Source organism: Hyperolius riggenbachi, chromosome 1 (genome assembly GCF_040937935.1).
Source record: "Hyperolius riggenbachi isolate aHypRig1 chromosome 1, aHypRig1.pri, whole genome shotgun sequence".
Lineage (NCBI taxonomy): Eukaryota > Metazoa > Chordata > Amphibia > Anura > Hyperoliidae > Hyperolius > Hyperolius riggenbachi.
In genome coordinates, this window is record NC_090646.1 from 484,761,727 (window position 1) to 484,905,905 (window position 144,179).

Here is a 144,179-nt window from a genome sequence, read left to right on the forward strand (position 1 = left end):
TTCACTTTAAAGGCAGTGGATCTTTCATGCTTTGTGGAAAACGTAAGGAGAGGTCAGCAATGGCAGCATCCTCATTTTCCTCAGTACAGGTTGTCCTCGTCTGAGTCTCCTGTTTCTTTATTCTGTATTTCTGTTCCACATGTCTTGTTTTGATAGAATTGTAGTTATCTATACTGTTTGTTGAAAACCTTGTTTATAGCTTAGTCAAGATATAATCGTGTTAGTAATATCAGAGAGGACACAGCTGATAGATGATCTGCTTGTGAAGGAGGTGTACTTTGTACTGGAGCAGCATTATCACTAGACATACCTTCGGATAGTGTCCCATAGCACAAGGCATAATCTAGAGAGAAACAAGATAGAAATCCAGCTGATTACTGCCATGAATACGTCACACAGTAGATATTTTAACTGCAGCTGCACCCAACAGTGACGTTTGACTTGATTACTTTCAACTTATTTGCAATTTTTGCTGTAGTCCTTCTGTCACGTTCTGCTGGTTTTAAAATATGCAATTTTCACTGATTAAAGCGGACCCAAACCAAACATTTTTTTTAATTCTAAATATTTAGTTGCACCACTCTAACACATGCAAAGATAAATAAACACTCCTTCAAGCCTATGAGCATTTCAGTGCATGCTTTTCAGCCTTCTCTTTTCACAACTAGGGTTATACAGGTGGCGGCCATTAGCAATTCCTCCTTTGCTGGACACCATCTACTCCATCAGTTTGCCGGTGTTGTGTCTGATTGCGCTGCCTGTGGATTTGCGCTGCCCAGCATGCGCAGTAGGAAACTGTGCGGTCACATTTCCTATTTCATAATGCTGCTGATGGTAACATAATAAATATCTCTGCTTCCACACATCCTACACTCCCCAAATTTTCAGGGTATGGAGTGGATCCCCCGAACTACCTCTATACCAAATTGCAGCACCCGAGCCCCACTGGTTCCCGAGATAGGTTTCTCTAATCTATCTCCTGAACCAGCGGGGCTCGGGGGCTGCAATTTGGCATATAGGTAGTTCGGGGGATCCTCTCCCTTCCCTGAAAATTTGAGGAGTGTAGAATGTGTGGAAGCGGAGATATTTATTATGTTACCATCAGTAGCATAATTAACTTCACACTGCGCATGTGCGCTACTCCAGTGTGGAGGGGAGTTTCCGTGCAGCGCGATCAGACATTACATCGGATTCTGTCCCGGCAATTTGAAAGGAAGGGGAGGGGTTCCTCCAATAAATGTAAAATATTTTATATTTGCCATCATGCAGCTGAAAAAAGGCTGCTATTTATCATTATAATTTAGAAAATAGATTTTATTTCTGAAATCTTGTATTTTTAATTTGGGTCCACTTTAAGAAGAGCGTAGGTTTCTATTTTTTTTTTTTTACCATTTTCTGATCCGGGTCAGTTCGGGTATCCTTTAACAAGCTCATAGTGTGAACAAGCCCTAAGTCACACCCAGCCAAACTGAGTTGTACACTTGGATTAACACTGCATGTTGCATAACACATGCGTTAATGTGTGTGAACTACAATGCAGACTGGACATTCATAGCCTTCATGCAGCAAGTTAATGCAATCTGTTATTGATTAGATTGTGAGCTCTTTTGAGGGACAGTGACAAGACAATATATAGCGCTATATAAATACTAAATAATATGTGATCAGACCCATAGAATTGTATGGGCAGTGAATTCTTATGTAGAATTATTCTGCAATGCAACTGATGCAGTGTGAAAGGTGAGTCAGATAAAAAGGGTGCTGTACCGCCATAGGTGGTAATGTGAATTACGGCTATAGTGGGGCTCCGTGAGTATTTAGACGGGGCCTAATTTACAAGAAAAGGTCCATAATTCAGTTGCCAGCAATAACTGGAATCTGAATTGCATCTCGCCCCCTCTGAACGATGCTTGGAAATGTTTTCTGCTACAGCCTGCGCCTAAATGTCCTGGCACTTTCATTACATGTGTACGTGAAGGACCCTTAGGGAGGGATGATGCTTGTCTGCAGAAACCACAGACGATTCCTTGCAAGCAATTTTCTGCATGACATATGTGCTTGTCTGCGATTGAATACAGGCTTTGTTTCAGTAACTAGTGAATTCAAATGAGGAATAGCATACGTTGTGCAGAAAAGTAGTGCAGGTTGTATCTTTGTTTTAAAAACAAACGCTATACAGAATCGCAGATGGCTCCTGAGAACGCAGCAGCCCCATAGGAAAGCATTACTTGCGATTTCGCAGTACGACAAAATGTAATTTCAACAAGTTTGTTCCCTGTCTTTAGAGTGCATTTTTAAATGCACTAGTCAAGCAGTATTATACCCTCTTGTGCCACCCACTGACAGACAGGCACCCTTTGCTTTCCCCACAATGCAAGTAAATATGTCACTGAAAATTGTAAGGGTAAGCTGTAAGCAGGAGAGCTGATACTGAATTTGCATTTTGCTTATAAATTTCCATTGACGTGGAATGGAGCCAAGCAAGCCCAGTAGCTGTTTGTCAATTAGCTGAAAGTTGGTTAATTAACCAGCAGCTACTTGCATGTTTCAGGACAGAGGCAATTTGCTTTGAAAGACTGAATTTCAGTACAATTTGAAAAACAGAAGCTGGCATTCTTTAATGATCTTTATTGTTCTATAGAAAACATCAAAAAAGCTAAGGTTTTGGGAATGCACAGGGTCCCCTTTTCAAGGCAAAAGCCTGCTCAAGGCAAGTATCTGTCTGCCGATTATATATGCCAGTACACAAGTTTCTTCATTGGGTGTATTTACCTCTGAGCACTCACCAAAGTGATGTGCAGTGTATGGGCGGAGAGTGCTCAGGGGTGTATACACCCAAACAAGGAACGTGTGTGCTGGGCTTGAAAGAGCTGCATTGCCTACCTGGAAATTTAGAAGGTAAATACACCCTATCTACTGCACCTCCCTTCAAAAACTATGCATGAAGGGCTGCTGGTCTGCACAGTGTGACTGCACTTTCAAAGGAAGGGCAGTATGATTTGGGGGGGGGGGGGGGGGCTGACTGCACTTGTTATAGTTGATGTGCTTGTAATTGCATTATAACCTCAAGGGCTCACTTGGTACATTATGTGTGGGAAGGTTGGGGACGCCAGGGGGTGGGTTTCTAAGGCTAGATTCACACTGTGTACTGCATAACACACAAGTTATGTGTGTGAACTGCAATGAAGACTTGACATATATGTTAATTCAAAGACTGCAGTGAGTTAGAATAACGCAATCTGTTACAATGCAGAGATGTGAACCCATAGAATTGTATGAGCAGTGAGCTGACATGCAGAATAATTCTACAATGCAACTGATGCAGTGTGAACCTAAAAGACAAGTAACAGTTCCAGTAAACCGTCACTGCTACTTTAGCACTTCTAGGTACAGCCTCAAAGTGTTTGTATCCAATAGCAAAGAGTGCCCCAACCTTGTCCAACCAACAGTATGTGTGTTGCAGGAGACCACAAACATACATAGGTGGGGTAATCCGTTCCGCTGAGCGATACGGTCCGGAAAATTGGATCCTGCAGCATTTTTTCGTCCGCTCAGCAGAACGGACCACAGAACCGTACGGCCGGTTCCATTGGCAAATGCTAATGTGAACCGGGCTGTAATGTTCTCAACAAAGCTTATTGTCTCGCATGCACTGTTGGTTGGCCTTGATGACAGGGTTGGGGAGCACTGCTAAAAGGAAAAAAGTTTGATAAGATTACTTGAGGATTACTACCTTTGACCAAGTATGTTTGTTGTATGTAGTATACTGCATGTTGGAGAAAAATGCTTTTATTGCTGCCATCACGCAAAGAGTAGTTACTGAGTGTCCTATACCTAGGGTGCACTGACATACAATCATGAGGCATAGTCTATTCAGTGCAAAGCAACAGTGGTATGTGTCCTGACATGTCTAACAATGCCACAAGGAACTTGTTCAGAACAAAGTAGACCAATTGTACTTCCCATTTCTTTTTTAATTATTCAAATGCAATCATCCATTCAGTAAGAGATATGCTTGCTATTTTGTGAAAAACAACTTGATGTATTTTACCTCCGTAAATCTGTCTAGTTTAACCATTTAAGTACCAGCGTTCTCTGCCCCCTTAAAGAGGAACTTCAGCCTAAACAAACATACTGTCCTTAAGTTACATTAGTTATGTTAATTAAAATAGATAGTTAATATCTTTTTGGTTGAAAGGAGGTGACGAAGCATGAGACACAGTTCCAACTGTCCTGTGTGCTGATCACCCCTCCCAGTTGCTAGGCAATGTGAATAACAACATAGGAACATCATGCTTTGCACAGCATCAGGGAAAAAAAGCCCAGGCAGTTTTCTTTGATGGGTGGAGCTTAGCTAAAAATGCAGCTAAAAATGATGCTTTGGTAAGAAAAACAAAGTTCTGATGCTGTGAAACTGTTAAAGAAACACCAAGCCTTTTCAGTTCTGCTGCGTAGATTTTTAGTCCGGAGGATCACTTTAAGGACCAGAGACCACTGGTACCATAAACAGCAGAATACAGACGAATTGCCGCACATACCCACCACAACCACCATCTACGCCGCGCGCCCTCAGGCCACCCACTCTGCCGTTACTATGACAGCAAAGTTCCTGTGAGCCGTTCAGGAACTACTTTCATTGGCTCCTGACCCTGTCTATCAATGTAAGCCAATGGGAGTTGCTTACATTGGTAGACAGGGTTGGGAGCCAATGAAATCGCCTCCTGACCGGCTCATAGGGCTCTACCGCCACAGAGACGGCAGGCAAAGAGTGGCGAGAATGTGCGGTGTCGGTGAGCTGCAATCTACACTCTGGCAGCCACAACAGCATCAAAACGGCGTAGATTTTAACAAGCTCCGTCCTTAACCGGTTAAAACAAATGTGAAGTGACCTGAAAAAAAAACTTTGTATACTCACCTATGTAGAGGATAGGCTCTGGATCCTACAGAACCTTCCCAATCCTCTCTCCGTGCCCTCATTCCACTCGACTTTTGATACAGTTGACCATGAAATCCTGCTCAACAGACTGCAGGAGTACTTTGGCATCAATGGATCAGTCCTCCAGTGGTTCAGATCATTTCTGACTGACAGAACACAGAGAGTATTCCTAGGACCTATCATGCCCAACCTTACACCTCTGAAATTTGGAGTGCCACAAGGATCAATCCTATTCCCTCTGCTGTTTGCAATATACATGTTACCACTCAGTACAATTATCCAACAACATGGCCTGACATACCACTGCTATGCCGATGACGCAGCTATACCTGTCCTTCAAGCCTGGTGGAACAGACCCTATTCCAAAAATAAATTCTTGCTTAGCTGAGCTACAGGCATGGAAGAATGATAACTGGTTAAAACTGAATGCTGACAAAACTGAGGCCCTTGCTGTCCAAAGCCAGCGCTTGCTACCAAAACAGCTCTATCCTAAAACAAAACCAATCAGGATAGGGAATTCAGACATAAACAGCTCCAACCTTGTGCGCACCCTTGGTGTGCTAATCGATGGGGAATTGAGTTTCAGAAAACAAATTTCGGCCGTAGTCAAATCTTCCTACTTTCATCTGAAGAACATTGCAAAAATTAAACATCCGATTCCCCCAGAGGATTTTCCAACCACGGCTGAGCTACTGCAATGCCCTTTATGCAGGCCTCCCCAAAAAGGACCTGCTCCGCCTACAATTAGTGCAGAAAGCTGCTGCCAGATTGCTAACAAACCAGCCTCGCCACTCTCACATTACACCGACCCTCCGCTCACTGCACTGGCTACCAGTAGCATAAAGAATACTCTTCAAGATTGGACTGCTGAGATTCAAATTGGACGGTTGCGGGGCCGCAGACGCGTCCTGGAACCGCCCGTGAAGAAAATACGATCGCACTCGATTCTCTGCATCGATTGCGGTTCAGATCAATAGAATCTGGATTGGTTGTGTAGGGGCTACCTGTAGCAACCTGGAGTTTCTCTTTCTCCCAGTTGTCACGGAACAGCCGGGAGGAATGTAGGCGAATCTGGAAGATTCGCCGTCAGTTTCTCCGATTTCTTGGTCAGATCTCCTGGTTATTGCAGCGAACAGAACTGACATTCCTGGTTTTTCTTTTTTTTCTCTTTCCCTCCTTCCACCAAAAGGCACTAGCCTGCTGCAGAGTGTCCCTGGCTTCAAGCTGTGCTGATGGCCCATCCATCAGCTGGCTGTTGACTTAACCAACCTACTGCCCGTTGACAGCAGTCCTGGCAGACGCCCCATCTGAACACAGTGGCACAAACGCCCTGTCCGGAACGATCCATGTCGGGTCAAGCCTGAGGGTAGCAGACTGCGACCTGTCCAGGGGAACCGAGCCGCAAGCTCCAATGGGTTTTCTCGCCTTACCAGCAACCCGAGACCTGTCAGCCAGGTTAGCGGCGCCACCATACATCTTGCGGGTGTGTGTCTAAGCCGCCGACAAGAGGGGGGCTGTCACGGACGGTTGTGGGGCCGCAGACGTGTCCTGGAATTGCCTGTGAAGAAAATGCGATCGCACTCGATTCTCTGCATCGATTGCGGTTCAGATCAATAGAATCTGGATTGGTTGTGTAGGGGCTACCTGTAGCAACCTGGAGTTTCCCTTTCTCCCAGCTGTCACGGAACAGCCGGGAGGAACGTAGGCGAATCTGGAAGATTCGCCGTCGTTTCTCCGGTTTCTTGGTCAGATGTGCTGGTCATTGCAGCGAACAGAACTGACATTCCTGTTTTTTCTTTTTTTTCTCTTTCCCTCCTTCCACCAAAAGGCACTAGCCTGCTGCAGAGTGTCCCTGGCTTCAAGCTGTGCTGATGGCCCATCCATCAGATATAGTTGATAAGCACGATGACAGAAACAATATAGTTGGGGGAAAAGTCAGACATTCTGGCTCTCCTCGCAGCAGAGGAGCTGACACGTAGCTTGCTGCCCCAAAATTCAAAGAGCGTTTGCCTGGGGATGACCTGCTGTAAATCCCAGATGTATCTCATATTCCATAAACTGCTATATGTGTAATATTTTCTGTGTTGCCAGGCTGGCAGACCCTCCAAACTAACAGAGCAGGATTGGCCCTGTCTGGCGCTGGTTCTGAGAACGTTTCAGAACATTTTGAGGTAAAGACTGCCAGTTAGGCAGTTCAAAAGTGCCCTGATGATACCACAGGGGCCCCACCCCTCATGTTTGGTATCAGGCTGCTGGGTAAATCGAGACAGACCTGAAAATGTTAGTAAATCTGCCCTGACCTGTACGGTTCTGTGAGATAGAGCCTATATATGGTTAGACATGATTTCTGGTCCCCAGGACAAGGGGAGGACTCATCTCATATTCTAAGGGGGTGTGAGGCTCCCGCCCTCACTCCCTCCTACTGGAACAGGGGCATAAGAATGGAAGAAGAGGCAAACTCAGTGTCCTCCACCCTGAAACTCCATCTTGATCACATCTGTGCCAGCTTGAGGATATGCTGGCATCCACCTGATCTGAACTCTGAACTTTGATTGAAACCAAGAACTTTACATCTTTTCCCACAAAAGGACACCTCTCCATGAACTCTTAAGTATCCGTTTTTTCTCCCCTTTATTTTCATACTGTGTTATCTCATGTCTCAATAATTGTTGATTTTAATAATTTTCTGTATGTATTAATTATTTATATTGCCGTAAATAAAGACTTTATCAAAGTCATTCACTGTTCTGCTACCCTATTATTCAGCATACACAGGAACTGAACTCATACCTCTGAAGAGATGCTACTATTGTTGATATCTAGACAGAATAGAGTGTGTGTTTAACCAGTTTTAATTCGTAGGACCAGTCAGTCAGTCGGGTCCACTGGCCCATACCAGTGGTGGTGGCAGATACCCTGAAATAGTGTGTAAGTTGTTGTTACCGTACCTCACAGGCTCCCTTCTGGTCGGGCTGCTGCCCAAATTTCTGTCTGTTTCTGCGCAAAGATCGCGACCAAAGCTTGCATGGTCTGTGTGCTAAAACTGATTGGAAGGCAATTTGCGGTCTGACCACTAGGGCTCCTGTGACACAAATCACTGCACAATTTGGGCCCTGGATACATGAAGGACTTCCTGAAGCTGCACCACACTTCTCACAACCTCAGATCAGCAGGATCTATAAACTTGGTCGCTCCCAGAGTGCACCTCAAAACCTTTGGGGACAGAGATTTCTGTCATGCTGCTCCTACTCTTTGAAACTCCCTACCACACTCAGCAAAGACAGCCCCATCCCTGGAGTTATTCAAATCAAGACTGAAAAGCCACCTGTTTAGCATGGCATTTCCAGACTTATAGAATTTTTTCTCTGTTCCACGACTTACTAATCAACCAATTATTGGTCTGAGCCATGCTTATGCGCTTTGAGTCCTACAGGAGAAAAGCGGTTTACAAATGTTGTTTGTTGTTGTTGATGTTCCCCGTTGAAATTCCACACCTTCTGAACTTTTTAGGACTCGAGTCCACAATTGCTTCCAAAGTACAGATTGCTAGTCTTCGGAAGTACTGGTTACTTCCAAAGGAGGAGGGCCGAACACTTATACGACCTTACGACCTACAGGATGAATCATTTTACTGGGGTGGGCAGCGCTGGAATGAGGGGACAGAGAGAGGACCGGGATGGCTCTATGGATTCCATAGCCTTCCCTTTCCATAGGTGAGTACCTAAGGATATTTTTTTCAGGTCACTTCACATTTCCTTGAAGGTTTTTTTTTATGAAGGCAGTTAACTGTCTCCTCCATGTACTTCTAAGCAGGCAGATGCTACTCTCCAGACGTTACATGCAGGGCTTAAAGAGAACCAGAGATGAAGCACCCTCTTGTATTTTACCTTATAAATCAGTGGGAACATGACAGTAAACACCTAATCTGCCCTTTGTTTCATTGTTCTCTGTGTAATCTGACTGTTATCACGTCTGATAAGAATCCCCGACTGAGAAGTCAGGCTGCTCCGTCTAGCTTTGCTACAGAAAGATTATAGCTAAGTCTGTCTTCTGTGGTGTTATTTCAAGCCCAAGCCTGCCCCCTTGTGGCTTTGCTATAATGACTCAGCAATAATCATTCCCAGCAAAGCCAGATTTAATTGCTCAGTCTGGGATTCTTGTGACTGCTGTTAACAGACACTTTTAGCAGTGAGGAGGAAACAGAGAGCATGGTAAGTGTTTTCTCTAATGTTCTTACTGATATACATGGTGAAATACACAAGGGTGCTTCCTCTCTGGTTCCCTTTAAGTTCCTACATTGGAGTAACCACACAGCTGCTGACACACATGGCTATAAATGCTGCTGTTGGGTGCAATGTATAGCAACTGAATGGGGTACGTTTCCTGGCAGATCAATGGCTGAAGTGCATGGCAAGCATACAGATCAGCTGTCTGTGTAAATTACCCCTCACATAGATAACGATAAATTGCTTCCATTGGCAAGCTAGTGGCCATCATCTGCATCCATAGACAGAAGATGTCAACTAATATGATCGCAGACAGACTACCATATTGGCTGGCTGTTCTCTCAGGTATGGGCAGCTTCAATTTTGACCTTCAAGTTGACCTGAACATTTGTACAGGACAGAGGTAAAACACAGAAATGCAGAGTGGTTTTGCTGGTCTATATAAATTGTTACAGACAGTATGGTTTCTTGGTTTGCTGACAGTTCCTTGTGTTCACCATGGAGGTGACAGGGAGGGCCTCCTCTTGCAATGAGCATCCCGCTGGATCATGCAAACCAACACTCTGGGACCATTCAGTCTAAACAACAGAAATGAACTGGCATGCTTCTTAGAGAAATGAAGATTGCTGTTGTACATATAAATAACCCGCTGAATAACTATTATTGCTTTCTCTAGGGCATTCTTCCATTTGGTTGTTCTCCTCCTATCCTTTCCACTTGGCTATCCTTGGTCTTGGGACTCTCTGCGGTTCTGCATGCTTTGGTTCTACATTCTGGAACACTGGGCTCTACATTCATATGCTCTCTCCCTGGCTGTGCTCCAGGTTTAAATCTGCGCACCGCAGCTCTGGTTTTAAGTAGCGTTCCAGCTACCTTTGTCTTTTTGGATGTCAATTTTACTTTGGCACTGCTATACTTGCTATGCCTGTTCCCAATAGGACCTCTAATATAGTAGCTCCTGTCTTGGTGAAAGGTAACAGGTTCTTAACAGCTAGCGCAATAATAATCTATGATGTTACAATGCTGGCAGCCGCTAGCGCATTCAAATGTACTTAACGCTAGAGTTGCAGCTTTAGGCTGCCATGGTTACCTGTGTGTTAATGTTTACTGCCGTCACTTTAGATGTCCGTTTTACGCAGTTAGCTGGGCATCCAAGGTGGCCATGACAACGGGGGGCGTGAAGTGCTTACGTAGACAGAACTACCGCAGTGACGTGAGTCACGTCTGAGCAGCCCACCCCTAACACTGGTCCTGCAGTGAACAAGCGCATTTGCGTGAATCTTCCAGCCTGGCGCCAACCTAGCCGCTGACAACTCTAATAGAAGTTTAAATGGCAGTGGCAGGCTCTCTTTCCTTCTGCTGATATTGACTCATGTGCGTTTCAGTCTTGAGCATGACCTGCAAGCTCACATATAACACTGCAGCAAGTCGTATATACTGTTCAGACCAGTCCATTCCTCTGCATTAGCGGTGCCCGAGTGCTGGGACACTATTCTCTTGTACCAATACATGGGCGTAGCAATCACCCCTGCGACCCCTGCCAGAGGTTTTGTGATCCAGTTGACACATTAAAGTAAGGAGAGAAAAGCACCCATAAAAGTAGCACCATACCATACAGATAATCAAATTAGTATAAATCTTTATTGGGAACAAACTTCAATATAAGTTACTCTCTGTCTTTCTCAGAAGCGGGTGGATCCCGTGAGATGCATTAACCTCCTTGGCGGTAATCCCGAGCTGAGCTCGGGCTATGCCGCCGCGAAGAATTGCTCAGGCCCTGGTGGGCCAATTTGCATAATTTTTTTCTTCAAACACGCAGCTAGCAAAGTGTGGGGAAGCCCATACAGGAAATCCTGTTCAGAACGGGATTTCCTGTTGGAATTATGCGCAGGCGGCGATCGGAGGGGCTGGGCGGACGCTGCAGGGAGGGGGGAAGCATGTAGCTAGCGCTAGGCTAGCTGCATGTTAAAAAAAAAATTAGGCAGAAAAAACCCTCCCGCGGCCGTGCGCCCCAAATAATCATAACGCCAGGGAGGTTAAGGCGGCAGGCGGTGGTTTCCCTCCTATCCTCATCTCATCTTGTCTCACGTAAGTGTATCACGCTAGGCTCTTTCACTCCTGCACGGCAGCACCTTAAATAATCTATTAGAGAGAATTCCCTTTTTTTTCCTCTCCTTACTTGTTTTCTTGGGACTTGAGTCCCATTTGCTTGTATAAATACTATTAGTCCCTCCCCTTGTTGGACACTGTTCACTTTATTGTGCATATTTATCCTCTTATTGTGATACGGCATATATCATCCTGTACCTACCTGTGTATATACCGTGTTTCCCCGAAAATAAGAGTGTCTTATATTATTTTTTGCACCAAAAGATGTGCTAGGGCTTATTTTCAGGGGATGTCTTATATTTCTATGAACACACAAGTTCCTGTGCTGTGTCCTCCTGCCTTCCCCACTGTGCAGCCTCTTCCTCCTCTTGTGTTCCCGTGTCCCTCCTACACAGTCTCTACATCTACGCAGTTACCAGTAGCAGAGAGAGAGGGACTGAATTCTCAGGAGTCGGACTCAGGAGCTGATGATGCTGTACTCCTCGGATCCCTGACTAGGATGAGTGCCTTCTCTCACTGACTCATTCATTACTGTGGTTCTTTGAGCTGAAGTCCAGTCAGCCCTGCTGCTGCTGTGTAAACTGACACCTGAGTCAGCTGAGAGGCATTTCTTCTCTCACTACTCAGTGCAGAAGCGCCCTTGCCTCTTCCTGTCGCCTTAGGTGAAAATTTATAGCTGCCTAATGGCTCAGACGCCTCTGCCCTCCTGTAACTTTAGTGTCCTCCTGGTGTACCCCTCTGTACCTGTATCCTCCTATCCCCCATCCTCATGTGTCCTCTGCTGTGTCTTCTGCTGTCTTGGTATCCTCCTGCATCCAATTCTTTCCCAGATCCATGCCACAGTGTCCCCAAGCTTCAGCCTATGGAGAAGAATTACTACAACTTGTGTTTCTACTGGAGTCGATGGTATTTTGAGGATTGCATATTTTATGTTGTAGAATTCTGGTTTAATATTGAGATTATTGTACCCCGCCTTTTCACCAATGGTGATTTTAATTGATTTTATATTGAAGTTTGTTCCCAATAAAGATTTATACTTATTTGATTATCTGTATGGTCTGGTGCTACTTTTATGGGCACTTTTCTCTCCTTACTTTAATGTGTCTATTTCCCATTAGCACACTCCATACAATTGGTTCCTGGTCACTTGTGGGGGACCTTATCACTAGTATTATCCTTTTATGGTGCTTGTCCACATGTGTTTTCATACAGGTTGTGATCCAGTTCTGAAACATGCCTAAAGAAGAAACTTAAAGTTTTGAAAGTTTGCATAGAAATATTGTACAGTTAAAGTCATCACCTAAACACCTTTTGTTGTTATGTCTTTGGATTCTCTCCATGACATAATACCAGACCACACGCAACTGTGATCAGTTTACACTTCTGCTGTGTTTACTCCAGGGTCACTTGGAAGTGTTGGGAGGAGTAGAGGGCAGAGTCATGCTTGGCTTTTACAATAAAAGATCTATCACTCTAATTTCTACCGCCCAAGTGTCTAGCAGGTTGAGCATTTATGTAATTAGAGATCTGAGTGCAGAATATTTACAGCAGTTAGAAAAGGCAGATCATACACTCTGTATGCTTCAGGCACTAGACATTATCTGGCAGGTTTATGAAACATCCTGCTGCAGCTGCTGAGAGCTGTTACTCCAGCAGTGCATAACCATGTCCCTGCCAGTTCATGCGGAGCTGGTCAATTAGTGACTCTACCTGAACTGTGTGATCTTCCTGCTTCAGAGGACATAATGTGGCCAAATGTGACCATATGGTAACGTGATGGGAACAAGTATGAAAAGGAGTTCCAGCATTGAAGAGCAAAGGCAACATTATGCCATGTTTCCATCTTTTGTATACGGTGATTAGGGGATTATTGTTTGCACAGTTGGGTCAAACTTCTGGGGTGCCTGATATTTATCATAAATAGTGACAAAGGTTTGTGGGGATGGGGGGGGGGGGGCGTTAGGGTTAGGCATGGGTGGGGGTTGGTTGGGGCTCCTGTAAGAATAGGGTTAGGTTTAGCAATAAAATATTGATAAAATTTGCAGATATTTTACTATCGGAATTACCACTGCTCAATAGTACATTGTTGGTAATTTTACAGATATTCTACTAGCAGCTATTTCCGTTGCGTTTCACATGACACGCCAGTCAGTGAATACCAGCTATTTCCGCTGCGTTTTCACGCCAGTCAGTGAAATCCTCCTGACCCAGTCCACTTTTTCAGTGCTGAACAGCGGTAATTGGGAGTAGTGGAGATCATGTCTAGAACTCATGGAGAAGCATGTGATTTGTTTGATCAGCTGATATACAGTATTTGCAAAGCTTTGATTTGCTGTGATCACATTCTGCTTTAGCACATGATCGTGACTAGCTAATCAGAGACTTACATATCTCACCTGACCAAACTGATTACACGCTTCTCCATGAGTTCTCCTAGACCTGGCCATCACTAATTGGGAGTATTCGGGTGTTTTGAATTCGCTGTGCTGAATTCAACACCAATAATTAACACCCTTTTTGGGGTCATGTCAGCTTAAAATGTCATGCACTTGTTCGCTGTATTTTTTTAGGTTGAAAGAAGTGATACAATCGCAATAATCAAACAGCCTGGTCCTAGTGACCCAAAAGGCCCAAATAGTTGTATTTTGTATTTTAGAAATGACAATACGAAAAACAATCACTGTAATATCACGTGTCTTTTGGATTTTTATTACACTTTCCAGCCTCTGTACAGAAACAACTAAAGTTGCCCGTTAACAATACAATCCCATGGACAATTGATCAGTTTCCAATTTACATTGTGAATGATCAGAAACAATGGGTCAGGCCCACAATCAGCAGAATTCGTACTAACCAGATCGATAGAATAGGTCCCAAAAATTCCATTCCATTTATCTGATCAAATCTTAGTGGAAGCTCAGCTGTTATTGGGCACGCCTATCATTTCTGATCAATAACCATGATTCTGATTCTGATGACAATCAGAAATGATCGATCAGCCATGGGATTGTATGATTAATGGGCGTCTTTAGACCTGTTTTTCCCAGATAGTGCAAAATTGCTTAGTCATAAACAACACCACAGTGGTGGGAGTCTCTGGTGTCCTGATTGGTCCGTATAGGATTGCTGTAGACGCAGAGATGTAAGTGCCTGTGTCCATGGGCCAGCACTGCATCTCACTGCACATACCCCTCCAAAGACTGACGTCTAGGAAAAGCTCGTTCTATGGGAGACAGTTATCAATATTTCCCCTGCCAGAGAGAAATCACAAAGCTTCCAGCCAGAGCACTGCCCTGCAGCCCACCTGCGCTAAAGCTTTCAACGACATACAAAGCCATCCATCTTGCATAAGAAATAAATTATGTCATAAATGAGGTTTCTGAGGATCAAAACAGATTCAGTGCAGTGACTGTGTGTCTCAGTCAGATTTCGCTGCCAGTTTTTCATCGTCTTCTAAATCCAGTTCGGTGATGACAGAGAAGCACAGAATCTGAGTATAACGAGTGATAGCAGCTGTAAGAGACAAGACAATAAGGCCGGTTATTAAAAAGCAGGTATAGAACAGACAGAACATGCAATGATAACATTAGCAGGGCGCAATCCTCACCTGCTGCACGTCGTAGCCAAAGGGGTTTCTTTTGCTCGGGTACCCGTACAAGAAGGAAATAGACAGGAACTCCTGACAAGGCTATGGCTATTCCAATCAGAGAGTTGATCAAGTCACTGTACAACGGCACGGCCACCAGGAAAACAGTGCAGAGGCAAAATATCACCGGAAATACAAGACTAAGCTGAAAGTTAAAAACATATATTTTTACTATTAAAAACAGTCAAGATGCGTACTCTGTTGCTATGTGTGTGTGTGTGGGGGGGGGGGGGGGAGAGGTGACGGAACAGTGTGTGCGGGATGTCACGGGGAGGGCAGGGGAGTGACGTGCACAAAAGAATTGGGGACGAGTTGATCCTCCGAGTGGACCACTTGTGGGTAGGGGGCCTCTGTACACACGCCTGATTATCAGCGGAGGTGGTCGTTATCGGCTGCCTCAGCCAACTTTATCATGCATGTGCATGAGGCTTTAGAGGCAGAAGATAAACAGGATAGCCAGGGAATCTGAGTTGTTTAAAAGGAAATAAATATGGCAGCCTCCATATCTCTCCCAGTTCAGGTGTCTTTTAACCTCCTGAGCGTTACGCCACTCAGGAGGTTTTACAGTTTATAGTCCCCCTAATTTCAGATCCAATGGATGTAATACCTTTAGCTAGCACTTGGCTAGCTAGTATATATGGCCGCCCCCCCGATTGCCGCCGATACCCCGATCCAGCCAGTTCATACATTACCCAGCCTGGATCCAGCAATCGGCACAGCCTCCTCGCACAGCTCCACTCTTCGCTATGGGGAGGATCATACATGACGTCACCGAGGTCATGACGTCATGCGCAGACCCGATCCTCCCCATAGAGAGACCTGTGCAGCAAGGCTGCACTGATCGCTGGATCCAGGCTGGGTACTGTATTAACTGTCTGAATCGGGGGATCAGCAGCGATCGGGGGGTGCCGGCCACATATACTAGCTAGCCTAGTGCTAGCTAAAGGTTTACAGCCATTGGATCAGAAAAAATTTTCATGGGGGACTTGTGAAGCCAGAGAGCAGTATTCCTGACACAGTGTCGGGCATACCGCTAAGGAGGTTAAGAATTCAATCAGATTCATTAGGGCAGATCTATGACATTTGATACTATTGCCCACTGAAACCAATGAGCATCTATTTTGTATTTTTACAAGGCAGTTTAGGAATGAAGAATGAAATTCCACTACTTGCTGTAGGCAGCAGCCCTGGGTTTTCTTTGCAATAGTTTTTCATAAACATTTGATTTGTTTTTGCTTAATAATTGTTGAATAACAGGCACTATAGTGCACAACAGACAAGACATATGACTTTTCAGATGGCAAATATAGTGCGAGATAGTGAAAATGCAAAGATCAAGGTAAGACATTGGTCAAAGTACCATGCATATTTTTGCCATATAAAATACTGACCTTGAGTGGTCGAGGCCTGTCTGGTTCCTTCCAACGTAAATACAGCTGACCAGCGATAGAGAGACCCACAAACAACCAGTAGCTGAAGCTGTAGTAATTGATAAGCTGGAAGATGTCCTCAACACACAGGTATACGAGAGCCATTGCCCCCTGAAAAAATAGGCCAATATTCATATCGCTAGCAATTCAAGTGTCTTAAAGTGGATCTGAGCTCAGAACTTTCTCTCTGCTCCAAAACATTAGACACAGCATGAAAACAATCAGGGAAAACTATTTCTTTGTTACAATGCACAGAAATCCAAAAAAGCCCTGAAAGTTTACTGGATGAACTTTTAGGGAGCAAAGGAAGGGTTTAAGCATGTATTTTCCTGTATCGGCACCGTGAGTCATGCCTACTTATTACACACTTGTTAAACTGAATTGTAGCTAAATAACCAAACACAGCTCAGTGCAGCTGATTTCTACAGCATTTCTATGTGGAATGAACACATTACAGTCTGTTCTTTACTAGAGCTCGGGTCCAATTTAAGTCTTCTTACTTACTGCTTGAACTATGTATGAAATAAGTCCTAATCAGTTGTATTTACAGAAGTTACAGTACTTTACTTCACAAATTAGACCTTCTGTCTTATTTTGTGTATTAAAGGATACCCGAAGTGACATGTGACATGATGAGATAGACATGTGCATGTACAGGGCCTAGCACACATATAACTATACTGTGTTCCTTTTTTTCTTTTTCTGCCTGAAAGAGTTAAATATCAGGTATGTAAGTGGCTGACTCAGTCCTGACTCAGACAGGAAGTGACTACAGTGTGATCCTCACTGATAAGAAATTCCCCTTTTTATCTCTTTCTTGCTCTCAGAAGCCATTTTCTGCTAGTAAAGTGTTTTATAGTTGGAATTTCTTATCAGTGGGGGTCACACTGTAGTCACTTCCTGTCTGAGTCAGGACTGAGTCAGCCACTTACATACCTGATATTTAACTCTTTCAGGCAGAGAAAGTAAAAAAAAGAACACAGCCTAGTTATTTGTGTGCTAGGCACTGTACATACACATGTCTATCTCATCATGTCACATGTCACTTCAGGTATCCTTTAAACAAACCATATACAGTACATACTACAATAACCCAGAGGACCTCAGCCAAGAACGGCCATAGTCCTTGATTACATTACTATGGATTTGCAAACCAGGTATTACACTTTATTTAATTCCTCTGTTCAACCTCTATGCCACATTTCAGGAGGGTAACAGTGCTAAATAAGGCAAGCAATGTGACAGAGCTTCTTTCCCTTCCACTCCACTCCACTCTGCAAAGCGGCAGTTTTTTGGTTGCCACTAGAGGGTTGCAGTAGATAGTGGGAGTATGAAAGAGCCTCAGTGTTAAGGTGAAGTTAAGGTATTTGCTTGATAACTAGGTGGGATATCCGAGGGGCACAGTAAAAGGTATTGTAGGCCCGCCACACTTGCACTGGCTATACATGTTAAATGCAGTTAGGCAAATCTGTATAGGATATGGTTTTCATTTATGAAGACCATGGGAAATCAGTAGCACTGAGTGTCATGTACTGCCTTTGGTAGTACAGGCTGAACTTTGGTCATGGCTGCTGTTTTCAGTGAGGGGTTGGGATACCATCCTTCTTTCTTACTGGTCAGCCAGGTCACGTGATGTTTACAATAACCCAATAGGAGGATAATGTCTGGACACAGAGCATTATTGCACATCACAGTAATGTTTTCTTTCACAAAACACTTCAGCTTTTTATAAATAGACCACAATTTCTATCTGCAAAGAACTATTGGGAAGATTAGTGACCCGAACTGTAACATCCAGGATTCTGTCACCACTTTATAAATAGGCTTACTTATTAAGTTACAAAAATTCACACTACTTAACAACCCTATATGAAAGATTAATGGCACTGAGAATGTCTTGTACATTTTTCTAATGAATTCTGCAATTCTGGTATTTGTTATCAGGAATCCCTATCTAGTAACTGTGATGTGATTAACCACTCGAGTACCAGCAGTCGCTGGCCCCTTAAAGTGGATCCGAGATAAACGTTTACTCATTGCATAATTGTGTTCCTTTTATATAGTTTATAGGGCATTCATCAAGCCAAATACTTTTTTTGTTTTGTTTTAATACTCTAATTCCCTATATACTAAACAAGCCTCACCCACAGCTCCTTTTGTGCCTTGGCACTGTAGTAAGGGCTTATGGAAGCTCAGTCTGGGCAGGAGGAGGAGGATGTTACTAGCCATTGATTTCAGAGGCAGAGGGGAGGAGGGGAGGGCACTTAATTTACACACAGGCAAGCTGATAGCATCTCCAGCCCTCAGCCTGTGACAATGTGATAAACAGAACATGTCTGCCCTCATTGTATCACAGGAATAAATAATCATAAACTTTTGAAGCAGTTTGCAGCTAGATTTGCTGTGTAAACTATCTAAACTTTAGATAAGATATATAGACAAGTTACTTGTTATAGTTAGTTTTTCAACTCGGATCCGCTTTAAGGACCAGAGACTGCTGGTATAAACAACAGGACTCACCAATGTCACATGGCATGGACCCGTGATTGGCTCTAAGTGATCACAGGGTCAAGAGCCAATAAAATCGTCTCCTGACAGACTCATGGAGCTCTGCTGTCATACTGAAAGGAGGGCGAGTGGGCTGCAGCGGCGGGAGAGCGGTACACTAATTGAAATCTGGGTCCTGGCAGGGATAACAGGTCCCAAACAGGGCGTTTGGGACCTCCGACATCCAAAAACCATACAAAATGAATTAGGTCTGCTAAAAATTGGCCTTAGACTATGACTAAAATATCAGACTATGACTGAAGTGGGGATTAGATTATGAGCTTCTCTGAGAGGCCTTAAAGAGAACTTGTACTGAGTAAAAATATTTAAAATAAACACATGAGGTAACTTCAAATGAACATTACATAGTTACCTTGCCATTTGTTCCTCTCAGAAGCTCACCATTTTCTTCTGGCAATAATCCCTTCCAGTTCTGACAATATTTTGTCAGATCTGAAATATGTCAGTTGCTGTCAGTTATAGCTGAGAGGAAAACTGATGTACTAGGTAATGTCCATGTTTCCCTATGGCTCAAGTGGGCGATGTTACAGTTTAACTGTGTGCTGACCAGAAAGCTGTTGTGGGTAATGGCCATTTTCAAAATGGAGGACGGAAAATTCCCTTGATCACAGTGAACAAACAGGATGCGGGACAGGAGAAAGACACTGAGGAGTAGACTACATGGAAGGTAAGTATGACTTGTGTATGCTTATTTTGACTTTTAATTTTCAGTTCAGGTTTTCTTTAAGCAACACAACCATGTACTGTATGTCAGCACTGTATAAATACATATAATGACTTTGCTTACTTCAGGGAGGAACAACTGGACACGATTTTCCACATAGCTGTGCACTAAATTATGCCACAGTTGCACTTCCTCTTCAATTCTATACGCACCACAATTTTGCCTCTTTCAAAATATTTATTTATTTTACTAATCAGCACTTTCACAATCCATTAAATCAAATCCACAGCTAGAGTCACAGATGATGTTACGCTATGTGCATCTATATGTGGAAACTGATCAGGTGACTAAATGCAGCAGTAGGCACTTACATTAAACAGTAGGGCAGGGATAGGAGTGAATCGTTCTACATGGATCATACTGAGAGCATCAGGCAGGTGTCCTTCTCGAGAGCCAACAAAAAAGAGCCTGAAATATAATATGGGAGGCATTTAGTAACAAGTTATCTGCCTTGTGAACCTGCTACTAAACCACATTTTCCACTGGTTAATAACGTAAAATATAGTTCACTGTTCAATGCATTTATATGGTTCTTTAACCACTTCGCATTCCTGAATTTTTACCCCCTTAGGGACCACTATCGCAAAATTTAGAGAAAAATAAAAACTAAAAAAGATTTATACAGAAGATAATGCTAGTAGAAGGCCTAGTGAAGGGTTAAGAATTAGTTCAAAAATAAATCATATATCTTTTTTAGTTTTATTTTTCATAAGTTTCACGATAGTGGTCCTTTAAGATTCCTGACAATTTTGGCATATCGCTATTGATACAGCAATAACTTTTTATTACTTGAGCCACCAAAGTGATACATACAATGGGATGCGAATGTTTGGGCAACCTTGTTAATCGTCAGGATTTTCCTGTATAAATCGTTGGTTGTTACGACAAAAATATCAGTTAAATATATTATATAGGAGACACACAGTGATATTTGAGAAATGAAATTTAAAAAGTTAAAAGTTTATTGGATTTACAGAAAGTGTGCAATAATTGTTTAAACAAAATTAGGCAGGTGTATAAATTTGGGCACCACAAAAAGAAATAAAACCAATATTTAGTAGATCCTCCTTTTGCAGAAATTACAGCCTCTAAACACTTCCTGTAGGTTCCAATGAGAGTCTGGATTCTGGTTAAAGGTATTTTAGACCATTCCTCTTTACAAAACATCTCTAGTTCATTCAGGTTTGATGGCTTCTGAGCATGGACAGCTCTCTTTAACTCACACCACAGATTTTCAATTATATTCAGGTCTGGAGACTGAGATGGCCATTCCAGAATGTTGTACTTGTTCCTCTGCATCAATGCATTAGTGGATTTTGAGCAGTGTTTAGGGTTGTTGTCTTGTTGAAAGATCCAGCCCCAGCGCAGCTTCAGCTTTGTCACTGATTCCTGGACATTGGTCTCCAGAATCGGCTGATACTGAGTGGAATCCATGTGTCCCTCAACTTTGACAAGATTCTCAGTCCCTGCACTGACCACACAGCCCCACAGCATGATGGAACCACTACCATATTTTACTGTAGGTAGCAGGTGTTTTTCTTGGAATGCTGTGTTCTTTTTCCTCCAAGCATAATGCCCCTTGTTATGCCCAAATACCTCAATTTTAGTTTCATCAGTCCACAGTACATTATTCCAAAATGAAGCTGGCTTGTCCAAATGTGCTTTAGCATACCTCAAGCGGCTCTGTTTGTGCTGTGGGCGGAGAAAAGGCTTCCTCTGCATCACTCTAGCATACAGCATCACCTTGTGTAAAGTGCACCGAATGGTTGAACGATGCAGTGACTCCATCTGCAGCAAGATGATGTTGTAGGTCTTTGGTGCTGGTCTGTGGGTTGACTCTGACTGTTCTCACCATTCGTCACTTCTGTCTATCCGAGATTTTTCTGGGTCTGCCGCTTCGAGCCTTAACTTGAACTGAGCCTGTGGTCTTCCATTTTCTCAATATATTCCTAACTGTGGAAACAGACAGCTGAAATCTCTGAGACAGCTTTCTGTATCCTTCCCCTAAACCATCATGGCAATTTTTTCTTCAGGTCATTTGAGAGTTGTTTTGAGACCCCCATGTTGCTACTCTTCATAGAAACTTAAAAGAGGAGGGAAACTTACAATTGACCTCCTTAAATACTCTTTCTCATAATTGGATTCACCTGTGTATGTAGGTCAGGGGGTCACTGAACTTACCAAGCCAATTTGGTAGTTCTAAAGGTTTTGTAATCAATAAAATGTATGCACCTGTTTATTTTTATTTAAACAATTATTGCACACTTTCTGTAAATCTAATAAACTTCATTAATTATCACTGTGTGTGTCTCGTATATGATATATTTAACTGACATTTTTTATCCTAACAATCAACTATTTATACAGGAAAATCATGGCGATTAACAAGGTTGCTCAAACTTTCGCATCCAACTGTATATTGTTTTTTTCAAGATAATCTAGCCTTTCTTTGGGTAATATTTTTTTCCAAGTATTGTTTAATTGCACAGGACTTTTATAAAGGAAATTTTAGATCTAAACGCAAAAATTACACTTTTTTTTCATCAGCTAAACATCAACTTCCAAAGATTAATTAAGATCAGTCTCCTATTTTTTAATGTAAGAATGTTTGGACAATGTTGCATTAGAAGCTAGGCATTTATATAATAGTGAAAGAAGTCCGAAGGTATTGACATCAAAGGTACAGATGTGTTTGTATACATAAGTAATGATTCATGTCTGCCAATTTGTTTTATAAAAACGCTTTATTTGGAGATAATGAAATACTTCTCCATCAGGGATTTTTTTTAATATTCTTTCAGAGAGTCAAAACTTTTGATTGAGGAATTAGCAACTACTGTAAATCATAAATAGTATGTAAATCTGATTGCTTCCACCAATCAAAAGCGGATGGGTAATATAGACCAGGGGTAAATCCAACACGCCCAAAAAAGAAAAAAAAATGTTTTTGTCTAAAATACGGTAGGTCCCTTTATGTCCGCTAATTTTTATATTTATTTTACTTTTTTTGCCTGGTCTGTGTGCCTTTGTTGCACTGTGTTGAACGGTGCAGTACCAACAACTTTTTTTTTTTTTTAGCTACAGTGACAAGAGTATCTCAAAATGCAAATAACAGAAACTTACCATTTCAGATAAAATAAGGACACTATGACCAAAAGAAAATTTTATGTAAAATTATCAAAGTAAAATTATCAGTACATTAACACTGAGCTGGGTTAAAAAAAAAAAAATTTGCTTGAATTGAGAATTGTGCAATAGTTGATTTTTCTTTTTTTGTTTTCTTTTTTGTGTTTTTGTGTGTTTTTTTTTCTTAACTCAGCAGATATTTGTTATCATTTGCACTGTGGTCCTACTTCTATGAAACTGGTATTGATCGGTTTATATATTCTGCTGAAGTTTATTATCAATAAAAATCATTGTTGAAAAAAAAAAAAAAAAAGAAAGAAAAGTTATCTTTACTTTATCTTTACTTTGGTGGCAGCTGCCGGTCAATTCAGTCATGTGTAACCATAAAACACACAAACTAGAAAAAACAACAGATGCCGGTTGGACTGTATTTTCCCATATTCTTTGTATTACATGAATGTGTCTACATTAGTAGGTGAGAGTGAGACTGTAATTCAGATAAGTTATGTGCAACCAATTTTTAAGACCCCAAACCTTATACAGGATGTAACAGGCTCTAGAGGTCTCAATAGATAGGAGTACGGCTGCAGCAAGCACAGATACACAAAGGGTTTTTCAATTAAAAAAAAATGTAAGTACCAAAAGTAGTACTTATTTTTTACAATATGATTGCTTTCCAAATTTGCCTTGATAAATTTTCGGTTTAGTTGGGCCTGTAGGTTCAGTGGATATCATTAAATAAAACTGCAAATTGAAACATCTTGTACCTATTTCTATTTCTAGTGTAACACAATTCTCCCCCAACATTTTTTTTTCATACTGACTTCAATACCTTTAGTGAAAATTAATTTTCACACGCATGGCCATAAATGTCAACAAATCTACGCATCCATGCAAAAATATGTTCAAAATAATTTCAGCCTAATTTTGAGCAACTTCTAGATTACATGCAAATTTGAAATTATGAACAGGGTTGTAATTACAAAAATTATGCAAAATTTCATAACGAAATTCTCAATCATGATCAACACTATTAAGGAATCATCAATCAATCAATCAATCTATGCTACCTTTAGATATTCTTAGTTGGGCTTCTTCCAGCCCCTTCCAGCTGACACGTCCCTCGCAGCATCTTTGTTCGCAGCTGCTAGCCTGGGGTCCCTGCCGGTGCAGAGGCCAACCTCAAGGTCGTCCTCTTCTGCGTCTGCGCGAGTGCTGCTTTCAATCACTCGCACGTGGGCTCCATCTACTGCCCCTGCACAGAACACTGGTGCCCACGTGCGAGTCACTGACAGCGGCGCTCGCGCAGGTGCAGTAGAGGAGGTCAGCCTCTGCACCGGCAGGGACCCCGGGCCAGCAGCTGCAAGCGAAGATGCTGCGAGGGACATGTCGGCTGCAAGGGGCTGGAGGAAGCCCCAGGTAAGTATATCTAAAGGTAGCATAGATTGAGTTTGATGACCAAACAGTGAATAAAAAAGCTCGCTTTGTGCTGTAGTGCCACAGACAGATGAGTTACTCTTTACCTGGAAGCTGCGAGGATTGAAGCATTCAGACCTCCAAAGCATGAGAGGGCCACAGCGACTGGGATTGTCCAGTTAAATATTCCAAATATCTGATCAGCGAAGGTCTAGGAAAAGAAAAACCCAGTACCACAATCACTAAATGATGAGAAGATGAATGACCTTTATCACTGACAAGTGTTTATAGCTCACCACATTTCTCCTTGCACTTTCATATCATTAAAATAGACTTTTAAATTTTGTTTTACCTCATTTCCCTGCTTCTCTGTACACACTGGCTGCATTGCGCTGCGATTTTAGAATCGCATGCGATTTTTCAATCGCAAAGCCTTCATGAAAATAAAGCAAACCGTAAGGTGCGGTACACAGTGGTGTGATGCAATTTTAAAAAATGTAAGTGCCTGCCGCACTTTTTGACCGCTTGTGTTTGTGAAACGCAGAAAAAAAGTTGTGCATGCGATTTTCATTACATTTTTTAGGTACCGCAAATGGAACCAGGTAAAGATAGCCTCAGCAAAATCGCGAAAGCATTGCAAACGTACAAAAACCGCAAGTAGAATTTTGATTGATAAACGCACTGCGTTTGAAATTGCGCTTGCCAATTTCCAGTGTGTACAGTATGGTAAAGTTGCAGTGGGCTCTTTTACCGTTACTAGCACAGGGGGAGCACTGGCCGTTTACCCATTAGCACCACACGTGTTACCGGGTTTACAGGCGTGTTGCTATGTTGCTAGGGTAACAAGGTGCTGCTAATGGATTAACAGGCAGTGCTCCCCCTGCTCTAGTGATGGTCAAATTGCAACATTACTGTACTTTAGTGCATTAGGCCCATTCTTAGCTAGACCTTTGTAATGTATATTAAAGGATACCCGAAGTGACACGTGACATGATGAGATAGACATGTGTATGTACAGTGCCAAGCACACTAATAACTATGCTGTGTTCCTTTTTTTCTTTCTCTGTCTGAAAGAGTTAAATATCAAGTATGTAAGTGGCTGACTCAGTCCTGACTCAGATAGGAAGTGACTACAGTGTGACCCTCACTGATAAGAAATTTCCCTTTTTATCTCGTTCCTGCTCTCAGAAGCCATTTTGTGCTAGGAAGGTGTTTTATAGTTGGAATTTCTTATCAGTGAGGGTCACACTGTAGTCACTTCCTGTCTGAGTCAGGACTGAGTCAGCCACTTATATGCCTGATATTTAACTATTTCAGACAGAGAAAGAAAAAAAGTAACACAACATAGCTATTAGTGTGCTAGGCACTGTACATACACATGTCTATCTCATCATGTCACATGTCACTTCGGGTATCCATTAACTAGGAGCCAAAGAAATAAAGCTTCTAGCAATACGCTGAAAATTAAATGAAAAAAAATTACCACTGCAACAGCATCGCTTCCCAGAATGGAACGCATGTCCAGCACCGTGTAATAGGCAACGTTGGTCAGTATGTAAATCACTGTCACAATTGGCATAGAGATCCCGATGGCCAAGGGTAAATTTCTGCACAGTACATAAAATATACACAGGAAAAAGGTTAGTTAATTGTATTTCTCTTTGTCTTATTCATTATTAACTCACAAATTTGTTTTCCATGTTCTTTTATCTGTATTTGCTAGAGCAGTGTAGCTTGGCATGGAAGTTATGTGTTGGAACAAAATGAAACCACTCTTACAATAGCCACATACAGTTCCATATTTCTGTCAGATGTAATCACTTAGTATTGAACGCATACCTGAACTGAGAGGGTTGCCTGGCAGCCCTGCTGATCCTGAGGCAGGGAACACACTTGACTGTTTTCGTGCACGTTTTCTGCACAGGAAAACTGAGAACTCATGTTAATCAATGTGCTAGTTCACACTTACTGTGTTGCTCGTACGCAGAAAAAAAACTGACATTCTGCATGATGATTCTGCACATTTTGGCAGTTTTCTCTATCAATTACATCAGTTGCTGTGAAAAAACGCGCGCGTTTTCCTGCATGGAAACACACTTGGTGTGCAGAAAAAGTATGCAGAAAAATGCGCGCGGAAAACTGAAAGTCGAGTGTGTTCCCTGCCTGCCTTCAATACTTCTAGCCATAGATGACCCTGAACAAGCATATGCAGATCAGACGCTTCTGACTGAAGTCTGACTGAGTTAGCTGCATGCTTGTTTCAGGTGTATGATTCCGACACTACTGCAGCCAAAGAGATCAACAGGATTGCCAGGCAACTAGTATTGTTTAAAAGGAAATAAACCTGGAGCCTTTAATGATAATGTATTTGCTTCCAACTTGCCTTTTCAATAAACTTTAGACAATCACAAGCTTGATTGGGAAAAACTTTTTTTTTTTTTTTTTAGTCAGGAGATGGGTAATTCAGCAACTGCATGGTTGTACTGTGAGAATACCTTTTCTAGTATCATTTTTTACTGGTAAGAGTGATTCTGGATCACTAAGAGCTATCTGGGTACTGGTCCATAGTACTGGCCCAGGCCCTATACCAAAGAGCCACATCAATCCATGCCATGTTGGTCGGATGTACAGACTACAAAGGAATGGTAGCCAGACAGAGTTATTTCAGCTCTGTCAGTGTGGTCCGAATTTCTGTCATTGGAAACCCTGTCTCCATCAATGGTTATTGTGGAGGCCCAGTCACTGGTGCACGCGGGGGGGGGGGGGGGGGGGCTTACCGATGCCCTGAATCCCCCACCCCTGCTGCTCTCCCCGCTCGCATGTGGAGAGAAAGCAAGATCACGGCACCAGCCACCGAAGTGTAATGCGGGGAGGGAGGCCGACATCACTCCTCCCTCCCTCTCCATCAGTGCCCCCTCCCGAGTCCCCTTGCAGAGAACGCGCAGCGGGTGTTTAGTTTACCTGAGTCTCTGTGCTCCGGCCAGCTTCATTCTATTTCCTGTTTCCCATGACGCGTAACAGGAAGTAGAATGAAGAAGCAGGCCGGAGTGCAGAGACTCAGGTAAACTAAACGCCCACTGCGCGTTCTCGGGAGGGGGCACTGATGGAGAGGGAGGGAGGAGTGGTGCCGCGATCTTGCTTTCTCCCCACTGGCACTCTTCATTCCACCCCCACAGTGTGACACCCTCCTTCCTCCTCTCCCCCAGAGTGGCACCCTTCACCCCACCCAATGTGGCACCCACCCACTCCTACCCACCCAGGACCCCTCATTTCCCCCCAGAGTGGCACCCTTCTCCCACCCAAAGTGACACCCTACCACCCACCCATGTTGGCACCCTCCTCCCCCCCCCAGAGTGGCACCCTACCACCCACCCATGTTGGCACCCTTCTCTCCCCCCAGAGTGGCACCCTCCTCCTACCCAAAGTGGCACCCTACCACCCACCCATGTTGGCACCCTCCTCTGTCCTCTTCCCCCACAATGACACCCTCATACCCACCCAGAGTGGCACCCTCCTCTCCCGCCAGAGTGGCACCCACTCCTACCCAGCCAGAGTGGCATCCTCCTCCTTCCTCTCCCCACAGAGTGGCACCCTTCACCTGACCCAATGTGGCACCCACTCCTACCCACCCAGGTTGGCACCCTCCTTTCCCCCCAGAGTGGCACCCTTCTCCCACCCAAAGTGGCACCGTACCAACCACCCATGTTTGCACCCTCCTCTCCCCCCAGAGTGGCACCCTCCTCCCACCCAAAGTGGCACCGTACCAACCACCCATGTTTGCACCCTCCTCTCCCCCATGAGTGGCACCTTCCTCCCACCCAAAGTGGCACCCTACCACCCACCCATGTTGGCACTCTCCTCTGTCCTCTCCCCCCACAATGACACCCTCATACCCACCCAGAGTGGCACCCTCCTCTCCCCCTAGAGTGGCGCCCTTCTTTTGTGGGCAAATGCATGCGCGGTAGTGTGCGGCTTGCCGAAATGAATCCCACCCCTTGAAAATCCTGGGTTTGCCCCTGCCAGTCTCTCTTATGGGGCAAAGCACAGTTCTAGCCTCTCTCTATGGTCATAGGATTGGCCAAAATCTCTGTTAGTGGTCAGTGAGCACTACAAAGCAAGGGGCAAAGTACAGGGGGTGCTGCTAAACTGTGGCATAGTGTGGAGAGCACAAGAAAGCTGGTCCACACAATGAGACACACTGAAAATCTGTGACACACTACCTGGGACAGACTAGGATTTACAGTACGAGAGACAGTGGGATAAGCTGTGGCTCATAACATATGAGGCTGGGATACAAGCAGGAACATGTAATATATATGTCTAAAGTTATTTGGTAAGACTTGTAATAGGTGTGTCTTTGCAGACCTTATTGTAAATATAAGTAAAGATACATTTTGGGATTTCTAATCTCTTGAAGGGCAGTCCAAGATCAATTTTCTTTCTTGAGAGGATTCTGTCATTTACTTTATGTCCACATCTTTTCTTCCACTCACCTCTCTGGGTTTTTTATTTCTTCTGTGACAAAATTCAATGTGTCCCACCCCGAATATGAGAAAAGTGCTGAATACAGTGCAAGGGCGATATTTCCAACATCATATGAAGAACCCGCAAAGGAATCTTCAAAGTTCTCTGTCTGACCTGACAATTCAGAGAAAGGAAAAGTTTATACATCACATAAACAAAGGACAAAAACAAGAAACTATACAGTATCTTCACTAAGAGACTGAAATGTACTAGAACTTGAAATACAAATTACTGAACCAGACAAAGCAGATGTGTGAATAATACAACCTCAGTATACAAAAGCTCTACAAAGCCATTCAAGCTTGTAATAAAAGAATCATTATGTTTGAACATACAGTGCCCAGTGAAATTAATCATCCCTTCTGTGTTTGTCCTGTTTTGCTGCATTAATAGCTGGGATTAAGAATGATTTTTAGGGCAATAGCACAATTGCATCATCACTATTAGACCAAAACCTCAATGCACAACTGTCCTGTCTCCATCAACAGATGGATTGTGTTGCCATACAACAATTTTCAGGGCAATCTACTAATTCTCAAGTGAACTGTTCCCTAGGCATTGATTAGGCCATCCCAAGACATTTAAATATTTCCCTTTAACCTACTCTAGTGCACCTTTCTCATTATGTTTTGGGTCCATGTCCTGCTGGATATTGATCCTTTGTCCCAGTCTTAAATCTCAGGTAGACTAAATTGATCTTTATTTAGTGCCATCCAACTTTGCTTCAATCCTGACCAATCTTCTTGTCTTGGTTGATAGAAAACATCCTCACAGCATGATGCATACTGCCACCACCGAGCTATGATTAAGGAGGACTGACAGTCCGAAACATGTCAGCTTTGTATGCTTGCTGTGGTTGTTCATGGATACGTCCACGTCCATAAATAAAGGATCTACGTTTTACTGACAAGTGCGGACCTTTCCTCTTCTTCCACCACAGTGCTTCACTGTAGGCTTGGTGTTCTCAGGGTTTGCACCAGACATGGCTCATTTTGGCCCTATCTCATTCCAAATGTGTATCCCAATATTCTTTTCCTGTAAGTCATTTAATATTTATTTGTGCTTGTGTATAGTGGATACACGGAAGACAGACATACTGCTATCACATGCTGATGCCGAGTACTGGCCCCGTTCTTTTTGAAACATACTCCTCATAAAGACCTGCTCTTTCAGTGTTATCCTTGGTATTTTTGCAACACCCCAGATAGTTGCACTTCTTAACCATTCTGTGAACTTTGGAAGGTGGCCTTGTCTTATCAGGACTGAAGTGATACCACATTTTATCCATTTTGTTATAACTGATTTAATGTGCTACATTGGATATTAAAAATTGGAGGTTATTTTATAAATCAACCTTGATTTATAATTTGCAGAGATGAACCCTATCCAAGTAATTATGTGATTTGTGGTTGGGCCATATCTTATTTAGGGATTTCTTAGCAAAGGGGATTGAGACATACAAAACTTACAACTTTTCAGTTTTTATTTAATATATGGTGTTTTATTTTCATTCCCTTTAGCAATTTGGAGTATATTGTTACCATATAGTCACCATATAATACGATGGAAGCTGCCATTAGTTTCCTTTTAAACAGTGCTAGTTCTGTGGCTTTCCTACAGACCTTTCTGGCTTCAGTAATGTCTGAATGATATACTAGAAACAAGCATGTGGGTGAATTGGTCAAAATGTGGTCAGAGCACGTGGGCTGTGGCTTAATGTATTCAAGGCAGAGGATCACAGGACAGCCACACAATCCAAATAAAATCTGGGATCTGAAAAAACAAGGGTTGGAGCTATGCTATAACTGTAATTTTAAAAACAAATCACCCAAGACCGAAGCTCATGTGTTCCCTATGTAGATAGTGTCATGGCCACAATTTGAGTCTGAGACTCAAGTAAGAGTTCTGTCAACTATGCCAGCAACCATGCCATGCAATAAAAAGAAAACCTTATCCACAGCTCTCACTTGACTGTGGTGACTGGCACATAGTAATGAATGATCGGATGAACAGATTGCTCAACTACTAAAATTGTTTGGTTTAGCAACATTATTACTTAAACTGCAGTATAGTAAAGCAACCTCAAGATAACACTGTTTGTAAAGTGGGGTGATGATCTCTAGGGTAATGTAATTTTCGGTATTTATTCTGAGTTCTTCTCTGTTGTAAGTAAGCTGCATTACCTGATGGTTGTGTGTGATTTATGGCTGCACGTTTTCTTCAGTAAAGAGTTCTAACTTGTTATACCGGGTTCCTATCTGCGTGTACCTACCACTCTGTTCCATCAAAAATACAAAACAATGGCTAATGTTATTAAAATAGGAAACACAGCTATTATATGTAGTTAGCATACTCTACTCAGCGCAGGTCAGCTTTTTAAAACCCTGGTATTTATCATAAAGGCATTCCTTACAAGTGCAACAAGTAGCTTTAAGTTCATGTAGTCAGATTTACCCCACCTTGGCAGATTTTCACAATTCCAGCTATTATAACCGCAATCAAAGCCAGGACCTTGGCATAAGTGAACACATCCTGAACTCGTGTCCCCCATTTCACATAGGCACAGTTCACAAACGTGAGAAGTCCTGAGAATGAGAAAGATAAGTTAAAAATATAAGTAAAATAACAAAGGAAATGGACAAACTGTGTGACAATTAGGCATCTTCTAGTAAAGTTGTTCCCGTTCTATGGAGAAAAAAAACTAAACTTTTAGAGAGTGGCAGCCCTAGGCCCGCCTAACTTCGGAAGGCGTCAAGTCCTGGGGCGGGGTTTTACAGGGGATTGCGCACGTCGATATGCACGCATCCCCGCTTAAGTGACGGAGCTCTGCTCCGTCATCAGTCTACCAGCGGCGATTGCCACTATCAGTGGCGGCGGTGATCACCACTATCAGACTGTTTGCCGTCTATTTACATTGTACAGCGATGCGATCTACTGCAGCGCTGTACTGGGCACAGCTGTGTCACTCAGCTGTCCCCTGGAGAGGCTCTGATCGCGATCCCCTCTCATAGGCTGATGCCTATGAGAGAGGATCACCGTAATTGGCTGGCGGAGGGAGGGAGGGTGGAAATAAAATACATTTTAAAAAGCGATATTTATTAATAAAAAACCCACAAATAAAAAAATAAATGAACATATCTTTTTGTTGGGCAGAAAAAAGGAGGGGGGGTGGATTCACTTGTTTGCTGCGTTGTATGGCTCTGCAGCGAGCTATGGAAGCTGCAGAGCACAAAATTGTAAGAAAATAGCCTGGTCACTAGGAGGGTGAAAGCCTGTGGTCCTGAAGAAGTTATTAAATACAAATATATTTCTCAATGTTCGTTGTTATCGGGAGATCTGCTGTGAGACATAGTGCAGTAAAGTGATCCTTTGTTTTTATCATCTTAGGCCAAAACAGACTTGTGCTAGGTACACACACAGTGCAACTTCCTGTCAGATCAATGGGTCTCGCCGATTACTTCCATTTTGTCTGATCTGCTCCAAATCGATAGTGAAATAAATCCCATTATTGATCGGGAACAGTTTAAACTAGTACACAAGATGCAACTTCCCCTTAGATTACCTGTCGATCTGACAGGAAATTGCACCATGTGTACCTCACATAAGGGCTACCAGGCACACACACAGCAATTTCTAGCTGTTTCTTAGGTTTTACAAGGAATTTGGTGCTAGTTATATCCAGGGCCGGATTACCGACCAGGCAAATGAAGCATTAGCTTGGGGCCCCAGTAAGAGTCTAAGGGCCCCATCAGCCAACCGAGGAGCAAGCATCTTACATTCTATCAGCCGCACCCTGGCTGGAGCCTCTCCATGCCGCAACTCCTCTTCGCACTCTGCTGACAATGCATCAGCATGTGATCCAGCCCAGACGAACGAGCGAGCAAGCAGCGGCCGTTGCTATGGTGATGGGGCCGCGTGCCAGCTCTGCTCACTCCAGCCCAGCCTGTGCAGTCAGCGTGCATCACGTCAGTGTGCGCAACGTGGCTGGCGCTGCTGACATCATCAGTCTACGCCTGATTGCACAGGCTGGCTGGAGAGAGCGGGGCTCACATGTGGCCCCATCACCATAGCAACGGCCGCTGCTTGCTCGCTCGCTCGTTCGCCAGGGCTGGATGACGTGCTGCTACAGAGTCAGCAGAGTTCAGAGAGGAGATGCAGCACGGAGGGGCTCCAGCCAGGGAGCGGCTGATATTAGGTAAGATGCTTGCTCCTTGGTTGGCTGCATTGGGTGGTGGGGGGCCCAATCTGTAAGTCCGCTTAGGGCCCCATTCAGTATTATCCTGGCTCTGGTTATATCATACCAGCAGCATCTGAAACTTCAAATTGTATTGCAAATGCTATAGTACAAATGTGTGTCAAACTTAATTTCGTAAGTGGCCAAAATCTAAAACATAGTCTAAATTGTGGCCCAAACTGTTTATTAAGATATAACATTAACTGAACAGTTTCAAACTAAGTGGCATTACTACAGCAGACGTGGGGGGCAAGCTCCTCCCCCGTGATGCAGAGTAGTGTATTAGAGCATTTTAATAGTTACCTGCTGCAGTGCTGCTTTGGGTCTCTTCTGATCTTCCTGACAGCCACACGCTTTATGCTGCATGGCTCTGGCTCCTGAGCCATGTCACGTGATTGGGAGAAGGAGATATGGAAGCACAGAGCACGCCAGGAAGAACAGAAGAGACATAACGCATCATTGGATCCAAGGAGGGGGCCCCATGCTAATTTCATTGGTGGGTGTCCAGTGAGTTATTGCTGTACTCAAAGTGACAATGTTTCAATCAGAAACACTGTCACCGGTATGTTCCTCTGGATGGGAAGGCAGTGCGCTGTCGTTCTTTTTCTGCTTACCCTGATGAACATTGGAAGCTCTTGAGGGCCACATATAATGACAAGGATGGCCACATGCAGCCTGCGGGCCTTGAGTTTGACACCTGTGGTGTAAAGCTTCAAGTGGTGTAAAGCTTCAAGTTGCGGCTGGTATGACATAGGGGATTACACTGGTTACCATTCTTAATGAATGCTTGATTCACTATTCTTATGTGTGGTTTATCCCTTGTGCATTGGTTGCCAACTTTTGCTGGAAGCTTTATTTTCTATTCTAACGTGTGGTTTATCCCACATGCAAACAGCGTGATGACAACACTCTGCAACACTCATTATCTGATGCATCTTCCTGTGTCTGTTGACTCCATTGTTACTGCAAGGCAGGAACTGATGTCACCCACCCTGCCCTATTAAATATGTAAGTCTATGGAAGTTGAGCACCAGAGCCTCAAAGTAAGCAGTTAATTATCTCTTCAATCAAGGTGAGGAAAGGGTGGGATCAGCATGGAGGATGCTGATCTACAACCAAGAGAACATTCTGCAGGGAATATGACAGAGCACTTCAATCAAGATGCTGTAAAGCCTGGTACATACATCCAATTTTGATCATTATTGGACAATTTGACCACTTCCATTTAATATGAGAGCTTTACTTATACAATCTGTACATGGCATTTAAAGTCTGTTGACCCTCATACTACATAGGGGTGGTAAAATTGGTTAGTGATTGGCCGATCAAAATTGGATGTGTGTATGCACCTTCACACCTACAATATTGAATGGTACACACCTTCAATATTGATTGTCCAATCTCTGACCAATTTTAACACCTCCACGTAGTATGGGGTCAACAGATGTGGAGTTCTATGAGCAGATTGTGTAGGTAAGCCCTCATACTACATGGCGGTAGTAAAACTGGTCAGTGATTGACCAATCACAATTGAAAGTGTGTACCAGCCTGGCACACACCTTTAATTATTATTGACCAATCACTGAACAAAAGATTTGTGCATCAGCCCCATTGTGTGAGTTCTCCTAGAATGCTCGCGGGGTGGGTGTGGCTTGGGAATTCTGCATAATAAACAGCCTAGGATAAGCCTCAGCGGGAGGGTGAGGCTACATATCAATATACGGCAATATTTAGCTATAGGAAGTGTTACTGATGCTGAAACCAGGATATGTAATGTAAAAGCAGGTATCCTGAATCATTTACTGCATTCTACTATGTATCGTTACAGTTCCTATTTAAAGGGAAGGTCTGAGCAAATAAAATAAAAAAAAGATCTACATATTTCCAGCCCCTGACAGCTGATGTGTTCCTCACCACAGCTCCACTCCCAGCCAGTGTCCCGGTGTCCCCTCCTTTGCAGACCTGATGAGGTCGGCATCTTCTACGGCTGCGAGAGCGTCGCTTGCGATCGCGCTCACATGGTCTGGAGTGTACGGCGCAGAAGATGCTGGTTGGCGTCTGCAATGTAGGAAACCCCTGGACACCGGCTGGGAGCGGAGCTGTAAAGTGGAACTTATCGGCTGCCAGGGGCTGGAGGAAGCCCCAAGTAGGTAGATCTCTTTAGTTTAAATTAGCTTGCATCTTTCCTTTAAGGCATACATGTTAAACTCCGGCCCGGCCGTCAGAGCCATCAGATTTGGCCCTCAGGTGGTTTCTCCACTTTGCATTATGTTTGGCCCACTCTAGACCACCAGGGATGCTATATAGGAGGAAAAGCCCAGGATTCCCAGGGAAGCCATATGGGGAGGGGGGAAGCACTAGATACCAGGGAACTGTACTGGAAAGGGAGGGGGCCACTAGACATCAGGGAACCGTATAGGGGAAGAAGGGAGCTATTAGACACCAGGGAACTGTATAAGGGAGATAGGAAACCACTAGACATTGAGGTTGGCCGCAACTTGGTCCCAGAGATCATTTTCGGGCCACATTGTATTTGACTTTGACACTCCTGCTTTAAGAGGAGGAATTACTGCTAAAATTCCTTGCCTTAGTGCTGCTGCAATTGCATAAGCACTAGAAGAGTAGTAGAGGGCAGACACAAGTACAAACTATCAGAGGCCATAAACACTTGTCCTTGCAGAAAAAGCATATGATTTTACGCATGCACGATTCTTGCATTTGCAATCTCTGAATAATTGCAAATATTCGTAAGCATCTTAGTGATTTTTATGTGTTTGTATGCAAAAGTTTACATTGCCATGTTTCTGTGAATATCAATTGAAGCCAAATTACATGAATTTACATTTAATTAACTTCAAAATTACAATAAAAAAGTGAATGTTGCAAATTTCCTGGATTACCAATGACTTCCAATGAAATGGTAATTGCACACGAAAAAAGCAAACCTGCCTTCAGAATTTTAAATGCAGTCACAATTTGCAAACGCAGGTTCGCAGAAAATTAGAAATACAATGCGATGCCATTGAGATACCAGTACATTACATCTGCGACAAATGCGTTTCCACAATTTCTACCATATACTAACAAGTCATGACCTGTTTAACTTGGTTGGCTTTTAAAACTAACTTGATAATACCAAACGATTATTAATATTGCAGCAGCACTGCAAGTAAAAATGGCTATCAGCTTACTGCTACTGCTCTCAATATCTTTAATAATAGCATGACGTAAACTTTTGTCTGAAGTAAACTGCAACCATAAATTGTCCCTTACTGTATATAAATTCATCTTCAAAAATTCAAGCTTTCACTGTAGTTAATATGAATATATAAGTGTTCAGCAGCTTTCAGGCATATTAGCTGAGTTAAGACATTTTCAGTCTTGTTCTGTGTATAAACTGTTACGCTGTTGCAGACAGAACTTCCCTGTGTGGAAAGTGATTTGGCAGATCAGTGACATCACTAGGGGATGTATTGTGCAGGCTGGTCACGGGACTGTATTGCTGCTGTCAGCAGAAGTACCTCAGCACTTCCTTATGTACCATTTTCCCCCCACATCCTGCCACTAACAGACCAGCAGACACAGAGCTTCAAAAGATAATACTCTGAGAAAAAGAGACACCTAGACAGGAAGACAGAAATGAGGGAACTAGAATAAAGAGAACAGGGAACAAACTATAGTGAAACATTAGATGAGAGAACAGGTCTCTCCTTGCATAGTGTACACACATAGAGTTTCACTTCCCTATGAGTCACTCACATGATCAGACATGTGACAAGTGGTGAACATGACACACTCTGAGAGCCTGTCTCTATAGTGGTTAACCAGCCAGATTAAGATGCAGTAAGGCCCGGTTCACATTAGCGGTTGTTTGCCAAACGGACCGGATGACCTGACCGGATCCGGACCGGATCCGGATCGGAACCGTACGGTTCTGATCCATCCGGATCCGGTCAGGTTGCATCAGGTGGTAATCAGGATGCGATCCGGATCCGTTTGGCAAAATATACGTAAAAAAAAAAAAAAATGTTGGGGTCTGGGAGGTCAGCAGAAGGGGGACCTGTGGAATCAGGCCCTCTGCTGTTTAGCACTCACCTCCACCTCCGACATGCTGCCAACATCCTGCCAACACCTCCAGCTCGTGCTGCTCCACTCCAAAATGCTTGCCCATGTGTCCCCAGCCAATATCGCCGCAAAAATCCGCATAGGAAGTGGGGTAGAAGATCCGGATTTCTCAGCCAGTGTGTTGTGCGGCCTCCGGTTCCCATTTGTTTGTATTGGCCGGATGGTGCAGTCCGGCTCCGCCCCGGATACGGCTGCCGGAGGGGCCGGATGAAAAAATAGCGCATGTTGGAACGGAGGCCGGAGTCCGGCCCGGCCCGGATCCGGTCCGGCTCCGGTTCTGCAGAACGGACCCATGTGAACGGACGCATAGGCTTTAATTGCTATGCCGTGCGTCCGTTCCGTCCGTTCTGCAGGCGGTGCGGCTCCGGCACGGCGATTCCGGAGGGCCACCGCAAGTGTGAACCGGGCCTAAAAGTGCTTTGTAAGCTTATGCTCTGGTACTGCAGAAAGATCTGGAGAATACCCACAACACTGCGTTATTTAGGCCCGGTTCACATTAGCGGTTGTTTGCCAAACGGACCGGATGACCTGACCGGATCCGGACCGGATCCGGATCGGAACCGTACGGTTCTGATCCGGATCCGATCCGGATCCGGTCAGGTTGCATCAGGTGGTAATCAGGATGCGATCCGGATCCGTTTGGCAAAGTTAACGTAAAAAAAAAAAAAAATGTTGGGGTCTGGGAGGTCAGCAGAAGGGGGACCTGTGGAATCAGGCCCTCTGCTGTTTAGCACTCACCTCCACCTCCGACATGCTGCCAACATCCTGCCAACACCTCCAGCTCGTGCTGCTCCACTCCAAAATGCTTGCCCATGTGTCCCCAGCCAATATCGCCGCAAAAATCCGCATAGGAAGTGGGGTAGAAGATCCGGATTTCTCAGCCAGTGTGTTGTGCGGCCTCCGGTTCCCATTTGTTTGTATTGGCCGGATGGTGCAGTCCGGCTCCGCCCCGGATACGGCTGCCGGAGGGGCCGGATGAAAAAATAGCGCATGTTGGAACGGAGGCCGGAGTCCGGATCCGGCCCGGATCCGGTCCGGCTCCGGTTCTGCAGAACGGACCCATGTGAACGGACGCATAGGCTTTAATTGCTATGCCGTGCGTCCGTTCCGTCCGTTCTGCAGGCGGTGCGGCTCCGGCACGGCGATTCCGGAGGGCCACCGCAAGTGTGAACCGGGCCTAACTTCAGCCTGTAATTGCAGAAGACATTAAAATCACATTTTGTCATAGATATTTTAGTAACCATAAAAGTATTTTACTTTTAGTACAAGTGAAGTGTGTGGTATTTTGATGGTTAAGATATTACTAAGTAAGGGCCCGTTTCCACTGCTATAGAAATCGTGCCCGAATCCGCAGAGCTTACCCGCAAGCAAATCGCGTGGGGAAACTCTGCCATAGGGGATAATGCCGCTGTCCGAATCGCTTGCCTTAGTGATTTGGCTGACATTGCATCATTTTTTCGTGCAGGGGCAGCGAATCCCGTAGCTATGCATGGCACGGCTTCCAGGATTCGGCTGCGTACTCGCACAGGAAGGAAGTGCCGCTGCGGATCTCGCAGGACGCATGGCGGCTAGTGGAAACAGGCCCTTAAAGTAAATGGGAACCGTATTCTAAAAGATAAAAGACAGATACTTACCTAAAGAGAGGGAAGGCTCTGGGTCTTATTGAGCCTTCCCTTTTTTTCTCCTGGCGACCTTAGTGCGGCGGAAGCTCCTTCATTTGAATCCTCCGCCGGGGGGGACTTCGGAAGTCTTCGGGAACCAAGCACCCCTGAAGACAGGCGGCTCCATACTGCGCATGTGCAATTTCGCGATAGAGGGCACTCACATGTGCGCAGTATGGAGCCCGTCTTCTGGAGCACTCGGGCTCCCGAAGACTTCCGAAGCCTCCCTTCGGCAGCAGAGACAACAGCATTTGACCAAATTGGTCGAATGCTGCTACGGGGGATCCTGCGCTGTACCGGGGACAGAGAGAGGAGAAGGAAGGCTCTATAGGACCCAGACCCTTCCCTCTCTTTAGGTAAGTATCCACCTTTTTTTAGAATACAGTTCCCATTAACTTTAAATGAACAATCCACCAAAAACTAGTATTTAAAGTGGAATTCCACTCTTTTGATAAAAAAATAAAATAAAAAAGATCCTCCGTTCAGCTCAAGCTATGACAAGGATTAAAGACAAACATTATTTCAGCTTACATACTTTATGTTTCTGTCAATATAAGACACACCCAATCAATAATAATCAATAATAACACACCCATCCTAATAATATGCAAGTGTCCCTGCGTCTGTCCGTGTGTCAGTGCTTCTTAGCACTGCGCATGTGCTGGGACAAGACGCAGAGATACTGCCGAGAGCCAGAGGAGGACAAGGCCTGAAGGGGCGGTCGTATGTGCGCGCACGGCGGGCGTATGTGCGCGCACGGCGGGCGTGCACGGGGGCGCAGCTGCCGTTGTGCGCGCGCACGGCGGATTACTGACAGACCTTGCCCGTTTTTAAACGGGCTAAGGTCACTAGTTGATTATAATAATCGATAATTATGTAATTATTGATTGATTGACACTTGGGAGCTTTTCATCACTTTGCTGATCACCGGCGATCAGCAAACTGCTGTGACTAATGTATTCCTATAGGATCATTCACACTGTAGTGTTGTGATTTGCATAAATCGCAAACTCGCCGCATGCAGCATTTTGGGGGCGATTGTGTTGTGATTCTTGTTCTATTGAACAGGAATCGCAAATTGCAGTATAAATACAAAATTTTGTGCCGAAAAACTCCAATTTGCGCTCCCAGTGTGAACTAGCCCTGAGAGGAAAGTTTTAAAGCCTCTTGTCATTCTCTAGATTTATTCATGTACTTCAAATGAATAACAAGAGCTACTACACTGTAGTTAGTCATGAAGCAATATGGGGATTTCTGGGAAATCTGTAATTGAGCCATAATAAAAATTCCATGCTTGTAAAGAGAGGCACTTCAAGCTTACTGTCCAGTACTGGAAATTCTCAGGTTGCTGCATGGAAAATGGTGCATGCAGATAGGAGACTTTCACAAGGGATCTGATACATGAATACAGTTATGCATACATTTAGAATACAGATTAACACAATAAATATATCAACTATTTTATGAAAGAATTTCCAGGCTCAGCATAATGTGACCAGGAGTATTAAACAGTCTAATGAGGGCCATTCATGTTTAGATTGCCACCCAATGTGGCAAACAGATCAATCCCTCTCTGATCTGAATCTGATCAGAGAGAGATCAAATCCATCCATATGCTACACACAGATTTCAACACTGGTCCCAGGTGTGAAACTCAACCAGGGCACTATCTGCATTGAGTTTTTAATGTTAAAACTCTGCATCTGAGTTTTTAATGTTCTTCTCTAGAGATGGCCCGAACGGTTCCTGGCGAACTTTCGTGGTTCACGATCGCGGAGAACCGCAAAGTGCATCATGAGGGTCAACTTTGACCCTCTACATCACAGTCTGCAGGCACATTGTAGCCAATTAGGCTACACTCACTCCTGGAGCCCCAACCCCCTTATAAAAGGCAGGCAGCGTCAGGCATTGGACTCACTCGTGTGCATACATTAATTAGAGAAGGGAAAGGTGCTGCAGATTCTCATAGGGAAAGCTTAGTTAGGCTCTTGTAGGCTTCTTAGCTTTCTCCTTGCTGATTCTTATTGCTAAAAAAAAGCACCCTTCAACAGCTCTTTTGAGAGCTAATCTTGTTCTTGTGATCAATTTTTTTAATTTTTTTTGTGTGTGTGTCCCACTGACACTTGTGTTGCATAGACAGCCTTGGTAATTCCTACTGTGTGTGTCACTGCCAGGCCCAGCACATTCAGTGACTACCTGTGTGTGTGACAGGTGCACATTGTAATACCCATCACTGCATACCTACCTGTTGTTCACTGTGCACCCACCTACCTACGTGAGCGCACACAGTGTCACTGTGCCTGTCCGGTACCTGTCTGTGTGTGACAGGTGAACATTGTAATACCCATCACTGCATATACCCACTACCTGTTGTTCACTTCAGTGCACCCACCTACCTACGTGAGCGCACGCAGTGTCACTCTACCTGCTCAGTACCTGTGTGTGTGTGACAGGTGCACATTTGTAATACCATTCATTGCATAATTGTTCACAGCACCTGTATGACCGCACGCTGTGTAAAATACCACTCCGAGCATACCTGTTAACTGCACCTGTGTGACAGCTGCACATTGTATTGCAATACTAGTCACTGCATACATTTCACTGCACCTGTGACTGCACATTGTATTATACCTGGCAGTCAGTGCATACCTTTCACTTGCCCTCCATAACAGATTCCCGTTAAAGGTAGTAAAGTTGATCAGTGTCATATACAGCAGGGCCTCGAAAGTCCACCTGTATTGTTATTTTTTGTCACTACCCTGGGACTTTCATGCCATGCCTGCTGCCTTTCTTGGATGTGTGGTGGTAGCCGTTTCTCAGGCTCCAACTCCGGACCGGAATCGAACCCTGACTCCTAGGCCATACTCTTTCTTTAACAATGGTAGAGAAAGAACCATCGACAGTATGAGCAGCGATGGACTACTGGGTGCGCAGGCTTGACCTGTGGCCAGAGCTGTCCCAATTTGCCATCCAACGTCTGTCTTGCCCTGCCTCAAGCGTCCTGTCAGAAAGGACCTTCAGCGCAGCTGAAGGCATTGTCACTGAGAAGAGAAGTCGCCTAAGTCACAAAAGTGTTCAGTACCTGACCTCTATCAAGATGAATGAGGCATGGATCCCGGAGGGCTACTGCCCGCTCCAAGACTAAGTCAGTCCCCACAGCCAGCATCTCTGCCTGCACACCGTGTGACTGGCTGCCCCGGCCAAGACTAAGTCGCTCCCCACACAGCACTTCTGCCCGCAGGCCGCTTGACTGCCTTCCCCGCCACCACCAAAAGGGTCCAGTACTCCACTATAATAATTTTTCTGGTGCATGTACATGCCTGCCTAATTTTTCTGGCTGCACTGCAGCTGCAACAACAAAACAAAAGGCATGTACTGTACATGTTCCAATTCCCCTTCGTGATCATTACCTTGCCGCGGTGAAGGGGCTTGCGTATCACAATGAAGCAATAACTGCCGGCTATATGAGTGTCTCGGGGGGGGGGGGGGGGTGGGTACACATCGAAGATAATAAGGTTGTTGCTTCATTGTGGCCAGACCAAATTTGATCAGCTGGACAGTCACTGTTGTTCTATAATTGAGCTGCCACAGCCCGGCGACCATATGGGCTTGAAAACCGCCGCGGCCTGCACTCTGGCCATGGTGCGCACCAGTCCAGCACGGCCGTCACTACACAAACAGCTGTTTGCGGTGCGTTACACAGTGAGTTTGGTGTGTCAGTGTGAAGCAGTACTCTAATTACATTCCCTGATTGATGTATACACATGCAAGATGTTTTAAAGCACTTTAGGCCTGCAAATGAGCATTTAATGTGATTTCTTCCCTTAAAACGCTGCTTTGCGTCCGATCCAGATTTCCCCCCGGGACTTTTGGCGTGTATCCCACTCCGCCATGCCCCCCTCCAGGTGTTAGACCCCTTGAAACATCTTTTCCATCACTTTTGTGGCCAGCATAAATGTTTCTAGTTTTCCAAGTTCGCCTCCCCATTGAAGTCTATTGCAGTTCGCGAAAGTTCACGCGAACCGAACTTTTGTGGAAACCAAAAATTGGAGGTTCGGGCCATCTCTATTCTTCTCATGCCTGTTTTGGATTTCCTTCCACATCCCCAAAACATATTTATAAACATACTGGTTTCCCCAAAATTGGTATTAGACTATTGTAAGCTCCTCTGTGGGCAGTTGACATGACTATGTTCTTTGTAAAACAGAGATAGATTAAGATGTAAAGGGTCCTCTTGTGGTCCTTTTGGTAAGCAGAAGTGGAGAGAGGTCAAAGGTGGCTGGTGGGCCCCTTGCAGAGCAGGGACAAGGTCCTCCAGCACCCAAGGCTGAGACACCAAAGTGCGCCCCCCATCCCGCCCACCCCAAACGTCACACACTGATTGCTATTAGACTAAGAGGCGCCCTAGGGCCTCCAACCCCCCCCCCCCCCAACACCTTAATCACTAGTTATCTGGCTTGCAGTCACTGCCATGTATCCCCTTTTCTTATTTCTCTCTGCTTCAAACACAATAGGGGAATGATAGCTGAGTGAGTTGTGTGCCCCCTCCAACACTGCACCCTGAGGCTGGAGCCTCTCTTGCCTCTGCCTCGGCCCGGCCCCTTGACACCCACTAGGCCCCAAGCACCTGCCTAGGTTGCCTGGTGGATGATCCTGCTCTGCTGTTAAGTGCTGTGGAAGAAGTCAGTCCTACATAAATACATAATAATAATCACAGATATTACTCTGCTGCGTCTAAGATAATAATAATGGTGCCCAGTATTGTAGAAATGTACAGAATGTAACTATATGCATATCTATATGAATTTCTCAAAAAACATTTACATTTTCTATTTTCTGTAGGTTGCACATTCTTTAATCATTGAAATATTCTTTGAATCAACGTGCAATCTTTCTCAACCTTTTTACCCTGGAGGAAGCCTTCAAATAATTTTCGGATCTCAGGGAACCCCTGCATTAGTGGAGGGATTGGGGATGTTTTTTTCTGGAGGCAGCATAACACTCCACTGCAGCTCAGGAATGGTGGTTGGGGGGGGGGGGGGGATTAGGCACATTTAAGCCTCATATATACACTAGACGGAACACATCTGAGGCGGCTGTTTTGCACCATTAGGGCCAAGAATCCAGCATGGGAACAAGTGTTCCCTGAGCTTATTTAAAAATCTGACAAAAATACAATGGCCTATTTGCAATTAACATTTACTTCTTGGTGATATTTTCACACCTTACCAATAAAATGCAATTAAACCACCAGTAAGCAGGAAAACTCTCAAAATTATTTTGATAGTACTTTTGTACCTACTTTTTTTTTCAGTTGCAAAGATTTGAAAAGTTATTTTAAAGTTTTTTTCAATTGAATAAGGGCCAGTTTTTAATGTTGTAACATCAGTGCTCATCTCCCTGATGCCTGAAGCATTTTCCACCAATGCAGGTAGTTGCATATAGGCAATACGGAGGAAGGAGAAGTACAGTTGTACAGTATGTTTCTATCAGTGATCCAAATCTAATCACTTTAAAGAGGAACTCCAGTGAAAATAACGTAATGAAAACAAGTGCTTCATTTTTACAATTGTTTCACCACAATATCAGCTATATAGAGCCCCCTGATGATCTATTCGAGAAAAGGTAAAAATTTCTCGTGGGAAAGTGAGTATTAGCTAATGATTGGCATGAAGTTTAATTCTTGGTTATGGGTTCTCTTTAAGTTGAAGCTATTCAGTTGTAAAGCACAACAATCTCACTGTTCACATTTTGTGTCACTGCGTTATCTTGCCCATGAGAAATCATGCTTACCAATACAAGCTGCTGCAAGGAGCCTATTGGCGGAGTATGGCGATTCACAGGTCGGGAAGATGGGCTGCACCATGTAGTTAGAAAAGGTGATGGCAATGACAGCTTGGCTGGTAGGCTCAATGATAAGGAGAGATGTCCACAGTCTGATGAAGGCTATGAAGCCTCCAAAGGCCTCTAGAATGTAGGCATAGCTTGCTCCTGATTTGGTTATGGTTGTGCCCAGTTCAGCATAACATAAAGCGCCAAATATTGAAAAAATTCCTCCAACTGCCCAGATGACTAATGAAAGGCCGTAAGAAGCACTATACATAAGGACCCCTTTGGGTGACACGAAGATCCCAGAGCCAATCATGTTGCCCACAATCAAGCACACCCCATTCAGCAGTGAAATCTCCTTCTTGAGTTTCATGGATTCCTGAGAGTTATTGTCCAAGGGAGCTTCATTTTTGCCATTGGGCTCCTGCTCCTGCGTGGAAGCCAGAGTGTATTTGCCGGAGATACCCATGGTGGAATGAGAGTGTCAGCAGCACAGCAGCATGTCCAGCTAGGAGAAAGAGAGAGGTCAGAAGGTGAAGCAGGCATGCAAATGAAACAGGAGAATAATGGCAGCTCTTCAACTCTGGCTACACATCACTAGCTCTGAGCACACAATGACTAGATGCTACAGCTTAATCCAGTTAGATGGAGTTCTGTTTACAGCCATTCCCCTGGAAAATGAAATATGCCAAGCTCAAAGGTCTACTAGTGATAAGTTACAATCTGGCTTGTGATGTAAAAAGGGTTTGATATCAAGCAGTAGTTATAAATAATAATTGATTAGGGCTTTCGTACACGTAAATGAATAAATTTTAATCTTACAGAACAAAACAGGTTTTCTGATTTCTTTGACAAAAATTAAATAAAGCACTTTGAAAATAGGGGCTACAGGGAAATTGATCACACAGAAACGCTCCATCAAGGGAAAGCAAGCAACACCACAGTGATGGTCTGATCTCTTTGGTAGGTGGATGCTCTGCTGTATTTATGCTACTATGCATATCACATCAGTTGGAGATTTTCTGATGAAACCCTCATTGGGTAAACCATGTTAGGAATTTTTGGGTGATCTTGCTTGAGCACTTTTATCCACTCTGCACTCACTACATGGGTCCTAGCTGGATATACGATCTGTAGCTACCGGGAGACATCTGAGGTAGACTGCTAGACTGAACACAGAGTGGTTGAAAACTTAAGAAAAAAGTTACATTGCATATGGCCCCTTGTTCCTTGGAATTTGCAAATTGTAATAAATATAGATTATTATTTGTAACTGTAATCACTTTGTCTACCAATTCTGTACTATGTCTATATTTTGTGTATCGTTGCCCGTATTACTATCCCCATGTTTGTTTCTTACTCTGCACGGCGCTAAGGAATATGTTGGCGCTTTCTAAATCAGTATTAGTTATAATACGCAATGCAATTTAGATACTTTATTTTTATTTCTATTAAGGTACATGTAGAGAGAGAGAGAGAAAGTGTAAGCGAGAGAGTGAGTTTGTGTGTGTGTGTGCATGTGTGTGTGTGTATGTGTAGTGTGGGGTGTACTTACAGTACTTGCCTATTCACATGACTGGAGAGTTGTCATAATTGCATTTTAATCTCTTGTATGCTTCATAATGAGTTCTGCAGTGATGCCAAGTAATCATCTAGTGTGTTTGTGTTTCAGCAGAGTGTAGTATTAAACTACTGATACACATCCCAAGCTTTATAGACATAACAGACAGTTGAGCCGTAATGGGATCATACTGAAATGTCTTTAGACCAGACTCTGAGTATAGTTCAAGGACAGTAAAAGAAAGACTCTTCCTTGCATAGGAATTATGTTGTTTTTTTCATGTAAATAAAAAGTATGTCAAATAGCCCCAGTTAAACTTAAAATATCACATTTTTAGTACAGTTTTCCTTTATAATTGAGGAAAATATATATTTTCAGGTCTAACAACTCGACATCTGACATTCCATAAGACAGACATATTTCCTAATTAAAAAACGATTGAACTTGATGGACGGATATCTTTTTTTCATCCAAACTATGTAACTGTTACATAGTTACATAGTTATTTTGGTTGAAAAAAGACATACCGTATGTCCATCGAGTTCAACCAGTATAAAGTACAACACCAGCCTGCTCCCTCACATATCCCTGTTGATCCAGAGGAAGGCGAAAAAACCCTTACAAGGCATGGTCCAATTAGCTTCAAAAGGGAAAAATTCCTTCCCGACTCCAGATGGCAATCAGATAAAATTCCTGGATCAACATCATTAGGCATTACCTAGTAATTGTAGCCATGGATGTCTTTCAACGCAAGGAAAGCATCTAAGCCCCCTTTAAATGCAGGTATAGAGTTCGCCATAACGACTTCCTGTGGCAATGCATTCCACATCTTAATCACTCTTACTGTAAAGAACCCTTTCCTAAATAAATGGCTAAAACATTTTTCCTGCATGCGCAGATCATGTCCTCTAGTCCTTTGAGAAGGCCTAGGGACAAAAAGCTCATCCGCCAAGGTATTATATTGCCCTCTGATGTATTTATACATGTTAATTAGATCCCCTCTAAGGCGTCTTCTCTCTAGACTAAATAAACCAACTGTAACCTTTCATTTATACTGGGTATGCTTGTAAAGTGAACGCCCATACACACTAAGCGATTTTCCTGAAGGATTCTGTGCAACAATAATTTTTTGCGCAATATAAGGCAACATCGTTTAACAAAAGTTTGTTAAACAGTGTTCAATGAAGGCTGATTATGTGCGATAATCGTTTGTTTTAAACAACCGTCAATAGGTATCCAATCGTGGACGGTTATTCTGATCGCCATTGACACCCCCTCCCTGCTAATTACCACGATCGTTCAAAGTCATGTTCGTGCCCGTCATTTGTTGATACCGTAAGCTTTTGCGGAAGGTGGATTGGGGAACGATCTTTTTTGCATTGTTCGTCGCCACGTATCTCCCGATCCATCTTTGTGATGTGAATTCAGCTTAACTCTAGCTTGTACAGTCCACAGCATGTTATCCCTTCTTTCACTGGGAAACCCCAATTTAGGCCTGGTTGTTTGTTTATAAAACTACACTTGTAAGAAAATGAGACCGACACCATCAATTTTCTTCAATTTATAGCTTTTATTGAAGACAGGTATAGCACATGGTGATTGCAACGTTTCAGAGGGTATACCTCCTTTATCAAGCAGTGCTTCCTGTCCGAAAGGTTATACGCTCTGAAACGTTGACCTATGAATCGAAGAAAATTGATGGTGTCGGTCTAATCTTCTTACAAGTGCCTATTGGCTCATTGTGCTGCTGAAGACAAAAACCAGGCACATCACAGCGTGACATACAGGAGTGCATCCCTTCAAAAACGATACAGTTTTATAAAACAACATAAATTCATTTTGTGGAATGTCACTGGCTAATTTGCTCCCCATAAGGCCTCTTGCACACTGCAAGCAAATCAGATTCAGATTCAGATTTTTAATCTGTTTTTACATCCGATTCCGATTCAGATTTTTAATCTTAACTGCATGCTGCGTTTTTTGATCCGTTTTTCTGTTGAATGTATTCAAGGAAAATCGGAAACGGAATCGGAATCGGAAACGGAATCGGAATCGGAAACGGATTTGCAGTGTGCAGGGAGCCTAATGAAGGCCACGCAATAATGTTCAATTCATTGTGAATGAATGTTAGGAATCGATGCCACAAAAAATGCCTGATTGATCGATATCCAATTGATTTTATGCCAAAATTGATTGGAAGTATTAATAGGACCAAATGGAAGGTTTGGGGCAGGTGAGGCGGTTCACCGGCGACCTATAGGGTTACATTGTATCGAACAGTACAACGCTGCTGTTCAATCAATTTTTCAATAGATTCCATGTTGGAATCTACTAAAAATTGTTCTGCCTTGTATGATAGGAATCGATTTTGATTGTGGATGTAAGCCCAATTCATTGTGGCGTGTGTGGCAAAAGCTCCATAAATCTATCCCTTTGCTCCAGCTATTGGACTGGTGAAGTCTGACAATATACAGATTACCTTACTCTGTCTGCTAAACCAGGTGATTAGAATAACTTCTTGTCTGTGCACATCTTGCATTAGGTTTCCATATTCCATATTCGCAGTGCGGGCAACACCAATACGCACTCCACTGCGTTGCTCTGCGATGCCTGATACGATTGCAATCCCATTCATTTGTAATGATTGGGGTTGTAATCCTGAAAGGGCAGAAATGCAGGCAACCATGCATCGCAATTCTGTGGTGAATAGCAATACATGTATAGACTTTCTGATGTCCCTGAGGATCACAGCACGTTGCCAAGGAGACACGGCTAAACTCACATGGAAACGAGGTCTTAGGGTTCCTTAGAGTAAGGGATGCCATGCTGTATACTGTATGTATCAATGGGCTTAATGCATGAAAGGCATGTTACTTACAGTGGGATGTGAAAGTTTGGGCAACCTTGTTGATCGTCATGATTTTCTTGTCTAACCACTTGAGGACCACAGTGCTAAACCCCCCAAAAGACCAGGCTGTTTTTTCTGTAATTGGCCACTGCAGCTTTAAGGCCAAGCTGCAGGGCTGCACAACACAGCAGACGAGAGATTCCCACCCTTTTCCCCCCACCAACAGAGCTCTCTATTGGTGGGGTCTGACGCCCCCCCCCCCCCCCCCCCCCCCGTGTTTGGTTTTTTTAATCAATATTTATGTTCTTTTTTTTATATTATTTTTTACTATTTGTTTCTTCTTCTTTTTTTAAACCCTCCCACCCCCCAGCCGGCCAATCCTGGCGATCGCCCCCCCCCCCCCCCGAGAAGGCACACATCCTGCACGTGATCTACTTCAGTAGCCGGCTCCAGGAGCTGATGCCGATTGGCGTTAGGCGGTCCTGGGGCTGCCGCCGCAACCACACCCATTGGCGTGGGGCAGTCTTTAAGCAGTTAAATCGTTGGTTGCTTTGATAAAAAATGTCAGTTAAATATATCATATACCTGTAGGAGACACACACAGTGATATTTGAGAAGTGAAATAAAGTTTATTGGATTTGCAGAAAGTGCGCAATAATTGTTTAAATAAAATTGGGCAGGTGCAAAAATTTAGGCACTGTTGTCATTTAATTGATTCCAAAGCCTTTAGAACTAATTATTGGAACTCAAATGGGCTTGGTAAGCTCTGTGACCCCTGACCTACACACACAGGTGAATCCAATTATGAGAAAGAGTATTTAAGGGGGTCGGTTGTAAGTTTCACTCCTCTTTTAATTTTCTCTGAAGAGTAGCAACATGGGGGTCTCAAAACAATTCTCAAATGACCTGAAAAAATATTGTTCACCGTCATGGTTTACCGGAAGGATACAGAAAGCTGTCTCAGAGATTTCAGCTGTCTGTTTCCACAGTTAGGAACATATTGAGGAAATGGAAGACCACAGGCTCAGTTCAAGTTAAGGCTCAAAGTGGCAGACCACGAAAAATCTCGGATAAACAGAAGCAACGAATGGTGAGAACAGTTAGAGTCAACTCACAGACCATCACCAAAGACCTACAACATAATTTTGCTGCAGATGGAGTCACTGTTCATCGTTCAACCATTCAGCGCACTTTACACAAAGAGATGCTGTATGTGAGAGTGATGCAGAGGAAGCCTTTTCTTCGCCCACAGAACAAACAGAGCCGGTTGAGGTATGCTAAAGCACATTTGGACAAGCCAGCTTCATTTTGGAATAAGGTGCTGTGGACTGATGAAACTAAAGTTGAGTTATTTGGGCATAACAAGGGGAATTATGCTTGGCGGAAAAGCAACACAGCATTCCAAGAAAAAAACCTGCTACCTACAGTAAAATATGGTGGTGGTTCCATCATGTTGTGGGGCTGTGTGGCCAGTGCAGGGACTGGGAATCTTGTCAAAGTTGAGAGACACATGGATTCCACTCAGTATCAACAGATTTTTGAGATCAATGTCCAGGAATCAGTGACAAAGCTGAAGCTGCGCCAAGGCTGGATCTTTCAACAAGACAACAACCCTAAACACTGCTCAAAATCCACTAAGGCATTGTGTAATGATCTGCTCAGCTGCCTGTGCAGGCAGGCAGCTTTTTGACCATTGTTTAGGTTTGCATGCTGCAGGACTCTGGAAAGGAGAGCTTCTGTCAGTTTTGCAACTTGTGTTTGCTGAGGAATTTGCATACGTTGTCATGCAAATTGCGTGGCCACATTCATTGGAGGTGTGTACTATAAGTACTATGTGTTTCCCACAATGCTTGGCTGGTCATAAGGATTCCTTCCTGTGAAACACTCCTGGAGGAGTGTCAGCCTTACTCTTTGTTTGAAGTTCAGCTTAGAGTAATTTCTGAAACTGTGCTAGGCAGGTTCCCCTAGTGCAGTTAGGATTGCTTATCTGTTTTGTTTGTTCTGTTGCGATTGTCCTGTCCCAGCGGTGGTCGACAGGAAATCGTTCTGATCTCTGTTCTTGGAGTATAGCTGGTGCAGCGGTTGCTACCAGCTATCTCTTCTGATCTGTCTTACTTGGATCGCACTAGCATTTTGCGCTAGCGCTGTGGATCCTTCTGTTCTGTCTCCTTGGATCACGCTAGCCACTTTCCGCTAGTGCTGTGGATCCTTCTGTTCTGCCTTCCTGGATCGCACTAGCATCCTGCGCTAGTGCTGTGGATCCTTCTGTTCTGCTCCACTGTCTGCCTGGATCGCACTCGCCTAGCGCTAGTGCTGTGGATCCTTCTGTTCTGCTACTCTGTACCCGGATCGCACTAGCATCCTGCGCTAGTACTGTAGATCCTTCTGTTCTGTCTTCCTGGATCGCGCTAGCCACTTTCGCTAGTGCTGTGGATCCTATCTCTCGCTTGTCCCTGTTTTTGTGTGTTTGTCTTGTCTGCGACGAACGCTTGCTCTAGGCTCGGTGAGGTAACCGTTAAGCAAGCGCTCGCGTCCTCTGTTACATGTTTGTCTCTCGATGGTTAGTTAGGCGTGCTTGTCTCTATTGTGCTTATCACGTGGAGACCGCGCATGAACGCGTGCACTGTTGCGAATGAGTGCGGTGTTCGTGTTCAGTTAGCATTTGTTGTTTTCTTTATCTCCTCATTGTATGATTTGCTGTGCCTTTGCTATCCTCGTATTCTGTTCTGATCTGCCTTGTGTCACTTTTGGCAATCGCCTTTCTTGCGGTTGCGTTTCTGTTTTGTATCTGCTGTTGTGTGTGCGCTGTCGCGGGGTGGCGACTAGATTGGCGCACACACGCATACAACCTGTCCCTTTGCTCGTTCTCATTCGCAATCGCTTCTCTTGCGATTGCGTTCTGCGCTTCATACAATTCCTGTCTGGCATTTATGGAGGTACAGAGGATTGGTTCCTCTGCACTCCTCAGCACCATCTGCCGACAGGAATTTCCCTCTACGGGTGCGTAGCACCTTTTGCTGGGTTCCCACAATTATACGCTTGTGGAGGATTTCTGCCGTAACAGCGCACGCGTTGTGCGCTGATCACGGAGAAAGTTCCACAATCGTTACACATTGATGCAGAAAAGTACAACGTTCTGGAATGGCCATCTCAGTCCCCAGACCTGAATATAATTGAAAGTCTGTGGTGTAAGTTAAGTAGAGCTGTCCATGCCCAGAAGCCATCAAACCTGAATGAACTAGAGATGTTTTGTAAAGAGGAATGGTCCAAAATACCTTCAAGCAGAATCTAGACTCCCATGGGAACCTACAGGAAGTGTTTAGATGCTGTAATTTCTGCAAAAGAAGGATCTACAAAATATTGATTTCATTTCTTTTTTTGTGGTGCCCAAATGTATGCACCTGCATAATTTTGTTTAAACAATTATTGCACACTTTCTGTAAATCCAATAAACTTCATTTCACTTCTCAAATATCACTGTGTGTGTCTCCTATATGATATATTTAACTGACATTTTTCATCGTAACAACCAACGATTTATAGAGGAAAATCATGACGATTAACAAGGTTGCCCACACTTTCGCATCCCACTGTACAGCAACGCTTGCAATACCCCCATAACATGAGTGGTGCTAAAAGAGTAACAGGCGGTGCTCCCCTGGTATTAATATTGGTAAAATTGGTGAGCACTACTTGCGCATGGCAATTTTACCAGCCTTTTGTGCATCAGCCCCAATGTGTGATTTTTTTTCTTCAACTTGATGAGGAAATTGACAATGTGCTGGTATTTCTTGGAAGGATGAGGGCTCCAGAGTAAGACACAAATAAACACTTTGGATTTAGTTGTATTTAAAGAATTTAGGAGCAGGCACTGTTAACTCCATTCTAACTATGCTGTTTATCTAAATGCCTTTAAAGCCCCATTCCAAGTGTTTTCCTGTGTGCTCACTCAGCTGTGTACCTTGCTTCTGTCTGTGTAAACACACTTCAGTTAGCTGATATAAAATAAACCGCTTTACAGACACTAGTAACGTCCTGCACCACAGGAAGTCATTGCACCACATTCCTATAGGTTTAGTCTATAAGTGCCCATTAACAGTACAATTTTTTAATTAGGTGCGATGTTTCAACGCAATTTTTACAATCGACCTGTACTGAGAACTATGCAGTGTGTGGCAAAATCGATGTAAAATGATTCTATGGTCGATTGGATCAGAAATTTAATTGATCCAAATGTTGGATTTTATGATCGAATTTGAAGAGAGAAAATGCCCTAGTCCACCTGTTTATGGGAACACGCCATCATTACCTTCTGATTACTTTTATTCAAAACAATTGCGCCGAAAGACCGCATCTGATGAAAAAATTGTCTGCTCCTTGCAGAAAAACATAACATTTCAGCACAAAGTTAATATTTGTAGATCTGTGTCAGGAAATGGGCTTTAATTTCTGAATCACTGAACCAAAACGATTAGTTCTGGATCCCCTGTCCAGGTCAAACTATCAGCAACCAAATGGGTCCCTCCCTCTACCACTTCACCTGTTTTGTCAAGCCAAAAAGGCACCCATGGGACCAGTGTTGGAAGCCGGCTCCACAGTTGCATTAAAAACGGTCCTGGAACGGAACGGAACGGATACTGTGTGAACGGATCCATTGTTAACCTATGGAACCATTCAAATCTGTTCATTCGAACGGATCCGTTTCGTACGTTCCGCTGCAGTTTCCTGCAGGACCAATTTTTCCAGACACCACTGCCCAGCAGACCTTAAACAGAAGCTGATGCTGCATTGGGGCAATGAGAAAACTGAATGTTTCTTCACACTAGTGAAGAAACGGACCATTCTAAATAGAAAAATACACTCTGGGGGTGGGGGCCGGGCCTGGGGGGGGATGTGGGGAAATGGAACAGAAGCAGCGGAACGGAAACGGAGTAAAAACGGATCCAATCAATCAATGATCAGATCTGTTTTCATTGATCCGTTTGCCACTCCAACGCAAGTGTGAACTGGGCCGAGTGTGCCCAGATCCTGTCACGCTGTATTAGTTAGAGACCTGCCAACATCAATATGCAGCAACATGGGTCAGTACCAACTCCAGTAAATAAAAACCTCTCTCTTCACATCTAAAAAATTATAAAAATGGTCTTAAGATCCAGTATAGGCTCTTTAAAGTGTACCCGGGTCAAAAAGTAAATACTTAGCTAGTAAGAGGGAAGCCTTTGGAACCTGTAGAGGTTTCTCACACAGTCTCTTGTCCGCACATGGACCCCCCAAAGATTGCTGACAACAGCTTGACAGAAATTTGATCGGGGCCCCACTGCTCTTCAAGCATGGCCACACCTGCACAGTAAGCCGGAGCCACCTGTGCACAGCACAGCATTCTATTCCAGGCCACCGCCCTTCATTAAACTGATGACGGGTATAGTAGCAGACTGGTGACACACCTTCCACTAATAGGTTTGCTTGATAATGACCAGCCCAACCTATCAAGATGAGGCAGAGCATGTCACCGCCCTACCACTACAACCCTCCCCAATAGGGGTCTGTGGAAGGGTTGGTCTGGCCAGCTGGGGGCAGAGTGTGGACAGGGCAACCACATCAATAAGGAGCTACAGGAAGCAGCAGGGGTCATGCAACCATTCCTGTTTATGAAAGAAAGCTAAGGCCACATACACACATCAGACCATAGTCTTTTGAAAATGAAAGATCACAGACCAATCTTACCACCCTTCATGTAGTATGAGAGTCATACTCTACACAGTCTTTTCTATGGAGCTGAACTCCACATCAGAGAAAAAATCTTTGCAAGATGCTGCACACACAGATGCTGTACAGACACAAAAGATCAGTATCTGCAAAAGATCTGTTCCTGCCAAAAATCCATTCCTGCAAATTGCAATGATAGTCTATGAGATCTGCAGATCATCATACACACATGATTTAACTGACATTCATCTGCAGATCAGATCCACCAGGATGGATTTTCAGATCTGCAGATGATTGTCTGATCTGCAGATGAATGTCAGTTAAATCATGTGTGTATGATGATCTGCAGATCTCATAGACTATCATTGCAATTTGCAGGAATGGATTTTTGTCAGGAACAGATCTTTTGCAGATACTGATCTTTTGTGTCTGTACAGCATCTGTGTGTGCAGCATCTTGCAAAGATTTTTTTTCTGATGAGGAGTTCAGCTCCATAGAATAGACTGTGTAGAGTATGGCTCTCATACTACATGAAGGGTGGTAAGATTGGTCTGTGATCTTTCATTTTCAAAAGACTATGGTCTGATGTGTGTATGAGCCTTTAGGCTGACAGCATACTTGTCTGTCAGTTTTCTGTGAACGTTTTTCTGCATGCATTTTTCCTGCTCACCATGTGTGTCTGTATGTGGGAAAACGCATGTTTTTTTTTTTTTTTTTTCACAGGAGCAAATGTAAGTAATAGAGATGCAGAACAGAAGTTATTTTTATTATTATTTTATATATTTTAGCATGGAAACAAAGTTTTGAGGCAATCTATCAGACAGATGTGGTGTGGCAGAGCTAAGCCTTCTGCTATCTATAGTTAGAGACTAGTGAAAGAGTAGATACATTGCTGTGTGATGATGCTGCAGAGACCCACTCCACAACTGCAGCAACTTCTAGATGCCAGACAGAACAATAGCAGCTTCCAGCCCTGGATAAGAGCCTCAGCTGTGACACATATCAGCTGTCCTGCAGGGCTTCTGTTATGTACATACAGGACTGAGGGTGTCACACTGCAATGCCAGATGTGTGCTTGTAAAACAAGTACAATGCTCTGAATAATGCATTTTAAAGACAGGATCATCTTCAACTAGCTCTATAAAGGCAGACAGCAGATGGCTGTACAAAAGGGGCTTACACAGGTCATCTGTCCGGTGGATTGTATGGGGTCATGTGGTCTATACACTGAATAGAAACACATCTACCTACTTTTGACTCTCAGATCCCTGGCTAAATTCAGTTTGAATGAAGCATCTGTGTTAAGTGATGCAGCTGGTCAGTGAACAATGAAAGAAGATAAACTGGAATTTTGTCTCATGTCTGTAGGTGTGAGTGTATTTGTGTATTTGTGTGTCAATTCTGCCCTTTTTTTTGTTTGCACATATTGTTTGTATCAATTTAACCATACAGTGCCACAGAATACGCAAGGAAGATGCAAAGTGTATTTTACATTGTAATAATAAAAGCATACGTCAGCCGTGCACAATGCATGGGGTCTGTCTGTCCTCATGTTTTTATAGATTTTCTACTTCATCCCAAAAACATTTAGCAAATCTAAACCTAGCATCTAAAGAATATTGGGTATTAGACTGAGAGCTCCTCTGAGGGGCAGTTAATGATATGAATTGTTTGATGCAATGCAAAAAGAACCTGCACCATATAAATGCATAATAATAAATGAGTAACTACAAAGGCTTTCCTGGGTCACTGAAAGTATGCGAGAAATCAGCTGTCCAATATGCGCAATCACAGAGAGCTGGAGGGACTGTTGATTTGGGACCTTAAGTTTTTGTAGATATAACCAGTATGACCAGCACACAGGTTACTGATGAATCATTTATTGATCCACCTGTTTATGGACAGCTTTGCAAAATTTAAAGGGATACTGTAGGGGGTCGGGGGAAAATGAGTTGAACTTACCCGGGGCTTCTAATGGTCCCCCGCAGACATCCTGTGTTGGCGCAGCCACTCACCGATGCTCCGGCCCCGCCTCCGGTTCACTTCCGAAATTTCAGACTTTAAAGTCTGAAAACCACTGCGGCTGCGTTGCCGTGTCCTCGCTTCCCCTGATGTCACCAAGAGCGCACTGCGCAGGCACAGACCATACTGGGCCTGTTCAGTACGCTCCTGGTGCCATCAGCGGGAGTCAGGACACGGCAACGCAGGCGCAGTGGTTTTCAGACTTTAAAGTCTGAAATTACAGAAGTGAACCAGAGGCGGGGCCGGAGCATCGGTGAGTGGCTGCGCGGGTACAGGATGTCTGCGGGGGACCATTAGAAGCCTCCGGTAAGTTCAACTCATTTTCCCCCGACCCCCCTACAGTATCCCTTTAAGTGTTAGACAGGCAGGGCTGCTGGGACTAATCAATTCAAATGAAAGATAGCTTTATGGCATGACCAAGAATCATACAGGCATTGCCAAAGCTGGGGGTGGGGTGGCGGGGGTGGGTACAGTGGATTAGCTTGTGGACATTTTTACGTTTACAGTTCATTTATGCTCCTCTCAGTCTGTGGCATGCTGTGACCTAATGTGCAGCTATAACTATATTTGGTGTCTCTTCAGTTTCAGGCATTCCTTAGAACTGTTATCTAAAAGACCCATGCTGCCCTTATCTACTGACCCTGGCCACTGAATAAATTGTCATCCTGAAAGTAAAACAGATCATCCTTAATCAGAGAATCCTTTATTTATAGCACTCTGAGAAGTACATTAGCCACACTTCCTCTGTGTGAATAACTTCCTTTACTGCTCTGGTAATGGCTAATCATCCTTTGGACTGCTATATTTATTATTATTATTATTATTTAGTATTTTAGTATTATTTTTTTTTACTACAACAGTAGAAATAAATCACACAATTAATTTTTTATTATAGTTATTATCATCAAGCAACACATACTAGAAACTCTCACTATTGTCTTATGTGACTGCAAAGTTTTGCCCCCTCGTATCAGATGATTTTTAATAAACCCAGATAGAAAAGTTTAAAGTTAGATTTCCATTTCCAATGCAGCCTGGTTTTGGATGCGCTGCCTATACTTGGTGTGCCCGGTCTTTGCTGCACCCCTTCCTTCTACTATAATGGATAGCTGCTCCCAGGTCAAATGGACATTTGCATGTCATTTTCTAGTTATTTTGATTAGAGGTTAGGGTCCCTTCTAATAGGTTGAGCTTACTGTGGTGGAAAGGTCTAATACAAATTTTTTTGCATGCAAACTGTTTTGGAGGCTAACATCCTCCAATAGTGTACATTTGTAGCACCTGTTTAAAAAGAGGCTCTGTACACCTGTTGCTGATAAGTTATTCAGATGAAGTCTGGAATTGGATGCGCTGCCATCTCTCCCCATTGTGATGATTATGATATGATTATATGATGTTCAATACATGGATGTTGAATTTTCTTAGTGTTAAATAAAAGTGATACATAAATACAGTAAATACAAATAAATGTACAAGTTACAAAATCATGGTTACAGACTGATTGGAGCAGTGCCAGCCTATGTTTCCTTGTATTTCACAACGTATGCCTACTCTATTGGTCAGAGCATGCCCATTTGAGCAGTTTATTCAGAGGTGTCAACTAACATTGTGTGCCTGCCACTTGCCTCTTTATTGTATAAACCCATAGTGGACTGCATCTAGATAGCTGAGTGTGGCTGTAAACACTGTGGGTATATGCATCAACAGGAGTGCAAAGAAAACAAACAATTAAATTAAGCAAATGATACAGTGGCCAGGACTCCTGGCCACTTTATTTTATAACTGAAACTGCATTGGTTACTCCTGGCCCAGGAGTAACCAATGCAGTTTCAGTTATAAAATAAAGCAAGAGTTTTGATTGGTTGCTCTTTGCAGCTGTCTTGATAAGCCAGCCTCTGTGATTTACAACAAGACCAACTTAAAGTACATCTGTTATATGAGAAGAAGAGAACACCAAGAGCCCAATATAGTGTAGTATGTACTGGTAATGGAAGATTTATAGAGTGATTCAAAATGTAATACTCAGTCACAAACCAGGGTTACCATTAGGCAACCACTGTCAAGTCAGGTGGGGAGATTGTCCTGACCCCACTCAGGACTAAGAAGTCGCTCTCTGTAGTAGAAGAAGGAAGTGGGTACAACCCTCCACCTGGGGTGGACTCAATGTAACAATAAGATAACAGAGGCGCCAAAACGATACAAGGGATTAAATGAGCTTAAAGACCAATTTGGTAATAGAGGAGGCAGTGGTGGACTTACCCCCTCCAAGCAGAACACACGGCTGTAGATTCTCAGTCAAAAAACGTTTATTGGGTACTCCAAAATAAAGTGTGGTGCGTTTCGCAGGTTAAACCTGCTTCCTCAGGCAATACAGATAAGAGTAAAAAAGCATCTGCTAGTAACATCAAAGCTGAGCGCCTCTGTTATATGAGGAATATGACCTTGCTTGGAAGTTCAGGCCATATTTCTGATTTTCCCGTTAAAGCGTACCTGAACATAGAACTTCCTCTCTTCTCTAAAGGTAAGCATCAGCATAATAACATTTAAAGAAAAAAAATTATTTGCAAATCCTGCAATGAATCTGCAGTGTGTCTACTTCCTGCTTTCATTGAAGCAGACTTGGCTTAATGTCCTGTGTTTACAAATTAGCTGCTCTGCTGAGGACTTTAGCTGACACAGCTGAGAGATCAAATTACACTTGTAATTAGTCACAGATAAGGGGGCATTAGACAGGCTAAACTCTCTAAATACATACAGTGTTCATTTCTCTGTTTTCCTTCTGTCCTGTACAAGAGTTCAGGTCCACTTTAAATCACTCACTTAGAACAAACATTGCATGAGGGTTAGGAGAACCAGAACACCTCACCTGTGCAATGGTTTACAGTAAGGGGTTTTAAAAAAAAAAGATTGTGACTAAAGGATTGGGCTTGGGATAGGGAGATATCTTGAATTTCTGTCACTCTACCAGATCATTCGTGATAATTTCAGGTGACTGTTTTGGACCAATCATTGCACAGACATGGTACTTGGCTCTCTGCTGAGCAGCTTCTGTTCAGTGGAGAGGAGAGATGAGAGGATGGTCTGGAGGTACCCAGCTGTGGGAAATACAGTAAAAACTTCCAGAAGAACCACAGAGATTGGTCATAAGTGATCCAGGAGGATATTCAATATTATAACTACAACTGTTTCAGATCATAGACATGCATTTTGCCAGCCATATGCCTTTAATTTGTAATAACCCAATGGCGTAAAGTGATAACACTTTCACATCTTTAGAGTTAATATGTTTCTAGCTTGCCTGATTGCCTGATAATAGAAGCCTGAACCAGCAGCTTCACCTAGAAGTAAATGATAAGCAGAGGAGATTCTAGGAAGTTAGTCATTAATGGGTAGGATTGAGGAGCAATGTCCTGATAAGCATTCTCAGAGTTATGTATAAACAACACATCCACTTGAAAGCTTCAGCAGCTCACTGTGGTCCTTGGGCTGGTCTGGTAACTAATAAATGTGTTTGATCTAGCTAATTACTAAATACACTGCGAGCTGGTGTGATTGCCAAACACTTCCTACCTTGTCCCAGTGCCAGAGGCTGAGCATCCTGTACCAATCACAAACACTGCTCCATCCTGAGCAAATTCCTCAGCACAATGCAGTTCCTATGCGCTATAATATCGTTTATCATGTCTATTATTTCCTCTTTGCTATACAGGGAATCACAACAATGACTACACACCATTTATTGTAGCTATGAACTTTGCCCCACCTGCCAGGCTTTTTATTCCTCTCTACACTTTACAGATGACATTTTATTTTTTTACATTTAATGTATAATTTTTACATTTTTAAAAAAAACAATACTAGCACTGTGATGTGAGCTTTTTAGCTATATTCTGTGTGATATTTTCGATATAATAGATACAAAATATGGAGTAGAACAAATACTACAGCACTGTTGATTCATTTTTGACTGTTGTATTGAGCATTGATCAGGATTGTCCGATCTCTTCATAGACAGGGTGAAAGATTGGCCATCTGCATAAGATTGCACTGCGTTGAGCAGTAGTGATTCCACCAGTCTACTACAGATGCCCAACAGTACAATTTTCCTTATGACTGACTGTCCAATCCGATAGTTGCGATCGACCGAAATCAATGGTTCGGGCCCATCAACAGAGGGTAAAATGATGAGCAAACCAATCAGACCAAAAGAATAATTCGGAAATTCAGATCGATGGAACGATCAATAGAACGATCGTTCATTGTCAACTGGCACCATTAATGGTACCCATAATAATCAACTGAGGGGTCAATCTGAAGATTGTAATGTTAATGGGCATTATTTATCATTGTAAAATATCATTTTTTCCCCAAATAAGTTAAAGGGAAGCCAGAGTGAGGGCTGGTGCACACCGAGCGGCTTTTTGGGCGTTTTCAGATCCGCTTGCGGCTGCAGATCTGCTTGGTCAATGTATCTCAATGGGGTGGTGCACACCAGAGCGGGGGGCGTTTTGCAGAAACGAAAAATGCCTGGGTGAGGCATTTTTTGGATTGCGGGTGCGTTTCTGCCTCAATGTTAAGTATAGGAAAAACGCAAACCGCTCTGAAAAACGGCACTTCAGAGCGGTTTTGCAGGCGTTTTTGTTACAGAAGCTGTTCAGTAACAGCTTTACTGTAACAATATATGAAATCTACTATACTGAAAACCGCAGCAGCAATCCGCAAAACGCTAGCAAAACGCCATAGAAAAATAAAAAAAAGCGTTTAAAAATCTGCTAGCATTTTGCGGATCTGCTAGCGGGTTTTGGTGTGCACCAGCCCTGAGAGGGATATGGAGGCTGACATGTATATTTCCTTTTAAATAATGTACACAGTCCGGCTGTCCTGCTGATCCTCTGCCTCTAATACTTTAAGCCATAGACCCTGAACAAACATGCAGATCAGATGTCTATTACAAATCTGACACGATTAGTTGCTTGCTTGTTTCAGGTGTGTGAATTAGACGCTACTGACCAGAAAGATCAGCAGCACTGCCAGGCAACTGGTATTGTTTAAAAGCAAATAAATATGGCAGCTTCCATAGGTCATGTTCCTCTCCCACACTTTGCTCATTTGGATCCAAGTTAACTCGTGGCAACTCTTCTAGTGATTATTGCTCATAATCATGAGAGCTCTGTAGCAAGACTACTGTACTTGCTTGTCCATCTCCTTATTTTGCCAGCACCGATTCTTTTTGTCACTTGCATAGACTATCTAGTATTAGCTCAGCAGTTTCTTGGAATCCCACGGTAAACAATGTAGGGCTATATTTAATCCTAGGTAATATATAAAGTTCTAGCAGACACTGCTGGGTTACAAAGCTTATGCTCTCTGGCTTCCGATGACAATCTTCCTATGACAATGAAAACTTGGCAACATAAAAACAACACAATTTCTGACTGTCGCTGTAGGTTTCTGAGATGGGCACTCGCATCCTGGGTCCATCTAAATAAAGTGATGATGAGCAAAGCAAAGGGTCACACTTACAGGTCCAAAAGTCCCGGCGTCCTGCTGTTGTCGCCGCTGTCCCTGAGGGTGAAGAGTGTCAGCAAGGAAAACAAGCCGTATAACAGGCAGCCGGGAGGGAGGGTGCAAGGTACAGCCACTTGCAGGATTTCGAAAGAAGAGGACAAGATCAGTCAGCGATTTGTGAATTGTGGAGAAAGCATTTCTTATCAGAAGGGGGAGGTGGATGGAGGAGGCAGGAGAGGGACACGCAGCAGAGGGAAGGAGGGCAGAGGAAAGGTGAGGGACACTGTAGAGAAAGTCGGGGGTGGAGAGCTGCTGTCTGATAAGGACCCCATTATCACAGGGGAGATGTAGGGTAAGGATGAGAGCTCAGGCACTGCCTCCTGGGCTGTGCGTGTCACTGGAGCTGGGGGCTTCCCATCTCTGGACAGGGATATTCACACAGGCTGATCACCATTCTGCTTCAGCCGGGTAAAGCCTCTCAGGGCAGGCAGACAACGACATTTTATTATATGGCAAATCTGATGGGGAATGTCACCTTCCAGACTGAAAGGTTTGATGCACTGCTACACGCATAAGTATATTTCAAGCAACATACACAACTAGGATAGTTTTCATTCAAAAAAGTTTTTACTCCCCCCCATTCCTTGGGTGTGCAGCAACCCCTCTCCCCATTACACGTGCAGCAGCCCCCCTTCCATTCCTTGTGCATAAGCCCCCTTCCACTTCATATGCAGCAGCCCCCCTTCCACTTCATGTGCAGCAGCCCCCCTTCCATTCCTTGTGCATAAGCCCCCTTCCACTCCATGTGCAGCATCCCACCTTCCATTCTATGTGCAGCAGCCCCCTTTCCACACAACAACAAACACAGAACATTTATATCGCGCTTTTCTCCTGGCGGACTCAAAGCACCAGAGCTGCAGCCACTAAGACGCACTCTATAGACAGTTGCAGTGTTAGAGAGACTTGCCCAAGGTCTCCTACTGAATAGATGCTGGCTTACTGAACAGGCAGAGCCGAGATTTGAACCCAGGTCTCCTGTATCAGAGGCAGAGCCCACTATCCATCCACCTTCCATTCCTTGTGCATAAGCCCCCTCCCACTCCATGTGCAGCATGCATCCCTCCTTCCATTCTATGTGCAGCAGCCCCCATCCATTCCATGTACAGCAGACCCCTTCCCACTCCATGTGCAGCATCCCTCCTTCCATTCTATGTGGAGCAGCCCCCATCTACTCCATGTGCAGCAGCCCCCCTTCCATTACTTGTGCATAAGCCCCCTCCCACTCCATGTGCAGCATCCCAACTTTCATTCCATGTACAGCAGACACCTTCCCACTCCATGTGCAGCAGCCTCCCTTCCATTCCTTGAGCAGCTGATCGCCTCCCACTCCATGTGTAACCTCCATGCACAACAACCCATCCACTCCCTTTTCTATACTGCTCCCCTCTTTCATGTGTTGCTATCCACCTGCAGCCCTCTCTTCCATATGCAGGAACCCCCTCTTTGAGCAGCATCCACCCTAAACCACAGCCTATGCAGCCTATATGGCCTGACAAAATAACACCTGATAGTTTGGGGTGTCAGTTAAGAAACAATCACTGTACAGACATGCTGCTCATATCTCTGCCAACAGCCTGTTCTGCTCTATGGAGAGCAGAGGAGGGAGCACTTGCACTTGTGAGGAATGCACATATTTTCTGAAACATCGCTTGGATGATTTTTTCAGTATTTTTTTAATTTATGTATTTTATTGCTTTTGAAGAGAAACATCTTTGACCACTTTACCCCCGGCGGTACGAATTTCTCCGTCCCTTTTTTCCCCCCTAAAAAACCAGGGACGGAGAAATCCGTACCTTCCGCGCTACCGCCGCTGTCCGCAATCCCGCCGCTCGTGCGCGCGCTCCCGCCGCTCGTGCACCCCGCCGCCCGCTCGCCCGGAGATCAATGAATGGGAAAATCCATTCCCATTCGTTGATCTAAGCCCCCGCAATGATCCGCTGCTTCTATTAGAAACAGGGCGATCATTGTGATACTCCCAGCCTCCTAATGCTTCCTGTAAGCGTCCTTCCGGACGCTTACAGGTCGCATGTAAACAGACTCACTGTAGTTATCTTATGTCCAAATAGTAAACTACACCCTAAAGCATTTTACACTTACAAATACATTGTATTACACAATAAATTAACTCATTACCTTCCACACTCCCCAATTTTTTTTGTTTTGTAATTTTTTAAAAAAATATATACAATTAAAAAAAAACATAATTAGTTACCTTAGGGACTGAACTTTTTAAATATTTATGTCAAGAGGGTATAACACTGTTACTTTATAAACTACGGGCTTGTAATTAGGGATGGACGCAAAACTGAAAAAAATGCACCTTTATTTCCAAATAAAATATTGGCGCCAAACATTGTGATAGGGACAAAATTTAAACGGTTTTATAACCGGGACAAATGGGCAAACACATTTCATAGGTTTTAATTACAGTAGCATGCATTATTTAAAAACTGTAAAGGCCGAAAACTGAAAAATAATATTTTTTTCCCACATTTTTTCCTATTTTCCCATTAAAACACATTTAAAATTAAATAATTCTTGGCATAATGTCCCACCTAAAGAAAGCCTAATTGGTGGCGAAAAAAACAAGATATAGTTCATTTCATTGCGATAAGTAATAATAAAGTTATAGACGAATGAATGGAAGGAGCGCTGAAAGGTGAAAATTGCTCTGGTGCTCAAGGGGTAAAACCTCTCAGTGGTGAAGGGGATTAAAATTACAACTACTTTTTTTTTTTTTTTGCATTAATAAAGGAAGATTAAGACATTGCTAATTGGATTCGTCAATGATTTTTGCGCAAGGTTTTGCACTTTTGTTTATAAAGATTTTCAGAGGTGCGGTGGAACGCCATTAAGAATATCCTATTGTTGATGATACTCCCATCTATTTACATAAAAGAATTGTGTTAGGCAAGGCTTTATCATTTTCTTTTAAAACCATCATGAAAAGTAATTTGAGGCAAAAGAAATCTAAGGCTAAAAGGACCACTATTATCAAACATTGCAAAATGTAAAATACTGTACATGAAAACACATAAATAAAACGTACATTTCTCCCAGAATAAAATGTGCCGTACATAACTTTATCCTATGTTGTTGTCACGTACAGTAGGTAGTAGAAATCTGATGGAACTGACCGGTTTTGGACTAGCCCATCTCCTCATTGCAGATTCTCAGGTTTTTCTTTATATTGCACTTAGTGAATGGCAGGCCAATCGTCAGAATAGTTTGAAAACAGGTAGGAGGGGTGGCCTGCATCCTTCTATAGATCCTTTGTAGGGAGTGCTTTTGTAAAGAATAAATGAAATCCTGAGAATCCCCCATGAAGAGATGGACTAGTCAAAAACCTATACATTCTGTCAGATTTCTACTACTACTTTAAGTGACATAAACATAGAAGGAAAGTAATTTATAGCTCATTCTACTCTGGAAGAAACCGACTTTTTATTTGTATGTGTTTACATGTATTTTACAATTTTTTGCTAAAAACGTGAGCGCAATTGCTGCACAAAGCGATTTTGTGAGCGTTTGCATTTTTTTCCTATACCTTCCATTGAGGCAAAATCGCCCCAAAAATGGTACAGCCACTGCTTTGCTGCACAAACAGCACACGAACTGCGCTGATATGAACCTGTTCATAGAGATTCATTGCACAAGCGTTTTGTGGTCGATTTTAAAAACCGCCTGCGCTTAAATAAAGGCTGGAAACGCCCCTAGTGTGAACGAGCCCTAAAGTAGTTTCTTAAAGGATTAACTTTCAAAAGTATTTCCTTTCATCAGATCTCAAGCATACCCCCAACCTCTTTTGAACAGTCCCTGTTTTTTTTTTAACTAAGGACATAGAATCCAGGCTCATCTCCCAAATGAGGACACTTAACGGGAACCCTAACTGAGAAGGATATGGATGTATCCTTTTAAACAATACCAGTGGCCTGGCAGTCCTGCTGATCTCTTTGGCTGCAGTAGTGGCTGAATCACACATCTGAAACAAGCATGCAGCTAATCCAGTCTGACTTCAGTCAGAGCACCTGATCTGCATGCTTGTTCAGAGGCTGTTGGTAAAAGTAATAGAAACACAGGACCAGCAGGAGAGTCAGGCAACTGGTATTATTTTAAAAGGAAAAATCCATATCCTTCTCATTTCAGGTTCCCTTTAAAGCAAACCTGAGAGTTTGCTACAGGCAATTCTGAATACTTACCTTTGGGATTTGGGAGGCCTCTAGATACTGAAGAGGTTTCCCCCGTCCGCCATCGCTGGCTCCAACACAGAAAGCCAAGCCTGATCGGGTCCAGGGGGCGTAACTAGAAATCACTGCAAAACTTTGGATGGGGCCCCCCTCCCCTCACCCTTTGTTTTCTGCACAGGTACACTGAGAACCAATGTTATTACATTGTCTAGTGCACACTTGGATGTGTTTTCCCCATGCAGATAAAAACAGACAGCAGTGAAACACTGCAGGCATTTTCTCCATCAATTACATTAGCTTCTGAGATAAAACATGCAGGTTTTCACACATACAGACACACATGGTGTACAGAAAACGCATACAGAAAAATGACAGACGAGTGTGCTCCCAGCCTCAGCTTATTACACTCACTCTGTCCACCTCTGATGGAGCAGAACTGGCTCTGCAGACTTCTCCAGCATCACTACAGTACACAGCACTTGGGGAGGGGTAGAGAGGTTGGGGGCTGGGGGCTGTACACAAGAGCCTGCTGCACACTGAGTAGGGACTGTCTACAAATCTTTGTCTACAAAACTTTGTATGATTCCTTAGCAGTGGCTGAGCAGATGCAGTCATTAGAGCAATTGTGCAGAGAGCACGTTTTTTCTCTCTCCGTGCCCTTAATTGTCAGTCTCTCAGGACAGGGAAAAGAAACTTCTCCCCCCCCCTCCCATGATGCCCCCTGTGGCTTCTGGGCCCCCCTGCAGTTGCACCCCTTGCAGGGTCTATTGCTACGCCCCTGCATGCTACGACCGTCCGTGCTCCTGCGTATGCACAAGCTGTTGACAAGCAACATTTCAGGGGTCTCAGTGCTGGAACAGGTTAGTGGAGGGGGACGGGGATGCCTCTCCAGGACCCAGAGGCTTACCCCTCCCAAGGTGAGAACCCCATGGGGAATTTTTTCTCCCTACAGGCAGTGGCTTCGCTAGGGGGTTTTATCCGGGGACACCGAACCTGTTGCCATGGTGCCCCGGATCTTGAGGGGGCACGCTGGGCAAAGCGGCAGGGACAGCGGACACAGTTAATTACAAACTCACCTTCCTCTGCGATCTCCAAACAAAGCCTCCAGCTTCTTTCTATTTCCTCCCCCGGTGTCCATCCATTGTTTACAGCGCCTCCTGTGATGACGTAACCGCATGTCATCACAGGAGGTACTGTTACCAATGGATGGACACCGGGGGAGGAAGTAGCAAGAAGCTGGAGGCTTCGTGCGGGGATCATGGAGGAAGGTGAGTTTGTAATTACCTGTGCCTGCTCCCCCCGCCCCTGGAGGCACCTACCTATCCAACCTATACTGGGGAAACCTATCTTACCTATACTGGAGAAACCTACCTATCTAACCTATACTGGAGGCACGTACCTATCTAACCTATACTGGGGCACCTGCCTATCTAACCTGTACTGGGGGCACCTACCTATCTAACCTATACTAGGGGCAATTATATGGGCTACCCTATACTGAAGGCAACTATGCCTCACTACCTATACTGGGGACGACTTATACCTGGCTCCGGGGAGGGGGGGGGCAATTTTATACCCTCACCCTGGGTGCAATTTAGCCTAGAAACTGCCCTGCCCTCCCCCTGCAGTGCCCTCCCCTTTCCCAGTCCCCGCTACCTCTGCACTCAGACGTCAGATCGGCGGCGACCAGACAGAGGCGCATGGAGCACGCAAGCCCAGCATAACCACCAGAGTACAGAACACGGGCCAGCCTGCCGGAGACAAGACAGAATCCAGATGAGGGGCTTATTTATGTGAAATACTGCCTATTTAATTATTTTTTTTAACAGTTTAGTTTGTATTGATTTTCTTAAAAGGAGACATACAGCACAATGTGATAGGACAGTGAAGTACAATTGTGGTTACAATAGTATGACAATCCAGCAGAGAAATTCTTGGTACAAACTGTCTTGATTGACAAGGATAATACAGATACATAAACACAGTTATAGTATCAAATTAGTGTCACATATCGGGTTGCCAGTAACTAATAAACCACCTTGTAGATGAGAAAGACATGAGTGGAGAAGAGAGAGGAGAAGAGAAAAAAAGGAAAGAGAAAGAGATGACCATCCGTACCCCGATTTGCCCCCGACCCCTTTATCTCCGCATTATCTATTCCTCATCAGTCAGGGAGACAGAAAAGTTATTATAACAGTATTGGGATAAATTCAGAGTCCGTAGGGTCCATAATTCTGGATTCTCATATGCCCCAGACTTTATAGCAGGGGTCTCAAACTCACGGCCCACAGGCCATTTGTGGCCCTCGATACGATACTTTGTGGCCCGTGCCAGCAAAAGCTTCCTTATAGTTCGCTTCAGTGCTCCCAAGTAATCCGCCGCATCCCCGCCGCTAAACGAGGGCTGCAGAGCCCCCAAATCGCCCGGGGGGCAATCTGCCGGCATTTCCTGGAAGGGAAATGACGTCAATCGCCGCACGGATCGCCGCCTCTCCCCGCCCCTCTCTGTGAAGGAAGAGTGAGAGGGGCGGGCAGAGGCGGCGATGCGCCGCTATTGACGTCAGGAGGGGCAGAGCTAAAGCTGAAAACTCTGCCCCTCCCAGGAAATGCCGGCGGATTGCCCCTTGGGCGATTTGGGGGCTCTGCAGCCCTCGTTTTGCGGCGGGGACACGGCAGATTACTTGTAATGGGAGCACTGAAGGTGCTATAAGGTAAAATAGGCAAAATAGTTTGCTTCAGTGTGAATTTGATTTTGAAATAAAAATCAATACAAGGGACGGGGGGGGGGGGGGGGAATGGGGGTTGTTTGGGAGGGGGGGTATGGAAGTTCGGGAGCTGCTGATTGTGAAATCCCTTATGCGGCCCAGCCTCATCCTGACTTTGCTTCCTGCGTCCCCCAGGTAAATTGAGTTTGAGACCCCTGCTTTATAGTATTTCTTTGGGCATCTCCCTAATTAATATATTTAAGTTACACGACTGCTATGTTCATGTACATTTGGCCCCACATATGACCACGCCCACTTTCCCGCAACATGACCACGCCCATTTTGCCGTACATTCATTCCCTCTTGGTGCCCAGGGGTGTCCCGGATCTCCCAGGAACCTAGCAACACATCTGCCTACAGGTACACTTTAAATATGGTGAATTGGAGGTGCTAGAGTGGGTATGGACAATCTAACAGAGAAATTAATCAACACTTTACACACTCTAACATGAATACTCATTACAGACCAGCCATTCAAACACAAAACAGTTGTTGGACTTAACCACTTTCTGTAAAAAGGACGTTTTAAAAACATCCATTCCTTGCACTTTCTTAGTGCAAAAAAGACATTTTAAAGTAATCTGTTTTGCTGGGCAGAGGATCGGGATGCAGCAGGGTGCCATGGGGGGGTATGAGGGGAAGGCGCACGTTTACATGTGTGCATGTACGTGGCAATGTGAGCATCAAAATTAACCTCACAAACACGCTACAATATACTTCTACTCACACACCATATACCCAACAGCAAGAGGGAGTGGATGTATACTGTAGCATGCTTGTGGGATTCGATGCAATGTGTTGCCCCAGGAGAGGAGCGTCAGGATATATGTGCCTAATCATCAGGGCCGGGTCAAGTAACAATTGGGCCCTAGGGCAGAAATTAGCCTGGGGGCCCCCCAACAGACCCCCCGACCAAAAAGCATCATTAGAGGCCCTTTGTTGCAGCCAAATTTCCCTCCTGGGCCCCTGAGCTGGCTGCTGACCCTCCCCCAATCCCCTCCCAACCTCACAGACTCTGCAGAGTCCCTGGGGAGCAACAGTTAAGATGGGGGAGGGACACCTTGGGGGCCCCTACAGGCTCTGGGGCCCTGGGGCAATTGCCCATTTTTTCCTATGGTAGCTCCGGCCCTGCTAATCATTTAATCAATCAATCAATAATTGAATAGGTAGATGCACTGTATGCTTGCATGCTGCATTATGCATGTTATAGAGTTAGGACATATGTTGATGCAGAGGGGCCACTACACGATGTATGGGACTAAAAATAGTGCAATTTGTTTGCAGACTAAAACATCTGCCTTTTAATCAGCTGTGGGTATAGCAGAGTTTCCTGAACGTGTTGTGTAATGTGCTGTGAATGGCTGGTCTGTAATGAATATTTGTGTGAGAGTTTGCAAAGGGTTAATTGACTTTGCATTTTTTTTAACCTCAGTCACTAGTTCTTTCTCCTCTTGTTCCCTTTTAGCTTTGACTAGCAAATCTGTAGAAATGTCTTTATATCTCCACCGAAAGAGTGTTTAACCAGCTGAGCGGTCTGGACGAGCTCAGCTCGTCCAACACCGCCAGCGGCTGCCGCTCAGGCCCTGCTGGGCCGATTTTGATGAAATAAAAAGCAGCACACGCAGCCGGCACTTTGCCAGCCGCGTGTGCTGCCTGATCGCCGCCGCTCTGCGGCGATTCGCCGCGAGCAGCGGCGAAAGAGGGCCCCCCTAGCCGCCTGAGCCCTGCGCAGCCGGAACAAAAAGTTCCGGCCAGCGCTAAGGGCTGGATCGGAGGCGGCTGACGTCAGGACGTCGGCTGACGTCGATGACGTCACTCCGCTCGTCGCTATGGCGACGATATAAGCAAAACAAGGAAGGCCGCTCATTGCGGCCTTCCTTGTTTATTCTGGGCGCCGGAGGCGATCGGAAGATCGCCTCCGGAGCGCCCTCTAGTGGGCTTTCATGCAGCCAACTTTCAGTTGGCTGCATGAAATAGTTTTTTTTTTATTTAAAAAAAACCCTCCCGCAGCCACCCTGGCGATTTAATCAGAACGCCAGGGTGGTTAAAGTGTACAAACCTTTTATACCTAATCCATAAATGATTGCCTAATTTTAAATAAGGTTAACATAGGGATGATAAACCAGTGTACTTTGAAAATTAGATATGCCGTTTGCTAAAGAAGGGATCTTCATGGTAAGCATTACTGTCTTTTGTCCAAAAATTTCCCAGGTGAAATGTGTCCTTTTCTCTCATCTTGAAAATTGGGAAGTAAACACTCCTGGTGGCCAGAACAGATCATGATCAACAGAACTTTTCTCAGGCTGTAACTCACAAGAGGATGTAACTCACAAGTAATGTTCGCTGTCAGGGTAGGAACGCACCAGGCAGAAACGCTAGCGTGGCAGAAAACGCAGCAAAAACACACATAATGCAAGTCAATTGCCCGCATAGAAAAACGCATATTTTTGCATATGTTTGCGTACCGCAATGTGCTGCATATTTTTCCGAAACGCATCTAAAACGCACATAATGGGCCTGATTCACAAAGCGGTGATAACTCAGTTATCACGCCTAAAAGACTTTAGGCGTTATAACCTTTGCACCACTGAGTTAGCACCTCTTTGTGCTGGTTATCGCGCGCAAAATCCCGCGTGCAAAGTTTTGCACGTGCAATCGCGCAATTCCGCGCGCATCGCCCATAGGGTTCAATGGGCGCATCGCGCGCACTGCACCGTGCGCCACGCGATTGCGCGCGCAAAACATTGCACGCAGGAATTTTGCGCGAGTGTCATTTTATCACGCCTAAACTAGGCGTGATAAAGGGCTTTTCACAGGCGTGCAAACACTTTGCACCACTTTGTGAATCAGGCCCTAATGAATGTCAATGGTGATGCAGAGGTATTGCCCTTCACACTGGGGATTGCAAAACGCTTGCAAAATCACTAGCGTTTTGCAGAGTGATTTTTTTTGGGGGGGGGGGGGGGGTTGCGCTAGAAATCACCAGTTATTAAAAAAGCGGTGCGGAAATTACCCCAGTGAAAAGCTCCCCAGTGTGAATGGGCCCTCAAGTTAGTGCTTATTGTTAAAGTGGCACTGAGGCGAAAGAAACGTATTAAAAATATAGTGAATTGTATGTGTAGTACAGATAATAAATAGAACATTAGCAGCAAAAAAAAAGTCTCATATTTTTATTTTCAGTTATATAGCTGTTTTTCTATAACATCGCATCATTCTCTAATATTTGCAGTTTCCATATTACACTTTGTATTTTTAAGATAACCAGAGGTGAATTCTAAGAACGCGAATTAGCACACAGAGGCTGGGTCTGCATATACTGCCCAGCCTCTGTTGCTATACTGCTCCCACCACAGGCCCCCCTGTGCTCTGCTGTTCCCCCCATTATTCATACGTCGAGCTGTCGACACGCAGCCGGCTGTTTACCGTCTATCTGTCACTCTCGCTGCTCCCCCGCCTCCTCCATAGCTGGCGTCCCTCCCCTCCCCGCCCCACTGATTGGAGGGAAGGGACGCGGGCGGGGACCGGAGCTATGGAGGAGGCGGGAGAGCGGCGAGAGTGACAGATGGAAGGTAAACAGCCGGCTGCGACACACTGCGTGTCGACAGCTCGGCGTATGATTTATGGGGGGTAAGCAGAGCACACATGCAACAGATCAGTACATGTAAAAGACCCAAGAAATTATTTTATGGTTTATTTGTTTCTTTTTTTTTTAACGCATGCGCTGTGCACACAAAAGTTATGTAATATCTGGCGATCTCATACACACCTTGTTTACCAGACAATTTTCTGCAGGCCAGATCCACCAGAATGAATGTGAAAACCTAAGATACTAAATCTTTTGTTGTTAACTTTGGAGGTCTTTTGTAAACTTTTTGACAAAGATTATCTGCAGACCTGTTCTGTTCTATGGGGGGAGGGGTGTCAGTGACGTGTTCTGTGGAGCGGCACAGTAATGGTGTCATGCAGGCGGGCTAAGTACGGAGAACAATGGCCTTGGCCGTCAATCAGCTGAAGCGATCCACTCTGGGGCAGCAATTTGTCCTGGCAAATCACTTCAGCCTAGCAATGGCCAAGACTATTGTTGTTCCTACTTACCCAGCCTACTTCTTTCATTTTGGGGGGGGAGGGAGATGCGTGGCAGGACATAGCTCATTTAATTTTCTTTCATACCCGGGTGGGGTATTCTCTTAATACTGAGCCGAGGGCACATCTGCCGAGAATTGACTCAGATTCAGCCAGGAAGCTGACCTCTACAGTTTGGGTTTGCAGTGACTCTGGGAAATTATTTTGAAATACTTTGCAAAGTCAGAACTTGGCTCAGACTCAACAGCATTGAAACAAGCATAGGTTATATCGCGTCGTCGCTTTTTCAACCTTTTGGATTATTCAATAAACTGGATCATATTTATTTAAAAAATCTGGCTTTAAAGTGTACCCGAGGTGACTTGTGACTTGATGAGATAAATGTGTATGTACAGTGCAAAAGATATTATTAACCAGGATGTTTTACTTGCTTTATGTTGGCACCTGAAAGAGTTAATATCTAGGCATGGAAGTGGCAGCTTCTGTCTTGTCAGTACCTTGTTGGAATATAATAAACATCTCTGATAGTTAATTACAGTCATAAAAGTTTTCCTGGCAGAATACAACTTCCGTGAGAGATAAAATACATAAACTATTGAGCTATTTCTAACTCTTGGACACTTATTAGATTGCCACTGAGCAAAGGCAACAAAACATTCAATCTAATTTGTAAATGTTTATATATAAAATGAAACCATGGGAGATCTAAAAAAAAGGAGGACAAATACAATTGTTTATCTCATTAGTTTATTATCACCCTGGGTTCACTTTAACTGGTGGCTAACATGGCACAATGCACTATTGTTGCTTAGCAAGGACAGCTGATGATACATCTGTCTGAACACCATGCTAACTGTGCAGCTTTACCGCACTCTCTGCATCATCACTTGCTTCAAAAAATGGCGCTGTGGAGACCGTTGTTAGATGTTGCTACATTAGCAGTTCCAACTTAAAGAGACTCCGTAACAAAAATTGCATCCTGTTTTTTATCATCCTACAAGTTCCAAAAGCTATTCTAATGTGTTCTGGCTTACTGCAGCACTTTGTACTATCACAGTCTCTGTAATAAATCAATGTATCTTTCCCCTGTCAGACTTGTCGGCCTGTGTCTGGAAGGCTGCCAAGTTCTTCAGTGTTGTGGTTCTGCTATGCATTCCCCCTTCCAGGCCCCTCTATGCACACTGCCTGTGTGCTATTTAGATTAGGGCAGCTTCTCTCTTCTCTCTTATCTTTTACAAGCTGGATAAATCGTCCTCTGAGCTGGCTGGGCTTTCACATACTGAGGAGTTACAGACAAGGGCAAAGCTGTTTGCAGGAAGAAAAGAGCAGCCTGAAACTTCAGTGCATGAGAATTGCAGGGGGAAAGAAACACACAAATGATCTCTTGAGATTCAAAAGGAAGGCTGTATACAGCCTGCTTGTGTATGGATGTATTTTTCTATGTGTGGACATACTGTACATCAACCTACTTCCTGTTTTGGTGGCCATTTTGTTTGTTTATAAATAAACTTTTTAAAACTGATTTTAATGTGGCGGGGAGCTGTGAAATTGTGACAGAGGGGAATAGGAGATGTCCCCTAACACACTGGTATGTTTACTTTTGTGCGATTTTAACAATACAGATCCTCTTTAAGGCAGGCTTCAACTTATCCCTGCCACGTATTTTCTATTTGTAAATCTGTGTTGTGTGATTTTTCTGTTACAAATCTTTTGTTTTTGTTTTTTTAATGCACATTTTCAGAATGCAATTTTTCATGAAGTTAAATCACATGGCATTGTATGTAATTAACATCGGGAATGTGAGAATTCGCAATTCCCTTTGGCTTGCATTGTATGCGAGCTGCATGTCTGGATGAATTTTCTTTGCAGAAAATTTGCATCTGAAAAATTGCACAACCATTGATGCCATTGACATGCATCTGAAAAAAAAAAGCTTCACTCAAAGAACTTAGACCACTGGTTGTTGTAGGTACTGGTTAATGCTTGTATGCAATAAAAAAAAATTCTAAATGAATCCACTTACTCTCCTCCCCCTCTTTCTAGGCTGCTGACATTTCTAGACGGCCAAATATGATAATTATTTTGTATAATATTCTGTTATTCTTTTCACAGAATAATGTAATGTGAATACCTATTTTTCATCCTATTGTTTTCCTGTTTATTTATCTACCCTCTCATAGCATAGTACAGCTGCTGTATTTATACATTTTAATGTACCCAGTGAGATTTCTATGCTGTTTTTTACCTTCTGCTATTGTAGCTAGGTACACACCTGTGAGGAAACGCGGAAAAGGCGCCGCGTGTACTAACGGTAGGACGGCTGAATCCGCGTCCAGCACAGCGGCTGGCATGCGGAGACGTGCGCCTGGCACCACAAGAGAACGCGGAAAGACCGCCGCAGGTACTGACATCAGGGCGGCCGTTTCCGCGTCCAGCGCGGCGGTTTGTGCGCAGCGGCGTGCGTTTCGTGTGGCTGGGTCTGTTGGTTCACATAGGCGGATGGAGAGCTACGCGCGCGCGGCCCAGATGTCAGGACCTTTGTACCAGCAGGGGAAGTGTCAGTTGATCAGGGGATCAGCTGATTCCTGCTGGACTTATGATTGGCTGAGTGGCTTGGGCGGGGCGGCAGACTCCAGCAGCTATATATTCTGGTTGCTTGTCAGTTGCTGGTTGTCTGCCATTGCAAATGCTTTATGTGTTAGCACACAGACCTCAGTCAGATCCCACAGTGTGTTAGAACCAGGAGGAGCTGGGAATTCACACTGAGCTAGATTATTCTCGCATTGTATGTTATGCTTTAGACCAGTTCCAGGGTGTTGTGACTACGGACCTCACACCCAAGACTAGGATACTGTGTCAGTTCTATGTTATGCTTTAGACCAGTTCCAGGGTGTTGTGACTACGGACCTCACACCCAAGACTAGGATACTGTGTCAGTTCTATGTTATGCTTTAGACCAGTTCCAGGGTGTTGTGACTACGGACCTCATACCCAAGCCTAGGATACTGTGTCAATGCTATGTTATGCTATAGACTAGTTCCAGGGTGTTGTGACTACGGACCTCACACCGAAGGCTAGCATTGTGTACTTGTATTACTTTAGCCCGCTTCCAGGGTGTAGAGAGCTAGGATCTCACATCCAGTTAGGGCAAGTCTGTTCATCTTAGCAGCAGGGCATCCTGCAACCAAGCCTAGGTCCCTCTCCTAGGGAGCCTTTAGGCTATAGGGATTCACCCACAGTCTTGGGTGAATTCCCTTCTTCTTCTAACCTCCAGCTCCTCTGGTGGTCCTTACTCAAAGTGGTACTGTTACACCAAACACTCATATCTCAGGTGTCCAGAGGTTAGACATACCTGGATTATTGGTGATTCTGCAGATCATCCATAATCTGGTATATATCTGCATTGCTGGTGATTCTGCAGATCACCAATAATCAGATTCTCTCTCTGCGTGTTGACACCAATCGTTACAACACCATACAATTTTCTGTTATATTTTCTGTTAGATTTACCTGCCAGATAGATTTTTTCCAACATGTTAATGTTGTATAAAATTGTATGGTATGTACCTAGCATAGGCTGAAACACTGCACAACAATGTTTACAAATGGTAGTTGTATACAGCTGCTAAGCTAACATAAACAAGATGTTATCACTTGAGTTCAGACCTTACTTCTCAAACGTCAGCAGAAAGCTTCCTATTAAAGAAGAAAGTTTTGTGTTTAACTGTTTGAATGCTGTTCTGCTACCATTTTTTCTGGTAGTAAGTTCAAGGCTGTAAATTATCTTTTAGAGCAAAGAAGAGATGATGTGTTTCATACTCCACTCTCACCATGGGCCCAGAGGGTACACAGCCGGTAATCACTGAGCCGTTTCAAGCGAGATCGGCAGAAATCGATTAAAATTACCATTGGGCGGCCACATTGCGGCATCAGTCTTTGTCAAATTCATCATCATGAATCAATTAATGCATGGGCACCTTAACCAGTTAGCATCTTCAAACAAAATATTTAATTTGAAGATGCTGCACTCATTTCAACTTCAGCTGGCAGAACTCATTGTTCAGCCTTGTGGGGTTAAGCAGCGCGGTGCAGGAAGCGGTTTTATACTTACCTGTTCCGGATGCTGGACCGGCTTTTCCTCGTCATTTACCTGTGGCGCACTTTCAGCATCCTCTTTTGACTTCCGATCACATGTTATTACATGTGATCGCGGCTCAGAGCCTAGTGACAGAGGTGCAGCGCCACCCAGTGGTGGAAGAGGGGTGATGGAAGAGTCTCTTCCATTACCCCTCTTCCACCACCGGGTGGCGCTGCACCACTGACACTATCTTCTGAGCCCCAATCACGTGTAATAACGTGATGGGAAGTCTGAAGAGGATGCCGAAAGTGTTGCGCCACAGGTGGATGACGAGGAAAAGCCAGTCCAGCATTCGGAACAGGTAAATATAAAAGCTTCCTGTGCCTCTCTCCATAGCCTGTGCGAAGGCATACTTAACAAGTGTTGCATCCCTTTAAAGGATACCAGAGCCCAATACACTAGGAGAAACGGGGATCAGGCATGAATGGGGGAGCTGTCCTGATGCCCACCGCTCCCCTCCGTTATTTTCGGACCCCTCCTTGTATAACTGAAACCCCTCTGGCATCCTCTTCCGGGTCATCAGAGTCGGGCAACACTGCCCCTGCGTTGGCCCAGCTACGCACGTCCTACAGTGCGCAACCACGGCCGGGAACACTTTGCACATGCGCATGACGTCAATAGTGTAGGATGCATGTAGCCAGGCCAGTGCAGGCACAGTGATGCCCAACTCAGGCAACCCAGAAAAGGCTGCCAGATGGGCTTCAGGTATGAAAGGAGGGAGGCAGAAAAGAACGGGGTGAGTGGTGGGCATCAGGACAGCTCCCCATACATGCCTGCTCCCCCGTTTCTAATAGTGTGTTGGGCTCTGGTATCCTCTAAGGGAAAAAAAGGAAATGAAGTCTGTGTCTTCAGTATCATACAGGAAGTGCTAAAAAACACAGGTCAGTTTACACTCTATTGCCTCTATCTCAGATTCACAACACTAATGATATGTTTGCAAGTTACAGAAAATTTGTAGTTGGAAAAGTTCTACTAATGTGTCACTACTGGTTAATTATACAAGATGTAATGTTCAAAATACATGTGTTAGACTTTACCCACTCATTTTGCAATATGTAATTATTTCTGGATGAATGGGTGACTAACTTTAATTGTACTACAGTGTTGACCTATGGCCCCTTTTCAGTTAGGTGCTCAATAGGCCAGTATTTATTCAGCTGTCTATACCGACTAACAAAAGGCATATTCTCTGCTTTCAGTAATTCGCATAGAAGGATGCTATATTCAGCGACAAACAAGCTGTATCTTTCCATTTCTGTTTGCAGCCTGCTATGGATTTCTAGGCTGACTGAAACCGAAAGTGATCATTTTTGAAAGCCTGCAATCTGTTTTTTCTTTATAGAGAGCAGACTGCCTAGAAACTTCCCACCATAGTGCAGATGTAACTTGCTGCACAAAGCAGGAGCTTGTAACACATTTTCCACACCTGGATTAACCCACTGACCCACTTAACCCACTGACTTGCAGCAAATTTGGACACTCGCATATCATTGCCTCTTTTAGAAAACCTGAAGAACAACTGTGTTTTACATTCACATGTTTTATATCTTACTAAACTGAAATAAGGCTCGACACTAGTCCAGGGCTGTACCGAGGCAGAGGCTGTGGAGGCACCAGTCTGTGGGCACAGAGCCTTAAGGGCCCCTCTGTGCATCCTGTGTGCTCCTCTTGCCCAACCATATGCAAAGTATTCAGAAAGGTACTAGTGGCATCTCTCATTACATGCACCATTCGAGGGAGTAAAAGAGGAGCTGCTGCGAGTGCACCATACTGAATAGGGATCCCAGTGGGGTGAGTGTCCCAGCATGCTCTGCTCTGAATACTCTGCAGTGGAGAGGGGAGAGGACACCTAATATTGGAGCACATCTGGCTATCTATACTGGGTATATTTGGGTAAGGGGACTACCTAATACTGGGGGCATGTCTGGCTATCTATACTGTGTGTCTGGCTTATTGGTAGCACCAGCCTATGCCAATATTATTATTTTTGCTCATTTGGAGATTTTATTAATTTTAAAGGATCCCAATACTTTTTTCCCTTTGTTTCTAAGTGGATAAAGTATGTAGAAGATAATTTATTTTGTATGTAGGGGCTTCCAGATTAATATAAGGAAAGGAAAGGTTAATTTATAGCTGTTCAAGACAATGTAAAAGATGGCACCTACTAGTGATTGGTATACCAGGCCTACAGGTGCTACCCCAGATATATCTACCAATCTCCTGGGCTGTTCAATGGATTACCAAAGAGCTCCTTTCTCAGAGTAAGATTTCCATCCTACACTGATGAGGCATTTTAAAAAAATGCTCCATACTTGGTAAGGTTACATAGAATGTTAAAAAGAGAGGTGAGTTTTGTAAACCATAAACTAAGGGCATACATATTCTAGATGGATATCGCCCAACAGGGATAGGGACCCAATCCCTCGGGCGACATCAATGGGCTGGCGCTGTAGAAATGTGTAGTTAGCCTGCAGACTAACAATGTATCCTGTTGCAATGTGGGAGGGGGCAGAGGGCCTACAGAGCAGCACAGATGTGACATTGCGTAGCAAGTGGAGAGAAGAAAGCTATCAGCCATCGCTCGTCCAAATTGATCCACTTGGCAGATTGCTGGCCGGGCGGTCGAATTGATCCACCTGGCAGATTGCTGGCCGGGCGGTCGAATTGATCCACCTGGCAGATTGCTGGCCATGCAGTTGAAGGGGGGTCGAGGGCTGCTGTACACTCACCAGAATATAGGCAAAGGTGGTTGTTATTGGCCGCCTCAGCCGACTTTAATCTAGTGTGTGTACGGCAGAGCCGGGACAAGGTCCTTCAGCACCCAAGGCTGAGACACCAGAGTGCGCCCCTCCATCCCTCCCACCGCAGCCGTCACACAGGGATTGATATATGTAAGAGGCGCCGCAGTCCCCCCCCATCCCCCCCCCCCCCCCCCCCAACACCTTAACCACTTCAGGACCACAGTCTTTTCGCCCCTTAAGGACCAGAGCCTTTTTCTCCATTCAGACCACTGCAGCTTTCACGGTTTATTGCTCGCTCATACAACCTACCACCTCAATGAATTTTACCTCCTTTTCTTGTCACTAATACAGCTTTCTTTTGGTGCTATTTGATTGCTCCTGCGATTTTTACTTTTTATTATATTCAGCAAAAAAGACATGAATTTTGGCAAAAAAATGATTTTTTTTTACTTTCTGTGCTGCCATTTTTCAAATAAAGTAAAATTTCCTATACATTTGAGCGCGAAAGTTATTCTGCTACATGTCTTTGATTTAAAAAAAACCATTCAGTGTATATTTATTGGATTGGGTAAAAGTTATAGCGTTTACAAACTATGGTGCCAAAAGTGAATTTTCCCATTTTCAAGCATCTCTGACTTTTCTGCGCACCTGTCAGGTTTCATGAGGGGCTAAAATTCCAGGAAAGTACAAATACCCCCCAAATGACCCCATTTTGGAAAGAAGACATCCCAAAGTATTCAGTGAGAGGCATGGTGCGTTCATAGAAGATTTTATTTTTTGTCACAAGTTAGCGGAAAATGACACTTTCTGACAAAAAAGAAAAAAAAAAAAGTTTCCATTTCTTCTAACTTGCGACAAAAAAAAATGAAATCTGCCACGGACTCACTATGCTCCTCTCTGAATACCTTGAAGTGTCTACTTTCCAAAATGGGGTCATTTGTATGGTGTGTTCACTGTCCTGGCATTTTGGGGGGTGCCTAATTGTAAGCACCCCTGTAAAGCCTAAAGATGCTCATTGGACTTTGGGCCCCTTAGCGCAGTTAGGCTTCAAAAAAGTGCCACACATGTGGTATTGCCGTACTCAGGAGAAGTAGTATAATGTGTTTTGGGGTGTATTTTTACACATACCCATGCTGGGTGGGAGAAATATCTCCGTAAATGACAATTTTTTATTTTTTTTTACACACAATTGTCTATTTATAGAGATATTTCTCCCACTCAGCATGGGTATGTGGAAAAATACACCCCAAAACACATTATACTACTTCTCCTGAGTACGGGGATACCACATGTGTGGCACTTTTTTGCACCCTAACTGCGCTAAGGGGCCCAAAGTCCAATGAGTACCTTTAGGATTTCACAGGTCATTTTGAGAAATTTGGTTTCAAGACTACTCCTCACGGTTTAGGGCCCCTAAAATGCCAGGACAGTATAGGAACCCCACAAATTACCCCATTTTAGAAAGAAGACACCCCAAGGTATTCCGTTAGGAGTATGGTGAGTTCATAGAAGATTTTTTTTTTTGTCACAAGTTAGCAGAAATTGATTTTAATTTTTTTTTCACAAAGTGTCATTTTCCGCTAACTTGTGACAAAAAATAAAATCTTCTATGAACTCACCGTACTCCTAACGGAATACCTTGGGGTGTCTTCTTTCTAAAATGGGGTCATTTGTGGGATTCCTATACTGCCCTGGCATTTTAGGGGCCCTAAACCGTGAGGAGTAGTCTTGAAACCAAATGTCGCAAAATGACCTGTGAAATCCTAAAGGTACTCATTGGACTTTGGGCCCCTTAGCGCAGTTAGGGTGCAAAAAAGTGCCACACATGTGGTATCGCCGTACTCGGGAGAAGTATTATAATGTGTTTTGGGGTGTATTTTTACACATACCCATGCTGGGTGAGAGAAATATCTCTGTAAATGACAATTATTTGATTTTTTTTACACACAATTGTCCATTTACAGAGAGATTTCTCCCACCCAGCATGGGTATGTATAAAAATACACCCCAAAACACATTATACTACTTCTTCTGAGTACGGCAATACCACATGTGTGACACTTTTTTGCAGCCTAGGTGCGCTAAGGGGCCCAACGTCCTATTCACAGGTCATTTTGAGGCATTTGTTTTCTAGACTACTTCTCACGGTTTAGGGCCCCTAAAATGCCAGGGCAGTATAGGAACCCCACAAGTGACCCCATTTTAGAAAGAAGACACCCCAAGGTATTCCGTTAGGGGTATGGTGAGTTCGTAGAAGATTTTATTTTTTGTCACAAGTTAGTGAAAAATGACACTTTGTGAAAAAAACAATAAAAATCCAATTTCCGCTAACTTTTGACAAAAAATAAAATCTTCTATGAACTCATCATACACCTAACAGAATACCTTGGGGTGTCTTCTTTCTAAAATGGGGTCACTTGTGGGGTTCCTATACTGCCCTGGCATTTTAGGGGCCCTAAACCGCGAGGAGTAGTCTAGAAAACAAATGCCTCAAAATGACTGTTCTGGGGTATAAGCATCTGCAAATTTTGATGACAGGTGGTCTATGAGGGGGCAAATTTTGTGGAACTGGTCATAAGCAGGGTGGCCTCTTAGATGACAGGATGTATTGGGCCTGTTCTGATGGATAGGAATGCTAGGGGGGTGACAGGAGGTGATTGATGGGTGTCTCAGGGGGCGGTTAGAGGGGAAAATAGATGCAATCAATGCACTGGGGAGGTGATCGGAAGGGGGTCTGAGGGGGATCTGAGGGTTTGGCCGAGTGATCAGGAGCCCACACGGGGCAAATTAGGGCCTGATCTGATGGGTAGGTGTGCTAGGGGGTGACAGGAGGTGATTGATGGGTGTCTCAAGGTGTGATTAGAGGGGGGAAATAGATGCAAGCAATGCACTGGCGAGGTGATCAGGGCTGGGGTCTGAGGGCGTTCTGAGGTGTGGGCGGGTGATTGGGTGCCCTAGGGGCAGATTAGGGTCTAATCTGATGGGTAACAGTGACAGGTGGTGATAGGGGGTGATTGATGGGTGATTAGTGGGTGTTTAGAGGAGAGAAGAGATGTAAACACTGCACTTGGGAGGTGATCTGATGTCGGACCTGCGGGCGATCTATTGGTGTGGGTGGGTGATCAGATTGCCCGCAAGGGGCAGGTTAGGGGCTGATTGATGGGTGGCAGTGCCAGGGGGTGATTGATGGGTGGCAGTGACAGGGGGTGATTGATGGGTGATTGACAGGTGATCAGTGGGTTATTACAGGGAATAACAGATGTAAATATTGCACTGGCGAATTGATAAGGGGGGGTCTGAGGGCAATCTGAGCGTGTGGGCGGGTGATTGGGTGCCCGCAAGGGGCAGATTAGGGTCTAATCTGATGGGTAACAGTGACAGGTGGTGATAGGGGGTGATTGATGGGTAATTAGTGGGTGTTTAGAGGAGAGAAGAGATGTAAACACTGCATTTGGGAGGTGATCTGATGTCGGATCTGCGGGCGATCTATTGGTGTGGGTGGGTGATCAGATTGCCCGCAAGGGGCAGGTTAGGGGCTGATTGATGGGTGGCAGTGACAGGGGGTGATTGATGGGTGGCAGTGACAGGGGGTGATTGATGGGTGATTGACAGGTGATCAGTGGGTTATTACAGGGAATAACAGATGTAAATATTGCACTGGCGAATTGATAAGGGGGGGTCTGAGGGCAATCTGAGTGTGTGGGCGGGTGATTGGGTGCCCGCAAGGGGCAGATTAGGGTCTAATCTGATGGGTAACAGTGACAGGTGGTGATAGGAGGTGATTGATGTGTGATTGATGGGTGATTAGTGGGTGTTTAGAGGAGAGAAGAGATGTAAACACTGCACTTGGGAGGTGATCTGATGTCGGACCTGCGGGCGATCTATTGGTGTGGGTGGGTGATCAGATTGCCCGCAAGGGGCAGGTTAGGGGCTGATTGATGGGTGGCAGTGCCAGGGGGTGATTGATGGGTGGCAGTGACAGGGGGTGATTGATGGGTGATTGACAGGTGATCAGTGGGTTATTACAGGGAATAACAGATGTAAATATTGCACTGGCGAATTGATAAGGGGGGGTCTGAGGGCAATCTGAGCGTGTGGGCGGGTGATTGGGTGCCCGCAAGGGGCAGATTAGGGTCTAATCTGATGGGTAACAGTGACAGGTGGTGATAGGGGGTGATTGATGGGTAATTAGTGGGTGTTTAGAGGAGAGAAGAGATGTAAACACTGCATTTGGGAGGTGATCTGATGTCGGATCTGCGGGCGATCTATTGGTGTGGGTGGGTGATCAGATTGCCCGCAAGGGGCAGGTTAGGGGCTGATTGATGGGTGGCAGTGCCAGGGGGTGATTGATGGGTGGCAGTGACAGGGGGTGATTGATGGGTGATTGACAGGTGATCAGTGGGTTATTACAGGGAATAACAGATGTAAATATTGCACTGGCGAATTGATAAGGGGGGGTCTGAGGGCAATCTGAGCGTGTGGGCGGGTGATTGGGTGCCCGCAAGGGGCAGATTAGGGTCTAATCTGATGGGTAACAGTGACAGGTGGTGATAGGGGGTGATTGATGGGTAATTAGTGGGTGTTTAGAGGAGAGAAGAGATGTAAACACTGCATTTGGGAGGTGATCTGATGTCGGATCTGCGGGCGATCTATTGGTGTGGGTGGGTGATCAGATTGCCCGCAAGGGGCAGGTTAGGGGCTGATTGATGGGTGGCAGTGACAGGGGGTGATTGATGGGTGGCAGTGACAGGGGGTGATTGATGGGTGATTGACAGGTGATCAGTGGGTTATTACAGGGAATAACAGATGTAAATATTGCACTGGCGAATTGATAAGGGGGGGTCTGAGGGCAATCTGAGCGTGTGGGCGGGTGATTGGGTGCCCGCAAGGGGCAGATTAGGGTCTAATCTGATGGGTAACAGTGACAGGTGGTGATAGGGGGTGATTGATGTGTGATTGATGGGTAATTAGTGGGTGTTTAGAGGAGAGAAGAGATGTAAACACTGCATTTGGGAGGTGATCTGATGTCGGATCTGCGGGCGATCTATTGGTGTGGGTGGGTGATCAGATTGCCCGCAAGGGGCAGGTTAGGGGCTGATTGATGGGTGGCAGTGACAGGGGGTGATTGACGGGTGATTGACGGGTGATTGACAGGTGATTGACAGGTGATTGACAGGTGATCAGGGGGGATAGATGCATACAGTACACGGGGGGGGGGGGGGTCTGGGGAGAATCTGAAGGGTGGGGGGGTGATCAGGAGGGAGTAGGGGGCAGATTAGGGACTAAAAAAAAAATAGCGTTGACAGATAGTGACAGGGAGTGATTGATGGGTGATTAGGGGGGTGATTGGGTGCAAACAGTGGTCTGGGGGGTGGGCAGGGGGGGGGTCTGAGGGGTGCTGTGGGCGATCAGGGGGCAGGGGGGGGGGAATCAGTGTGCTTGGGTGCAGACTAGGGTGGCTGCAGCCTGCCCTGGTGGTCCCTCGGACACTGGGACCACCAGGGCAGGAGGCAGCCAGTATAATAGGCTTTGTATACATTACAAAGCCTATTATACACTTTCCGTGCGGCGATCGGGCAGCTAGTAACCCGCCAGCGCTTCCGAACGGCCGGCGGGTTACAGCGAGCGGTGGGCGGAGCCAGTCCCCGGCGGCTGATCGCGTCACAAATGACGCGATCGCCGCATAGCCACTCCCGCAGCCGCCCCCGCCGATGGGCGTATTGCGGTCGTTTGGGCCCGGACTTTGCCGCCGCCCATCGGCTGGGGGCGGTCGTTAAGTGGTTAATATCTAGTTATCTGGCTTGCAGTCACTGCAGTGTATCCTTTTTTCTTATTTCTCTCTGCTTCAAACACAATAGGGGAATGATAGCTGAGTAAGTTGTGCCCCTTCCTACACTGCGCCCTGAGCCTGGAGCCTCTCTTGCCTCTGCCTTGGCTCAGCCCTGGTGTATGGGCCTTTACTTGATCCTTTCAACATTAAGCTGTAACATTTTTCTTCAGCTGATTTTTCCCCCCATTTTCTTTGTCTACCAAGAAACACGTTGCTGTCTAAAACTCTGAACCATAGACTTTTAGAAGATGAAGGGCCTATAGAATAGTACTGTCAGTGGCCTTTACAGCAACATTTATGAAAATACTGTATTTTTTTAATTCATAATAATTTTGTAATGTAATAAAAAAATTCATCGGTTGAAGTATCAATCATTAACAACATTTATAAGATCAAAATGTTGTACATTTTAGTCAATATTATCTCACGCAAAAACAAAACAAAAGCAAAAAAGAGACCATCTCTAAACATAAAGTCTTTTTGAATTTTATTTTTCACAAGTTCCACTATTCTCCCTTACTTGCCTAGCAAATCTGGGGAAGATAAGATTATGGGGGCTTTGTTATTAACCACAAACGTCAGTGCCATTGACTTCAATGTAAAATGTGAAATGTGGTCGGAAATCTGCTGGCAATACCACAAAAACTTCAATAAGCTAGAAAAGACTGGTATTCATTGCAAAACCAAACTTGAGATTATCGCCTACTCATCCTTAGTGTTTATGATTTGCCCTCTCCCAACTTCCCACCTGGATTTTATCAGATCATAGACAGGATCCGATTCCCTTGGGGACATCGCTGGGCCGGCCTGTACAGATGCATGTCAGTGGGAAGAGGAGTGGCGTCTTCAAAGAAGTTGGCCGCCGCTCAGCCAAGTTGATACGCCGGATGGATCGCTTGCCGAGTGGCTATCACTGGTAGGGGGCCTCTGTACACACACCTATTGGCTGAAGCGGTCATATGAGCTGAGTGCTGCCTAATTTAGTGTAGCCAGCCCTCCACCATGTAGTCTCAAAAACATTTGGTCCTCCATGCCCATGGAGTTGGACAGCACTGTACTAGAAGAAGGGCTAGCATGTAGGTAAGGGTGATGAATATAAACATGGCTACAGTATTTGGGATGGGACCACTACCTGCAATTGCAGAGGCCAGGAGTAGAGACAATACCTAATTTGAAACCAAAACCCTCTGTCCCTCTTTGTCCTCTTTTGCCCCTCTTTTATATCTAATGTATAAACTTGTATACAGTATATAAACATATCTACTAAAAAACAGTTTTCTTGTGCTTAAGTGAATGTCCTTCTATGCCCAGTGTGACTGAAAAACAAAAATGTGCTTTAGTTTTTAGATATGAATTTTCTGTATTGTGTGACTGAAATTCCATGGTCAGGTCTTGATCCCTCAGGCTACAGATGGAGGCCGAATTTTGTACAGAGAAGATTGTTACTATTGGGGGTAAGAGGAGAGCTGAAACTGTGCATGGCAGAGCTGCCTCTGGTGGGCGTGGGGACTCTGGGGAGTGAGAGAACAATGTGCTTGGGGATCAGTCAACCTTCTAATGTCACTAAACATCCTGCATGTCAGATCTTTAGGTGATGTTGGGAGCACACATGCTAGATTCTCACCTGAGTTGCTCTTTATCAGCCTCCACAGCTGAGTTTAATTCAACATGCAAATGTTGAGCTGCTGTTGAGCATAAGTGGTTACTGCAGTGTGACAGGGGTGAAAAGCAACAGTAGAGCAGCTGTATAATGATTGGCTACTTACCACCCCTTATAAGATTTGATTCAGGCAGAGCTCTGGTTTTTGGTGAAAAGAAGTGGAAATTGGGCAGTAACAACAGGTGGTGAGGACTTCCTTCAGAACTGTTTGGCCCATTCGACAGCCATAAAGCAGGAAGCGCTACCTTTAGAAGTGGCCAAGACATCACATGGTAATTGGAGGTGGAATGTACATCAGCTATGCATGTCATTTTGCAAAATTCTGGCATTTTGCAGTTTCTCTTTTTGTCCATTGGCGTTGGCATAGGGACCCAGCAGGAGCCAAAAGCAGCACAAGCAAGAACGAACACTCTGTGACTGGTGGGATGCCAGTAGTGGTGCCTCTGACACCTGAAGACAAAGGAACAGCAGAGGGCTTTTTCTGTAGTCAGGGACACCTCAGCAATGGACAGCAGGCCATGGGGGTAGGAAGTTCAAGGTCAAGGATGCTTACTTTCTCAAAGGGAGTTGTGATACAAGGCTGTGGCAGCTTTCGACCCTTGCTGATAATAAAGTCCTGCAGCTGATTGGCTCTTTTCATTCCTTCCTTCCGAGTCTTTTGGTTATACTACAGTGGCACTTTAATTGACCTGAAGAAGTAGGCTTGCACCCACGAAACGTGTTGCCTGTGCAAATGAAAACGAGTGTAACTCATTTTTTTAGTGTCGTATAAGAGGTAAGCCACATTTCTATTTTTATTTTGCTTTTAACATAGTTTTATCCATTCTGGCTTATCCATTAATGATAAAAATTGGGGAGACTCCTACTTCTTCTCCCTTTCACCTCTTGATAGAACAGACCATATAACAATGCTGAGCCAAGTATACCGCATTGTCACTTTCTGACAGACTGACTGTGGGTTCAAAGGATTAGGAGTGATTATTTTTTTTCATTACAAAGAAAAATGTTGGTAAAGGACTTTTCTATAAACCCCCCTGAGGTTTAATGATAGCTACACATATAACAATCTGGTTCAGCAATGTTGCAAGCAGTGTGGTCAGGTCAAATGGATTGAACATACCGTAATATAAATATACTGTGTAGGTATGAATTTCATCAAACAGACTGGTTGTGTGTTCGACCAGCGTTACAGATTATGTACTGTACATACTGTACAATATAGTGCAGTTGTTTCTTAGGCTGATCCTGTGATGACCAGTAGGTGGCAATAGCGGAGCATCCAAATAGTATCAACCTGATTCAAAACTTCTTGCATATAGTATCATATAAGAGAAATTCAACTCCAATATTCACAGCTTTCTGCTGGTTTAACTTTTTGAAGAAACATTATGATTTAATATTACAGCAGAGTCCCAGTTATCCAGAACTCAACTAACCAGAAGTCTCAACCAACTAGAACAAATCTTCGGCCGTACTACAGTGGTGAAGGACAACTTTTTAGGCTTTCTGTAGGCTCTGCTGACTTGATTCCATGGCCCTACCTCTTACTCAGTTAATGTGTTGGGCTCCCCTTGTGCTTCTGTTCCCCTGAGTTATACCTTGTACTCTTTGTTCCACCAGCTGATGTGATGTCCCTCCAGTACCCCTCATATCTCAGTTAGTGTGCTATGACAAATTTCTTTTAATTCCTTCCCCAGTCAGCACTGCATTACCGCTAGTGGTCTGTGGTGTGCAGGAGCTCCTACTCGAAGAGCCAAATACATGGGGACATTCTACACAGGCAGCACATACATGACATTGTGGCCCTGGACTGTTCTTCTATTACCAGCAGGCCAAATAGATAGAAGTAATGTATGTAGGCACGGTCATATTACTGGGTGGCATATGGATGGGTGTTTAGTAAACAAACAGCAAATGCAAAATTGTACCACTCAGCCCAATCTACACGATACGATTCTTTTTGCGATTCGATTATGAATCTATTTACTATCCGATTAAATCCGCCATGTCCGATTGGGATTCAATTAGATTCAACTCGATTTGCCACTGCAAAACAATGGCAAATCGAATTGAATCAAATCGAATCCCGATCGGACATGGCGGATTTAATCGTATCGTAAATAGAATCGTAATCGAATCGTAATAAGAATCGTATCGTGTATAGACCCTAAAATCTGGAAAGCATCATACTGCCAGGGAGGTTAAACAATACTAGTTACCTGGCATCCTGCTGATCTTTCATGCACATCAGTAGTGGCTGAATCACACACCTGAAACAAGCATGCATTCCAGTCATATATCAGTCACAAACATCTGATCTTCATGCTTATTCAGTGCCTATGGCTAAAAAGTACAGGAGATCAGCAGGAGCCACTTTTAGGGGTGGGCAGGTGGGTCCCCAACCGGGATGTGGCAAAGGGGGGGGGGGGCCTCAGAGGCACAGCATCTCTTGTGGTGACATGCTCATATGTCACCACAAGGGGTCACTGTTACCACTGTAACTAAATGGACTGAAGGAGGAAGAAGACATTCAGTGTGTGGATCATGGAGAGGTAGGTTACTACCAGAGTAGAGGAGGAGGAGAGCGGGACCTCTCTGGCTACCTATACTGTGGGAGGGGAGGAGTGAATGAGCCTCCCCCATATAGGTAGCCAGGGAGCCCTCCCTGGCTACCTATATGGGGGAGGCTCACTGGCTACCTATACTGTGGGAGGGGTGGGGACACCCAGGCTATCTAGTGGGGGAGAAAGCTCCCTGCTAGCTATACTGTGGGGAGGTGGGTGCTCACTGGCTACCTATACAGAGGGGAGGTTTACTGGCTACCTATATAGAGGGGAGGGGGGAGTACTGGCCACCTTTACAGTGGGCAGGTGTGCTCACTGGCTACCTATACTGTTGGAGGGGAGGGGATTCTCTGGCTGCCTATACAAAGGGGAGGGGGGCCCTCTGACTGCCTATACTGAAAGGGGGGGGCAGCTGTCTATCTAGCTATGCTGGAAGGGGAGAGTCTGCATCTGGCTACCTAATCCTGGAGGCTTCTGTGGCTATCTATACTGGTGTACTCGAGTCTACGGGAAGGAAGTCTACAGGAGGGGGGGGGGGGGGTGCGCAACATTTTTATACCCTCGCCCTGGGAGCTGTGTAGCCCACAAACTGCCCTGATGATCAGGACAGCTAGGTAATTTGCATTGCTTAAAATTGAATAAATATGGCAGGCTACATATCCCTCTCACTTCAGGTGTTCTTTAAAGCCTGGTACACACAATGGAATTTCCCATCAGATAGATGGGTCGAATAGATAATTTCCGACAGGCCCGATCTGATTTTCGATCATTTTTGTGATTGATTTGCATAGAAGTGATCAGAAAATCTATCAGAAAGAATCTGTCAGAAATTATCTATTGACCCATCTATCTTATGGGCAATTGCATGGTGTGTACAGAGCATAACTCTAGATGTCTTGTGTACATAAAAGAATAAAAGGTATTTGTATGTTCTCTTCTGAAGAAGGATTACTGTATATATGTACCTTTAACCTCCTGGGCTTAACGGACGAGCTCAGCTCGTCCAGTAATGCCGCAGGGCACTGCTCAGGCCTGGTGGGCCGATTTGGACAATTTTTTTCAAACATGCAGCTAGCACTTTGCTAGCTGTGGGTTTTTTTTTCCGATCACCGCCGCTCCGCCGCTACCCACCGCGAAAGAGGCCCCCCCCCCCGCAGACCCCTTGCGCAGCCTGGCCAATCACCGCCAGGCTGCGCTATGGGGTGGATCGGGACTCCCCCTGATGCCACGACGTCATCGCTATCATTGCCATGTTGACGGGGAAAGCCCATACAGGAAATCCCGTTCAGAACGGGATTTCTTGTTGGTAATATGCGCCGGCGGCGATCGGAGGGGCTGGGCGGACGCCTCATGGAGGGGGGAATCATGTAGCTAGCGCTAGGCTGGCTACATGTTAAAAAAAAAATTAGGTGAAAAAAACCCTCCCGCGGCCGTGCGCCGAAAATAATTAGAATGCCCAGCGGGTTAATTTATCAGTGTGGAGGATCATTTGTCAGATACAGTGGGATGCAAAAGTTTGGCCAACCTTGTTAATCGTCATTATTTTCCTGTATAAATCATTGGTTGTTACGCCAAAAAATGTCAGTTAAATATATCATAGACACACAGTGATATTTGAGAAGTGAAATGAAGTTTATTGGATTTACAGAAAGTATGCAATAATTGTTTAAACAAAATTAGGCAGGTGCATAAATTTGGGCACCACAAAAAGTAAATGAAGTCAATATTTAGTAGATCCTCCTTTTGCAGAAATTGCAGCCTTTAAATGCTTCCTGTAGGTTCCAATGAGAGTCTGGATTCTGGTTGAAGGTATTTTGGACCATTCCTCTTTACAAAACATCTCTAGTGCATTCAGGTTTGATGGCTTCTGAGCATGGACAGCTCTCTTTAACTCACACCACAGATTTTCAATTATATTCAGGTCTGGGGACTGAGATGGCCACTCCAGAACGTTGTACTTGTTCCTCTGCATGAATGCCTTAGTGGATTTTGAGCAGTGTTTAGGGTTGTTGTCTTGTTGAAAGATCCAGCCCCGGCCCAGCTTCAGCTTTGTCACTGATTCCTGGACATTGGTCTCCAGAATCTGCTGATACCGAGTGGAATCCATGCGTTCCTCAACTTTGACAAGATTCGCAGTCCCTGCACTGGCCACACAGCCCCACAGCATGATGGAATCACCACAATTTTTTACTGTAGGTAGCAGGTGTTTTTCTTGGAATGCTGTGTTGTTTTTCCTCCATGCATAACGCCCATTGTTTTGCCCAAATAACTCAATTTTAGTTTCATCAGTCCACAGCACCTTATTCCAAAATGAAGCTGGCTTGCCCAAATGTGCTTTAGCATACCTCAGGCAGCTCTGTTTGTGCTGTGAGCTTCCCCTGCATCACTCTCACATACAGCATCTCCTTGTGTAAAGTGCGCAAATGTTTGAACGATGCACAGTGACTCCATCTGCGACAAAATGATGTTGTAGGTCTTTTGGTGCTGGTCTGTGGGTTGACTCTGACTGTTCACACTAATTGTCACTTCTGTCTATTCAAGATTTTTCTTGGTCTGCCACTTCAAGCCTTAACTTGAACTGAGCCTGTGGTCTTCCATTTCCTCAATATGTTCCTACTTGTGGAAACAGACAGCTGAAAAATATGAGACAGCTTTCTGTATCCTTCCCCTAAACCATGATGGTGAACAATCTTTATCTTCAGGTCATTTGACAGTTGTTTTGAGACCCCCGTGTTGCTACTCTTCAGAGAAAATTAAAAGAGGAGGGAAACTTACAATTGACCCCCTTAAATACTCTCTCATAATTGGATTCACCTGTGTATGTAGATCAGTGATCACTGAGTTTACCAAGCCAATTTGAGTTCCAATAATTAGTTTTAAAGGTTTCGAAATCAATAAAATGACAACAGTGCCCAAATGTATGCACCTGCCTAATTTTGTTTAAACAATTATTGCACACTTTCTGTAAATCCAATAAACTCCATTTCACTTCTCAAATATCACTATGTGTGTCTCCTATATCAGAGGTCCCCAACCTGGGGGCCGCGGCCCCCTGGTGGTCCGTGGCAAATTTCTGGGGGGCCACGGCGGATCTAGCCTTTCTCCCTCCCCCCCCCCCCCCCCCCGCTGCCGCCGCTCCTGTAGTGGCGTGCGGTCCATTGAGCGCAAGGGGGCGTGGCGCTCCGGGTGACAGGCGGGGAGGGGGTGTCAAACAGGCCAGCCAAAGTCCATTAGAGATCAGGCCAGCAGTACCTGCTCCGCCTACCTCCTCTTCAGTGTTTGGCTGCAGCTGGCTTCAGACCCCAGTTGGCCCCGCCTCCGTCATTCCGGCTCGTAATTTCAATTTCTGCTCCACCTGCGGAAACCAGGGCAGCACATGGGGCACACAGCCTTCCTGCTAGGGAGGGAGGATCGTATTCCTGCAGGATCGCCGCTGCTGTCACCCCCCCATTGGCCCCACTGAACTGTCAGATGCTGCTGCTAAAGAATGGATGTGCTGGCTGCTCCGCCGCTACATGAGGAGGATCCGGAGGCTGTCTGGGTCTCACCCATGCTGCTCTTCCGGCTCCTCAGCACGTGAACTCTGCACCGCCGCGATGCCAGTTCTCTGCTGCACCAGAGGCTGGCCCAACTGCACTTTCCACCATCCGGATCATTACACCGGGGAAGAGAGAGGTCTGATCGGAGAGGGAGAGGCCTGATCGCCACAACTCCTCCACCACCGCTGAGGCAATGAGAGCCAGATGCCACTGATTTCTCGCCGACCGCTGGGCCAGGCCACCAGTCCAGGTACACCACGGCTGGCCTCAGCTCTGAGCCACAACACCTTCCACTGCAGGCAGTATATCACTGGACATCACTAAAAATTAGAGGTGACAAAACCTCTTTGATCTGTATATTTTTGCAGGCTACAGCGTTATTTTCCTATGGGAATTATCCCTATTAGTATAATATACGCAAGTCAAGTTAGCACTGCATTTGAATACACAACCAGTCATTAACTCTTTAAATTCAAAGTACGGTATCAAGTGTATATATGTAAGTATATCAAAATTTATTGGTTCAATAGTGATAAGATTTATAAAAACAAAACTGGGGGGAAGGGTAAAGGGAAAGGGATTGATCATAAAATCAATTATGGATATAGCGGAGCTACAATTAGCAGATTGCTGGCCAGCTTACAATGATCAAACATCATACATGCACCTCACTCATACATAGCCTTCATACTAATATAAAGTTGTAGATCTGCAGATTCTGGACTATATATTGTGCAAATTTGCATAGGGGAGGATAGCGTATGCTGGATCAAGTCCTTATTACTGTGCTTTACTATGCTGCATCTTCCTCAGTGTTTATAATCCATGAGGTGTCAAATGACAAAAGTCCGTGCGGTTAGTTTGGTTTATACTGCTAAGCATACAGACATAGAGCCAGTTAGTGCATGGCAAACAAGCAGTCCTTATCTTCCCGTGCTAGCACATTGGTCAATATTAGTTAGTAGTCGCATGCAGTCCACATTTCATATTAAGCGTTAATGCAGCGTTGCATAAGCGTCTCACCACTTGCTTTCCGCTGTAGCTGCTCTCTCTTACCGGTTGCTGCTATGACCTTCAACGCTTGCGTGTAGTAGTCAAACTGAGCGGCGGTTAGCGGACCCTTGACCAGCTGGCGTCCCAGCGTACTTAGTCAGTGGGTCTCCGCTTTTGCATCCCGCTCTATCTCAGCATCTCCGGCTAGGATCTTTCCAGCGTAGTACGTGGTGGTGCGTGGTGGTGTGCAGGCCTGGCCAGACGTGAAGTAGCTCCGCCCACCTACGCGTTTCACGCCTCTTTGGGCGTTTCTTCAGGGTGTTATCACTGGACATCCCTAACGGCTGCCAGTGTCTCTCTCTCTCTCTCTCTCTTCCTCCTGTCTGTCTCTCTGCTCTCTCTCTCTTCCTCCTGTCTGTCTCTCTGCTCTCTCTCTCTTCCTCCTGTCTGTCTCTCTGCTCTCTCTCTCTTTCTTCCTCCTGTCTGTCTCTCTCTCTCTCTCTCTCTTTCTCCTGTCTGTCTCTCTCTGCTCTCTCTCTCTCTCTTCCTCCTGTCTGTCTCTCTGCTCTCTCTCTCTTCCTCCTGTCTGTCTCTCTGCTCTCTCTCTCTCTCTCTCTTCCTCCTGTCTGTCTCTCTCTGCTCTCTCTCTCTCTCTTCCTCCTGTTTGTCTCTCTCTGCTCTCTCTCTCTCTCTCTTTCTCCTGTCTGTCTCTCTCTGCTCTCTCTTTCTCTCTCTCTCTCTCTCTTTCTCCTGTCTGTCTCTCTCTGCTCTCTCTCTCTCTTTCTCCTGTCTGTCTCTCTCTGCTCTCTCTCTTTCTCCTGTCTGTCTCTTTCTGCTCTCTCTCTCTCTCTCTTTCTCCTGTCTTTCTCTCTCTGCTCTCTCTCTCTCTCTCTCTTTCTCCTGTCTGTCTCTCTCTGCTCTCTCTCTCTCTTTCTCCTGTCTGTCTCTCTCTGCTCTCTCTCTCTCTTTCTCCTGTCTGTCTCTCTCTGCTCTCTCTCTCTATCTCTCTCTCTCTCTCTCTCTTTCTCCTGTCTGTCTCTCTCTGCTCTCTCTCTCTCTCTCTCTCTCTTTCTCCTGCCTGTCTCTCTCTGCTCTCTCTCTCTTTCTCTTTCTCATGTCTGTCTCTCTCTGCTTTCTCTCTCTCTCTCTCTCTCTCTCTCTCTCTTTCTCCTGTCTGTCTCTCTCTGCTCTCTCTATCTCTTTTTCTCCTGTCTGTCTCTCTCTGCTCTCTCTCTCTCTCTCTCTCTTTCTCCTGTCTGTCTCTCTGCTCTCTCTCTCTTTCTCCTGTCTCTCTCTCTCTGCTCTCTCTCTCTCTCTTTCTCCTGCCTGTCTCTCTCTCTGCTCTCTCTCTCTCTCCTGTCTGTCTATACTGTGGTAAATTTACTTGCTATACTGTGGTAACTTTACTTGCTATACTGGGCTACGCCCCTCCTCCTCCCCCACCCCCCCCCCCGGAGAAAATTTTGGTCGGCATAGGGGGCCCCGGGCTCAAAAAGGTTGGGGACCCCTGTCCTATATGATGTATTTAACTGACATTTGTTGTCATAACAACCAACAATTTATACAGGAAAATCATGACAATTAACAAGGTTGCCCAAACTTTCGCAACCCACTGTATTTCCACTTCCTGTTTGTAGACTTGCTGCCATTCTACAGGCAGAAAATGGGATGATCTGGGAAATCACAGAGACATATAAAATGTATGTTCCCTTCTAAAGTATAACTGGCTACATACTTTTATTTTTTCTCTGTGAAGTCTCATTCCTCAGATATTACCGCTTCCTGCCTGTAGACTAATGCCGGGCATACACTGGTCGACCGGCGGCTCGATTAGCCGCCGGATCGACCCCAGCCGCGTCCCTGCCGCGTTCCCGCTCGTCCGCGCGGATCGATTACCGCTCATCCCCGCCGGCGCTTCATTATCAGCGCTCGATTCCCTGCCATTGTCCGCCGGCGGGGATCGAGCAGGCGCGGGTCGAGCGGCCTGATTGGGCCAGCTGAATATTATCAGCTGGCCGGATCAGCTGGTCGATACACGGTACAGAAACGTACCGTGTATCCCCAGCATTAGACTTTAAGCAAGAAGTAGAAATATGTGACAAATGAGACATAACGGGGATGGAATAAATGCAAGTGCAACACAACAAGCACATGAATAAATTACAAGTAATTCTTCTGCTGTAAAAACTCTGCATAGTTTATTTTCTATATTTAAATAGATTTTTTTTTCTGTTATAGAATTTTTATGAATACAAAATAATAATAATAATAATATGGAGGAAGAGGGAAAAAAAACAATTCTTAAAACTTTTCACAACACACAGCCAAGTCTGCCTAGTAACACACTAACCTCGCCCCTTATGTGCAGGGAGTGGAGCCTGTCAAGTGTTGCATTTTATTTCAATTCACAATCACACACATAAAAATGCAATAACTTAATATTTCTCTCAAAAACATTGGAAAATTTCCCTTAGATGGGGTGAATGTTATAGCTTGAGGAAAGAAGAACACCCCTGGATCGGACAGGCTCAGCCAGTCCTGAATTACTGATCATGGGAAAATTAGGTAGATTTGTTATGTAATCTTGAAGTGAAAAAGAACCTATGATATAATGCATTGTAGGTCTAGTACGTATTTTTATTTTCAGTTATATAGCTTTTTCTTTTATTTATTTATTTATTTTTGCATCATACTATCACAGTTGCAGTTTTAAATGCACACTGTTTTTTAAACTATAAACAAAGCAAAAATAATGACCCTTTGAACGCTCCTGCAGTAAAACCTTATTTCAAGCAGTCTCTTACTGTTGCCTGGCTGTTTCAGCGCTTCAGAAAACTGGACTGTATTCAACCCAATTGGCCGAATAGTTTAGAGAAGCTCTTTTGCATAGATAACAAGTGAAGTTTTTTTTAGCTCTTCCTGTACTCAAAAACAGCATGAGACTCTTTTCTTTGCCACCAATGTTCTATTTCTTAGCAGAACAATGTATCTCCATTTTAATGTCCAGTGTGTATAAGCTGTGTTCTAAATGATGTCAGGATACAGGAATCAGTCTGATGAAGGCTTCATAGCCGAAAGCTTACTCCTTTTCTTCTAAGTTAGACAATAACTGGTATCATACTAATTCAAAACTTCTTGCTTTTACGGATGGCTAACACAGTACAACACTCTACTGCTTTAGCTGTACTACACATCCAATTCAATATATCATAAGTTTATTTTCACTTCATGTTTGCTTTAAGTATAACTTCACAGTTCATGTCTCACTGCTGTAAACCATATCCATTAGCTGCTTTGTTACTTTTGCCAAGTCGGGCTATTAGAACATTCATTGTGCCAAAAGGAAATCATTCTAGAGCTTGTTGTTGTGGCCTAAGCAGATACATGTATTATTATATATTTTATTGGCTAATTGCATAAACTACAGCTACTTACCTTAACACGTAGCTTGAGGGATCTCGTAGCTGTAATTAGGGATGGTCAATGAGATACAAATAGTTTGGAGTGTATGCAAAATTTGTGTGCAAATATAAGCAGCTTCAAAACAGACAAATCAGATCACACCTTACCTTCATTTGATTGGTTCATCTTCAAGCTGCATACATTTGCATATTAAATGTGCATAATCCTGCATACATTTGGAATTATTTGCATCTCATTGACCATCCCCAGTAGTGCTCTATTAAGTTAGCCAGTAAAAGTAATGATTTGCCATTCATTTTTCCTGTTTTTAACAATGAGTATCTTGGTACAACACCCCAATACTTCCTTTGATCAAGACAGTCTGCATAATGGATGCAGATGTGTTTTGGAATGTTCAGATGGAAAGTTAAGCCACACAGTTTAGCAGACAGGGGTCAATAACCACTCTGTGGTTGTAGGTAATTTAACAAATGGAGAGGTTCGGGTCAGTGGTTGCCAGACAGTGAACAACCCAGCAGTTACTGCATAGTTTAAAATTGCTGTATGTCTAGTAGGAAATGGTCACCCGCCGAAGTGTATTAGATCCAGCACTAATCAAGCACCATGCGGCAGCCACACATTTAGCTACCTGTAACTGACGTGCTCACGACAGTAACTGAGGAAATGTGAATTCACTGCAAGCCATGAATTTGCACTAGCCCTAAATGGTGCGCTATCAGAAAAGCATTCTTACCTACAGTACATCTGAATTCCATTAAAAAGACTCCTCAGACCACAAAAATCAAAACAGGGGGAAAAAATATTTCACTTGTAGGTGAAACCACTACTGTAAAAACAGTGGAGTGTTCCAAGGGATCAGAAAAGAATCATGGTGAAATGGGGCACTTGGCAAATACCGACCCACCCTTGATGGCCACCTGGCTATTTTGTAAGCGTTATTGGGGGCTAGTGTCAAGTCAGGCCCCTAGGCTTTCTTCAGGCCCTAGGCGCCTGAGTAGGTTTGCACCGTGGATGATCTCGCTCTGCATGGGATGATATTTACCCCAAACTGAAAGGAGCTCATTGTCATACTTCTAAAGCTGCTTTAATAGGAACTGGTTGCTATTATTAATGCATTGCTAAAAAAATAACAATAAACTTTGCATAGAGACTGACAGGGGATAACTTCAGGTTACCCCATGCGTTTCACAATTTGATGCATCTAAAATTGGGGGAATCTCCAATCATGTGTTGTAAACAGAATATATATGGCATACTATATGTATAAGTTGGTGAAAGGGGCAAGCTAGCTTAAGAATACCACCAATCAGAATTAAGGTTCATTTATTTACTTAATAGAACCCCTTCTTGCACAACATATAGCTAACTGCTAAGTTGTGTATTGGAACACTGAGGAAGCACTTACAATGTTTTCTTATATCACAGAAAATGTACTTCCCATTAAAGCAGACCATAAGATTTGAAAATGAGCTAGTTTTACCTTTGGGCAAAATTTGACTCCCATCTCATACCACATATGTCTGAAAATGTCCTATTTGACCACAATGAATGCTTCAAAAGCCTGGCCTTAGAGGAGCACGACAGGTTAAAAGTGAATTACAGTATCTCACTACTCTAATTTACAAAATCAGATGTATCTTAAAAGTGGATTCATATTTTAACCCAGGAAGAAAAGTTGTTTGAGGACAGAATAAAATGGTCAGAGAAAGTCAAGATCTCTCGAATTTCTTGCTCTGGTAAAGAGAGCACACATGGCACAAGAAAAACATTATTATAGGGTTGATTTAATGACTTATGAGCTGTTGTAATGAATATGTATTACTGTGATGAAATCGTGACAATGACAATTTTATTCTGTTCTGCAAAATCATGGGTACAGTGAAGCTTTTCAGGACCTCCAAAATGCACATGAGGGGCTTTGCATAGTGAGAATCCTATTTTTAGGGGCAGGTCAGTCTCCTGAATGACAATAACGCCTTCAGATCTGGGTTTCAGTCTTTTCAGTGGAGTATCACAGGAAGAGCTCAGCTCCAGGCCCAGATTCTCCCCCTGTACCCAGTACATCCGCTCCAGTCCCCCCTCCCGTAGCATTCAGCAGTTTTTCATATCTTGCTCTCCACCCATCCCTCTCTCGGGTCACCCGAACCACTTCCTGTTGAAGCTGCTGTAGTTGGCGAGACAGCTGACACTTCTCAGTCTCCAGGACATGCCGCTGCTGTACCCGCTTGTACCGACAGGACTGGGCATAGCCTCTGTTCTTCAAAGTGCGTCTGCGCTGTTTTAACCGCAAAGCCTCCTCTTTACTAAAGCCACGGAGCTGACGATTTAACTCCCGCACTGACATTCCAACCAGCTGTTCATCAGAGAAGCGTTCAGATAGGGGAGATAGCTGGAAAACAAGGAAAGAGTGTTATAGAACATTTTTGGATTCACCCTATAGATCTTTAGATAGTTATCTGATACTTGAGAAGTGGTATTGACCAACTGCTGTTAGGACGACAATATTATGTACAGTTAGTCAATTGGGATACTTAACCACATCGCTGCAAAGATGGAGACCATTAATACTAATGAGGATCTCAGTAACCAAGCTCATCTGACAACCAGCATGAGTGTAAGTAAATATTGTGTATATCTGATGAAGTCTGGTCAAATATGTAAGTATTATACAAGTAAAGATATACAGTACATCTTTAAGCATTTTTTTATTGCTGTTACCAAAAACTATTGGAAGTACAGCTCAAATATAACTAACTGTGGCAAGCTATTGACAGTTACAAGATTTGAAAGGGAGACCCAATAGGCACAGCCATTTTTTAATTAGACGTTGTAGGCCTTTTATTATCTGGAGTTGGATATGATCACTGATGATCGGAGTGATACATATGTACTATGCAAGATTGCCACCTGAATATGGTGGTTTATAGCCGGTGAGCCTTTCTGATATATGAGGTGGTGGGCATCACGAGTGGGCACTGCTTCCCTTGCATGGTTTGAATGGTGGAGCATGCAAGCATATTTGTCGCAACAGTATTACACTATGTCAGGTTGTTTCTTCTAGGTTTTGATCATTGGAAGCACGCAGTGGAGTGCATTGCATCTATAATTATAGCCATGATATGGCCTAGTGCACATCTTGTACCTTTATTAAAAAATTGACGTTGATATGAAGTAAAAAAAAACAACATATTTTACAAGTCATTATGGCATTGTGGAAATGTTACAGATAACTGAAAACTTCTACCGGCACCCAACCCGCAACCCACTTTCTGGTAAAAGTGACCTGCATTTCGGGTAACCCGTGGGTACCCGACCCGATGCAGGCGTCTACTTTTCACATCCCCTCCGAGACCAGCGCTGGAACCCTCTAGAAGCTCATGGCCATGCTCCTGTCTGAACAAGCGTGATCGCACTATGCAGAAAGTCTTGTGTCTGGGCAGTAGCACAATGTCTTGGGTTTGTGGAAAAAGCAGAGCCGAGCAGCTCCATGCTACTGACTGCGCAGTGCTCCAGTGCTTGTTCAAGTATTGGAGTGTGGCCACGCACACAGCTCGACAATCCCTTCTCAATGAGATTTGGGGGGTCCTAGAACTGGATCAATGGAGGCACGGGGAATGGTGAAAACTTCTGGACTATCTAGAGGCTTCCCTCTACTGAGGTAAATATCTAAATAGAGCACTTTTGCCCCACAGGTACACTTTAACTGTTGACTGGCACAACACCAACTTTCTAGATCAGACAGATTTTTCCAAACCCAGAAATGACTGAACACAATCTGAAACAGTCTATACACTTGAGATGACAGTAATTCTTTCTACAACCAGAGGTGCCTGAGGACAGTCAATGCATACCTTCTCAGTTCTATGGGCACTTTATGTGCATTATGATGGTGTGATCTTAGGGCAACCATACATATGAGTGAGTGTGCTGCAACAATCTGACCAACCTCTAGGCATCTGATCCACTTACAATGGGATTTAGATGGTTTAGTATTACGTCAGTAGAGGAATGAAATGTATGTGCACACAAACATTTATGAAGCCGCATTACCCACCCCGACAATAGCACTTGGCAGGTATAAAATAGCCATATCAAGCTAGTGTCATCCCATGACTGTGGGCACCTTTACACTGTACTGAAATAAAAGTGGACAGCACTCTGTCATACCGTCCAGTGCTTTATTAGGCACATAATAATAGTACCGTTAGATTATGTATGTCAACCTCACATGATGTTGACTATGCAGAACAGATATTGGGCCTGATCCAATTCACTTTTTCTCCTAAGTTTTCTCCTAAGGGCCCGTTTCCACTTGTGCCGCATGCGTCAGCGAGACGCGCGACGCAGACTAATCCCATCAGCCATTCCATGCACGACTATGGGATTCGCAGCCTCCTGCACAACTTCGGATGGAAAAGCCGGCCGAATCGCCAGCGCAAGCGATTCGGCCAGCGGCGCTATTCATCCCTATGGCAGAGTTTCCCCACGCGATTTGCCTGCGGGAAAACTCTGCGGGAACGGGCCCTAAGTGATATTTTCACATTACAAATAAAATATCTTTCAAGACTCCAGCAAGCAAGAAAATATTCAGAATAATTTTGGCAGTACTTTTTCACCTACTTTTTCATACTTTTAAAATTGCAGAAATTTGAAAATTATTTAAAACAGAAGATGAAAAATTATCTCCTAGGAGAAAAAATGAATTGGATCAGGCCCCTTATATTGCATATGACATTTTATCTGTATTATGCAAACTAACTGCTCAACATTCTAACATTCAATTCAAGGTGAATAAATTATTCTGTAACACCCAATTTAGAAACACATCACAAGTCTTATCTCATACAATTCATCTGTGATATATATTTAACTACATGAATGCATAAGTAACACATATTATGATTAAAAAAAGTCACATAAGCAACATATTAAATACATGAGGCTATGGCGGTGTAGGATTTTACCAGTAAAACTGTTAGCAAATGCAGCATCTTGAATACCCATAAAGTGGAAGCACATCACATAGAGCTCTTTCACATTACATAACATGTGCACGGACATGATTTCGTGCACGTGTTATGACCTACGGCGGAATGTTGGGAAGTTGCGGTACGACGCTGATCAGCGGTGCTAGTTCTAATTCAACCGACGGGAAACCGCCAGCGCTGGACGATTAAAAGCTCCCAGATGCGTTAGAACGTAACGCTCTGGAACGCTTTGTCTAATGTGAAAGGTAACATGAAAGTCAAATAGACTTTCATGTTACATTTCTAACCACATCCTAGGAGTGATCTGTCAAAAACGCACGGATCAGCTTCTGGTGTGAAAAAGCCCATAGGAATATAAGAAAAGATAAAAAAAATCCAAATCAAAATTGTGCATCAAATACGACTACATCACCATTAGCTATTAAAGGGACACTTAAGTCAAACAAAAAAATGAGTTTTACTCACCTGGGGCTTCCAATAGCCCCCTGCAGCTGTCCGGTGCCCTCGCCGTCTCCCTCCGATCCTCCTGGCCCCGCCGGCAGCCACTTCCTGTTTCGGTGACAGGAGCTGACAGGCTGGGGACGCGAGTGATTCTTCGCGTTCCTGGCCCCAATAGCGCCATCTATGCTGCTATAGCATATATCATATACCATATAGCAGCATAGAGGGTGCTAATGTGTCTGGGAACGCGAAGAATCACTCGCGTCCCCAGCCTGTCAGCTCCTGTCACCGAAACAGGAAGTGGCTGCCAGCGGGGCCAGGAGGATCGGGGGGAGACGGCGAGGGCACCGGACAGCTGCAGGGGGCTATTGGAAGCGCTAGGTGAGTAAAACTCATTTTTTTTTGTTTGACTTAAGTGTTCCTTTAAGAGTTTGGACTTGCCATACACTATTTACAGACTAAAGCTTAAATCATATTCTCAGTTTTCTACATTACTTAAACCAACTGGGCACTTAAACCCTAAGGGCCTGATTCACAAAGCGGTGCAAAGTGTTTGCACGCCCGTGAAAAGCCCTTTATCACGCCTAAACTCAGTTTAGGCGTGATAAAATGAAACTCGCGCAAAATTCCAGCGCGCAAAGTTTTGCACGTGCAATCGCACGGCGCACGGTGCAGTCCGCGCGATGCGCCCATTAAACCCTATGGGCGCTGCACGTGAAATTGCGTGTGATAAAGAACACAAAAAGTTTTGCGCGCCCGCCCCTCTCAGACTTCCTTCACTGAGAGGGGCGGGGGAGAGGCGGCGATGCGCCGCTGATAGACGGCGCTGAGAGGCAGGGCTGCAGCCGTTAGCCCTGCCTGAAGAGCAGCAAAATCTACGACCAAGTTGGTCGTTGATTTTGCAGGGGGGGAGGGGGGGTTGGGGGGTCAGGGACCCTCGTTTAGCCACGGGATAGCTGCGTTTTAGCAGGGGCACACATGCCCCTGCTGACTATGAGACAAGAAGCGAGATTTATTCTCGCTTCAGTGTCTCTTTAAGTACAACACATAGCTATGTTCACAACTACCGGTATATCCAACTCTAAATTTCTTTCCCCCATTGGATATGTAGCAATTACATCTTTGACCACACTGTATTTCTGGAAAATCTGTTAGTTCCTGTATCAGAAGATAGTAGTTTACATTTTAAAAAGGGAGAGGGACTTAATGTGAAAAAGAGTTTTTTTTCAAAGTCCTCAATAGTTGGAAAGGACTTACTAAATATTTTCCAATATTTTCTTATGGTCTTACTGATGTCCACATGAGTGTTGTATGTTGCTTCATAGAGTATCCTCTTTCCCTCAGTTCTCTGGCTTCTCTGTGTACTTTTACAAAACTACCTTCTTGAATAATCCCCTGGGAATAATCCTCCATGTTATAAATAGTGTACATTTTATTCAAATGGGACTCCAAAAGTTTGGTGGTTTTAATTGTCATATGGATTTTCTCAGACTGACTGCAAGGTGTATTATCCCTAACGTCTTGGGGAGGAAAGCTATAGTACTGTAAAATGAAATTAGAATCTGTCAATAATTTTCCTCCACCTTTTGTTACTTAAAGAGGAGATGTCAGCTATATTATCTCAGAAAAAAGCCACATTTATAAGTAGTTAAATACTTGCTCAACTTACGTAACATATGTATTGCACTATCCACATTTTGATTTTAGTGATTTTTCTATAGTAAAAAAAGAGAAAATCCTTTTTAGGATTTTCCATTTTGACTGTGTCTATCTTGAAGCCAATCCTGACATCATTTCCTCCCTTACTCTGTCTGTGTATCATTGCCGGCCCTCCTCCCAGTCTTCAGACACTCCCACCCAGCTCTGCAGTAGAAAGTGCATTGTCTCAGCATTAGAAATATTGGCCAATCAGAGAGGAACAGAGTTGTGGGAGGGGAAAACGGAAAGGAAAGAGGCTTCAACCAATCAGGCTGCATTAGTTTTGTCTGAGGGGAAAGCAGATGTACCAAATAAGAGCCAGGGAAACTGTGGAATGATGTTTCATGGAGAAGAAAAGTAAGAGTGATCTTTAACTTTTGGATTGCCTGGTTAGCATCCTTATTACTTGTTTACCAGATAAAAATAGAGAATTGATTTTTATTTTATGCCTGACAGTTACACTTTAAGAATCCAATAAGGTGTCGATTGCATGACTGCAATAAAGAGTTAATTTTATAAATATGTGTTTGTGATATTGTAAACAGGTTCTTACAAGGTCTTTTGTGGCCTTGCCCTGCCCACATGCAAAAAAAATGTTAGTATAGCGCTACCAACATTAAATATGTTGGACAAATTGTATATCATTGTAAAAGTGTGCCCATAAACACATTTGCATTGGTTGACACAACGGTTTCAACAGGTAGGCCTATTCAGTAGACCAATAGGTCTACTGCTCCAGTCACTCACTCCAACTTCCTCTTCTCTAACAGGCTGGCTTCACTCCCTTAATTGGACAGCATCTTTCTTCATTAATCTCCAAAGCTCACAGCACTACCTACATTTTGTACGCCATTCCCTCTTCAGAACTCCCAGCCCTTCCTTCATTCTTGCTTAACCCTCCTCTTATGCTAGCTTTTCTGGTACTGTCAGAACCAACCTGAAAACAGGTCGGTTCTGACCCTAACACAAGAGGAGGGTATTAAACTGCTTTTTCCATTTTCTTTCTCTCTGCTGGCTTTTTTTACTCCCTCATTTAATCAGGCAGTCATAATACAAGCTCTGTAAAAACAGCGCAGGAGATTTGGTTGCAGCCTGCACCACTGTAGGCCACAATTGGAATTACTTCTATAGCAGTGCTCAGTGAGTGATTTGGGCGTCATCAAAAGACGGAGAACAAATTACTACAAAAACACTGTAATTCGTCCGCCAACAAAGCCAAATTACATCTTTTCCCTACTATCCATGGTGGCATGGAAGGGGAATAGTAATTAATGGCCCAGGGTCCGTTTATCAGCTTTAACATGCGCCCAAACCTCCCGACGGCCGATTCATAGGTAGGCGTCATAACACCAGTAATCACCTTCTGTGGACCCTACAGCCCTATCTAGTTATTTTCCTGTCTCATGACTCCCATTAGCTTTTGAACTGCTGGAACCAGTGGAACTGCACTTTCCACTTAAACAGTGCTTACTGAAGTTGCTAATGGCCTTCTGGTTGTAAAATCCAAAGACCTGTGCTTCCTACTCCTTTCTACTATTTTACTATGTTCCATTTTACTGCAACATACTACTATGGTCTACCAAAAAGCAGGCTGGTACCTCTCTAATCGCTGATGAGCTCTGAAGATCAACTCATCCACCTCTACTCTGACTCCTCCATCTCCGCTAACGCTGCCCCCTCTTGCCAATCCCTCCACTGGCTACCAATTACTAAGAGGAACAAGAGCTAAGTACTAGTGCCCATACACTCGTCAGATTGGCAGCAGATAGATAAGAAATGCATCTGATGATCTATCTGATGCGTTTTTAGAACATTTTTTACCAGGATAGAATTCCAACAGATTTCAGTTTGAAATCTATTGAAATTCGATCTGATGGCATTTTTTTGCCATCAGATTTCCATTAAGGCCAATGCAAACTGATAAGCAATCTCTTCAGATCGACCTAAATTTTCCATTTGCAATCGATCAATCGATCGATCGATCGGGATCGATCGGTCGGTCAGAAAATCGGCTGAGTGTATGGGCTGCTTTAATCTCTCTTACAAAGCTCTCCAAAACTTGTACTCTTTAGACATTTCATCACGTATTTCCAGATACCATCTTGACTGCAGTCTGCAGCCTTCGGTTCTCACATGAAATCCTCCTACCCTCCCTTTGGGTCACCTTGTCTCACTTCTGCATCCAAAACATTGCAAAAGTTTCACATCTTTTTGTTTTTCATCCACCATGCTCAAAGCTTTGAAGCCTTCAAACACACTCTTAAAAAAGCACCTGTGCTTACAAGCTTACAAGACTTGATGCATTAGCACAGCAACAACTAAAGCCCCTCCTAGAACCAAACTATTACACAAACATAATGGTGTAATAATGTAGTGTACAAAACTAGCAACCAGATTCCTCTGTGCATTGGAAAATAGATAAAATCCATCAGTATTCAGATGTCCCATGTGCCCATTAATTCATAAGCTCCAGATAATAAGCGGATTGTATGAACTGTGCTGCATCAAACAATGGTGCTCAATATTAACTCATAGACCACTCTAAGCCAAATCACCAATATCACAACCAAACTACAGTACAATAGCATCTTGTTCTAAAAAAAAAATCACTGCCTATGAAAGTGCAACAAAACATAAACTATCTAAACAACTAAAATAGCAGGACACACAAGTCAGCATATGTAAAACTAATATGGTGCTACGTGTTAGTAAAGGTCTCCGTCTCACAACTCCTTTATATCTTATCTCAGTGACTTTAGTTGTACTTGTAGGCCAGCATTTCTTCTCTGGTCTGTATACTTTACTGGTGGTATCCTGACCGTAAGCAGAGGATGTGTGCAAAGCCTGACCATAGAGGAGAGACACATCGGGCTATACATTTCAGGCCCTGGCGCTACAATTACCTCCCTCTGCTTCCTCCAAGACAGCAACTCCTCCCTGATGGCATGGAACATCTGATCCCCAGAATGCTGGGCATGTGTTGCAGCGGTGCCACATCACTCACCCGCTCTCAGCAGATTAGAGATGGGATCACCAGACACACGTGAAGTCATGCTTCCTGTCTGATTACAGCGGCACCTCATGTGACCCTGCAGCACGTAATAGGTCACATGAGGCACCGCTGTAGCCAAGTATTTAAAAAAAAACAATTGCAGGCTAAGCGTGTGTACAGCCTGCACTATGTTTTCTGTCAGTTTCCAGCTTGGGACTGCCCTCTGTGCATGCACCAACCATTGAGTCCCACACAGGGAAACAGAGGAGCAGTGCTGGACTGAGAAGATCTATGGCAGTGAGGTGACTGCAGCAACTGTCACTAAGTCTAAAGGTGCTCATTAACAGTACAATTTTTAGTGAACCATCCTATTTTTAATAGATTTTTCAATACATTTTGTACGAAAACAATAGCTGATGAGCCCAATCAATCCTGAATGATCACATTATCGTCTTCTTGAAATATTGGTGGCTTGACACATTTTTTCTCAGATACGATTGCAACTGCCTTACATATTAGGCATAGTTTGGATCCTTTAAAGCTGCAAATCACAGGTATGGAACTCCAGTCCTCAGGGGCCATATCCATGCCGGTGTTTAGGATGGACTGAGAAATATAGAAATGTGTAATACTTGATGAACCACACCTTTCTTGATTCAGTCCCATCAATTAATTTGAGCTGTGCCAAAAATGTGTGGGGACCTCGGCCCTCAAGGACTGGAGTTCAAAGCCCTGCTGTAGATCAAATATATACAAGCTTTTTTTTAAATCTGAATGATCTTATCGAAAATACGATCGTTCACTAAAAAGTGCACCATTAACTGGGACTGTAGGATAACGGATGGCCAGGACAGCAACAGCGGAGTCTAAATACAGGCCAGAGAGAGCATTGCAGGTAGGAACCCTTCTACAATAGAGATTCAAATCAAATCATAAAAAGAATGGTGAGATTTTTTCTAGCACCATATCATTTTTGTGTAGACTGAACATAGATTATCCTGATTTATATTGTATATACAGTACTTATTTCCACCAACATAATTGACTACTTTAGTTGTATTATGTAGTTGTGTTAATTTCCTTTCATATAGATAATCAACAAAACATGTTTGTTGGGAAGTATATATCATAGCTCATGACCAGGACCGGCTATAGACTGCTTGCCGCACGAAGCAACACATTGTAAGGAGGCACAGATGTGCAGGTATGCATTAGAGCCTTCTACAAAAACATAAGCGTTCACATACATGTTATCCGAGCACGAGCACACGTGTTTGTTTCTGTTAGGAGGAGAGAGCAGACAGAAGGAGGAAATCATTGGCTTCACTCATTTTTGCACTAGTCAAACCCCCCCATGCAACCCCCCAAAAAAGGAAGCGCTGAAGGGGATGTGATGAAGATATCCCTGATGAAGTAATTTAAAGTTGAAAGCGGTGGGCACATCCAGCATAAAAAAGCCTTTATTTGAAAAAGTTTTAAAATTAGTGTACAAAAAATACAACAGCTACAGTTGCTAGGAGAGCGAGAGAGGGACAAGCATGCACAAGAAAGTCGACAGCTGTTTCGCACTCCTCTAACGAGCGAAATTTCAACTGCGCCTAAATGTGTTATTTTAGTAGAGATAGTCAGTGGCATTCTGCTACAATCTTACAAAAAAATGACTGGCTATATTTTCACTTTGTCCATACGACGAAGTCATGCTGTGTTGCTGCCGTTCTGTCTATGGCAGGGGTCCCCAACCACCGGGCCGTGACCCACTGCCGGTCCGTTGGCAGTCTCCTACCGGGCCACGGCGTGTCTGGCCTCTCGCCCCTCCCCCCGCGGCCACCGCTCCTGTTACCTTATGAGCGGCGGCCGCTTCCTTCCTTATAGTCCCCCAGGCGCCGCTCTCCTCTTATCGGCAGCATCTTACAGCAGCGCGTATTGCGACTGCTGTAAGAAAGGGAAGGAAGCGGATCAGCGGCTTCCTGTAGCGGCGATATGCATCACCGTTACCATGGGAACCGCTGACGCGCTTCCTTCCCTCCTTACAGCAGTCGCAATACGCGCTGCTGTAAGATGCTGCCGATAAGAGGAGAGTGGCGCCTGGGGGACTATAAGGAAGGAAGCGGCCGCCGCTCATAAGGTAACAGGCGCGCGGCCGTTTGGGGAGAGGGGCACTACCTACACACCCACCCATACTAGGGCGCTCCACTGGGCACTCACCTAGCTATACTGGGGCGCCATACTGGGGAACTATACTAGCCATACTGGGGCGCTATACTGGGGCAAAATACTAGCTATACTGGGGCACTATACTGGCTGCACTGGGCACTATACTAGCTATACTGGGGCACTATACTGGCTGCACTGAGCACTATACTAGCTATACTGGGGCACTATACTGGCTGTACTGGGCACTGTACTAGCTATACTGGGGCACTATACTGGCTGTACTGGGCACTGTACTAGCTATACTGGGGCACTATACTGGCTGTACTGGGCACCATACTCGCTGTACTGGGCACTATACTAGCTATACTGGGGCACTATACTAGCTGTACTGGGCACTATACTAGCTATACTGGCTGTACTGGGCACTATACTAGCTATACTGGGGCACCATACTGGCTGTACTGGGCACTATACTAACTATACTGGGCACTATACTAGCTATACTGGGGCACTATACTAGCTATACTGGGGCACTATACTAGCTATACTGGGGCACTATACTGGTTACACGGGGCACTATACTGGCTATACTGGAGCACTATACTGGCTATACTGGGGCACTATACTAGCTATACTGGGGCACTATACTAGCTATACTGGGGCACTATACTGGCTACACGGGGCACTATACTGGCTATACTGGAGCACTATACTGGCTATACTGGGGCACTATACTAGCTATACTGGGGCACTATACTGGCTACACGGGGCACTATACTGGCTATACTGGGGCACTATACTGGCTATACTGGGGCACTATACTGGCTATACTGGGGCACTATACTGGCTATACTGGGGCAACTATACTAGCCATACTGGGGCAACTAAACTCCCTATCTCCCTATACTGGGGCAACAACCCCCCCCCCCCAACCCACTGCATATGACACTGTCCACTAGGTCACGCATCGCCGACGACCCCTCCCCCCTATGCCCCCCCCCCCCCCCCCGTCTCCAGAGAAAAATTTGGTCAGAAAGCGGTCCCCGAGCCGGAAAAGGTTGGGGACCCCTGGTCTATGGGACTGCAGTTTCTGAATAGGCCCCCTACTGTGGGTTTTCCTGACTATTCCTGTGTATGCTGCCTTTACAGGTAACTGTGAGGAGGTTAATTACCTGGTCAGAGTTGTGACAGGTAGGTGTGAGCTGTCTTCTGGGCTCTCTGCATTCTAAAGTAGGTTAGGACAAATTGTGCTGAAACACACTGAGCTGTAAGTTTCTTTTGAACCAGCTAATTACACAAACATTCACTGGTCAACAAACATACTTCAGGAAAAGAAAAAAATGTCATTCTGATCGCTGCAATGACTGCGCAAATCTAACTGGGAAGCGATCAGAAAATCAACTGCGCGAATCTTCCCGATTTGCCTGCGTTTCTCACGGCTGTTCCGTGACAGGGGCCTCATTGTAATTAGAACTGGCCCTACAAATGGTTTCCTATGGAGTAGCAAAAGGTAGTTGTTTTTAGTGCATTTTGACATGGGCAAGCATATTACTATGGTAACACGCGTTACGTTACTACCACACACTGCACAGGCCCCTTATCTGTCTTATGTCATGAATTAGCTCTCGTTATCTGTCTTATCTCATAAAATAGCTCTCCTTATCTGTTTTATCTCATGAATTATCTCTCCGTATCTATAAAGTCTTCTAAGTGTCCAGCAAGCAAAAAAGTATTAAAAATAAGGCGAGAATATCATAGTTAAAGGGAACCTGAAGTGAATGGTATATGGAGGCTGCCATGTTTATTTCCTTTTAAATAATACCAATTTACCAACAAAATCAAGCCACCCGGAGTGGATTAAATAATGTGAAACCATGTGACGAATGTGCGAAAGGGAACACTGCATCCGCACAGGATATGCTCTGCACACACTGCTGTACATCCCGCATAGTGTAGATCCAGCCTAATTGTCTTGAATACACAGACCTACTTTTTGTACTTTTTCAAATACACATTTAACCAATGACATGACATGCCTCTGTTTGCACTGTGTTTGTAAAAATTGTAAAATTTAAAATATGTGCAAACATAGACAAATAAGAAGTATGTTTTTTCATAGGGGATTCTCAGCAAGGCTTTTAGTCTTTATAAAGATATTTCCTAAAAAGGATTTAAAGGGAACCCGAAGCGAGTAAAATTATTTAAAATAAATAAACACTGAAAATGAATATTACATACTAACCTCACCATCAGTTCCTTTCAGAAACTCACCATTTTCTTCTTACAGTGATCCCTTCCAGTTCTGACAATATTTTCTCAGGACTGAAATATACCAGTTGCTGTCAGTAAGATATTAGCAGCTGTCAGTTACAACTGAATGTGCAAGGTACGAATGTCCATGTTTCCCTATGGCTCAAGTGGGCGATGTTACAGTTTAACAGTGTGCTGACCAGGAAGCTGTTATGGGTTAATGGCCATTTTCAAAATGGAGGACGGAGAAATCCATCGATCGCAGTGGACAAATGGGACGCAGGAGAGGAGAAAGAGATTGAGGAGTAGACTACACAGGAGGTAAGTATGACTTGTGTATGGTTATTTTGACTTTTTATTTTCAGTTCAGGTTCTCTTTAAGCAATGATGCTGACCAGCCTCCCTGCTCGCTACACATTTTTTTGGCAGTTGGACAGAGCAACTGCCATTCACTAAGTGCTTTTGAAAATAAATAAATCCCTGATAATTCCCAATGAAGAGATGGACTAGTCCAAAACTGTCGCTTCTGTGAGATTTCTACTACCTACTGTAAGTGACAGCAACATAGGAGAAAATAAATGTATGGCTCATTTTACCCTGGAAAAAAATTAACTTCTTGTTTGTATGTGTTTGCACATATTTTAAATTTAAAACATTTTCGCCATAGTGCCCCTTTAATTATCTCAGGACACTTCACATATACCGGGAAGAATGAATTAATAGAATAATCAGCAAAGACGGTATATACAAAACATACTGATTTCCAGTGGAACTATTAAACTACATGCATAGTTGACCCTAATCTGGATCTGAACTTGGTTCCTTCCACCAATGGGTCTCTCTGCAAATGACCATGAACAAGATTTCCTCACTGGCATAGTTGGGTGACTATGTGTGATGATGCTGTGTAAGAGCAGGGAATAGAAATTGAAACTACTTTTCCTTGGTAAACCACATGAAGACTGGAAGTATGTAATCGGAGGGTATGTTCTGTGTGATATATACTGCTAAAATATGGGACGCAGTCCATCCAAAGTATCTGGAGATCACTAGCTTTCCTGTCAGTGACTAAAGCTATTTATCACATGAATTGACTAATGTAAAGACTTGGAATTAATCACTAATGCTGCTGGCATGACTATGTTAATTTCCAGGTTGCGTACCATGTCTTTGCTTGGTAACAATAATGCTTTTTCATGGTTTTCTTTGCTTGTTTGAGATGTTCCTCTCTATTTGTTTACAGTGCCTAGCATCTTCATCTGTCTATCTTTACTCTCAGTCTCTTATTATTAGCGGATTAAGTGATCAGTGACATGTCCGGCTTTATGGATATAACTGTACTGACAAATCCTGTCACACAGAGTAGCAACACCCAGTGTCACATACAGTACATATGTCCTTATGTGCTACATGACCAGGCCTGCAAGACAAACAACAACAATTTCATCAACATCAAAGACAAGAAGCAGCACTGCTATGTTTCGTGGGGCCTTTTTCCAATGCATGAGTTTTGATCTGATTTTTAAAAAAGCATGCAATTTGCCGATTCCAAGGACACTTGCTTTTACAGGCAAATCATGGTTCTTCCTTTTCATCACTTGCGTTGCAATGCAATGCAATACTTGTTGAATTACAGTGCTCTGCCCTCTGCATTTTTGGTGCATTTGCCATCTAGTACAATCGAATTGGGCTTTCCAATCACGCCACAATCGAGTCAAAATTTGCACGGGAAGTGCAGAGGGAAAACTATTACATTCTCCCCTGTGCATCTGATTTGCAGTAGAAATAAAAATCTCTTAAAGTAGTTAACAGAAGTTGCAAAATGTGGTCCTAAAAAAATAAATATTTGGGGCAATTGCAAAGCTGTAGAATGGTTGTAAACAAATGTATTCTGTTATTCTTTGTACTATTTTATGATGTCCTCACCTGATGTTGCTGTAGACTCATATCTTCTGGACTTAGCAAATAACCACCAGGGTGAGTATTGTGAGGGTGCTGTCCCCCAGTCCTGTATCCCCCCTCCATCCCTTGAAGAGTAGGTGCCCCTCCACCCATCAGCACCTCAACTGCATCTTCTGGAGTTAGTGCAAGTCCTTCCCCACCCATCTGCTGCTGTAAAGCTGCCATCCAATAAAGCTCTTCCAGACTTGGGCGAGGTGGTCCTGCTGATTCAGAAGGGTCGCTGAAGGTGGGTGACGGTGGTACCGAGCTGCATGGAGTAGACCCTAGAGATGGAGGAGCAGCTAGGCGTGTTGCCCTTGGTTCAGGCGGCTCTCTCTTTACCTCAAACTTCATCAAGTCAAAGTCATTGAGGTACTCAAGGGCCAAGGGAGTGCTGGGAAGATCTGAAAGAGCCATCTGTAGAAGAAAAAGAATGTCAAATAATGAATTCAGATGTGGTGATGTGGATGTTAGTAACAGTAATGGTATTATTGCCTGTATAGTATATGCTGCTTCAATCTCTTGGAAAAAAGAAAAACCTAGGTTTATACTAAAGGAAAGCTATATTTTTAATTCAAGTTTTTCACAGCTAAAACATTTGTTCTTTTTCAGGAGGTATTAAAAACACCTAACAATGCGTAAAAATTCTCCTAACACGTAATAAGCATCATCTGGGAAGTGAAGGTTAAAGTGAACCTCCGGACTAAAAATCTACTCAGCAGAACTGAAAAGGCTTGGTGCTTCTTTAACAGTTTCACAGCATCAGAACTTTGTTTTTCTTACCAAAGCATAATTTTTAGCTGCATTTTTATCTAAGCTCCACCCATCAAAGAAAAAAAGCCCGGGCTTTTTTTCCCTGATGCTGTGCAGAGCATGATGGGATTTCCTATGTTGTTATTCACGTTGCCTACCAAAAAGATGGCTGCCATCATAAAATCAAACATTGGCCTGTTCTTTTAAAACAGTGTGGGTAAGAGATTATATTACCTATCTATTTTAATTAACATAACTAATGTAATTTAATGACAGTATGTTTATTTAGGCTGGAGTTCCTCTTTAAGGTTAGCAAATTATTACACAGTTAGCATAGCTGCTGGTTAAATAGATCAACTCCCAGAAGCCTTGATATCCTAATCCCACCTTCTGTATCCTGGGATAATTTTTTTGCTCATCATTAGAAAAGAGTTTCAACCTCCTTACATTTTGATTATGTTTATTTTCCTGTTTAGGATAATATGTTTTCTTCCTGCCCTAACAGTAGTAGTGATGAATCTCTCTCACATGGACTAAGGCTAACGAGATAATTCCAGTACTGGCCACATGAAGCATATGATTTCAGTGCACTTGGTTTGGGCACTGGTGCATATTTAAACCACCTGCAAAAGCTATGGAGCTGTTATTTGAGTTCCTAGTATTGCAGTCAAAATAACTTCAGCAATCAGCACCTAAGCATATTAGGGTGAAGGGTTGGGAGATTGGGTGCCACAGCTAGAGCCAAAGTTATGGATTAAGATGAAAAAATGAAAGTATAGTTTAGTGTTAGGATATCACCAGGGTGGTAAGGTTATATGGTATATGGTAGAGCAAAGGTTAGCTTAAGGTCAGAAGGTTAAGACTAGGCGTCAGAAATGAGGATGAAGTTGAGGGGGCTTAAGGCTAGGCGATACGAGGAGATCTTAGGGAAGAAATACGTTATTTATGTTGGGAGGCTAGAGTTAGGCATCAAAAAGGATATGTTTATCAGGGGGCTGTTTAGGGTTAGATATGATAGGCTCAAGTGCCAAAACTGACAAAAACAACATTACATACCCTAAAAACACAGTAATGCAGTACCAGCTCTCAAACCTGCAGGACTGAATCAATATACATCCCTGTCCACATGCAAAGTCACCCTCTGTGACATTGGCCTCGATTCATAGAGCACCGTATGGTAAATGTAAAATGCTCGGTAAATCACCACATTCAATATTTTAGACGTTTGTATGCTAATTCATAAAAATGTTCACAGGTGCGGTAGAATTTTGGCAATTTACCGAAGCCCATTGACAAAAACCTGTTTGGTAACAGCAGAGCTGTGTGAGTTGTCTGTATTATTACAAGCTGTTATCCATGCAGAGACAGCATTACAATAGTAAGAGGCATCTCCACATCCCTTTAGATGTACATGTTTGTTATACTGCCTCTGCTTGCTCTGAATCTCTCCATTAGTCTCCATTAGTCTTTCTTAATATTTTATTTAATTGCCACAGCTTAGATGAACTTCCAGGAGACATTAGACATGCCATGCAGTGGTGATTTCCCCACTAGCTCCTCCGCATCTTCAAACAGGAACCTAAATGGTTTAACGGCCGCAGGGGAATCTGCTTTTCTTTCTTTCTCTCTATTCACTGTCTGGGGGTAAAAAGCTAGTTCCGTCTGAGAAGGCATCGCGACCTATCAAAATCCGATCATCGGGACTTGCAGGAAACAGGAGCCGTTTCTATTGGCACTGTTCCTCTCAGTCATAGCTTATCCCTCTCTGCTTGTGTGAGTCACGCTGGCTTCCCACAGACTCGCACAGTTTCCGCTCTCATTGCACCATATTGGAGGTGCCGGTAGAATTTCAGGCTTTTACCGCATGTTGTAGTCTTTATGAATTGACATTTACTGACATTTGCTGGTATGTGTTGAGGTATTTACCACACAAGTTGGCAATTTACCTAACTACTTGGAAATTTCAGCTTTTCCTGCAGTAACAGCCTTTATGAATTGACGTTTTCTTGAGCGCTTGGTAAAGTCAGCTGTTTTCTGCATTACCGAATGCAGTAATGCTTTATGAATCAAGGCCATTGCTGCAAACTAGAAAAGTGTTATTTTTACTTGGCTGGAAGAGTGTGGAGACAGCCCTGTATGAGTCACTTAGCAGTCCATCTCAGAGTTGTAGAGTTGTAAAATCAGCGTTTGTAAACTTTTACCTGCTGACTGAAAGGACTAAAAATTCAAACATTCATAGGCAATAATTATGGTCCAGTAAGGCAAGCCAATCAACACCTCCCTGATAAGACATCTATCAAGCACTAAATGAACTGCAAGCTTTGTTTCACTTAGTGCAACCATCAAAACCACAGTGCTCATCTCCTGCCTGCTCATACAGAAATTTTCTGACATGTCCATTCACAGTTTAAATCGATAAAATGTTGATAAGATGTCCAAGATCAATCAAAATAAATCAGTTGTATTAGTTGGAGGCAATACATGTCCAGCAGATTTTATCAAAGCGATCAAACCAGCTGAAAATAAACATTATGCGTGTGCCTCACTTTTCACTATATGCCAGATTAAAAACAAACAAAAGTATGAAATATAACAAATGAAATAAAATATTGTGCATTCCATTTAGGTCGCATTCACAGTGCCACGTTGCGGAGCAGCGTTCTAAAGTCATATAACGCAGCTTACCACACTACAATGCTAATCCTATGGGCCATTCAGAGTGCGACGTTAATGTCGCGTTGAAAAATAGTGTGTTACCTCTCAACGCAGATACATTGCAACTTTAACGTCGCTTTAAAACGCAACGTCCCACTGTGAATGCGACCTCAAATTCAGACAAATAGTACACGCCTGGCTTGGTGGACATGGATAGCATATGCACACTAGCCCCACAAAACTAAATTGAAAGTAACTTCACTGAATGTAACTTAATGATTAAAATTGCATATCCTACCTAATAAAACCCCTGTGTCTCTGCGTCCCATGTCCCTGTGTGTGTGTCCCTGCATCTGCGCTACTGTTCATGTTCCGCAGGGACAGCCGATGTTGGGACGGGAGCAGGATTGCAAGGGGGCCGGCAGGATATGTGTGCGCGCGGTGGCGGCACGCACACGCGGTGGGCATGTGCATGGGTGCTGACAGGTGGCAACGGTGACAGACCTAGAGCGCCCGTTATTAAACAGTATTTTACAATATTCATTTATAAATTATTTAGTTAATGTTTGCCTGTTGTAACATCTTTTCTCATACTAATTTACATTCTTAAATGTAAATTAATGTAAAATGTAGCTAGATGTCTGCATGCTAGATACAATTACCTAGTCAAATTCAACAGATCATCTCCATCACTTGATCAAGGTGTCATCTCCCTGCATCTAGCAGTCGCAGCTGTGGATTCCCTTTACCACATACCACACCAGAAAGCTCTAAGGATGTGGAGGTGTCACAAAAAAGCTGTCAGACCCAGAAACTAAGCGGCCATCAGGGGGCGTCGCTGAAGCGGATGGCTCATGGGCAACCCAAAGTGCCCCTCTTTATTTCCCTCCAGGTACAGGTGCCCCCAATATAGGAAGCCAGGTATGGGTCCCCCCCCCCAGTATAGGTAGCCAGATATAGGTGCCCTCAGTATACTAACCCAGGTATAGGTTCTCTCAGTATAGGAAGCCAGGTATAGGTGCCCTCAATATAGTAACCCAGGTATAGGTTCTCTCAGTATAGTAACCCAGGTATAGGTTCTCTCAGTATAGGAAGCCAGGTATAGGTTCTCTCAGTATAGGAAGCCAGGTATAGGTGCCCTCAATATAGGAAGCCAGGTATAGGTGCCCTCAGTATAAGTAACCCAGGTATAGGTTCTCTCAGTATAGTAACCCAGGTATAGGTTCTCTCAGTATAGTAACCCAGGTATAGGTTCTCTCAGTATAGTAACCCAGGTATAGGTTCTCTCAGTATAGGAAGCCAGGTATAGGTGCCCTCAGTATAAGTAACCCAGGTATAGGTTCTCTCAGTATAGGAAGCCAGGTATAGGTTCTCTCAGTATAGGAAGCCAGGTATAGATGCCCTCAATATAGGAAGCCGGGGTCCATGAGTAGCAACGGTGGTCCAAAGGACAGCGTGACTCTCACTATGTGTCAGTCACTATACTGGGGTTTCAGGAGCTAAACATATCATTAGTGCCATCAACACTGTTATACAAGCAAGGCTTGCATTGTGTACATATTGCGAGTTGGGCTATGCATGCAGGGGCATAACTAACAATCACTGGGCCCCCCTGCGAACTTATGCCTGCTAATTGCCAATGGCACTCATCCTGCCCTGAGCACCTGCGGGTTTGTAGCGCACGCTATGCTACTCTAAAAAAGCATGTTAACTTTGATAAAGTGTGCTATCTTTGATAAGGTGTGATATCTTTGATACGGTGTGCTATTTGTCATATCAAAGTTTAGTGAATCAACCCCATGGTGAGCAGATAACTCATACAGAATACCGACAGATGAGTGTGCTCCCAGCCTCAGCTTATTACACTCACTCTGTCCATCTCTGATGGAGCAGAATTGGCTCTGCAGACTTCTCTAGCATCACTACAGTACAGAGCACATGGGGAGGGGTAGAGAGGTTGGGGGCTGGGCGCTGCACTCAAGAGCCTGCTGCACACTGAATAGGCACTGTCTACAAAACTTTGTATGATACCTTATCAGTGGTTGAGCAGACACAGTCTTAGAACAATTGTGCAGAGAGCAGAAAGCTTTTTCTCTCTGTACCCTTAGTTGTCATTCTCTCAGGACAGGGAAAAGAAACTTCTCCCCCCACGGGGCCCTCTGTGGCTTCTGGGCCCCCCTGTGGCTGAATCACTTGCAGGAGCTATTGTTAAGCCTCTGTATGTATGCAACGCACATTACATTGCTTGCCTCAATACCGGTAAGCCTCAATCAGCTGTGCTTCTCTATAAACCTTAAGTTTATTTCTTGGCAACTTTGAGAGGCACTGGCACACCATGAACTTTTTTCTTTTTAAAACCTTACATATATGTAATATGCATTTTCCATCAATGAAAGACTAGACAACAGGGCAATAAAGATATATACATCTACTGGTATAAATAGAGATATACATCTACTGGCTCTGATTCATCAAGCTAGGAACAAGAAATCTGGAACAAAAGTTGGCCACCAGTTACCGACAGCAACCAATCAGGTTTAAGCTCCAGAATAAAATTAGGATAAAGGCTGCAGTAGCAGCACTATTGTTATAAGGCCCTTACTACTAAAACAGTCAGGTTATACTGTGCTGTTCATTTACATCAGTCATAATCGGCCAGTCAGGGAATGGATGCAGCAAGCAATCTTGGAGTATGGTTTGGCACGAACACCCGCATTTGTGGCAAATTTTTTGGGTTAGGTGAAAGGTGGAGTTTCTGGCCCTGGTCACAAGTGAGGTCAAATTAGTGAAATGTACGGTAATGCTAACGAGCAAATGCTTTTGAATTCCACAGATGCTAAAACAGAACTCAAACAAAATTCCTAATGATAGACCACTGCTGTAGACAACCAGATTAGGTATTTAGCAAAAAAGACATGAGAAAATCATGCTGCAATAAGAAATGGCTTAAACAGGATAACTGCAGAGTTATCTAAAATTAGTACAGAACTTCATTTAAAGCGGCTCTGTAGTAACATATAGTAGAATGCAGTAAATTATTCAGCATATCCATTTTTATGTTAATTTTCCTGTTCCAACATCAGAAGCACTATAGCTATATACTGCTGTATATTGGTATGTAGTCCTGCCCTCCCAGTGAAGCTTAGTCTAGGCTGTTTAGCTATGCAAAATTCTCCTCCCAGAGCATTTTGGGAGACCAGGTATGTTTTCTACTAACTTCAGAACTGTCAGTAAACGAACATTCTGCAGAGTTGCACCTCACAGGACTAAAGATGTTATCACCTGTGATAAATTTCAGAAAGTAAATCATGGTTAAGAAACATCTGACAATAGGCAAACACTGACTAAATCATTTATAACTGAACATTGTTAAAAATTAAGCTATTTTATTCAGTACATTATTTTTGCTACGGTTCCTCTTCAAAAATCAATTTGTAAACATGTAATTTAATTTTTATCTAAGCACACCATTACTTTTTCAGGCTTAATTCAAAGTGATTAGAGTCCTTAAAGTACCCCTGAACTGAGAGGTATATGGAGGCTTGCATATGTATGTCCTTTTAACCACTTCGCATCCAGACCTTGTTTCCCCCTTATGGACCAGTGCAGTTTTGACATTTTAGCTATGTCCCTATTTAATCAGCAATAACTTTATCCCTACTTATGACACCGAAATGAAATTTATATTGTTTTCTTCAAAACAAACTAGACTTTCATTGTATGGAATTTTTTTCCCTCGAACATTGTTTTCTATGCATATTAATAGGAAAAAGAGGGGGAAAAAAACACATTATTTTTCAGTTTTTACCAATTCCAGTTTAAAAATAAAAAGCATTATTGCACTTTATCACAAAACTTAAATTACGTTCCTGTCACAATTTATGGTGAAGATATTTGATTCTGAAATAATGCTACAGTGTGTATTTTTCACTATGAACTGAGAAAATAAAAGTATATTTAATGGTAAAAATCTATTTTATTGGCTCAGGGAACATATATTCCCCTTCACCAATTAGTGTTGCAACAGATAGTGCAGGAGGTTTTGCACAGGAGCAAGCCCAATCGTGCACAGCTTTGCTTCAGCTACATGACTTATATCTACGTCCTTGTGGCTTAGATGAAGTCACAGAGGAAGTAGATATACTGTAGTGGTGGAAAAAGTGGTTAAACAATTCCAGTTGCCTGGCAGTCCGGCTAATCCCTTCGGCTGCAGTAGTGTCTGAATCACACACCTGAAACAAGCATGTGGCTAATCCAGTCAGACTTCAGCCAGAAACAGCTGATTTGCAGGCTTGTCCAGGGTCTATGGCTAAAAGTATTGGAGGCAGATGATCAGCAGGACAGCCGCGCAATTTGCATTGTTTAAAAGTAAATCCCTCACAGTTCAGGTATGCTTTAAACGCTGAAGCTCCTAGAGAGGGATGCTGGTGCCTGTCCGGCTCCTCAGGCTGTTCAAGCTTCCCTTCTGGGTATATAACAGCATTTAGCAAACTGGTAAGGGGTCAAAATATCTCTAACTGTTCACAAATAGTTATTTCCTGGCACAGAATGAATCCCAATGGAATAGCCTGCAAGATATTTGCCTAGTCAGCAGAAAAAAACAGCAGATTAAATCTCCTGATGAACTGAGGGCCGGTGGTGACATCCTTTGCTTTATCTACTACAGCTTATAACATTCTGTTACCTGTGAATAAAAAACTAACAAAAAAAAAATTAGAATATCGTCAGTTTTTATTATCGATTTTAAATTTTGTTATGATTACTACATTTTTATGAGAACAATAATCTGCCATAATATCTCAACAGAAATTTTATTTTATCTTCTGTTCTAATATTTTCTTCTAAAATGTGTTTTTCAAGTATTATTGCTGTTTAGTTACAGCCAAGTCCATTCAATTTAAAAATATTGTTCTTTATTTATTTTGCATTTTATGCTGTTGTTTATTACTTTTTATTTTACTGATGACCACGACATGTGGCTAACTTTTTTTTTCTTACATGTATAACTCTGAGACATTAAGTGCCATGTCTATGTTAAATGCTGAATTTTTGTAGTTAAAATTCTAACAAAAAGAAAGTAAAAAACAAACAATTCATTGTAAATTCATAGCCATATACGGTACGTTGAGAAGAATACCTGTTGAAGTTAAACCAAGGAAGATTCTTATTGTAGTTACACAGTGGTCTAGATGTTGCTATGTTAATAAATTGAAATTCATTTCCAGTTGTGAAATACTGGTTAAGAAAATACGTTTATTCACTGCAGACAACATGTTATTTGTAGTATAATTGTAAAAATACAGTACAGATGGATTAACCATACTGCTAGAGCGGAATCGTCGCTGGTAAGTTCGCAAACACAGACTGTGAGCTCCTCTAAAGGTGGCCACACACGATACAATAAAATGATCCGATTTTACGGCAATTCGATAAAAACGATCGGATCTCCCGAAAAAATCGAAAGCTTTTTTTTCATTCGACTGAAAAATCCGATCGGATTTTCCCGTTTTTTTCGATTTTTATCTATCTGGAATGCCAGATATTTTTCTTCAATTTCTCTAAAGATTGTATGGTGTGTGTTAGATTGTCAATTTATTAATATACACACCCATGCAATTTTCTCAGAGTTTCCAATCATTTTTAGCATAATTGGGGAAAAATTGAACATAGGTGTGTGGTACATTGGTCATATTTTTGAAATGTTACAGTCAGAAAAGTTGATTGCAATTCTTAAATTGAACAGATATTTAAAAAATTGTATGGTGTGTGGCCACCTTAAGGCAATGTTTCTCAACCCTGTCCTCAAGTACTGCGAACAGTGCATGTTTTGTGGAAATCCACAAAATTAATTAGTTAGTTAGTTAGTTAGTTAGTTAGTAAGTAGGTAGGTAGTTAATCAGCTCTGCTGATATACTATTTACCTCACCTGTGAATGTTTGTGGTTTTATGCAAAACATGCGCTGTTGGTGGGCCTTGAGCACTGGTTTGGGAAGCCCTGCTCTGAGGGACAATTTGTGGCATGACAATGTGACATTTTGATAATAACCATTGTACAGACTTGCCACTCAGCTAAAGAGACTAGAATGAACAGAAGAAGTCCCGTGGTGACATACTGCAGTGGGAACTACAATTGTGACCAATAGAGACCTATAGAGATGGTCGATGAGATACAAATAACTCTGACTCTGAGTTAAAATCGTCAGGAAAGTGCATTTCATTGGCCCAATTCCAAGATGCTTGCAAATTTCTTTACATTTGCTTGCAAGTCGGAATTATTTGCATCTCTTCCACCATTTCAAGTGCCCAGCTGAGTATTATGCTTTTTAGCGGATTGCAGAAAATGAAGGAGCTGATGATGGGAGAACTTGTACTTCCACTTGGGCAAATATCTACTGTACAATACTTATCTTTAGGTAACATAGCATTGTGTCATACAGAGATACAGGACCATTGCATGGGAACATCACACAAATACAGTACACTTCAATATGACTGTGAAAAAAAGAAAATATGGTCTCGGGATGTAGGAGATTTCTACATTTTTCTACCTTCAGCAATGCTGAATGGCTGAGCATAAGAATCAGTGGCAGTAGCTATAGGTTTGAATCTCAATTAATGACATTGCCTTCCACTCCTACATCTTCCTCAGCACCCAGCTTTCCATCCCAAAGCTGTTGGGCGCTAAAATAAAACCCTCCAAACCTTCCCTAAGTCCAGTGATGTGTAAGTATGGCATGACTGGTGGCTCTTCTGCTTCTCCCCTATAGACCGGTGGACATGACTGCTTTCCATCATGTATTGCCCTGTGCTAACCCTCAAACCAGCATGCCCAAAAGATAACGGCCCATATGCAATTAACTTTTTCTCCTAAGTTATCTCCTAGGCGATAATATTCATATTCACTTTAAAATAACTTTTAAGGATTTTACAATTAAAAAAGCACCCATGGGCAAATATTGTTCAGAAAAAAAGTTGTACCTGCCTTGCATAAATACATGAAAATAATGTGCCCCTTGTAAATTTAGCACTCTGTTCGTGGCAAGGTGCACTTAACCTCACTTGGTCAAGCAATCATGGACAGAAAATGTACATTTGGTTTACAGGTCACTGGGAATCTTTAGATGCACCTAGGGGCGTGGCTTCAAGATGGGCACATCTAGAAACACTTTTCCAAAGCCATCACCACCCCCCACGCCAATGTATGTTCAATATATATGACTTAAAACATGCACTAGTTTGTTTAAGGATGGCATGCTGTCTTGAAGCTTGCCTACCACGGCTTCCAGACACACACAGCCCAGGAAATTTTAAGGGCTCTGCAGGTTTAGGCAGATTCATGCCTGACATTGCACAAGCTCAGAGCCGGGACAAGGTCCTCTAGCACCCAAGGCAAAGACACCAAAGTGTGCCCCCCATCCCTCCCACCCAGTTATCACACACTGATTGCTATTAGACTAAGAGGTGCCCCAGGGCCTCCAACACCTTATCTGGCTTGCAGTCACTGCCATGTATCCCCTTTTCTTATTTCTCTCTGCTTCAAACACAATAGGAATATGATAGCTGAGTGAGTTGTGCGCCCCCTCCTACACTGCGCCCTGAGGCTGGAGCCTCTCTCGCCTCTGCCTTGGTCCGCCCCTGCACAAGCTCCAGTTAGGCAAGGTGTTGTGTTTCAATAGTACTAGTTTGCTGGCAGCACTGAGCTTTGGGAATTTCAAAATGTACCGTGTCTGGTGGTCAAAGTTAATAAACCTCATAATGTTACATTTTCTAATTGAATACTTAGATCTCCATTAGCTGTTGGAAAAGGGCAGGAAGGTGTCTGCACATTTCCAACTGTTGTACATGGTCACTGCTTGCTTGGCAGAAGTGCCTGCTCCCTGTGCTCTGTGGCCATCCTTATGCATTCTCAAGGTGCCCATACATGGTACAATTTTTCATTTTTTTTATTAGATAATTTAGTTCGATTATTCCGTTACATTGAATATAAAACATTTTCCAGCATGTCCGATCAGATTTTTCTAGAAATTTCTTGATCGAAAAAAAATATTTTCGACTTTCATTCGATTCGATCATTTAGATCGAATAAACGAGAAAACTGAACGTTTTTATTGGATCGTGTATGGGCACCGTTAGGCCCCGTTTACACTTAATCAGTTAGTACGCGTTTTTTTTCTTCTCCATAGCAGTGCATTGTATAAAAGATTTTCGGTTAAAACGTGTTAAGTGTGAACTGTGCCATAGGAAAAGATGGGCATTACTTTGAAAATCAGTTGTCCTTTCAGTTATAACTGAGAGCTACTTTAAGTGTAAACGGGGCCTTACAACTACCAGGACCCCTCCTGCTTATTATTGCATAGTGTATGAAAACATCGGGACCTTCTCATACCATCATTGACTTCAATGGAATGCAAATTTGGCTCCTTAATGGCTTTGAACATTGGTAGCAATGCAAGTTAAGCCATTGTGCTCATACTTACCCACCTCAAAGTACAGAAGCATTTGATTGGTCCATTTCCAATCTGCATAAATTTGTGTAAAAGTAGCATAACATTCGCATCAATCCATGATAATGCAGGATCTTCATTTTCCTCTGTAACTTAGTTATGCAAAAAAAGAGATTTTGCCCTTTAAAATGAAAACAGTGTGAGCAATTACCCACCTACACAAGAGATTTGCAAAATGTTCTCTAAAAATATATCTCTTCTAAAGCTTACAAAGTGCTATGCAACCAAAACACTGGCTGAAATTAACAGTAAATACAGCTTCACAACACTATATTACATTTTGTATGGATGACTGGGAAGTCTTGAAAATAGAAGCAGAGAATTTCATGAACTGAATATTACAGCTGCGCACAAAAGTGGGGCTTTTCAGCAGGACACAGGTGGTGGGCTGGAACTGCTCATAGATGGAAGCCTGGAAGACTAACTGTGGCTCTGATAATTTGTGCATCTGACTATATTCTGCCTGTGATAGCAATTATCACAAATCACTTTGTACTCTTCTCAGTTCACAGCAAAAACTTAGATGTGTTAAAAAAAAGATGCATTTTCATTACCTGTTTCTGAAAAGATTTTCAAATTTCTGGTGGCTGACTGGAACATAAAATACCGTCACTTAACCTGGAAATACAATGCAAGTTACTATGGGCCTGACATACGAAGGCTAGAGAGCAGTGGAGAGCCCCAGGAATCCCGCAAACCTGCACTGATTTTTTTTAAATTGCCTGGTTTTGGGAAAGGATAAAGGTCTGTGACCCTAATTTGTGTCATATTGGGAATATGGAGATGACCCATACAAGATAAGTGAAACATTTGTAATATAATTACAGTGTCCTGTAGCATACATGAAAAAAGGGGCGCTGGGAATTTGGGCACCCCAAATATCGGCTAGTAGATTACATTTACAGATATTCTACTAAAATGAAGTGCAAATTAGAGAAGACAAATAACATTTATATTGCACTTTTCTCCTGGCATACTCAAAGCACTTGAGCTACAGCCACTAGGGCATGCTAAGCACGCAGCAGTACCAGTGTTAGGGAGTCTTGTCCAAGGTCTACTGAATAGGTGCTGGCTTACTGAACAGGAAGAGCCAAGATTCAAACCCTGGTCTCCTGTGTCAGAGGCAGAGCCCTTAACCAGTACACTATCCAGCCACTTATGATTCCAATATTTTACCACAGCTAAACCTAACCCCACTGTCACTGTCTACCTATGCCTAATCAACCCCCTCCTAAGCCTAACCCTAACCACTCCCCCTTCTATACCTAACCATAACCACCCCCTCCTATGCCTAACCATAACCACCCGAAAACAGTATTCACACCGCCACTCAACGGGACTTATCAAAAGTAGAAATTTTATTGGGATCTTATTGACTCATATTAAGTCAATAAGATCCCCCCCCCCCCCCCCCAAAAAAAAAAAAAAACACCAAACCTCTTTAAAAACCAGAATGCTGGACATACCATCAGGAGCGCTCCCGACAACACCACTCACTAAAACCTCACATTCACGCACACATTGATCAGCAGATCATATATAATTTGCATGTGTGTATCTCTTGGCAATGAACTGTTGGCTTGGCAATGAACTGCTATTCCATCAAGCAGCGCTATGAGTCAACAAAGTTCACCAGTGACCAGATCAAAAGCAACCTTTGTTGTATGCAGGACGTTATCACTTGAATAGCTGAATTTCACTTGACCATTAGCATATGTCTGAAAGGCCTGTGGCGGTTAGGCTACGTTTCCACTGTGCTTGTGAGACGCGATGCCGGCAAAGCTGTGACGCGTCTCGCAGCCGAATCCCTCTAGCCGTGCATTGCACCGCTATGGGATTCGGACGGTATTATGCTGCAGGCCGTCAGATTTTTACCCAGGCACGAATTCGGATGCTCTGCATTAACTTCTATAGGCTGTCAAATTGCGTCCGAATTCATGGCCAGGTAATCGGCCCATTTTCGCACGAGTGGAAACCCAGCCTAAGTTCAAACAAACGGCCCAGCTAGTGCCACAAATGTCCGTTGGACCTACTCCGGGCGCAGTACACATGCCGCCAGTCTGCAACGAAGCATCTTCTTTCTTACCAGTATCCTGTAGTCGGACACTTTGTATAGCCGGGGTGTCCCGCTGGCTTGCAGTTACCTGCATAACAGGGTTTTGCTTGGCGCTGCAGGGACAAAACCACCACTGGTTAGCCTCGCCCTCTCCACGTGGTGTCTAGTGGGCCTCTCTCCTGCTTTCCAGCATCCAGGTCCACGCCCACATACGCGTTACGACTACTGTGACGTAGGCTTCATCAGTGTGAGATCGCTGTGGATGCCCTGGTTTTTCTAATTTTCTGGCTTTACACAATTACAGACCAGCCCTCCCTTTTGGGAACAGTGGGTGGAACTAAGGTTTCTCTAAAGGACTAGCTCACTGGTAGTCTTTTTTCTAATTATAACCACCCCCTCCTATGCCTAACCATAACCACCCTCTTCTATGCCTAACTCTTACCCCACTCCCCTGCTATAATTGATATTTGTATGAGTGTCTATAGTGGCGGCCAAACTTGCGCAGCTTTCCTGTGCTCAAGTTTCCTTCTTACATGCGGAGGCTTAACAACCTTTTTCTAATAATTTTGGACTATAAAATGGATTTATTGCATAAAGACTTCACTGAATGTGTGTACCTGATACTGCACGAGTACAAACACTAATTCACAAAACTTTCAACAGGCCTTCTATGTTTTTGGGCCTTCTATGTATTATCTTCACTGTCCATGTTACCAATATCTGATCTAGTGTATCTATATACCCGAAAATGGTTCTCATTCCTTTGCTTACTTACAGTGGGTATAGAAAGAATCACCCCCTTCAGAATATGCATACACACAAAAACAAGCAACAGACAAAAAAATCGGAAACACTGGGATGACTAAATGATCACCCCCTGTGTCATTACTTAGTAGAATCACCTTTTGATTATATAGCAGTCTTGAGAATCTGTGCAATATTTTCCAACTAGACTGTGCAATATTTGCCCACTCTTCTTACAGAACAGTTCAAGCTCAGTTAGAGTGGATGCTGACCAGTGGTGGACTGCAGTTCTCAAGTAATTTCACAGATTTTCAGTAGGGTTTAAATAACACGCGACACCCATGCTAACCTTGCAATAAAAAACACAAATATAAGTAGATAAATACTACTTCTACTTACATAACAGATGTATTGTGCTATCCATGTAATGATTCCTGTGAATTTTATAAAGGAAAAGCAGAAAATCCTATTCTAGGCAGTGGCCATTTTGCCAAACTAATGCTGACATCATATCCTCCCTGACTCTTGTTTTCCCCCCTCCCTTCTCTTGCTCATTGTGTATTCATTAGCTGCCCTCCTCCCAGTCTTCAGACAATCCCACTGAGATGTATATTAGGAACTGCACTGTCTTTTTTTTTTCTACTCCAATCGCTGAGTCACATCAGCCTTGCTTGTAAACACAAGTAAACAGAGGTGTTTTAGATAAGAAGCTAGGCAGGGAAATAAATGTAAGAGGAGGAATATTATTATAGATAAAAAGAACTCCCAGCATTCAACTGCTTGGCACCGACTACTAAAGAGCCAGTGCTCCTTAACCCTCCTGGCGGTTAATTGATTTTGCCAAATCGGCAGAAATACATTTTTTGTTTGTTTGTTTCATGTAAAGCTACCAGAGTGGTAGCTACATGAAACAACACTAGAGGGCGCATGTGTCCCTCTAGTGCGATAGTCGCCAGCATCCATAGCAAACAGGGGAAAGCGTATATAACGCGTTCCCCTGTTTGGCTTTTCCTGTCGCCATGGCGATGATCAGAATGACATCATGGACATCAGCCGACGTACTGACGTCAGACGCCTCCGATCCAGCCCTTAGCGCTGCCTGAAAGTCATTGGTCCGGGCAGCGCAGGGCTCTGGCGGGGGGGCCCTCTTCCGCCGCTGCGTGCGGGCAATTGCCGCAGAGCGGTGGTGATCAAGCTGTACGTGCGGCTAGCAAAGTGCTAGCTGCGCGTACAGCACTTTAAATGGGGCGAATCGCCCGACCTGGGGCTGAGATATCCTCCTGCGCGGCATAGCCCGAGCTCAGCTCGGGCTTACCGACAGGAAGGTTAAAGGACTTACGAGCCCAAATGTAAAAAAACAGTATACCTGCATGATTTTTGAAGGAACGGAGGACGCCATCCGCGCCCTCCGTGCAGTTCCGCCGGGTCCCCGCTGCTTAATTCCCCCTGGGCCGGCTCCCGACCCCACAGCCCGGTCAGGCTCTCCTGCCTCCACAAAAATGACCGCCGGAGGTTGCCACGGCTGCGCAGTCCCTCCCCGATCCACGCTACAGGCTGTCTCCTGTAGCGTGGATCGGGGGGAAGCCCTAGAGCTGCGCAGCCGCACTCGCGTCTGTGCGGACTGCGCAGCCGCGGCAAGCTCCGGCGGCCATTTTTGTGGAGGCAGGAGAGCCCGATCCGGGCTGTGGGGTCGGGAGCCAGCCCGGGGGGGGAATTAAACAGTGGGAACCCAGCGGAACTGCACAGAGGGCGCGGATGGCATCCTCCGTGCCTTCAAAAATCATGCAGATATAGAACTTTTTTTTTTTTAATTTGGGCTCGTAAGTCCTTTAAGTATGTGATAACTCCAAATCATAACAGCATAAAATGTTTTGCAAGTTTTGAATGCAGGATTAGTATCTTTATCACTTAATACACTCAGACCAGTTGCTGTTGAAATTTGATTTTTATGGTGACACTCCCGCTTTAAAGGACAACTGAAGTGATTGGGATATGGAGGTTGCCATATTTATTTCCTGTTAAACAATACCAGTTGCATGGCAGTCTCTCTGATCTCTTTGGCTGCAGTAGTGTATTATAATCACACACCTTAATCAAGCATGTGGATAATCTAGTCAAACAACAGTCACAGCACCTGATCTGTATGCTTGTTCAGGTTCTGCAGCTAAAAGTATTAAAGGCAGAGGATCAGCAGGACAGCCAGGCAATCTGCATTGTTTAAAAGGAAATAAATATGTTAGCCTCCATATCCCTCTCACTTCAGGTGTGCTTTAACTCTAGGCCAAGGAAGGAAGAATCGCCTTTTCTCCTTCAGCCACGGTGTGGTCAATTCTGTTGTTTATGTCGGTTCATCATGTTGGAAGATGAACCTTCTTCCCACTGACAACTTTCTGGCAGAGAGCAGCAGGTTTTCCTCAAGGGTTTGATTGTGTTTTGTACCATCCACTTTTCCTTCTATCATGATAAGGGCCACAGTCCTTGCTGCAGAGAGACACCCCCACAACAGGATTCTACCACCTACATGCTTTACTGTATGTATGGTCTTCTTTGGATTTATGCAGGTTCTGGGGCAAAGCCAGACTTACATCTCAGGAGTCTATAGGCACAGAAGTGCTGGCACTCTACACTTCACCCTCTGCAGCATCCATCTATACTATTTGCAATAAGATAGGCTGGTCACCTTAGAAGGAGCATAGAGAGCTGGATCGGTGTGCTGGATTAAACTGCCCATCCAGCTCGCTATGCTCCAGAGGTGTTGACATTAGTGCGGATCCAGCATGGTGAGAAGAGGTTTACAAACCCCAGACAGCCACCTTCCAGCACACTGGCACATCTCTAGGCTTCTGCCTAATGCTAAATCCGGCCTAGTACTGGGGCTACATAAACATAATTAGAACATAAACTGCATCGAACTAGCCAAAAGATCTGTATAGATGGCGCCATCTTTACTGCTAGCAATATGCATCACTGTAAAATGTTTGTTGTGCAGTCAGTAGAAACAAAACATGGTCTTTCAAAGTGCTCTGGGGCACTGTGTGACCTCATAGCCTCGGCTAAGCATCACTGGGAGGGTGGGATTATGTACCAATATACAGCAATATATAGATATAAGAAATATTTCTGATATTGTAACCAAGATAATTAATGTAAAAGTGGATACCATAAATAATTGACTGCATTTTACTATATATCATTATGGTTCCTCTTTAAGATTTCCTTGTACATTTATGGTAGATTTATCAACCATCCATACTGCCTCATGAAAATCAAATGTTCCTCATAAAGAATCAGTTCATATGATCAGCAGGTAGGCCAACAGCTTGCAGTGTCCCATGATCCTCAGTGTTGTTTGCTTCATGCGATCTACAAGATTTACTCTGTAGTACACAGTATGCTTCCTGGTATGGTGCTACTAGGGGTACATATGATACAGAGACCAGGACAGGTACCTCCAAAATAGCAATGGCCCTTTTAACAAACCAATCTTTTCCTCAGACAGCTAATTAATAAACTTTAATGGTGTCAGCCATCTTTCTTAATGCTGGGAATACACGGTTCGTTTTTGCCTTCGTTTAAACCTTCGTTTCGATTGTGCCTTTTGTCCTTTTCGATCCCGAAATAATCGGTCATACGGTTAATATCACCACCCACGGTTTCGTTTTTTTTTTCGATTCTGATGGTTTCGTTTTTCCAATGATCGAAGGCTGCAAAGAAACGAAACGAAAATCCCTTTTTACAGGGACGGACTAGCATAAACGAATATATAATCGATCTGAACAGCCATCAAGCCTACCAATGGCTCGATTAGATGGATAAAGAGAGATAATATCAAACATGTTCGATCACTAGTCGTTCGTTTTTGGGGTCTATTAATCGAAACTATAATGAGATTATGACTATTTTCACATACGTTTTCAACACTCGATTCGTTTACCGAACTAATCGAAGGTTTAAACGAAGGCAAAAACGAACCGTGTATTCCCAGCATAAGTCTTCTGAATATCAGTCTTTGATGCAAAGATGCTTAACAATTCTGAGGAAAATAGCCCAAATCAATAAAACACATTGATGAGCTGAGAAGGAGAAATCTCTTTAATGGAAGTGTCATAACTATATCAAATGTACCGGTCCTAACCTCTTTTATCTTATGTACCTCTAATAGTTAAATGAGGAGCTCCTATGCCAGACCAGGAAGTGTGTTGTTAAAAAGATCTATTCCTGGTGGAGTCAGTGCAGGGGACTGCAATAGGAAAGGTGTAAAACCATAAGTAGCTTATGTACCTTCTATGCCTGTGCATTACTTCCTTATGGTGGAAAATGTGATTTCAATGGTGCAGTAAGGGTGGCTGTGCAATCTACCTATTACTCATAAGATCGTTTTTATAACTTTTTCATGATGTCCTTTTAAGGAGAAAAAAATCATCTAGTCCATACATTCTCCAATCTCATACTTTAAATTTTAAAATGGTTTGACTATTTCAGATTAAAAATAAAAATATTCAATTTGCCAGTTGCAGTAAAGATGACAGCTAATTTCGCAACGATTTAGGAACCAAGACAATAATCTGGATAAGCTACAGTGAACTCTGCTGGTTTGCCAAAACCGAGGTGACACAGCATAAGCAGACCACACCAACTCAGTCACATGCCAGAATTGCCAGTACATAAATCTATAGATTTTACAGCTATAAAATGAAATAGCACAGCCAAAAACTATTAAACTTATATTAGGAGCTTTAGTTTATTTAGTGATAACATACTTATATGGAATCCTCACAGTGTCAGAATACTCCTGGGGATCTCAGGTTATCCACTGATTACTCTAGGATATATATTTCAAGACCTCACTTGTCCCATAACGTGCAGATAATTCCATCTCTGAGCTCCGTCTTATCCCGGATTTAGTGTCCAGATTTGAGTGATACTGTCTGACAGTTACTGCACTTATCCCATGCTATGCACCATAGTATTATACAGCCCACTTCATGTTGGAAATTGGGGTAAAGGGATACAAATTTAAAAGTGATCACCAGATAAATAGATCAAGAGGAAAAACTAAGGGGATAAGAATTACACAGTTAAAAATGATAATATATGTCTGCTTGTCTTTACTGCTTTTACTAGTTTCATTATATTTATATCACCAGGAGTGGGATTTTTTTTTATTATTGTTACTTTCAGTCTTTATAAGGTTTGGTTTTCCTGATTCTGGGTTTAATTTACTAAATTTAAGCTTAAATTTGTTTTGCCATCCTATATTTATAAATATTATTTTCTTTTATAATTAATTATAAAATATTATAATTAGTTATAATTAAATACACTTATTTTGATCCATGTACACCATTTTAGGATCCAGCGTTCTACTCCTCCACAATATAAACTTTTTTTTTTTATTTCAATTTTTATTGAGAACAGAAGCTTACAGCCAGCCACGTAACGTACAAACATTAAAAGTAGAAGATATATACATACTGTTTTGTGGAAAATATAAACTTTTTAAAGTATGAAGAAGAGGGTGTAAAAGCCAATATAATGACCATACATGATAAAGTCTAAGTGAACCATGAACTGAAAAATAAAGCAGCTCAAATGTTGCAGCAGTCCACTCCATCATTGGATGACAGATTTTTCATATAACTTGTACCGATTCTAAGCATTAATTGATTAACCTATGTATGTATTTATTCATTATTCATGGTAATTAAATATTTAGCGATTGCTGGGAAATTTTAATGCAACTATTACAATTAATTAATAATTAATGTGTTTATTCCCCTGTGAAGCCACTATTCAATTTGAAATGTGAGGTTTTAAAATCTGGACTGATAAATGACACTAAAAAAAGTTTTCCATGTGTTAATATAAATGAGGTGAATGAAAATTTGCTGTTGCAATATAAAAAAGAAAGTTCATTGAGAACTTCACCAGGTGAAGGAGGGGACAGAGTAATGAACAACTTCAGTTTAGAGGGCAAAGTTCATAATGTCGCCACAGGGAGGTTTACAGAAAGCAAATTTCAATGGACTAGTAAATAAAATAAAAAAAACAGGCCCATATTTCTCTAGATTTTAGTTTTTTTTAACTAAAGTGTGTATTTTATAATAGTTGCAAATACATCACAAGTACTTCATGTTGTATTTTATTTGACAATTCTTGAAAGAGTAAAATGCCATCACATAAGTATTTTAGGTTCTGCAACACATCACAGACTGGCAAGCAAGCTACCACCATCTCGCACTGCAGGTACGGCAAGTCCCATCATGCTCTATAACTGGAAAAAAATATATTTTAGAGCCCAACCCCTCTGCAGCAGACTGGTGGCTGAGAGGAAGAGGTGCAGGATGAGTAAGTTTTCCATAGTTAGAAGACTAAAAGTTAATCATACAAGCTATAAAGGAACTCAAGTCTAAATGACTTTGAATGGATTTTTATCCCACAGAGCATTGGTCCATTTCTGTATATTAATAAAGAATTATAGTGTAATAATTTGAATGCCCTTCAATGTATACATTATTATGACTGGTAGAAAAAGCAAATGCAAAATAAACACAATACGTTTAACAAGCCTATACTCCCCTCACTGCAGGCCTACAGTGAAAATGACACCCCCTCTTTACTAGTAAAATGCAGGAGTAATAATATTAAGACAGATCAATAGGAAATGTGAAATCAAAGACTGAGAACCTTCATTCAAAACAAACTCACATGAATAAATGCCCACAAATGTACTACGGTGTCAGACACACAAGCATAAAGGAAAAGGGGATCAATAGCCAGTCTAATGACATTTATTAAAGTCAATTAAATATACTTTTCCTCCGCGCACTGTGAAAATCTGCTATATAGACAAGCTCCATGCTCAGTATAGGCTAGCTCCATGCGAAACAGTTCATTCTGAAATGTCCAGCTTTGAGATTGCATTGCAGTGCACAGAACTTACATTAACTGTATTTTAGGAGTACGTTTGATTACTACCGGTAATTCACCCAGCCTAATTATAAGCAAATGAAGGAACAAGTATTATAGTGCAGCAGGCCATTATTAGAATGCCTTTACATTTGCACTGCTATCTTTCATCCAGCATCAGGTCTACTAATGATTTGTTTGAGTGGCTTACTAGCATTCTATATGGAGCTAATGTAACATCTTAATTTTGTGTAACATGAATGAGTAATGATTTGTTGCCTATACAGCTGTTCACAGTTTTACACATCTGACATGCTGGGCTGCAGCAGTGACATTACTAAGTAACTTTATCATAGGCTGTAAAACTAATGTTAAGTAGGTGTAAAGTACTGGGACAGGACAACAGGTGAGCTGGAGACACACACTGAGACAAGGCAGGCATATTTGTGACATCTAAAAGGGGACAGTAAGTGATTTACACAAAGTGACAAACTCCAGAGCATACAAGACAGACAGGAGTCTAACTTACTCTGAGTGTGTAACACTGTGGTCAGCTCCTCCTGTGTTCTCCCTTTTCACAAATCCCCATGCAAATCCTGGGCAAAGCCTGCTCTGCCCCACGTGTCAATCTGCCTACCCTTATGTCTCCCAACTGCCCCTCTCTGCTGCCTGTGCTCTGGGTGCAGGGGTTAAATAGCGGGCCTGTGAGCTCACACTTATCTCATTATGGGCTCTCCAATAGCCGCAGCCAGGGAGAGATAGGGAGGGAGAGGGCAGAGGGCAGCGGAGAGGGAGGGAGGGGGTGCTGGAAAATTATTCACAGAGTGTTGGATCTGTCAGAGCCAGGGCTAAATCTCTCCAGTAAGGTAGCAGGAGAGAGGTGGAGGGACAGAAAATACGAGGTGAGGGGGTGTGAGAGAGCCTAGCACTGTCCTTGCCCATTCATTATGTGAATCCTGCCCAGTAACAAGATAGAAAAACAGATTACACAGGCACTGACAGAAAAAGAAATGCATCATCTATAGATAAACACATAGCTAGGCAAACAGATAAAAGGTCATAGCTATATAGACATAGACTCACAGATAATACTACATGGCTATTTCATCTTAAATGCTCAGCTGGAATAAACGTGCATGGGGAGGACAGGAAGTACCCCAGCACCTGCATATGCCAAGGGAAACAGCAGTAATCACACACACAAATTACACCTGACTGATTGATTATTCAGTAGGAGGGGAGTAACTACAGGGGAGCAGCCCCCGCAACTGCAGGGGGGCCCAGAGCTGTGAAGGGGGCCCGGCTTCTAACCAATAATGGGGTCCATTCTTCAGATCAGGTGTTTTTGTGGCTACACTCATTATGGGTGTGAAGCTCATGATGGCCACATTTGTTTTATGACCCTTGCAAGATGGGCCCTCAGGCTGTGAGGATCATCAAGGGGAAGCAAGGGAAGGGGTGTGATCATTGGGGGGTCCCCACCAAGCTTTTGCTGGGGGGCCCATGATTTGTAGTTAGGCCCCTGGTAAAAATATTTTCCAGCTAGCTGTAGTTTTAGAAAGTGTGGGAACAGCGGCATAGCAATAGGGGTTGCAGAGTTGTCAACCGCACCGGGCCCTTGGGCAAGAGGGGCCCCGTAGGACCCTCCCTCAACCACAGTATTAGCTCTTTATTGCTCCTGTGCTTGCAGTGGTGTACCTAGAGAATTTGACACCCAGTGCCGATTATTTACAGACCCCCCACACACACACATGCACATACAGTAATTATATAGTAGGACATTAGACTATGACTATGGTATGATTAGATCGTGAGCTCCTCTGAGCACAGTCAGAAAAGGGTGATATACCAAAGAGGGGGTTGCATGGGGGGGACAAAGAGGTAGAGGCACAAGACAGAGAGCCTGGTGGGAGAGGCGAAATGGCAAGAAAACCTCTCACCAGGACTGCAGACATCACCAGTGCTGTTTGGCCGGGACATGCTGTTAAAAGAAGCGCCACTAAAATCTTAGAGGGAAGGGTCATGGGGAAGACAACAGGGTGGAGGGGGAGCTAAGAAAAGAGATACGATTACCTGCAATAAAGCTAATCTAAATTGCCTGGAGCTTGCTTCTCTGCACACTACAGAAGTTGGTTGTCATCACCTGTATCGCTTGCTTCTGCAACAGCAGACTGCCCTGCTTTATTAATTAATTACTCTGATCAGGATAAATAATCAATAGTCTAGGGCACTCTGGTATTACAGCAGCCAGTGCACATGGCTACTAATGACAGGCAACTTCTGAAGCACTAAACACATTCTGCCACCTCTCCCTGCTAATGTCCCAGCTGCAGCACAGCTATCATTCTCTCTACTCACCCTGCTGCTCTACACATTAACTCACTGCAGGCTGTGTGTAGAGTATGAAGAGACACATTGCCCATGGGACAGGAAGGGGGAGGGGTGCTACATCTAGTGCAGGAAGTGCAATGTGATGTCCACTCAACCTCGATTTTTAGGAACAGAGCTGGAACCAGGTAACTCATACCCCAACAGTAGCTGCTTTAAAGAAGGTGGAGTTCCGCTCAATGGTCCAAAAAAGTATCAAAATCTTTACTGAATACAGGTCACACAGCTTAAAAGTTAGCTAACATATTTCGGACACACACTGGTCCTTTGTCCTTAGTTGCCTAAGGACCAGTGTGTGTCCAAAATATGTTAGCAAACTTTAGTTTCAAAGTTTCAAGTTAGCAAACTTTTAAGCTGTGTGACCTGTATTCAATAAAGATTTTGATACTTTTTTGAACCATTGAGCGGAACTTCACCTTCTTTAAAGCATCTAGTGCAGGAAGTAGTACTGTCCCCTGCACTGCCTGCTGCTATTTTCCCGAATGTTGCCCGAACTATGAATAAAGGTCCCAGGTGGAAGATCACAGTGGCTGAGCACCACAGTGCACCCCTAGCCATGGCTACACCCGGTGGTTTAAGCACCTGCAGCCTTGTGGTAGGTACACCACTGTGTGCAGGGCCGGTTTAAGCAACAATGGGGCCCCAGGGCAAAATAAACCTGCCCCTCCCCCAACAGATACCCCGGAGTAAAAATTGGCATTAAGGGACCTTTTTTGCAGCTGGTATAGTCAGGGTTCGGAGCTCCACATTCTGGCTACCCCAGCCTGCATGGGGGACAAGGGGTTAAAAAGTTTCAGGAGGGGGGACCCCACATAATTTAAAAAAAAAAAATTCCCACACTATAAACATAAAAAAAAATTGGAAAAATAGGAAAAAAATGCCAGGGATCTTCATACAGCCATATTGCAGCTGTATAGCGATCCCTGGCCAAAGCGATGCGGCTGCGTATGGACCCCCTGGAAACCCCGTCAGGAAATTTATTGCTCTTTCTTGTGATACATGTAAAATTACACTACCGTTAAGTACTAAAAGTGACATTTACCGCATTTAAAAGTATACTTTTTTCCTTCGAAACTTTAAAATCGATTTTCTCAAAAACTATAAGGTCTTTTTGAAAAATTGTTTTTTCCTCTTATTCCCAATGATCTCCTTAACATATCCTGCCAATTTAGTTTCTAGAATTTAAGGTGGATTTGCTATTAACCATTAAAGTCGGCTGGTTTTTAAATGTGTATTTTTTTTCCTTTGAAACTTTAAAATCAATTTTCTCAAAAACGATAAGGTCGATTTGAAATTTTTTTTTCCTCTTGTAGCCGCTGGGGGCCCCTACAAGCTCTGGGGCCCTGGGGCAGCTGCCTCCTTTGCCTCTATGGTAGCGCCGGCCCTGACTGTGTGCTTGTAATGATCACTTCTATAAATGCTTTGAATGATAATAATCATTTACAAGCTGTTCCTCATCCCCTTCTTGCACCTCTGATGCTGTGTTGTCCTTGGCAGGTTTTGGTGTGCCGTATCAATTTTTATGTATGGAGTGCTTGGAGGGGCCCAATGTAAAACTTGCACCAATGCCCATAGCTCCTTAGCTATGCCATTGTATGGGAATGCATACAGACATTCTATCATTTCAACAGACCAACCACAGTTGACAATCTTATTTCTACAGGCAGCTGTAGACATGGTCCAGTAAAAACAAGCAATACTTTTTTTGCTGCTTTGAACAATAATCATGTGTACTGTATCCCAAATGCACACCATATTGAGTTCCATATGTATAGTCATCAAGGAGCGTGAATATTTGAGCCTACCCAGATACGTACAAGCAGGTAGTGAAGAAAGGCATTTTAAAGATTCTGAGCACCTAATGTTAAAGGACAACTGAAGTAAGTTGGATATGGAGGTTGCTATTTATTAGCTGCCTGACACCCTGCTAATCTTTCATGCGTCAGTAGTGTCTGACTCACACGCCTGAAACAAGCATGTAGCAAATACAGTCAAACTTAAAGTAAATCTGTAAGGAAAAAAGTTTCTCCTGAGGGGTGCTCACCTCTGGAGGGGGAAGCCTATGGATCCTAAAGAGGCTTCCTTCATAGACCCCTTCCACCGATGGGCCTTGCACAGTCGCAGTAGCTGCTTGCCTCTTATGCTGGGCAGACATGGGTCGATAGGCGGCCGGTTAGCCGCCGGATTGACCACCGCCGCGTCCCCGCTCGTCTGCGCATGCGCACGGATTGATCCCCGCTCGTCTCCGCGGGCGCTCCTAATCAGCCGCTCGATTCCCCGCTATTGTCCGCCGGCGGGGATCGAGCGGGGAATCTATCCGGCAGGTCATCGGACCTGTCGGATATTATCAGGCTCGATTGATAAGCCTGCACAGTTAGCCGTGCCCAGCATTAGGCTCCACTGGAAATAGCTGAGCTCGATCATGTTGGGTCTACTGCGCAGGTGCATGCTCGCACTTGCCAGTAGCCCTTTTCAGTGGATTTTTAGGGGGGCAGCGCTGGTTTGGGGGTGCTAAGGAGGATGCAAGAAGCCTCATAAGTATTCAGAGGCTCCCCCCTCCTGAAGTAAGTACCCCCCGGAGCACTTTTTTCACTACAGGTACTCTTTAAGTCTAAAGCCTCATCTACACGCAGCGATCCGGCGGCGGCTAGCCTCTTCCGCATCCCCGTGCGTCCCCGCTCGCCACGCGTGCGTTGGATTCGATCCGCCCTCGTCCCCTCCCAGCGCCGCTTAACTTCCGCTCGATTCCCTGCCATTGTCCCCTCGTGGGGAACGAGCAGGGAATCGACGGTGGCAAGATCCGACCTGTCGGATCTTATCAATCGAGCCGCATCAGCGGCTCGATTGATAAGTAACATCGCAGCGTGTAGACCCGGCTAAACATCTCACTATGACTAAACATATTAGAGGCAGAGTATAAGCAGGGCAGCCAGGGAATTTGCATTGTTTAAAAGGAAATAAATAGGACAGCCTCCATTTCAGATGTCCTTTAGGGCTGGTTCAGAAAGACATCTAAACCAGCCACCTGCAGCAGCCCAGCGCCTCGTTACAAATGCTTTTCTGCAAGCGTACAGAAAAGCATTTGTTTTCTTTATGTGGGGCTTCCTTCCGTGCTGCATTTTTCATCCCATTGTGGGACACAGAAGCATGGTGGTAAACAATCCTGGAAGCAACATTGGGATTGAGACGTGTTTGCGAAAATCTTGTACTGCGCATGCGCAGGACACTACCGGCGGCAGGAGCATGATTGGGGATGCCCGCGAGCAGGGCCGCGCAGGCACAGTGGCTGGCAACTGGCTCTTTCGCCTAAATCTAAGTCACTGCAGGGGACCAGATGACCGTTCCATGGCGGCGCGGGCACAGGGAGGCTGCAGGGGGCTAGTAGAAGCCCCCAGGCAAGTGATACTCTTTTTTAGGCTGCTTACACACCAAGACGTTACAGGCGCACGTTAGTGCGCCTGTAACGCTCCCCCAATGCACAGCAATGTAACACAAGTGAGCTGTTCACACAGCCCACGTTGCGTTACATGTAACGCTGCACGTTCTGCGCAAAGTGCAGCATGCTACGGCATTGGAGCGGCTATAGCCGCGTTAGACTGTTTGCACATGCGCAGTGGGGGGCGGAGAGGAGGCGGGGAGAGCCAGCTACAGTAGCCGCGCACATGGCTACTTAATATTCACTGCACTGGCGGGCGCTGATTGGCCGGCGGGACCACATGATGCGGAGTGTCTCGCTCCGCATCACGTGGTCCCGCTGGCCAATCAGCGCCACTCTGGGAGACATTATAGGAATCGAGCCGCCTAACGCGGCTCACTCTACCGTCGGCTCTTGCAGCACCATACATTGTGTTAGGTGCACGTTATGCGACCTTAACGTGGCACCTAATGCAACGTCTTGGTGTGCAAGAAGCCGTAATGTTCTATTTAGTTTCCCTTTGAAATGAGCCCGAGGTAAGAGTGATATCAAGGCTGCATATTTATTTCCTTTTAAACAATGCAAGATGCCTGGCAGTCCTGTTGATCTTCTGTCATCAGTAGTGTTTGATTTTCAACCCTGAAACAAGCATGTGGCTAATCCAGTCAGACTTGAGTCAGGGCACCTGATCTGCATGCTTGTTCAAGGTCTATAGCTAAACGTATTAGAGAAACAGGATCAGAGGGACAGCCAGGCAATTTGCATTGTTTACAAGGAAATAAATACTGTATGTCAGCCTCCATATCACTCTCACCTAGGGTTCCCTTTAACGCTAATATCTGGCAAATCATGCCTCTAGCTGCTGGTCAATTAAGCAGCTATACAAGAGCGTAACTATGAATCATGGAACCTCCCCAGCAAAACTTTGATGAGGCCCTCCCAATGTTCACACCCATTCCTTTGCTAACCCCTGTTGACCCCCACAGCCTGAGGACCCATCTCACAAGGGTCATATAACAAGTGTGGACATCCTAATCTTCACACCTATCACAAGTGTAACCATAAAAACCCCTGATCTGAAGGAACCACCCCTTTATAAGAGGGATGAAAGTAGTAGTTGGGGCCTCTTTAAAGCTCTGGGTACGACTCTTTAAACCATTATTTAAACTTACTAATATTCCTAATCTTAAAGTGTACCTGAGATGAAAAGAAAAAAATTCATGCATATATGGGGCTTCCTCCAGCCCCTTTCAGGCTGATCAGTCCCTCAGCGCTGTCCTCCGCCTCCTGGATCTTCCATAAGGGCTGCTTTTATCTTCGGCCATTCAGGGCCAGTCGGCGCATGCGCAGTGCGGCCTGTCTGCGTATGTGCTGTAGGCTACGATGGGCCAAAGATACTGGGAGCACTTATGTAAGATCCAGGCAGCGAAGGAGGTCGCTGAGGGACCAATTAGCCTGAAGGAGGCTGAACGAAGCCCCAGGGATGTATGAGTTTTTTCTTTTCTTCACATCTCAGGTTCCCTTTAATCCACTAGCTCAAAAATGTCTGACACTAAGAAAACTTTTCATAAAAGCCTAGTTCTAACTTTAATAACTTTAAAACACCTTACCTTAAACAACCTCCTGATCTTCACTGACTCTAACCAAAGCAAATGCTGTTACCCTACTGTAACTAATAATTCTTGGCTAAATCCTGAATCTAGTGGCGGCGATAAGCCAAACAGTTGTTTAGACAAGAAAAGACATATAATATTTATATTGTGCTTTTTCTCCTGGCGGACTCAAAACGCGTCAGAGTTTCAGCCACTGCTGGAGCTCTTCATGGGTGACCAGGCACATTAGGAGACTCCTTAGGGTCCTTTTACACTTAATCAGTTGCTCTCAGTTATAAATGAAAGAAAACTGACTTTCAAAGTAATGCCCATGTTTTCCTATGGCACCTTCACACTTAACGCGTTTTAACTGAAATCTTCTTACCAATGCACTGCTATGGAAAAAACGCGTACCAATGCCCACTAATGCGTACTATAACGCACACCAACTGACTAAGTGTAAACAGGGCCTTACTGTTTTACATACAGGATTTTAACCCTGGTTAAAGGTTCGA

At 43.8% G+C, this 144,179-nt stretch overlaps 2 protein-coding genes across 3 annotated transcripts; both read right to left on the minus strand.

Annotated features, from left to right (window-relative positions):
* Window positions 1-13,954: 13,954 nt before the first annotated feature.
* Window positions 13,955-77,462, minus strand: SLC7A7 (solute carrier family 7 member 7). 2 transcript variants are annotated; one of them, XM_068241962.1, is made up of 10 exons: window positions 77,408-77,462; window positions 44,522-45,065; window positions 31,165-31,290; window positions 28,675-28,819; window positions 25,665-25,788; window positions 24,289-24,392; window positions 19,951-20,047; window positions 16,309-16,458; window positions 14,879-15,062; window positions 13,955-14,784 (listed from the first exon to the last, which is right to left on the minus strand). In XM_068241962.1, exons 2-10 carry the CDS (start codon window positions 45,024-45,026, stop codon window positions 14,690-14,692), a joined length of 1,530 nt encoding a protein of 509 aa, XP_068098063.1. In that variant the 5' UTR covers window positions 45,027-45,065; window positions 77,408-77,462; the 3' UTR covers window positions 13,955-14,689. The 2 variants fall into 2 exon arrangements, with proteins under 2 accessions (XP_068098063.1, XP_068098055.1); XM_068241954.1 differs by lacking the exon at window positions 77,408-77,462 and adding an exon at window positions 62,218-62,564.
* A 19,469-nt stretch (window positions 77,463-96,931) lies between these two features.
* NRL (neural retina leucine zipper) lies at window positions 96,932-136,942 on the minus strand. The gene is made up of 3 exons (XM_068241974.1): window positions 136,799-136,942; window positions 114,634-115,065; window positions 96,932-100,573 (listed from the first exon to the last, which is right to left on the minus strand). Exons 2-3 carry the CDS (start codon window positions 115,063-115,065, stop codon window positions 100,196-100,198), a joined length of 810 nt encoding a protein of 269 aa, XP_068098075.1. The 5' UTR covers window positions 136,799-136,942; the 3' UTR covers window positions 96,932-100,195.
* Window positions 136,943-144,179: the final 7,237 nt, after the last annotated feature.

Coding starts and splice junctions, on each gene's coding strand:
- SLC7A7 (XM_068241962.1), bottom strand. CDS start 45,026: ATGGGTATCTCCGGCAAATACACTCTGGCTTCCACGCAGGAGCAGGAG. Junction 25,789..28,674: donor GAAATAAAAAACCCAGAGAG/GTGAGTGGAAGA, acceptor TGTACTGTGCAG/AAATTTACCCTTGGCCATCG. Junction 15,063..16,308: donor ACAGGCCTCGACCACTCAAG/GTCAGTATTTTA, acceptor TTTAACTTTCAG/CTTAGTCTTGTATTTCCGGT.
- NRL (XM_068241974.1), bottom strand. CDS start 115,065: ATGGCTCTTTCAGATCTTCCCAGCACTCCCTTGGCCCTTGAGTACCTC. Junction 100,574..114,633: donor TGAGTCTACAGCAACATCAG/GTGAGGACATCA, acceptor CTTGTTTTCCAG/CTATCTCCCCTATCTGAACG.